We start from the raw sequence: 117,662 nt of genomic DNA on the forward strand, positions 1-117,662 counted from the left end.
AATTTTGGGGGGTCCTGGCGGGATTTTGGGGGTCCTGGGGGGATTTTGGGGGGTCCTGGAGGGAATTTTGGGGGGTCCTGGGGGGAATTTTGGGGGGTCCTGGGGGGATTTTGGGAGGTCCTGGAGGGATTTTGAGGGGTCCCGGGGAGGATTTGGGGGTCCTGGGGGGATTTTGGGGGGTTCTGGGGAGTTTTTGGGCGGTCCAGGGGGGGATTTTGGGGGTCCTGGGGGGATTTTGGGGGGTTCTGGGGAGATTTTGGGGGGTCTTGGAGGGATTTTGGGGGGTCCTGGAGGGATTTTGGGGGGTCCCAGGGGGGATTTTGGGGTCCTGGGGGGATTTTGGGGGGTTCTGGGGAGATTTTGGGGGGTCCCGGGGGTTTGGGGAGGTCCCAAAATTTCCCAAAATGTTTCGGTTTCTGTTTCATTGCCGGGTGGGGCCGTTCGGTGACGTCATCGCGCCGGTGACGTCACCGTGGTTTATTGCTCGAAGCCCCACCCCCGTTGTGGGCGTGGTCTCCGTCCTTAGCCACGCCCACCCCTCATTATTATCCTGTCAATCAGCGCTGGGGGCGTGGTCAAAAGGCCGTCGGGTGACGTCATCGGACGGGCTTGGAGGGGTGGGGGAGGGAGGGACCCCCTGGGACCCCCCAAATTCACCCAAAATCCCCCAAATTCACCCAAAATCCCCCAAATTCACCTGGGACCCCTCAAATCCCCCCCAAATTCACCTGGGACCCCCCCAAAATTCACCCAAAATCCCCCCAAATTCACCTGGGATCCCCCAAAATTCACCTGGGACCCCTCAAATCCCCCCAACCCCTCCCCAAAATTCACCTGGGAGCCCCAAAATCCCTCCCAAATCCCCCAAAATTCCCCCCAAGTTCCCCCAAATCCCCCCTCAATCCCCCCAAATTCCCCCTAAATCCCCCCTAACCCCCCCAAATCTCCCCAAAATCCCCCCAATGCCCCAAAATCCCCCCAAATCTCCCCAAAATCCCCCCAAAACCCCCAAATCCCCCCAAAATCCACACTGAACCCCCCAAATCCACCCCAAAATCCCCCCAAATCCCTCCAAAATCCCCCCAATCTGCCCCAAATCCCCCCCAAATCTCCCAAAATTTCCCCCAAATCCCCCAAACCTCCCCAAATCCCCCCAAACTCCCCCCAAATTCCCCCAAATCCCCCAAATCCCCCCAAAATCCCCCAAAATTCCCCCCAACTTCCCCCAAATCCCCCCTAAACTCCCCAAATTTCCCCAAAATCCCCCCAAATCCCCCAAAATCCCCCCTAGCTCCCCCCAAATCCCTCCAAAATTCCTTCAAAATCCTCCCAATCCCCCCAAAATCCCCCCCAAACCTCCCCAAATCCCCCCAAAATCCCCCCAAATCCCCCCAAATCCCCCCAAATTCCCCCCAAGTTCCCCCAAATCGCGCAAAATCCCCCCCAAATCCCCCCTAAACTCCCCAAATCCCCCCCAGATCTCCCCAAAATCCCCCCTTAACTCCCCAAAATCCCCCCAAATCCCCCCAAATTCCCCCAAAATCCCCCCCAAATCCCCCCCAATCCCCCCGCCCCTCCCCCCCGGGTGTGTCCCCGCCCCTCCCCTGCCCTTTGCCCCCCCCCGCCCCTCCCCCCCCCCCCCATTTATTGTCCCCCCTTTGCCCCCGGGGCGGGGCGGGGCGGTGACGTCAGCGGTGACGTCACGGGCGCTATTTCCAGGTGTGCTCACCTGGCCCCCCCCACCCAGCCCGACCCCACCTGGAGGCGCCGCCGGGCCCGGAGGTGACCGCGGGCACCTATGGGGGCTATAGGGGATCTATGGGGGATCTATGGGGGCTATAGGGGCTATAGGGGCTATAGGGCACCTATGGGGGCTATGGGGGCTATAGGGGCTATAGGGGACCTATGGGGGCTATGGGGGATCTATGGGGGATCTATGGGGGCTATGGGGCACCTATGGGGGCTATAGGGGCTATAGGGGACTATGGGGGATCTATGGGGGCTATGGGGGGCTATAGGGGACCTATGGGGGCTATGGGGGACCTATGAGGGCTATAGGGGACCTATAGGGGCTATAGGGGATATAGGGGCTACGGGGCACCTATGGGGGCTATAGGGGATCTATGGGGGATCTATGGGGGCTATGGGGGATCTATGGGGGCTATAGGGGACCTATGGGGGCTATAGGGGATCTATGGGGGCTATGGGGCACCTATGGGGGCTATGGGGGCTATGGGGCACCTATGGGGGCTATAGGGGGCTATGGGGGCTATGGGGCACCTATGGGGGCTATAGGGGACCTATGGGGGCTATAGGAGCTATAGGGCACCTATGGGGGCTATGGGGGATCTATGGGGGCTATAGGGCACCTATGGGGGCTATAGGGGCTATAGGGGACCTATGGGGGCTATGGGGGACCTATAGGGGACCTATGGGGGCTATAGGGGCTATAGAGGCTATGGGGCACCTATGGGGGCTATAGGGGGCTATGGGGGATCTATGGGGGCTATGGGGGATCTATGGGGGCTATAGGGGCTATAGGGCACCTATGGGGGATCTATGGGGGCTATGGGGCACCTATAGGGGCTATAGGGGCTATAGGGGACCTATGGGGGCTATGGGGGGCTATAGGGGATCTATGGGGGCACCTATGGGGGCTATGGGGGCTATAGAGGGTCTATAGGAGATCTATGGGGGCTATAGGGGCTATAGGGCACCTATGGGGGCTATAGAGGGTCTATAGGAGATCTATGGGGGCTATGGGGCCTATGGAGGGCTATAGGGGGACTATGGGCAGGATCTCTGGGGGCTCTAGGGGATCTATAGGGGATCTCTAGGGGATCTATAGGGGCTATAGGGCATCTATAGGGGCTATAGGGGGCTATACGGGATCTATGGGAGGCCTTGGCGAGTTATAGGAGATCTATAGAGGGTCTATAGAGCGTTATAGGGGATCTATGGGGGATCTATAGGGGATCTATAGGGGTTATAAGGCACCTATGGGCATCTATAGGGGATCTATAGGGGGCTATGGGGGGCTATAGGGGATCTATAGGGGCTATAGGGGGATCTATGGGGCACCCATGGGGGTTATATTGGCTGTAGAGGATCTATAGGGGATCTATGGGGCCTATACAGAGCTACGGGGCACCTGTGGGGCACCTATGGGGGCTATAGGGGATCTATAGGGCACCCATGGGGGCTGGGGGGGGCTATAGGGGGCTATAGAGGGGCTATAGGGGATCTATAGGGCACCCATGGGGGCTGGGGGGGGCTATAGAGGGGCTATAGGGGATCTATAGGGGCCTATGGGGCACCTATAGGGGCTATGGGGGGCTATGGGGGGGCTATATGGGATCTATAGGGGATCTATGGGGCACTTATGGGGGCTATAGGAGTTATAGGGGGGCTATGGGGGGCTATAGGGCACCTATGGGGGCTATAGGGGATCTATGGGGGCTATAGAAGATCTATAGGGGCTGTAGGGCATCTATAGGGGATCTAGAAGGGGTCTACGGGGGCTATAGGGCATCTATGGGGGGCCTATGGGGGCTACAGGGGGTCTATGGGGCGCCTATGGGGTTTATGGGGGATCTATGGGGGGTATGGGGGCTATAGGGGATCTGTAAGGGATCTATAGGGGATCTACAGGTGGCTATAGGGGGCTACCGGGGATGTATAGGGGATCTATGGGGGGCTATGGAGGACCTATGGGGGCTATAGGGGATCCATGGGGGGGTCTATGGGGGATCTACATGGGACCTATAAGGGATCTATAGGGCAGGGGGAGGGGCTATAGGCGATCTATAGGGGCTATAGGGGGTATACAGGGGACCTATACGGGCTGGGGAGGGTCCCAGGGCCCTCCATAGGGGCTCCATAGGGGCTCCATAGGGTCCCCAAGGTCCCCTGGGCCACCTTTAGGATCCCTGGGAGGGTCCATAGGGATCCATAGGGGCCCATAGGGTCTCTATAGGGTGTCTATAGGATCCCATAAGGTGTCTATAAGGTCCCGTAGGGTCTCTATAGGGTGTCCATAGGATCCCATAGGGTGTCTATAGGGTGTCTATAGGATCCCATAGGGTGCCCATAGGATCCCATAGGGTCTCTATAGGGTGTCTATAGGATCCCATAAGGTACCCATAGGATCCCATAGGGTGCCCATAGGATCCCATAGGGTCTCTATAGGGTGTCTATGGGATCCTATAAGGTACCCATAGGATCCCATAGGGTGTCTCTAGGGTGTCTATAGTGTCTCTGTGCCCGCAGGTGCCCGGCCATGGCGCACGGGGGGCTGCAGGTGCTGGGGCTGGCGCTGCCCATAGGATCCCATAGGATCCCATAGGGTGCCCATAGGATCCCATAGGGTGCCCATAGGATCCCATAGGATCCCATAGGGTGTCTATAGGGTGTCTATAGGGTCTCTGTGCCCGCAGGTGCCCGGCCATGGCGCACGGGGGGCTGCAGGTGCTGGGGCTGGCGCTGCCCATAGGATCCCATAGGATCCCATAGGGTGCCCATAGGATCCCATAGGGTGCCCATAGGATCCCATAGGATCCCATAGGGTGTCTATAGGGTGTCTATAGGGTCTCTGTGCCCGCAGGTGCCCGGCCATGGCGCACGGGGGGCTGCAGGTGCTGGGGCTGGCGCTGCCCATAGGGTCTCTATAGGATCCCATAGGGTGCCCATAGGATCCCATAGGGTGCCCATAGGGTCCCATAGGATCCCATAGGGTGTCTCTAGGGTGTCTATAGGGTCTCTGTGCCCGCAGGTGCCCGGCCATGGCGCACGGGGGGCTGCAGGTGCTGGGGCTGGCGCTGGCCGTGGGCGGCTGGGCCGCGCTGGTGGCGGCGGCGGCGCTGCCGCAGTGGGAGGTGACGGCGTTCGGCCGAGACTCCATCGTCACCGCCATCGTCGCCTGGAAGGGGCTCTGGATGAGCTGCGTCAGCCAAAGCACCGGGCAGCTGCAGTGCGAGAGCCACAAATCCATCCTGGCACTGCCAGGTGACACCGGGGGCACCGGGGGCACCGGGGGCATGGGGGGCACTGGGGACACTGGGGACAATGGGGACACTGGGGACAATGGGCACAGCCAGAGCACCGGGCAGCTGCAGTGCGAGAGCCACAAATCCATCCTGGCACTGCCAGGTGACACCGGGGGCACCGGGGGTGACTGGGACACCAGGGACAGCGTCCCTGTGCCGGTGTCCCTGTCCCCATCCCTGTGCCCATCCCTGTCCCTGTCCCGGTGTCCCTGTGCCCATCCCTGTCCACATTCCCAACCCCTGTCCCCGTGCCAGTGTCCCTGTGCCCATTCCCATCCCTGTCCCTGTGCCAGTGTCCCTGTGCCCATTCCTGTCCCTGTGCCAGTGTCCCTGTGCCCATCCCTGTCCCCATCCCTGTGCCCATCCCTGTCCCCGTGCCAGTGTCCCTGTGCCCATTCCCTGTCCCCATTCCCATCCCCGTCCCCATTCCCATCCCTGTCCCCTGTTCCTGTGCCCATCCCTGTCCCTGTTTCCCTGTCCCGGTGTCCCGGTGTCCCGGTGTCCCCACCCCCGTCTCGGTGTCCCCGTCCCGATGTCCCTGTCCCCATCCCGGTGTCCTTGTCCCGGTGTCCTTGTCCCGGTGTCCCTATCCTGGTGTCCTCGTCCCGGTGTCCCCATCCCTGTCCCTGTTTCCCCGTCCCGGTGTCCCTGTCCCGGTGTTCCCATCCCTATCCCTGTTTCCCTGTCCCGGTGTTCCCATCCCTGTCCCGGTTTCCCTGTCCCGGTGTCCCTATCCCGGTGTTCCTATCCCGGTGTTCCCATCCCTATCCCGGTGTCCCTGTCCCGGTGTTCCCATCCCTATCCCGGTGTCTCTGTCCCTGTTTCCCTGTCCCGGTGTCCCTATCCCGGTGTCCCCACCCCCGTCCCGGTGTTCCCATCCCTATCCCTGTTTCCCTGTCCCGGTGTTCCCATCCCTGTCCCTGTTTCCCTGTCCCGGTGTCCCTATCCCGGTGTCCCCACCCCTATCCCGGTGTCCCCACCCCCGTCCCGGTGTTCCCATCCCTATCCCTGTTTCCCTGTCCCGGTGTTCCCATCCCTATCCCTGTTTCCCTGTCCCGGTGTCCCTATCCCGGTGTCCCTGTCCCGGTGTTCCCATCCCTATCCCGGTGTCCCTGTCCCTGTTTCCCTGTCCCGGTGTCCCTATCCCGGTGTTCCCATCCCTATCCCGGTGTCCCCACCCCTGTCCCGGTGTTCCCATCCCTATCCCGGTTTCCCTGTCCCGGTGTCCCTATCCCGGTGTCCCTGTCCCGGTGTTCCCATCCCTATCCCGGTTTCCCTGTCCCTGTTTCCCCGTCCCCTCCCCCCCGTCCCCTCCCGGTTTCGGGGCGCGGCCGCGGCCAAAGGGCGCCCTGGGGGGGCCATAAACGAGCGTCACCAAGGGCCACCAAGGGCCACCAACGGCCACCAACTGTCACCAGCCGAGTGCCACCGCCCGAGTGCCACCGTCACCGCCCGAGTGCCACCCGAGTGCCACCGTCACCAACTGCCACCCCCGCCCCGCCCGGGAGCGCCCCGGGACCCCAAAATCCGCCCCAAAATCCGCCCCGGGACCCTCAAAATCCGCCCCAAAATCTGCCCCGGGACCCTCAAAATCCGCCCCAAAATCCGCCCCGGGACCTCAAAATCGTCCCTGGATCCTAAAATCCGCCCCGGGATCCCAAAATCCGCCCCGGGACCCTCAAAATCGTCCCTGGATCCCAAAATCCGCCCCGGGATCCTAAAATCCGCCCCAAAATCCGCCCCGGGACCCCAAAATCCGCCCCGGGACCCCAAAATCCGCCCCAAAATCCGCCCCGGGACCCCAAAATCTGCCCCAAAATCCGCCCCGGGACCCTCAAAATCCGCCCCAAAATCCGCCCCGGGACCCCCAAAATCCGCCCCAAAATCCGCCCCGGGACCCCAAAATCCGCCCCGGGATCCCAAAATCCGCCCCAGGACCCTCAAAATCGTCCCTGGATCCTAAAATCCGCCCCGGGATCCTAAAATCTGCCCCAAAATCCGCCCCGGGACCCTCAAAATCCGCCCCAAAATCCGCCCCGGGACCCCAAAATCCGCCCCGGGACCCCAAAGTCCACCCCGGGACCCTCAAAATCGTCCCTGGATCCTAAAATCCGCCCCGGGATCCTAAAATCCGCCCCAAAATCCGCCCCGGGACCCTCAAAATCCGCCCCAAAATCCGCCCCGGGACCCTCAAAATCCGCCCCAAAATCCGCCCCGGGACCCCCAAAATCCGCCCCGGGATCCCAAAATCCGCCCCAGGACCCTCAAAATCGTCCCTGGATCCTAAAATCCGCCCCGGGATCCTAAAATCTGCCCCAAAATCCGCCCCGGGACCCTCAAAATCGTCCCTGGATCCCAAAATCCGCCCCGGGACCCCAAAATCCGCCCCCAAATCCGCCCCGGGATCCCAAAAATCCCCCTGGCACCCGTCCAGGACCCCCCAAACCCCCCCAGGACCCCCCCAAGGCCCCTCTTTAACCCCTTGTTGCCCGCCCAGGTCACCTGCAGGCCACGCGGGACCCCCCAAATCCCCCCCAAAATCCCCCAAATCCCCCCCAAACCCCCCCAGGACCCCCCAAAACTCCCCCAAACCCTCCCAGGACCCCTTTAACCCCTTCGTGTCCCCCAAAATCCCCCAAATCCCCCCCAAAGCCCCTCTTTAACCCCTTGTTGCCCACCCAGGTCACCTGCAGGCCACGCGGGACCCCCCAAATCCCCCCCAAAATCCCCCAAATCCCCCCCAAACCCCCCCAGGACCCCCCAAAACTCCCCCAAACCCTCCCAGGACCCCTTTAACCCCTTCCTGTCTCCCCCAAATCCCCCCCAAACCCCCCCAGGACCCCCCCAAAGGCCCTCTTTAACCCCTTGTTGCCCGCCCAGGTCACCTGCAGGCCACGCGGGACCCCCCAAATCCCCCCCAAAATCCCCCAAATCCCCCCCAAACCCCCCCAGGACCCCCCCAAAGGCCCTCTTTAACCCCTTGTTGCCCGCCCAGGTCACCTGCAGGCCACGCGGGCGCTCATGGTGGTCGCGGGGGTCCTGGGCCCGCTGGCGCTGGGCGCGGCCGTGGGGGGCATGAAGTGCACGCGCTGCGGGGGCGACGACCCCCGGAAAAAAGCCTCGGTGGCCGCCGTGGGGGGGGCCCTGTTCATCCTCGCGGGTGAGCGGGACCCCCAAAAACCTCCCTGGGACCCCAAAAATGGGGTTGGGACCCCCAAAAATGGGGTTGGGACCCCAAAAATGGGTTTGGGACCCCCAAAAATGGGGTTGGGACCCCCAAAAATGGGGTTGGGACCCCAAAAATGGGTTTGGGACCCCCAAAAATGGGTTTGGGACCCCCAAAAACCTCCCCTGGGACCCCAAAAATGGGTTTGGGACCCCAAAAACCTCCCCTGGGATCCCCAAAAATGGGTTTGGGACCCCCAAAAATGGGTTTGGGACCCCAAAAATGGGTTTGGGACCCCCAAAAACCTCCCCTGGACCCACAAAAATGGGTTCGGGACCCCCAAAAATGGGTTTGGAACCCCAAAAATGGGTTTGGGACCCCCAAAAACCTCCCCTGGGACCCCAAAAATGGGTTTGGGACCTCCGAAAACCTCCCTGGGACCCCCAAAAATGGGTTTGGGACCCCAAAAATGGGTTTGGGACCCCCAAAAACCTCCCCTGGGACCCCAAAAATGGGTTTGGGACCCCCAAAAATGGGTTTGGGACCCCCGAAACCTCCCCTGGAACCCCAAAAATGGGTTTGGGACCCCAAAAACCTCCCCTGGGACCCCAAAAATGGGTTTGGGACCCCCAAAAATGGGTTTGGGACCCCCAAAAACCTCCCTTGGGACCCCAAAAATGGGTTTGGGACCCCCAAAAACCTCCCTGGGACCCCAAAAATGGGTTTGGGACCCCCAAAAACCTCCCCTGGGACCCCAAAAATGGGTTTGGGACCCCAAAAACCTCCCCTGGGACCCCCAAAAATGGGTTTGGGACCCCCAAAATGGGTTTGGGACCCCAAAAACCTCCCCTGGGACCCCAAAAATGGGTTTGGGACCCCCAAAAATGGGTTTGGGACCCCAAAAACCTCCCCTGGACCCACAAAAATGGGTTTGGGACGCCCAAAAACCTCCCCTGGGACCCCAAAAATGGGTTTGGGACCCCAAAAACCTCCCCTGGGATCCCCAAAAATGGGTTTGGGACCCCCAAAAATGGGTTTGAGACCCAAAAAACCTCCCCTGGGACCCCAAAAATGGGTTTGGGACCCCCAAAAATGGGTTTGGGACCCCCAAAAACCTCCCCTGGGACCCCAAAAATGGGTTTGGGACCCCCAAAAACCTCCCTTGGGACCCCAAAAATGGGTTTGGGACCCCCAAAAATGGGTTTGGGACCCCAAAAATGGGTTTGGGACCCCCAAAAACCTCCCCTTGGACCCCAAAAATGGGTTTGGGACCGCCAAAAATCGGTTTGGGACCCCCAAAAATGGGTTTGGGACCCCCAAAAACCTCCCCTTGGACCCCAAAAATGGGTTTGGGACCCCCAAAAATGGGTTTGGGACCCCCAAAAACCTCCCCTGGGACCCCAAAAATGGGTGAGCGGGACCCCAAAAACCTCCCTTGGGACCCCAAAAATGGGGTTGGGACCCCCAAAAATGGGTTTGGGACCCCCAAAAATGGGTTTGGGACCCCCAAAAACCTCCCCTGGGACCCCAAAAATGGGTTTGGGACCCCCAAAAATGGGTTTGAGACCCAAAAACCTCCCCTGGGACCCCAAAAATGGGTTTGGGACCCCCAAAAGTGGGTTTGGGACCCCAAAAAACGTCCCCTGGGACCCCAAAATTGGGTTTGGGACCCCCAAAAGTGGGTTTGGGACCCCAAAAACCTCCCCTGGGACCCCAAAATTGGGTTTGGGACCCCCAAAAATGGGTTTGGGACCCCAAAAATCCCCCCGGGCCCCCCGTCCCTGTCCCCTCTGTCCCCATTTCCTGTCCCTTTGTCCTAAAATCCCCATTTCTTGTCCCAAAATCCCCCTTTTTCACCCCAAACCCCCATTTCTTGTCCCAAAATCCCCCTTTTTCACCCCAAACCCCCATTTCTTGTCCCAAAATCCCCCTTTTTCCCCCCATAAAATCCCCATTTTTTCCCAAAATCCCCCTTTTTCACCTAAAACCCCCCATTTCTTGTCCCAAAATCCCCCTTTTTCACCCCAAACCCCCATTTTTTCCCAAAATCCCCCTTTTTCACCCCAAACCCCCATTTCTTGTCCCAAAATCCCCCTTTTTCCCCCCCATAAAATCCCCATTTTTTCCCAAAATCCCTCTTTTTCCCCCCAAACCCCCATTTTTTCCCAAAATCCCCCTTTTTCACCCCAAACCCCCATTTTTTCCCCAAATCCCCCTTTTTCACCCCAAACCCCCATTTTTTGTCCCAAAATCCCCCTTTTTCCCCCCAAACCCCCATTTCTTGTCCCAAAATCCCCCTTTTCCCCCCAAACCCCCCATTTTTTCCCAAAATCCCCCTTTTTCACCCCAAACCCCCATTTCTTGTCCCAAAATCCCCCTTTTTCACCCCAAACCCCCATTTTTTCCCAAAATCCCCCTTTTTCCCCCCAAACCCCCCCATTTTTTCCCAAAATCCCCCTTTTTCCACCCAAACCCCCATTTTTTCCCAAAATCCCCCTTTTTCACCCCAAACCCCCATTTCTTCCCCAAAATCCCCCATTTTCCCCCAAAACCCCCATTTTTTCCCCAAATCCCCCTTTTTCACCCCAAACCCCCATTTCTTCCCCAAAATCCCCCCTTTTCCCCCAAAACCCCCATTTTTTCCCAAAATCCCCCTTTTTCACCCAAACCCCCATTTTTTCCCAAAATCCCCCTTTTTCCCCCCAAACCCCCATTTCTTGTCCCAAAATCCCCCTTTTCCCCCGTAAAATCCCCATTTTTTCCCAAAATCCCCTTTTTTCACCCCAAACCCCCATTTCTTGTCCCAAAATCCCCCTTTTTCCCCCCCATAAAATCCCCATTTTTCCCAAAATCCCCCTTTTTCCCCCCAAACCCCCATTTCTTGTCCCAAAATCCCCCTTTTCCCCCATAAAATCCCCATTTTTTCCCAAAATCCCCCTTTTTCCCCAACCCCCCCCATTTTTTCCCCAAATCCCCCTTTTTCACCCCAAACCCCCATTTTTTCCCAAAATCCCCCTTTTTCACCCCAAACCCCCATTTTTTGTCCCAAAATCCCCCTTTTTCACCCCAAACCCCCATTTTTTCCCAAAATCCCCCTTTTTCCCCCCAAACCCCCCCATTTTTTCCCAAAATCCCCCTTTTTCCACCCAAACCCCCATTTTTTCCCCAAATCCCCCTTTTTCCCCCCAAACCCCCATTTCTTGTCCCAAAATCCCCCTTTTTCCCCCCCATAAAATCCCCATTTTTTCCCAAAATCCCCCTTTTTCACCCCAAACCCCCATTTTTCCCCAAAATCCCCCTTTTTCACCCCAAACCCCCATTTCTTGTCCCAAAATCCCCCTTTTTCCCCCCCATAAAATCCCCATTTTTTCCCAAAATCCCCCTTTTTCACCCCAAACCCCCATTTTTTCCCAAAATCCCCCTTTTTCCCCCAACCCCCCCATTTTTTCCCAAAATCCCCCTTTTTCACCCCAAACCCCCATTTTTTCCCCAAATCCCCCTTTTTCCCCCAAACCCCCATTTCTTGTCCCAAAATCCCCCTTTTCCCCCAAACCCCCATTTTTTCCCAAAATCCCCCTTTTTCACCCCAAACCCCCATTTCTTGTCCCAAAATCCCCCTTTTCCCCCCATAAAATCCCCATTTTTTCCCCAAATCCCCCTTTTTCCCCCCGTAAAATCCCCATTTTTTCCCAAAATCGCTCTTTTTCCCCCAAACCCCCATTTTTCCCAAAATCCCCTTTTTCACCCCAAACCCCCATTTCTTGTCCCAAAATCCCCCTTTTTCCCCCGTAAAATCCCCATTTTACCCAAATCCCCCTTTTTCACCCAAACCCCCATTTTCCCCAAAATCCCCCTTTTCACCCCAAACCCCCATTTTTCCCAAAATCCCCCTTTTTCCCCCAACCCCCCCATTTTTCCCAAAATCCCCCTTTTTCCCCCCAAACCCCCATTTCTTGTCCCAAAATCCCCCTTTTCCCCCAAACCCCCATTTTTTCCCAAAATCCCCCTTTTTCACCCCAAACCCCCATTTCTTGTCCCAAAATCCCCCTTTTCCCCCCATAAAATCCCCATTTTTTCCCAAAATCCCCCTTTTTCACCCAAACCCCCATTTTTCCCAAAATCCCCCTTTTTCCCCCCAAACCCCCATTTTTTCCCAAAATCCCCCTTTTTCCCCCCAAACCCCCATTTTTCCCAAAATCCCCCTTTTTCCCCCAACCCCCCCATTTTTTCCCAAAATCCCCCTTTTTCCCCCCAAACCCCCATTTTTTCCCAAAATCCCCCTTTTTCCCCCCAAACCCCCATTTCTTGTCCAAAATCCCCCTTTTTCCCCCCAAACCCCCATTTTTTCCCAAAATCCCCCTTTTTCCCCCAACCCCCCCCATTTTTTCCCAAAATCCCCCTTTTTCACCCCAAACCCCCATTTTTCCCCAAATCCCCCTTTTTCCCCCCAAACCCCCATTTCTTGTCCCAAAATCCCCCTTTTCCCCCCAAACCCCCATTTTTCCCAAAATCCCCCTTTTTCACCCCAAACCCCCATTTCTTGTCCCCAAATCCCCCTTTTCCCCCCATAAAATCCCCATTTTTTCCCAAAATCCCCCTTTTTCACCCCAAACCCCCATTTTTTCCCCAAATCCCCCTTTTTCCCCCCGTAAAATCCCCATTTTTTCCCAAAATCCCTCTTTTTCCCCCCAAACCCCCATTTCTTGTCCCAAAATCCCCTTTTTCCCCCAAATCCCCATTTTTTCCCAAAATCCCCTTTTTTCACCCCAAACCCCCATTTTTTCCCAAAATCCCCCTTTTTCACCCCAAACCCCCATTTTTTCCCAAAATCCCCCTTTTTCACCCCAAACCCCCATTTTTGTCCCAAAATCCCCCTTTTTCACCCCAAACCCCCATTTTTCCCAAAATCCCCCTTTTTCCCCCCAAACCCCCCCATTTTTTCCCAACCATTTTCCCCCCAACCCCCCATTTTTCCCAATACCCAAACCCCCATTTTCCCAAATCCCCCTTTTTCACCCACACCCCATTCTCCCCAAAATCCCCCATTTCCCCAACCATTTCCCAAAATCCCCCTTTTCACCCCACCCCCCATTTCTTGTCCCAAAATCCCCCTTTTTCCCCCCATAAAAATCCCCATTTTTTCCTAAAATCCCCCTTTTTCACCCCAACCCCCATTTTTTCCCAAAATCCCTCTTTTTCACCCCAAACCCCCATTTTTTCCCAAAATCCCCCTTTTTCACCCCAAACCCCCATTTTTTCCCAAAATCCCCCTTTTTCCCCCAAACCCCCATTTTTTCCCAAAATCCCCCTTTTTCCCCCCAACCCCCCCCATTTTTCCCAAAATCCCCCTTTTTCCCCCCAAACCCCCATTTTTTCCCAAAATCCCCCTTTTTCCCCCCAAACCCCCATTTTTTCCCAAAATCCCCCTTTTTCCCCCAACCCCCCCCATTTTTTCCCAAAATCCCCCTTTTTCACCCCAAACCCCCATTTCTTGTCCCAAAATCCCCCTTTTCCCCCCATAAAATCCCCATTTTTTCCCCAAATCCCCCTTTTTCCCCCCGTAAAATCCCCATTTTTTCCCAAAATCGCTCTTTTTCCCCCCAAACCCCCATTTTTTCCCAAAATCCCCCTTTTTCACCCCAACCCCCCCCCATTTTTTCCCAAAATCCCCCTTTTTCCCCCCCGTAAAATCCCCATTTTTACCCCAAATCCCCCTTTTTCACCCCAAACCCCCATTTTTTCCCAAAATCCCCCTTTTTCACCCCAAACCCCCATTTTTTCCCAAAATCCCCCTTTTTCACCCCAAACCCCCATTTTTTGTCCCAAAATCCCCCTTTTTCCCCCCAAACCCCCATTTCTTGTCCCAAAATCCCCCTTTTCCCCCCATAAAATCCCCATTTTTTCCCAAAATCCCCCTTTTTCCCCCCATAAAATCCCCATTTTTTCCCAAAATCCCCCTTTTTCACCCCAAACCCCCATTTTTTCCCAAAATCCCCCTTTTTCACCCCAAACCCCAGGCCTGCTGGGTCTCGTCGCCTGCTCCTGGTACGGCCACAGAATCGTCACCAACTTTTACGACGCCTCCGTGCCCGTCAACGCCAAGTGAGCGCCGCTTTGGGGCAAATCCGCGCGATTTTGGGGCTTTTTGGGCGGTTTGGGGTTTTTTTGGTTTTTTTGGGTTTTTGGGGGCTTTTTTGGGGCGATTTCAGGGGATTTTTTCGGGATTTTTGGGGGGATTTCCATGGATTTTGGGGCGATTTCTGGATGGGGGTTTTTGACTTGGAGGGGCGATTTTGGGGAGGATTTGGGGGGTTTTGGGTTTTTGGGGTTTTTGGGATTTTTTGGGGGTTTTTTTGGGGCGATTTCAGGGGATTTTGTCCGGATTTTTGGGGGCGATTTCGATGGATTTTGGGGCGATTTCTGGGGGTTTCTGGATGGGGGTTTTGACTCTGAGGGGCGATTTTGGGGACGATTTGGGGGTTTTGGGGTTTTTGGGTTTTTTGGTTTTTTTGGGTTGTTTTTTATTTTGGGGGGTTTTGGGGCGATTTCAGGGGATTTTTTCTGGATTTTTGGGGGGATTTCGATGGATTTTGGGGCGATTTCTGGATGGGGGTTTTTGACTTGGAGGGGCGATTTTGGGGAGGATTTGGGGGTTTTGGGGTTTTTGGGGTTTTTTGGATTTTTTTGGGGCGATTTCAGGGGATTTTGTCCGGATTTTTGGGGGGATTTCGATGGATTTTGGGGCGATTTCTGGGGGTTTCTGGATGGGGGTTTTGACTCTGAGGGGCGATTTTGGGAGGATTTGGGGGTTTTGGGGTTTTGGGGTTTTTTTGGTTTTTTTTGGGATTTTTTGGGTTGTTTTTTATTTTGGGGGTTTTTGGGGCGATTTCAGGGGATTTTTTCTGAATTTTTGGGGGATTTCGATGGATTTTGGGGGGCTTTTGGATGGGGGTTTTTGACTTGGAGGGGCGATTTTTGGGGAGGATTTGGGGGTTTTGGGGTTTTTGGGGTTTTTTGGGGTTTTTTTGGGGCGATTTCAGGGGATTTTGTCCGGATTTTTGGGGGGATTTCGATGGATTTTGGGGCGATTTCTGGGGGTTTCTGGATGGGGGTTTTGACTCTGAGGGGCGATTTTGGGGAGGATTTGGGGTTTTGGGGTTTTGGGGTTTTTTTGGTTTTTTTGGGATTTTTTGGGTTGTTTTTTATTTTGGGGTTTTTTGGGGCGATTTCAGGGGATTTTTTCTGAATTTTTGGGGGATTTCGATGGATTTTGGGGGGCTTTTGGATGGGGGTTTTTGACTTGGAGGGGCGATTTTGGGGAGGATTTTGGGGGTTTTGGGTTTTTGGGGTTTTTGGGATTTTTTGGGGTTTTTTTGGGGCGATTTCAGGGGATTTTGTCCGGATTTTTGGGGGGATTTCGATGGATTTTGGGGCGATTTCTGGGGGTTTCTGGATGGGGGTTTTGACTCTGAGGGGCGATTTTGGGGAGGATTTGGGGGGTTTTGGGTTTTTGGGGGTTTTTGGGATTTTTTGGGGTTTTTTTGGGGCGATTTCAGGGGATTTTGTCCGGATTTTTGGGGGGATTTCGATGGATTTTGGGGCGATTTCTGGGGGTTTCTGGATGGGGGTTTTGACTCTGAGGGGCGATTTTGAGGAGGATTTGGGGTTTTTGGGGTTTTTTGGGGGGGCGATTTCAGGGGATTTTTTTCTGGATTTTTGGGGGATTTCGATGGATTTTGGGGCGATTTCTGGGGGTTTCTGGATGGGGGTTTTTGACTTGGAGGGGCGATTTTGGGGAGGATTTGGGGGTTTTAGGGTTTTTTTGGGGTTTTTTTGGGGCAGCGTTTTGGGGCGATTTCAGGGGGGTTGGGGCAATTTTTGGGGGGTTTTGGGAGGATTTTGAGCTGGGGCTTTGACTCTGGGGGGGATTTTGGGGGAATCTTGGGGTTTTTAGGGGTTTTGGGCTCTTGGGGGGTTCTGGGGGGCTCCTTTGGGGCGATTTAAGGCGGTTTTGGGACAATTCAAGGCCGTTTTGGGACAATTTAAGGCATTTTGGGAGGATTTAAGGAGGTTTTGGGGCGATTTAAGGCGGTTTTGGGACAATTTGGGGCCTCTTTGGGGTTGTTTGGGGGGGCGGGGGGTTTGGGCTGATTTGGGGTCATTTAGGGCAGATTTTGGGTTAATTTGGGGCTCTTTTGGGTTATTTTATTGGGGTTTTGGGCTATTTTGGGATATTTAAATTGGGTTTTCAGGCCTTTTGGGTTAATTTTGGGCAATTTCGGGGTATTTTGGGGCGGATTTCGGGGGTCCCTCACCCCAATCCCCCCCCCCCCCCCAGCTGTTCCTGGGCTGGGCGGGGGCGCCTTTGGGGTCAATTTGGGCTATTTTGGGTTATTTTTATCAGGATTTCAGCCATTTGGGGTTAATTTGGGCTATTTTGGTTTATTTTTATCGGGATTTCGGGCATTTCGGGCTATTTAGGGATATTTCTATCAGGTTTTCAGCCATTTGGGGTTAATTTTGGGGTATTTTGGGTTATTTTTATCGGGATTTCGGCCATTTTGGGTTAATTTTGGGCTATTTTGGGGTATTTTAATCGGGATTTCGGGCTATTTTGGGTTATTTTTATCGGGTTTTCAGCCATTTGGGGTTAATTTGGGCCATTTTTGGTTATTTTTATCGGGTTTTTGGGCATTTTGGGCTATTTAGGGATATTTTTATCGGGTTTTCGGGCATTTCGGGCTATTTTGGGATATTTCTATCAGGTTTTCAGCCATTTGGGGTTAATTTTGGGCTATTTGGGGTTATTTTTATCGGGTTTTCGGCCATTTGGGGTTAATTTGGGCCATTTTGGGTTATTTTTATCAGGTTTCTGGGCATTTCGGGATATTTAGGGCTATTTTGGGGTATTTTTATCGGGGTTTTGGGCTATTTTGGGGTATTTTTATCGGGTTTTCAGCCATTTGGGGTTAATTTGGGCCATTTTGGGTTATTTTTATCGGGATTTCGGGCATTTTGGGATATTTAGGGATATTTAGGGGTATTTTTATCGGGTTTTTGGGCTATTTGCGGTTATTTTAATCGGGATTTCGGGCATTTTGGGGCAGATTTCGGGGGTCTCTGACCCCAATCCCCCCTCCCCAGGTACGAGTTCGGCTCCGCGCTGTTCCTGGGCTGGGCGGGGGCGCCTTTGGGGTCAATTTGGGCTATTTTGGGGTATTTTTATCGGGATTTCGGCCATTTTGGGTTAATTTTGGGCTATTTTGGGGTATTTTAATCGGGATTTCGGGCTATTTTGGGATATTTTTATCGGGTTTTCAGCCATTTGGGGTTAATTTGGGCCATTTTTGGTTATTTTTATCGGGTTTTTGGGCATTTTGGGCTATTTAGGGATATTTTTATCGGGTTTTTGGGCATTTCGGGCTATTTAGGGATATTTCTATCAGGTTTTCAGCCATTTAGGGTTAATTTTGGGCTATTTTGGGATATTTTTATCGGGTTTTCAGCCATTTGGGGTTAATTTGGGGCTATTTGGGATATTTTTATCGGGATTTCAGCCATTTGGGGTTAATTTGGGCTATTTTGGGTTATTTTTATCAGGTTTCTGGGCATTTCGGGATATTTAGGGCTATTTTGGGATATTTTTATCGGGTTTTTGGGCTATTTTGGGATATTTTTATCGGGTTTTTAGCCATTTGGGGTCAATTTGGGCCGTTTTGGGATATTTTTATTGGGATTTCGGGCATTTTGGGATATTTAGGGATATTTTGGGTTATTTTTATCGGGTTTTTGGGCTATTTGGGGTTATTTTAATCGGGATTTCGGGCATTTTGGGGCAGATTTCGGGGGTCTCTGACCCCAATCCCCCTCCCCAGGTACGAGTTCGGCTCCGCGCTGTTCCTGGGCTGGGCGGGGGCGCCTTTGGGGTCAATTTGGGCTATTTTGGGGTATTTTGGGGTTATTTTTATCAGGATTTCAGCCATTTGGGGTTAATTTTGGGCTATTTTGGGATATTTCTATCAGGTTTTCGGCCATTTGGGGTTAATTTTGGGCTATTTTGGGTTATTTTTATCGGGATTTCAGCCATTTGGGGTTAATTTGGGCTATTTTGGTTTATTTTTATCAGGTTTCTGGGCATTTCGGGATATTTAGGGCTATTTTGGGATATTTTTATCGGGTTTTTGGGCTATTTTGGGATATTTTTATCGGGTTTTCAGCCATTTGGGGTCAATTTGGGCCATTTTGGGTTATTTTTATTGGGATTTCGGGCATTTTGGGTTATTTTTATCGGGTTTTTGGGCTATTTGGGGTTATTTTAATCGGGATTTCGGGCATTTTGGGGCAGATTTCGGGGGTCTCTGACCCCAATCCCCCCTCCCCAGGTACGAGTTCGGCTCCGCGCTGTTCCTGGGCTGGGCGGGGGCGGCCCTGGCGCTGCTCGGGGGGTCCCTCCTGGCCTCGTCCCGCTGCTCCTGCGGGGGGAGGGGCGCGGCCCCAGCCCGGGGCTACCCCCGCTCCAAGACCCCCCCCCAGCGCCCCCCCAGCAGCAGCCGCGAGTACGTCTGAGCGACCCCCGCCCCATTCCGGGGACCCCCGCCCCATTCCGGGGCTCCCCCCTCCCCCACACTCAGGGATTTCCCCTCCCCCACCCCCAGTTTGGGGGTTTTTTTCCTCCTCCCCCTCCCCCCCCCCCAATTTTAGGGGGGGTTTTGGAGCCTCCCCTCCCCTCCCCCTCGCTGGGGCTGGGACCCCCTCCCCAAATTCGGGGGGGTCCCCGCGGGTTTTTCCCGGGAATTTTGTACGGGATGGAAATAAAGCGGTGGGGGAGGGGCGGGTTCAGAGCTGCCTTTGGTGGGGTTTTTTTGGGGGGGGGGGGGTCGGGGGGGAGAGCGCGGCCGGGGACCCCCAAATTCCCATCGGAGACCCCAAATTCACCCCTGGGAACCCCAAAATCCCATCAAGGAACCCCAAAATCTCCCGGGGAACCCCAAATTCCCATCAAGGATCCCCAAATTCACCCCTGGGAACCCCAAATTCCCATCTGGGACCCCCAAATTCCCATCGGGGAGCCCAAATTCACCCCTGGGAACCCCAAATTCCCATCAAGGAACCCCAAATTCCCATCGGGGACCCCCAAATTCCCATCGGAGACCCCAAATTCACCCCTGGGAACCCCAAATTCCCATCGGGGACCCCCAAATTCCCATCGGGGACCCCAAAATCCTCCCGGGGAACCCCAAATTCACCCCTGGGAACCCCAAAATCCCATCAAGGAACCCCAAAATCTCCCGGGGAACCCCAAATTCCCATCGGGGACCCCAAATTCACCCCTGGGAACCCCAAATCCTCCCAGGGAATCCCAAATTCCCCTCAGGGAACCCCAAATTCCCATCGGGGACCCCAAATTCACCCCTGGGAACCCCAAAATCCCATCAAGGAACCCCAAAATCTCCCGGGGAACCCCAAATTCCCTCCAGGGACCCCAAAATTCCCATCGGGGACCCCAAATTCACCCCTGGGAACCCCAAATTCCCCTCGGGGACCCCAAAATCCCCCCTGGGACCCCCAAATTCCCATCAGGGACCCCAAAATCCTCCTGGGGAACCCCAAATCCCCTCCAGGGAACCCCCAGATCCCTCCTGGGAACCCCAAATTTCCATCAGGGACCCCAAAATCCCCTCAAGAGACCCCCAAAATCCCCCTGGGATCCCCAAGTCACCCCTTGGGAACCCCAAAAATCCCCTTGGGACCCCAAAATCCCCTCGAGATACCCCAAATTCCCATCAGGGACCCCCAAATCTCCTCCAGGAACCCCCAAATCCTCCCAGGGACCCCCAAAATCCCCCCTGGGAACCCCAAATTCCCCTCCAGGGACCCCAAATTCCCACCAGGGACCCCCAAATTCTCCCTGAGAACCCCAAATTCTCTCAGGGACCCCAAAACCCCCTCCAGGGACCCCCAAATCCTCCCAGGAACTCAAATTCACCCTGGGACCCCCAAATTCCCATCAGGGACCCCCCAAATCCCCTCAAGAGACGCCCAAATCCTCCCGGGGACCCCCAAATTCCCCCCGGGAACCCCAAATCTCCATCCAGGACCCCCAAATTCCCCTCAGGGTCCCCTAAATTCCCTCCAGGGACCCCCAAATCCCCTTCAAGGCTCCCCAGATCCCCCCTGGGAACCCCAAATTTCCATCAGGGACCCCAAATTCCCTTCCAGGGACCCCAAAACCCTCCCAGGGACCCCCAAATTGCCACCAGGGACCCCCAAATTCCCCCCTGGGAACCCCAAATCCCCTCCAGGGCCCCCCAAATTCCCCCTGGAACCCCGAATTCCCATCCAGGATCCCCAAATTCCCATCCAGGACCCCCAAATCCCCTCCAGGGCCCCCCAAATTCCCGGGAATCCCCCGGGAATTCCCGCGCGCGGCAATGGCGGCGCCGGAGCCGCTTCTTCCCGGGCCGCTTCGCCTCTTTTGGGTCAAAAGCAGCGGGTTTGAGGCAAAACCCAGCGCGGCGACCTCCGGAACGGCTGAAAAAACCCCAAAAAGCCCCCCAAAAAACCCCAAAAAGCCCCCAAAAAACCCCAAAAGGCCCCCAAAAAGCCCCAAAACGGCCGCGGTTTCCCCGAGCTAACATGGCGGCGCGCTTTGCCGTACGGCTGACGTCATCTCCGCCGCGCCCCGTCGCTCTTCGTGCGTCATCAGGACATGGCGGCGCGCTTTTGCCGTACGGTGACGTCATCTCCGCCGCGCCCCGTCGCTCTTCGTGCGTCATCAGGACATGGCGGCGCGCTTTGCCGTACGGAGGCGCCTCACGGAGGACATGGCGGCGCCCATGTCTGCGCGTGACGTCATCGGGAGGCGCCGCGCGACGATGCTGGAGGCGCTGGGCAGCGGCGGGCTGCTGCTCGTGAGGGGTGCGGGGGATTTTGGGGGGATTTGGGGGATTTTGGGGATTTTGGGGGGGATTTTGGGGGGTTTGAGGGACTTTTGGGGGGGTTTCCGGGATTTTTGGGATTTGGGGGGATTTTTGCGGGGTTTTGGGGGGCTTTGAAGGATTTTTTGGGGGGCTTTGGGGGTTTTTTTGGGTGATTTGTTGGGAGGATTTTTTTGGGATTTTTGGGGGGATTTTTGGGGAAATTTTGGAGGATTTTGGGGAGATTTTTTTGGGGATTTTTGGGTGATTTTTGGGGGGCGTTTTTTGGGGCGATTTTGGGGGGAATTTTTGGTGGATTTTTGGGGGGATTTTTGGGTGATTTTGGGGCATTTTTTGGTGGATTTTTGGGGGGACTTTGGTGGATTTTTTGGGGAATTTTTGGGGTTTTGGGGGGATTTTTTGGGGGGATTTTTGGGGAATTTTTGGGGGATTTTTTTTGATTTTTGGGGGATTTTTGGGGGGATTTTTGGGGATTTTCGGGGGAATTTTTGGGGGGATTTTGGGGGATTTTTTTGGGAATTTTGGGGGAAGTTTTGGGGGGGTTTGGGGGGAATTTTGAGGGGATTTTTGGGGGGATTTTTGGAATTTTTTGGGTCATTTTTGGGGTGATTCTTTGGGAATTTTTTTGGGATTTTTGGGGGATTTTTGGGGGCATTTTTTTGGGTGATTTTGGGTAATTCTTAGGTGATTTTGGGGGGGATTTTTTGGGGAGGATCTCCGAGGTTTTAGGGCCGATCGGGGGGGGGGGGGGCGGGGATGATTTGGGGGCGTTTGGGGGGAATTTGGGGGATTTTAGGGGCGGATTTGGGGGGTCCTGGGGGGCTCTGGGAATTTGGGGCTCACCCCGGGGGTCTCCCCTCCCCCTCCCCGCCCCTCCCCCCTCAGACAGCGCCGAGTCCGAGGGTCGGAGCCTCCTCCGGGCCCTGGTCAGCGAGGCCGCGGCCAGGTGAGGGTTTGGGGGGTCCTGGGGGGATTTTGGGGGGTCCTGAAAGGATTTTGGGGGGTCTTGAGGGGATTTTGGGGGATTTTGAGGGGATTTTGGGGGTCTCTGAGGGGATTTTGGGGGATTTTGAGGGGATTTTGGGGGTCCCTGAGGGGATTTTGGGGGGTCCTGAGGGGATTTTGGGGGTCCTAAGGAGATTTTGGGGAATTTTGGGAAGATTTTGGGGGTGCTGAGGGGATTTTGGGGGGTCTTGAAAGGATTTTGGGGGATTTTGAGGGGATTTTGGGGGATTTTGAGGGGATTTTGGGGGTCTCTGAGGGGATTTTGGGGGGTCCTGAGGGGATTTTGGGGGGTCCTGAGGGGATTTTGGGGGATTTTGAGAGGATTTTGGGGGGTTCTGAGGAGATTTTGGGGGATTTTGAGAGGATTTTGGGGTCCCTGAGGAGATTTTGGGGGGTCCTGAGGGGATTTTGGGGGGTCCTGAGGGGATTTTGGGGGGTCCTGAGGGAATTTTGGGGGATTTTGGGAAGATTTTGGGGGGTCCTGAGGGGATTTTGGGGGATTTTGGGGGATTTTGGGGGGCCCTGAGGGGATTTTGGGGGGTCCCGTGGCGATTTTGGGGATCCCTGAAGGGATTTTGGGGGATCTTGAGGGGATTTTGGGGGGCCCTGAGGGGATTTTGGGGGTCCTGAGGAGATTTTGGGGGATTTTGAGGGGATTTTGGGGGGCCCTGAGGAGATTTTGGGGGATTTTGAGGGGATTTTGGGGGTCCTGAGGGGATTTTGGGGGATTTTGAGGGGATTTTGGGGGTCCTGAGGGGATTTTGGGGGTCCTGAGGGGATTTTGGGGGATTTTGAGGGGATTTTGGGGGTCTCTGAGGGGATTTTGGGGGGTCTTGAAAGGATTTTGGGGGTCCTGAGGGGATTTTGGGGGGCCCCGAGGGGATTTTGGGGTCCCTGAGGAGATTTTGGGGGATCCTGAGGGGATTTTGGGGATCCCTGAGGCGATTTTGGGGCAGTTTTGGGGAGTCCGGGGGGGATTTTGGGGAGTTCTGCAGAGGTCTGGGAAGGTTCCGGGGGGTTTTTGGGGCGGTTTAGGGGTTTTTGGGGGGGATTTTGGGGGGTTTTGGGGGTCCCGGAGGGCTCAGAGCCCCCCCAAACCCCGCCAGGGCCGAGCCGGTGCTCGTGGTGCTCCTGGAGGTGCCCCGGGAGGAGTTCGAGGTGGGGCTGAGCCCCCTCGTGAGGGAGCGGTGAGTGGGGGGCCCAAAAACCCCCAAAATACCCCCCAAAACCCCTCCAAACGCCCTAAAAAACCCCCAAAACTCCTCAAAACCCCCAAAATACTCTCAAAACCCCCCCAAAACCCCTCAAAACGCCCTAAAAAAACCCCAAAACTCCTCAAAACCCCCAAAATACTCTCAAAACCCCCCCAAAACCCCTCAAAACGCCCTAAAAAAACCCCAAAACCCCTCCAAACCCCCAAAATACTCTCAAAACCCCCCCAAAACCCCTCAAAACGCCCTAAAAAAACCCCAAAACCCCTCAAAACCCCCCAAATACTCTCAAAAACCCCTTAAAAACCCCTCAAAACCCCCAAAATACACTTGAAAACCCCCAAAACCCCTCAAAACCCCTTAAAACCCCAAAAAATACTCTCAAAACCCCCTCAAAAACCCCTCAAAACCCCCAAAATACTCTTAAAAACCCCCAAAGACCCCTCAAAACACCCTAAAAAAACCCCAAAACCCCTCAAAACACCCAAAATACTCTTAAAAACCCCCAAAGACCTCTCAAACCCCCCTCAAAAACCCCCAAAACCCCTTTAAAAACCCCTAAAATACTCTAAAAACCCCCAAAACCCCTCCAAACCCCCAAAATACTCTCAAAACCCCCCAAAAAACCCCCAAAACTCCTCAAAACCCCCTAAAAACCCCAAAATACTCCCAATAAAACCCCGAAAAACTTCTCAAAACACCCTAAAAACCCCCCAAACCCTTATAAACCCCCAAAAACCCCCCCAAAAAACCCCAAACCCTCAAAACCCCTCTAAAACCCCCCAAAAGCCCCTCAAAAAACCCTTAAAACCCCCCAAAATCCCCCAAAACCCCTTAAAACCCCTTAAACCCCCCCAAACCCCCCAAGTCCCCCCTCAAATCCCCCCAATCCTCCCAAACTCCCCCAAAACTCCCCAAAATGCCCCCAAATCCCCCAAAATTCCCCCGAATCCCCAAAATACCCCAAACCCACCCAAATTCCCGAATTCCCCCAAACCCCCCAAAATCCCCCCAAATGTCCCCCCAATTCCCCAAATTCACCCCAATTCCCCAAAATGCCCCCTAAATCCCCCTGGAATCCCCCCCAAACCCCCCCAAATCCCCCCAAATCCCCCAAAATCTCTCTCAAATCCCCAAACCCCCCAAAATCCCCCTCAAACCCCCCAAAATCCCCCCAAATGTCTCCCAAATTCCCCCAAATCCCCCCAATATCCCCCCAAACCCCCCCAAAACTCCCCCAAATCCCCCCAAATTCCCCCAAAATCTCTCTCAAATCCCCCAAACCCCCCCAAAATCCCCCTCAACCCCCCAAAATCCCCCCAAATGTCTCCCAAATCCCCCCCAAAACCCCCAAATCCCCCCAAAATCGCCCAAATCTCCCCAAAACTCCCAAATCCCCCTCAAATCCCCCTAAATCCCCCCCAAACCTCCCAAAATCCCCCAAATCCCCCCAAAATCCCCCAAAATCCCCCAAAACCCCCCCCAAATCCCCCCCAAAATTCTCCCAAATCCCCCCAAAATCCCCCCAACCCCCCCCAAATCCCCCCTCGAATCCCCCCAAACCCCCCAAACCCCCCCAAAATCCCCCAAAATCCCCCCAAACCCCCCCAATACCCCCAAAAATCCCCCAAACCCCCCCAAATCCCCCCCAAAATCCCCCAAACCCCCCCAAAATCCCCCAAACCCCCCAAATCCCCCCCCAAAATCCCCCAAATCCCCCCAAACCCCCCCAAAATTCTCCCAAACCCCCCCAAAATCCCCCAAAATCCCCCCAAATTCCCCCAATACCCCCCCAAAATCCCCCAAATCCCCCCCAAAATCCCCCCCTCCAAACCCCCCCAAATCCCCCAAAATCCCCTCTCAAACCCCCAAATCCCAACCCACCCCCAAAAATCCCCTCAACCCCCCAAAATCCCCAAGCCAAGCCCAAAATCCCCCAAACCCCCCCAGATCCCCCAACCCCCCTCAAATCCCCCCAAAATCCCCCAAACCCCCCCAAAATCCCCCCAAAGCCCCCAAACCCCCCCCAAAATCCTCCCAAAATCCCCCCAAATTCTCCCAAACCCCCCAAATCCCCCCAAAATCCCCCCAAATCCCCCAAAATCCCCCAAAATCCCTCTCAAATCTCCCCAAACCCCCCCAAAATCCCCCAAATCCCCCCAAAATCCCCCCAACCCCCCCAAATCCCCCCAAAATTCTCCCAAATCCCTCCAAAATCCCCCAACCCCCCCCAAACCCCCCCAAATCCCCCCAAAAATCCCCCAAACCTCCCCAAAATCCCCCCAAATCCCCCCAAAATCCCCCAAAATCCCTCTCAAATCCCCCCAAATCTCCCCCCAAAACCCCCCAAAAGCCCCCCAACCCCCCCCAGATCCCCCCCAACCCCCTCAAATCCCCCCCCAAAATCCCCCAAACCCCCCCAAAATCCCCCCAAAGCCCCCAACCCCCCCTAAATCCCCCCCAAATCCCCCAAATCCCCCCAACCCCCCCAAAATCCCCCAAATCCCCCCAAACCCCCCCAAATCCCCCAAAATCCCTCTCAAATCCCCCCAAAATCTCCCCAAACCCCCCCAAAATCCCCCTCAAACCCCCAAAATCCCCCCAAATGCCTCCCAACCCCCAAACCCCCCAATCACCCCACCCCCCTCAATCCCACCAAAATCCCCCAACCCCCCCAAAATCCCCCAAAGCCCCCAAACCCCCCCAAAAACCTCCCCAAAATCCCCCAAATTCTCCCAAACCCCCCCAAATCCCCCCCAAATCCCCCCAAATCCACCAAAATCCCCCAAAATCCCTCTCAAACTTCCCCAAACCCCCCCAAAATCCCCCAAATCCCCCCAAAATCCCCCCAACCCCCCCAAATCCCCCCCAAAATTCTCCCAAATCCCTCCAAAATCCCCCAACCCCCCCCAAACCCCCCCCAAATCCCCCCAAAAATCCCCCAAACCTCCCCAAAATCCCCCCAAATCCCCCCAAAATCCCCCAAAATCCCTCTCAAATCCCCCCAAATCTCCCCCAAAACCCCCCAAAAATCCCCCCAACCCCCCCAAATCCCCCCAAAATCCCCCCAAACCCCCCTAAATCCCCCCCAAAATCCCCCAAAATCCCCCAAAATCCCTCTCAAATCCCCCCAAACCCCCCCAAAATCCCCCCCAAATCCCCCCAAACCCCCCCAAACCCCCCCAAAAATCCCCCCAAAATCCCCCAAACCCCCCCAATACCCCCCAAAAATCCCCCAACCCCCCCCAAACCTCCCCAAAATCCCCCCAAAATCCCCCCAAAATCCCCCAAAATCCCCCAAAACCCCCCCAAATCCCCCCCAAAATTCTCCCAAATCCCCCCAAAATCCCCCCAAACCCCCCCCAAATCCCCCTTCGAATCCCCCCCAAACCCCCCAAACCCCCCCAAAATCCCCCAAATCCCCCCAAATGCCCCCTAAATCCCCCAAAATCCCCCTCAAATCCCCCCCAAAATCCCCCCAAACCCCCCCAAAATCCCCCAAACCCCCCCAAAAATCCCCCCAAAAGCCCCCAAATCCCCCCAAACCCCCCCAAAAATCCCCCAAAATCCCCCCAAACCCCCCCAAATCCCCCCCAAAATCCCCCAAAATCCCCCCAACCCCCCCCAAAATCTCCCCAAATCCCCCCAACCCCCCCCAAACCCCCCCCAAATCCCCCCAAATCCCCCCCAATACCCCCCAAAATCCCCCAAAATCCCCCCAAAATCCCCCAAATCCCCCCCAAATCCCCCCCATTTCCAGGCTGCAGTTCCTGGAGCTTTTCGGGGACCCCCTGGGCTGGCTGGGCCGGGACCCCCCTGGCCCGGGGGGGCTCCTGGGGGGGCTCCTGGGGGGGCTCCTGGGGGGGCTCCTGGGGGGGCTCCCCTCCCCCCCGGGGGGGTCCCGGACCCTCGTCCTGGACTCGCTGAGCTGGGCCCTGCTCCGGGAGCCCCTCCCCCACCTCTGCCGGGGGCTGGGGGCGCTGCTGGGGGGGGGCCCCAAAAACGGTGAGGGGGGGGAGGGGGGTTGGGGGGGGTTTGGGAGGATTTTGGGGGGGGTTTGGGGGGGATTTTGGGGGATTTTGGGGGGATTTGGGGGGAGATTTGGGGGGTTTTGGGAGGGGTTTGGGAGATTTTGGGGGAGATTTGGGGGGGTTTGGGGGAGATTTGGGGGGATTTGGGGGGATTGGGGGGGGTTTTGGGGGGATTTGGGGGAGATTTTGGGGGAGATTTGGGGGATTTTGAGGGGACTTGGGGGAGATTTGGGGGAGATTTGGGGGGATTGGGGGGGTTTTGGGGGGAGATTTGGGGGATTTTGGGGGAGGTTTGGGAGGGTTTGGGGCATTTTGGGTGGGATTTGGGGTGTTTTCGGGGGGTTGGGGGGATTTGGGGGATTTTGGGGGGATTGGGGGGGTTGGGGGAATTTTGGGGGGGATTTTGGAGGGATTTGGGGGGGTTTGGGGGATTTTGGGGGGGGTTTGGGGGATTTTGGGGAATTTTGGGGGGATTTTGGGGGAGATTTGGGAGGGTTTGGGGGGGTTTTGGGGGATTTTGGGGGGGTTTGGGGGATTTTGAGGGGATTTGGAGGGATTTGGGGGGGGTTTGGGGAGGGTTGGGGGATTTTGGGGGAGATTTGGGGGGAGATTTGGGGGGGTTTGGGGGAATTTTGAGGGGATTTGGGGGGGGTTGGGAGATTTGGGGGGGTTTGGGGGATTTTGGGGAGGGTTTGGGGGGATTTTGGGGGGGTTGGGGGAATTTTGGGGGGGTTTGGGGAATTTGGGGTAGATTTGGGGGGGTTGGGGGAATTTTGGGGGGCTTTTGTGGAGATTTGGGTGGGTTGGGGGATTTTGGGGGAGGTTTGGGGGGGTTTGGGGCATTTTGGGGGGGATTTGGGGTGTTTTTGGGGGGTTGGGGGAATTTTGTGGGAGATTTGGAGGGATTTGGGGGGATTTGGAGGATTTTGGGGGGGATTTGGGGGAGTTTGGGGGGATTTGGGGGGGGCTTGGGGGATTTTGGGGGAGGTTTGGGGGGGGTTTGGGGGGATTTTGGGGGGGATTTGGGGGGTTTGGGCGATTTTGGGGGATTTTGGGGGGATTTGGGGGGGGCTTGGGGGATTTTGGGGGGATTTGGGGGGGTTTGGGGGGATTTAGGGGGGGATTTGGGGGGTTTGGGCGATTTTGGGGGATTTTGGGGGGATTTGGGGGGGGTTTGGGGAGGGTTGGGGGATTTTGGGGGGATTTGGGAGAATTTTGGGGGGGTTTGGGGGGATTTTGGGGTGATTTGGGTGGGTTTGGGGGGGGTTGGGGGATTTTGGGGGGGTTGGGGGGATTTTGGGAGGATTTGGGGGATTTTGGGAGGATTTGGGGGGGCTTGGGGCAATTTTGGGGGGGTTTTGGGGGATTTTGGGGGGGATTGGGGGGGTTGGGGGAATTTTGGGGGGGATTTTGGAGGGATTTGGGGGGAGATTTGGGGGGGTTGGGGGATTTTGGGGGGGTTTGGGGAATTTGGGGGAGATTTGGGGGGGTTTGGGGGAATTTTGAGCGGATTTGTGGGGGGTTGGGAGATTTGGGGGGGTTTGGGGGATTTTGGGGGGGGTTTGGGGGATTTTGGGGAATTTTGGGGGGATTTTGGGGGGTATTGGGGTGGTTTGGGGGGATTTGGGGGGGATTTGGGGGATTTTGGGGGGAGATTTGGGGGGAGATTTGGGGGGGTTTGGGGGAATTTTGAGGGGATTTGGGGGGGGTGGGGGAATTTTGGGGGGGATTTTGGAGGGATTTGGGGGGTTTGGGGCATTTTGAGGGGATTTGGGGGGGATTTGGGGGATTTTTGGAGAGATTTGGGGGGAGATTTGGGGGGGTTGGGGGATTTTGGGGGATTTTGGGGGGGTTTGGGGAATTTGGGGGAGATTTGGGGGGGGTTGGGGGAATTTTGTGGGAGATTTGGGGGGATTTTGGAGGGATTTGGGGGGGGTTGGGGGGATTTTGGGGGAGATTTGGGGGGGGGTTGGGGGATTTTGGGGGATTTTGGGGGGATTTGTGGGAGATTTGGGGGGGGTTGGGGGAATTTTGTGGGAGATTTGGAGGGATTTGGGGGGGGTTTGGGGAGGGTTGGGGGATTTTGGGGGGATTTGGGAGAATTTTGGGGGGGTTTGGGGGGATTTGGGGGGATTTTGGGGGGGATTTGGGGGGGATTTTGGGGGGAGTGGGGGGAATATGGGGGGGATTTGGGGGATTTTGGGAGGATTGGGGGGGTTGGGGCAATTTTGGGGGGGTTTTGGGGGATTTTGGGGGGGATTTGGGGAGGATTTGGGGGGTCCCGACGGGCTTTTGGGGGGGAATTTTGGGGCCTCCTGAGCGATTTTTTGTGCAGATCCCTGGGAATTTTGGAGGGTGGGGGGGGGGGGGGGGCGGTTCCGGGTTGATTTTTGAGGGAATTTTGGAGGATTTTGGGACTCGGGGGGGGGGGTCCCAAGCCCTCCCCCGCCCCCTTTGCAGAGCCCCCTCCCCGAATTGTGGCGCTGCTGCACCAGGAGCTGCACCCCCCCCCCGTTTTGGGGGCTCTCGGGGGTCTCGCCGGGGCCCAGCTGCTCCTGGGGGGGCCCCCCCGGGACCCCGGAGCCCCCCGGAGGCTGCGGCTGCTGCGGGACCCCCGGAGCGGGGGGGGTCCGGGCCAGGTCTGGGGGGGGGGAATTTGGGGGGATTTGGGGGGATTTGGGGGATCCTGGGGGGGATTTGAGGGGATTTGGGGGGATTTTGGGGGGATTTTGGGGGATCCTGAGTGGAATTGGGGGGGTCCTGGGGGAGATTTGGGGGGTCCTGGGCGGGATTTGGGGGGATTTGGGGGGAATTTTGTAGATTTGGGGGGTCCTGGGGGGGATTTGAGGGGATTTGGGGGGATTTTGGGGGGATTTTGGGGGATCCTGAGTGGAATTGGGGGGGTCCTGGGGGGGATTTGGGGGGTCCTGGGGGGATTTGGGGGGGATTTGAGGGGATTTGGAGGGGATTTGAGGGGATTTGGAGGGGATTTTGGGATTTTGGGGGGATTTTGGGGGATCCTGAGTGGAATTGGGGGGGTCCTGGGGTGGATTTGGGGGGGATTTGGGGGGATTTTGGGGGGATTTTGGGGGGGAATTTAGGGGATCCTGAGGGGAATTGGGGAGTCCTGGGGGGGATTTGAGGGGATTTGGGGGGATTTCGGGGGGATTTGGGGGGAATTTGGGGGATCCTGAGTGGAATTGGGGGGGTCCTGGCGGGGATTTGAGGGGATTTGGGGGAATTTGAGGGGATTTTGGGGGGATTTTGGGGGGGAATTTGGGGGATCCTGAGTGGAATTGGGGGGTCCTGGGGGGGATTTGAGGGGATTTGGGGGGATTTCGGGGGGATTTGGGGGGATTTTGGGGGATCCTGAGGGGAATTGGGGGGATTTTGGGGGAATTTGGGAGGATTTTGGGGGATCCTGAGGGGAATTGGGGGGTCCTGGGGGGGATTTGGGGGGATTTTGGGGGAATTTGGGAGGATTTGAGGGGATTTCGGGGGGATTTGGGGGGATTTTGGGGGATCCTGAGTGGAATTGGGGGGGTCCTGGGGGGGATTTGGGGGGATTTTGGGGGGATTTTGGGGGGGAATTTAGGGGATCCTGAGTGGAATTGGGGGGGTCCTGGGGGGGATTTGGGGGGGATTTGAGGGGGATTTTGTAGATTTGGGGGGTCCTGGGGGGGATTTGAGGGGATTTGGGGGGATTTTGGGGGGAATTTGGGGGGAATTTGGGGGATCCTGAGTGGAATTGGGGGGGGTCCGGGGGGAGATTTGGGGGGGATTTGAGGGGGATTTTGTAGATTTGGGGGGTCCGGGGGGGGATTTGAGGGGATTTGAGGGGATTTTGGGGGGAATTTTGGGGGATCCTGAGTGGAATTGGGGGGTCCTGGGGGGGATTTGGGGGGATTTTGTAGATTTGGAGGTCCTGGAGGAATTTGGGGGGGATTTGGGGGGATTTTGGGGGGAATTTGGGGGATCCTGGGGGGGATTTGGGGGGGAATTGGGGGGATTTTGGGGGAATTTGGGAGGATTTGGGGGGATTTTGGGGGGATTTGGGGGGGGGTTGGGAGGGATTTGAGGGGATTTAGGGGGGAATTGGGGGATTTGGGGGGATTTTGGGGGGAATTTGGGGGATCCTGAGTGGAATTGGGGGGGGTCCGGGGGGAGATTTGGGGGGGATTTGAGGGGGATTTTGTAGATTTGGGGGGTCCGGGGGGGGATTTGAGGGGATTTGAGGGGATTTTGGGGGGAATTTTGGGGGATCCTGAGTGGAATTGGGGGGTCCTGGGGGGGATTTGGGGGGGATTTTGTAGATTTGAGGGGATTTTGGGAGGATTTGGGGGGGCCTGGGAGGGATTTGGGTGGATTTTGGGGGCTTTGGGGGGATTTTGGGGGGTCCTGGGGGGGATTTGAGGGGATTTGGGGGGTCTTGGGGGGAATTGGGGGAATTTGGGGGATTTGAGAGGATTTTGGGGGGTCCTGGGGGAGGGATTTGGGAGGATTTGGGGGGGGGGATTTGGGGGGCTCTGGGTGGGTTTTGGGGAGAATTTGGGCGGTTTTGGGGCAATTTTCGGGGTCTCCCAGCCCCAATTCCCCTCCCCCCCCCCCCCAGGAGACCCTCACCCTCCTCCCCGACGGCTCCTTGGGGGGACCCCCCGAGCCCCCCCCGAGCCCCGGGGACCCCTCCCCAAATTGGGGAGAGCCCAAAAAGCCCCAAAAGGCCCCAAATTTGGGGGTCCCCCCCCTGACCTTCCGCCTGGGGCTGTCGGGGGCCGAGCGGGGGGCGCGGGCGGCCCTGACCCCCCCGTACCTGCCCAGGTGAGTTCGGGACCCCCCCAAAATTCCCCAAATCCCCCCAAAATCCCCCCCAAAATTCCCCAAATACTCCCCCTCCAATTTTGCCTGAAATCCCGCTAAAAAATTCCCCGTAATTCCCCCGAATTCCCCCCCAAAAATTCCCACCAAATCCCCCCCAAATCCCCCCCAATTCCTTCCAAAAAATTCCCCCCAAAATCCCCCCCAAATTCCCCAAAATCCCCCCAAATTCCCCCAAAAAATTCCCCCAAATCCCCCCCCAAAAATCCCCCCAAATCCCCCCCAAAATCCACCCCCAATTCCCCCCGAAATTCCCTCCAAAAATTCCCCCGAATTCCCCCCAAAATCTGGCCCCAAATCCACCCAAAAAATTCCCCCAAAATCCCCCAAATTCCCCCCAAAAAATTCCCCCAAAATCCCACCAAATCCCCCCCCCAAAATCCCACCAAAACCCCCCCAAATTCTCCCCAAAAATTCCCCCAACCCCCCCCCCAAAATTCCCCAAAATCTGGTCCCAATTCCCCCCAAAATTCCCTCAAAATTCCCCCCAAATTTCCCCCAAATCCTCCCAAATTTCACCCAAATTTCCCCAAATCCCCCAAATTTCCCCCAAATCACCCCAATTTCCCCTAAACCCCCCCAAATCCCCCAAACTTCCCCAAATTTCTCCAAAATCCCCGACATTTCTCCAAAATCCCCCAAATTTCTCCAAATCCCCCCAAATTTCCCCCAAATCCCCCCAAATTTCCCCCAAATCCCCCCAAATTTCCCCCAAATCCCCCCAAATTTCACCCAAATCCCCCCAAATTTTTGCCCAAATCCCCCCAAATTTCCCCCAAATCCCCCAAATTTCATCAAAATCCCCCCAAATCCCCCAAATTTCACCAAAATCCCCCAAATTTCATCAAAATCCCCCCAAATTCCCCAAATTTCACCAAAATCCCCCAAATTTCCCCCAAATCCCCCCAGGGGCGACCCCGAGCCCCCCCCCGAGGACCCCCCCGAGGACCCCGACGAGGACCTGGACCTGTGACCCCCCCTGGGAGCCCCAAATTTGGGGGAAAAAGCCCCAAAATGGGGACCCCAATAAAGGAGCTGCCCCTCCCCCCTTTCCCGTGGTCGTTTTGGGGTGAAAAATCCCAAAATTGGGGGGGGAAAAATCGTCCGAGTTGAGGGGAAAGGGACGGAAGGTTTGGGGGAAAATCCTGAATTTTAATGGGAAAATGAAATTGTCCAAATTTGGGGGGAATCGTCCAATTTGGGGGATTGGTGATTTTTGGGGAAAAAACCCCAAATTTGGGAAGAAAAATCCCCAATTTTGGGAGGGAAAAATCCCAAATTTTGGGGGAGGGAGGAAATCCTGGAAGTTTGGGGAGAAAACTCCAGAATTTTAGGGGAAAAAGCCCAAATTTGGGGGGGAAATCCTGAAAGTTTGGGGAGGAAAAATCCCGAAATTTTAGGGGGGAAAAATCCCTGAATTTGGGAGGGAAATTCTCGAATTTTAGGGGAAAAATCCCAAAATTTGGAAGGGGAAAATTCCCAAATTTTAGGGGGGAAAATATCCCTAAATTTGGGAGGGAAATTCCTGAATTTTAGAGGAAAAATCCCCAATTTTAGGGGGGAAATTCCCAATTTTGGGGAGAAAAATTCCTGAATTTTAGGGGAAAAAATCCCCAAATTTGGGGAGAAAAATTCCTGAATTTTAGGGGAAAAAATCCCCAATTTTGGGAGGGGAAATTCCCGAATTTTAGTGGGGAAAAATCCCCAATTTTAGGGGGGAGATCCCCTCGATTTTGGGGGAGTGGGCGGGGCTTCAAGGAGAGGCCACGCCCCTCATTTGAATACTACCCCACCCACGGCCATGCACAGAGCCCGCGCCGCCGCCGAAACCACGCCCCCTAATTTACATACAACAGCCTCTTGGCCACGCCCCTCCACAAAACCACGCCCACAACTTACCCGTATTTACATTTAATTCTAATTACATTCATTAAACCTTAATTACAGCACTGGCCACGCCCCTTAATTTGAATAAAGCCCTCAACGCGCCGCTCCCACAGCGGAAACCACGCCCCCTAATTTACATACCCTCCCCTCTAACCACGCCCCTCCGCTCGCTCACACAGCCGTGGCCCCGCCCCCCGTGCGTGGCCCCGCCCCCCGTGCGTGCCCCGGAAGCGCTGGCGCCGGAAGTGCCCCCGGGCGATGGCGGCGATGGCGGCGCTGGCGGCGGCCCCGGTTGAGCCCCGGTGAGGGCCCGGACGCCCCCGAACCCCCCCGGGACCCCCCCCGGCAGCGCCTCCCTCCCCGGGGGGGGGCCGCAGGAGGCGGCGGCGGCGGCGGGGCCGCGGCGAAGCTGGCGGAGCTGGGCCGCGCCGGGGCCGGGGCCGGTACCGGGGCCGGTACCGGGATGATGCGGACGCAGTGTCTGCTGGGCCTCCGCTCCTTCGTGGCCTTCGCTGCTAAACTGTGGAGCTTCGTGCTGTACCTGCTGCGGAGGCAGGTCCGAACCGTGAGTACCGGGAATGGAGCGGGGGGGAACCGGGAGGGAGCGGGAGGGAACCGGGAATGGACTGGGAATGAAACGAGAGGGACCGGGAAGGGAGCCGGGAATGGACCGGGAATAGACTGGGAGGGACCGGGAGGAGCGGGAATGGATTGGGAATGAACCGGGAGAAACCGGGAAGGGAGCCGGGAACGGAGCGGGAATGGACTGGGAAAGGAATGGGAATGGACTGGGAATGGACTGGGAACGGAGCGGGAATGGACTGGGAATGGACTGGGAACGGAGCGGGAATGGACTGGGAAAGGAATGGGAATGGACTGGGAGGAGAGGGAGGGACTGGGAATGGACTGGGAATGGAGCCGGAGGGACTGGGAATGGAGCGGGAATGGACTGGGAATGGAGCGGGAATGGACTGGGAATGGAGCGGGAATGGACTGGGAATGGACTGGGAACGGACTGGGAATGGAGCGGGAATGGACTGGGAATGGAGCGGGAATGGACTGGGAGCGGAGCGGGAATGGACTGGGAATGGAGCGGGAATGGAGCGGGAATGGAGCGGGAATGGAGCCGGAAGGACTGGGAGGGACCGGGAATGGACGGGGAGGAGCGGGAGGGACTGGGAATGGACTGGGAATGGACTGGGAATGGAGCGGGAGGGACTGGGAATGGACTGGGAATGGACTGGGAACGGAGCGGGAATGGAGCCGGAGGGACTGGGAGGGACCGAGAATGGACTGGGAGGGACCGGGAATGGACTGGGAGGGACCGGGAAGGGAGGGGGAGAACCAGAGGGACCGGGAGGAGCGGGAATGGAGCCGGGAATAGACCGGGAATGGACTGGGAGGGACCGGGAATGGAGCGGAAATGGACCGGGAGTGGACTGGGAGGAGAGGGAGGGACTGGGAATGGAGCGGGAGGGACGGGGGAGAACCGAGAGGAGCGCGGGGCACCGGGAATGGAGCGGGAATGGAGCGGGAATGGACTGGCAGGGACCGGGAATGGAGCGGGAATGGAGCGGGGGAACCAGAGGGACCGGGAGGAGCGGGAATGGAGCCGGGAATGGAGCCGGGAATAGACCGGGAATGGACTGGGAATGGACTGGGAGTGAACCGGGAGGGACCGGGAAGGGAGCCGGGAACGGAGCGGGGACGGAGCGGGGACGGAGCGGGAACGGAGCGGGGAATGGAGCGGGAATGGAGCGGGAATGGAGCGGGGACGGAGCGGGGACGGAGCGGGGACGGAGCGGGGAATGGAGCGGGAACGGAGCGGGAATGGAGCGGGAACGGAGCGGGAACGGAGCGGGAACGGAGCGGGGAATGGAGCGGGAACGGAGCGGGAATGGAGCGGGAACGGAGCGGGAATGGAGCGGGAACGGAGCGGGAACGGAGCGGGAATGGAGCGGGAATGGAGCGGGAATGGAGCGGGAATGGAGCGGGGAATGGAGCGGGAACGGAGCGGGAATGGAGCGGGAATGGAGCGGGAATGGAGCGGGAACGGAGCGGGAACGGAGCGGGAACGGAGCGGGAACGGAGCGGGGAATGGAGCGGGGACGGAGCGGGAATGGAGCGGGAATGGAGCGGGGAATGGAGCGGGGAATGGAGCGGGAATGGAGCGGGAATGGAGCGGGAACGGAGCGGGGACGGAGCGGGAACGGAGCGGGAATGGAGCGGGAACGGAGCGGGGAATGGAGCGGGAACGGAGCGGGAACGGAGCGGGGAATGGAGCGGGAATGGAGCGGGAATGGAGCGGGAATGGAGCGGGAACGGAGCGGGAATGGAGCGGGGAATGGAGCGGGAACGGAGCGGGGAATGGAGCGGGAATGGAGCGGGAACGGAGCGGGGAATGGAGCGGGGAATGGAGCGGGAACGGAGCGGGAACGGAGCGGGAATGGAGCGGGAATGGAGCGGGAATGGAGCGGGAACGGAGCGGGGAATGGAGCGGGAACGGAGCGGGAACGGAGCGGGAATGGAGCGGGAATGGAGCGGGAATGGAGCGGGAATGGAGCGGGGAATGGAGCGGGGAACGGAGCGGGAACGGAGCGGGAATGGAGCGGGGACGGAGCGGGAACGGAGCGGGGACGGAGCGGGAACGGAGCGGGAACGGAGCGGGGAATGGAGCGGGAATGGAGCGGGAACGGAGCGGGAATGGAGCGGGGAATGGAGCGGGAATGGAGCGGGAGGGACTGGGAAGGACTGGGAAGGACTGGGAGGGAACTGGGAGGGACCGGGAATGGACTGGGAGGGACTGGGAGGGACCGGGAATGGACTGGGAGGGACTGGGAGCGGACTGGGAAGGACCGGGAATGGACTGGGAGGGACTGGGAAGGAACTGGGAGGGAACTGGGAAGGACCGGGAATGGACTGGGAGGGACTGGGAGGGAACTGGGAGGGACCGGGAATGGACTGGGAGGGACTGGGAAGGAACTGGGAATGGTTCCGGGATTAACGGGGAGGTCCCGGGAGGGGAGGATCGGGAATTCAGGGGGTTTGGGGAGTTTTTGGGAATTTTGGGGAATTTCGGGAATTTTCTGAGAATTTTTTCGGAATTTTTTGGGGAATTTTTTGGGGGAATTTTTTGGAGAGTTTTTTTGGGAATTTTTGGGGATTTTTTTTTGGAATTTTCCTGGAATTTTTGGGGGGAATCTTTAGGGAATTCCCCGGGGTGGTTTTGGAAATGTTTGGGGAGTTTTTCGGGATTGTTTTGGGATTTTTTGGGATGTTTTTGGGAGGTTTTTTTTTGAAATTTTGGGGGATTTTTTTGTGAATTTTTCCCGATTTTTTCCAGAATGTTTTGGGACTTTTCCCAGAGTTTTCTGGGAGTTCTCCAGGAGTTTTTTTGGAATGTTTTGGGAATTCTCTGGGATATTTTCGGGAACTTTTGGGGAATACTTCAGGATTTTTCTGGGAATTCTCCAGGGTTTTTCCAGTATTTTTCAGGAAATTTTTTTGGGTTTTTTTCTGGAATTTTCCAGAATGTTTTGGGAATTTTCCCGGAATTTTCCGGGAATTTTCCGGGAATTTTCCAGGAATTTTTTTCGGGAATTTTCCAGGAATTCCCAGGCGCTTTCCGGGGTCACTCGGAGCTTTTTAAAATTTATTTATTTATTTACGGAATTTTGGGGAATTCGGGGCTGCTCGGGGGGGATTTTTGGGGAATTTTTGGGTTCCGGGAATTCCTTGGGAATTTTTTTTGCAGCATTTTTGGGAGGAATTTGGGGTTTTCTGGAGGGATTTGGGATTTTTTGGAGGAATTTGGGGGTTTTGGGGAGAATTCGGGGGATTTGGGGATTTGCTTGGAATTTTTGGGAGAGCTTTGAGATAATTTGGGATATTTTGGGATGATTTGGGGGTTTTGGGGGATAATTTGGGATAATTTTGGGACAATTTCAGATATTTTGGGAAATTTGGGGATAATTTGGGATAAATTCGGGGGCTTTTGGGGATAATTTGGGGGTTTGGGGGATATTTTGGGGATTTTTGGGGATAATTTGGGGGGTTTGGGGGATATTTTGGGGATTTTTGGGGATTTTTGGGGATAATTTGGGGGTTTTTGGGGATAGTTTGGGATAGTTTGGGGTTTTGGGGATATTTTGGGGGTTTTGGGGATATTTTTGGGGATAATTTGGGGGCTTTTGGGGATATTTTGGGATATTTTAGGGTTTTTGGGGATAATTTGGGGGTTTTAGGGGATATTTTGGGGACTTTTGGGGGTTTTTGGGGATAATTTGGGGGTTTGGGGGATAATTCGGGAAAATTTGGGGTATTTTGGGGATAATTCGGGATATTTGAGGATGTTTTGGAGGTTTTGGGGGATAATTTGGGGATTTTTGGGGATATTTTGGGATATTTTGGGGGATTTTTGGGGGTAATTTGGGGGGTTTTGGGGATATTTTGGGGCTTTTTGGGGATAGTTTGGGATACTTTGGGGATTTTTGGGGATAATTCGGGGGTTTGGGGGATATTTTGGGATATTTGGGGATAATTTGGGCTTTTTGGGGATAATTTGGGGTACTTTGGGGATTTTTGGGGATAATTCGGGGGGTTTGGGGATATTTTGGGATTTTTGGGGATATTTTGGGGGGTTTTGGAGATATTTTGGGATATTTTGAGGATATTTTGGGATATTTCGGGGACTTTTGGGGATAATTTGGGGATTTTTGGGGATATTTTGGGATGGGGGCGGCGTTTCAAGGTTGAATCCGGCCCTGGGGGGGTCACGGGGGTGGGGGAGGGGCCCGGGGCTATTTTGGGATGGGGGGAGGGGCCGGGACTGGCCCGGGATGGAAAAGGGGGAATTTGGGAGGGATTTGGGGGAATTTGGGAGGAATTTGGGGGATTTTGGGGCTCCTGAGGGTGTTTGGGGGGGATTTAGTGGAATTTCGAGGGATTTTGGGGAGATTTTTAGGGATTTAGGGGCGTTTTGGGGGGATTTGGGGAGAATTTGGGGGGATTTGGGGAGAATTTGGGGGGATTTGGGGGATATTTTGGAGGATTTAGGGGTAAAAAAGGCGATTTTGGGGGGGTTTTGGGTGAGTCTTGCACGGATTTGGGAGGATTTTTAGGGATCCTGGAGGATTTGAGGAGAATTTGGGGGGATTTGGGGGGATTTGGAGGATTTAGGAGGGAATTTGGGGAGGATTTTTAGGCATTTAGGAGGATTTGGGGGGGCAGTTAAAGGGATTTTAGGGAATTTTGGAGGATTTGGGGGATTTTGGGGGAATTTTGGAGGATTTTGGGGAGATTTGGGGGAACTTGGGGGAATTTTGAAGGATTTGAGGAGATTTTGGGGGGATTTTGGGCTGATTTTAGGGAGATTTGGGGGGATTTTGGAGGATTTAGGGAAGTTTGGAGGGTTTTGGGGGGATTTTGCTGGATTTGGGGGGGATTTTGGGGAAATTTTGGAGGATTTGGGGAGATTTGTGGGGGTTTTGGGGGGATTTTGGGGAATGTTGGAGGATTTGGGGAGATTTGTGGGGATTTTGGGGAGATTTGGGGGAATTTTGGGGGATTTTGGAGGATTTAGGGAATTTTGGAGGGATTTGGGAGGATTTGGGGGGATTTTGCTGGATTTTGGGGAAATTTTGGAGGATTTGAGGAGATTTTGGGGGAATGTTGGAGGATTTGGGGAGATTTGTGGGGATTTTGGGGAGATTTGGGGGGATTTTAGGGAATTTTGGAGGGATTTGAGGAGATTTGGGGGGGATTTTGGGCTGATTTTAGAGAGATTTGGGGGGATTTGGGGAGGCTTGGGGGGATTTGGGGGGATTTAGGGAATTTTGGAGGGATTTAGGGAATTTTGGAGGGATTTGGGGGGATTTTGCTGGATTTGGGGGGGATTTTGGGGAAATTTTGGAGGATTTGGGGAGATTTGTGGGGGTTTTGGGGGGATTTTGGGGAATTTTGGAGGATTTGGGGACTTTCCGGGGCTTTTGGGCTGATTTTTGGGGCTTTGGGGAGATTCCAAAGTGAATTTTGAGGAGATTTTGGGTTTTCCCATCCCTTTTTTGGGCCTTTTCCGCTCAGCCATCACCAAAAATTCCGGGATTTTTTTTTTTTATTTTGGGGATTTTGGGGCTCTGCTCCTCTGGAATTTTGGGATTCCCGAATTTTGGGGGGGTGCCCCAAAAATTTGGGGGGGGTTTTCCCTGGGCAGGTGATCCAGTACCAGACCGTGCGCTACGACGTCCTGCCGCTGTCACCCATCTCGCGAAACCGCCTCAGTGAGCCCCGAAATTCGGGATGGGAACCCCAAAATTGGGATGGGAACCCCAAAAATGGGGATGGGAGCCCCAAAAATGGGATGGGAGCCCCAAAAATGGGATGGGGACCCAAAAATGGGATGGGAACCCTAAAATGGGATGGGAGCCCCAAAAATGGGATGGGAGCCCCGAAAATGGGATGGGAGCCCCAAAAATGGGATGGGAACCCAAAATTGGGATGGGAACCCCAAAAATGGGATGGGAGCCCCAAAAATGGGATGGGAGCCCCGAAAATGGGATGGGAACCCAGAAATGGGATGGGAGCCCCAAAAATGGGATGGGAGCCCCGAAAATGGGGATGGGAGACCCAAAATGGGGATGGGAGCCCCGAAAATGGGGATGGGAACCCCGAAAATGGGATGGGAACCCCAAAAATGGGGATGGGAACCCCAAAAATGGGATGGGAACCCCAAAAATGGGGGTGGGAGCACCAAAAATGGGATGGGAGCCCCGAAAATGGGATGGGAACCCTAAAATTGGGATGGGAGCCCCAAAAATGGGGATGGGAACCCCAAAAATGGGGATGGGAGTCCCACAAATGGAGATGGGAACCCCAAAAATGGGATGGGAACCCCAAAAATGGGATGGGAGCCCCGAAAATGGGATGGGAACCCCAAAAATGGGATGGGAGCCCCAAAAATGGGGATGGGAGCCCCAAAAATGGGATGGGAACCCCAAAAATGGGATGGGAGCCCCAAAAATGGGATGGGAACCCCAAAAATGGGATGGGAACCCGAAAATGGGATGGGAACCCCAAAAATGGGATGGGAACCCGAAAATGGGATGGGAGCCCCAAAAATGGGATGGGAGCCCCAAAAATGGGGATGGGAACCCCGAAAATGGGGGTGGGAACCCCGAAAATGGGATGGGAACCCCAAAAATGGGGATGGGAGCCCGAAAAATGGGATGGGAGCCCCGAAAATGGGGATGGGAGCCCCAAAAATGGGATGGGAACCCGAAAATGGGGGTGGGAGCCCCAAAAATGGGGATGGGAACCCCGAAAATGGGATGGGAGCCCCAAAAATGGGATGGGAACCCCAAAAATGGGGGTGGGAACCCCGAAAATGGGGGTGGGAACCCCGAAAATGGGATGGGAGCCCCAAAAATGGGATGGGAGCCCGAAAAATGGGATGGGAGCCCCAAAAATGGGGGTGGGAGCACCAAAAATGGGATGGGAGCCCCAAAATGGGGATGGGAACCCGAAAATGGGATGGGAGCCCCAAAAATGGGGATGGGAACCCCGAAAATGGGGATGGGAACCCCAAAAATGGGATGGGAACCCCAAAAATGGGATGGGAGACCCGAAAATGGGATGGGAGCCCCAAAATGGGGTGGGAACCCCAAAATGGGGATGGGAACCCCAAAAATGGGATGGGAACCCCAAAAATGGGGATGGGAGTCCCGAAAATGGGATGGGAGCCCCGAAAATGGGGATGGGAGCCCCAAAAATGGGATGGGAGCCCCAAAATGGGGATGGGAGCCCCAAAAATGGGATGGGAGCCCCAAAAATGGGATGGGAACCCCAAAAATGGGGATGGGAGCCCCAAAAATGGGGATGGGAGCCCCAAAAATGGGATGGGAACCCCGAAATTCGGGATGGGAGCCCCAAAATGGGGATGGGAACCCGAAAATGGGGATGGGAACCCCAAAAATGGGGATGGGAGCCCCAAAAATGGGGATGGGAGCCTCAAAAATGGGATGGGAACCCCAAAAATGGGATGGGAACCCCAAAAATGGGGATGGGAGCCCCAAAAATGGGGATGGGAACCCCGAAAATGGGATGGGAGCCCCAAAAATGGGATGGGAACCCCAAAAATGGGATGGGAACCCCAAAAATGGGATGGGAACCCCAAAATGGGGATGGGAAGCCAAAAATGGGGATGGGAACCCCGAAAATGGGATGGGAACCCCAAAAATGGGGATGGGAACCCCAAAAATGGGATGGGAACCCGAAAATGGGGATGGGAACCCCGAAAATGGGATGGGAACCCCAAAAATGGGGATGGGAACCCCGAAAATGGGATGGGAGCCCCAAAAATGGGGATGGGAGCCCCAAAAATGGGATGGGAACCCCAAAAATGGGATGGGAACCCCAAAAATGGGGATGGGAACCCCGAAAATGGGATGGGAACCCCAAAAATGGGGATGGGAGCCCCAAAAATGGGATGGGAACCCCAAAAATGGGGATGGGAACCCCGAAAATGGGATGGGAACCCCAAAAATGGGATGGGAACCCCGAAAATGGGATGGGAACCCCAAAAATGGGATGGGAACCCCAAAAATGGGATGGGAACCCCGAAAATGGGATGGGAACCCCGAAATTCGGGATGGGAACCCCAAAAATGGGATGGGAGCCCTAAAAATGGGATGGGAGCCCCGAAAATGGGATGGGAGCCCCAAAAATGGGATGGGAGCCCCAAAATGGGGATGGGAGCCCCAAAAATGGGATGGGAGCCCCAAAAATGGGATGGGAACCCCGAAAATGGGATGGGAACCCCGAAATTCGGGATGGGAGCCCCAAAAATGGGACGGGAACCCTGAAATTCGGGATGGGAGCCCCAAAAATGGGATGGGAACCCCAAAAATGGGGATGGGAGCCCCAAAAATGGGATGGGAGCCCCAAAAATGGGATGGAACCCCGAAAATGGGATGGGAACCCCGAAAATGGGATGGGAACCCCGAAAATGGGATGGGAACCCCAAAAATGGGATGGGAACCCCAAAAATGGGATGGGAACCCCGAAAATGGGATGGGAACCCCGAAATTCGGGATGGGAACCCCAAAAATGGGATGGGAGCCCCAAAATGGGGATGGGAAGCCAAAAATGGGATGGGAACCCCAAAAATGGGATGGGAGCCCCAAAAATGGGATGGGAGCCCCAAAAATGGGATGGGAACCCCAAAAATGGGATGGGAACCCCAAAATGGGGATGGGAGCCCCAAAAATGGGATGGGAACCCGAAAATGGGGATGGGAACCCCGAAAATGGGGATGGGAGCCCCAAAATGGGATGGGAAGCCGAAAATGGGATGGGAAACCCAAAAATGGGATGGGAGCCCCAAAATGGGATGGGAGCCCCAAAAATGGGATGGGAACCCCAAAAATGGGATGGGAACCCCGAAATTCGGGATGGAAGCCCCAAAATGGGGATGGGAGCCCCAAAAATGGGATGGGAGCCCCAAAAATGGGGACGGGAGCCCCAAAAATGGGATGGGAGCCCCAAAAATGGGGATGGGAGCCCCAAAAATGGGATGGGAACCCGAAAATGGGATGGGAGCCCCAAAATGGGGATGGGAACCCCAAAAATGGGATGGGAGCCCCAAAAATGGGATGGGAACCCGAAAATGGGATGGGAGCCCCAAAATGGGGATGGGAGCCCCAAAAATGGGATGGGAGCCCCAAAAATGGGATGGGAACCCCAAAAATGGGATGGGAACCCCAAAAATGGGATGGGAGCCCCAAAAATGGGATGGGAGCCCCAAAAATGGGATGGGAAGCTGAAAATTGGGATGGACCCTGCCCCAATCCCGGCCTTGCCCCAATCCCAGCTGTTCCCTAATCCCGGCCCTAATCCCGGTTTAGCCCTAAACCCGGCCCAGCCCCAATCCCAGTTTGTTCCTAATCCCGGCCCAGCCCCAATCCCAGTTTGTTCCTAATCCCGGCTCTACCCCAATCCTGACCCTGCCCCAATCCCGGCCCCAATCCCAGCCCCATTCCCAATCCCAGCCCCAATCCCAGCCCTGCCCCAATCCCTGCCCCAATCCCAGCCCCATTCCCAATCCCATTCCCAATCCCAGCCCCAATCCCAGCCCTGCCCCAATCCCTGCCCCATTCCCAATCCCATTCCCAATCCCATTCCCATTCCTAATCCCATTCCCATTCCCAGCCCCATTCCCAATCCCATTCCCATTCCCGATCCCAATCCCATTCCCAATCCCATTCCCATTCCCAGCCCCATTCCCAATCCCATTCCCAATCCCAATCCCAGCCCCATTCCCAGCCCCATTCCCAATCCCATTCCCATTCCCATTCCCAATCCCAACCCATTCCCATTCCCAGCCCCATTCCCATTCCCATTCCCAGCCCCATTCCCAGCCCCATTCCCGATCCCATTCCCAATCCCATTCCCATTCCCAGCCCCATTCCCAGCCCCATTCCCGATCCCATTCCCAGCCCCATTCCCATTCCCATTCCCATTCCCAATCCCAATCCCATTCCCAGCCCCATTCCCAATCCCATTCCCAATCCCATTCCCAATCCCATTCCCAATCCCAGCCCCAATCCCGGCTCTGCCCCAATCCCATTCCCAATCCCATTCCTGATCCCATTCCCAATCCCATTCCCAATCCCATTCCCGGCCCCATTCCCAGCCCCATTCCCGATCCCATTCCCAGCCCCATTCCCATTCCCATTCCCAATCCCCATTCCCAATCCCAGCCCTGCCCCAATCCCATTCCCATTCCCGATCCCATTCCCGATCCCATTCCCAATCCCAATCCCAGCCCCATTCCCATTCCCATTCCCATTCCCAATCCCATTCCCATTCCCATTCCCATTCCCATTCCCATCCCCATTCCCGATCCCATTCCCGATCCCAATCCCATTCCCATTCCCAATCCCATTCCCAATCCCATTCCCATTCCCAGCCCCATTCCCGTTCCCAATCCCATTCCCATTCCCGATCCCATTCCCGATCCCAATCCCATTCCCATTCCCATTCCCGATCCCAATCCCAATCCCATTCCCAGCCCCATTCCCAGCCCCATTCCCGATCCCATTCCCAATCCCATTCCCATTCCCGATCCCAATCCCATTCCCAATCCCATTCCCAGCCCCATTCCCATTCCCGATCCCATTCCCGATCCCATTCCCGTTCCCATTCCCAATCCCAATCCCATTCCCATTCCCGATCCCAATCCCATTCCCAATCCCATTCCCAGCCCCAATCCCATTCACATTCCCGATCCCATTCCCGATCCCAATCCCATTCCCAGACCAGGTGAAGAGGAAGATCCTGGTGCTGGACCTGGACGAGACCCTGATCCACTCTCACCACGACGGCGTCCTGCGGCCCACGGTGCGGCCCGGCACCCCCCCCGACTTCATCCTCAAGGTGCGCGCGGAGCGGCCGCGGCTCCGGGGATTCGGGGGAATTCGGGGGGATTCGGGGGATTCGGGGGGATTCGGGGGATTCGAGGGAATTAGAGGGAGTTTGGGGGGGATTCGAGGGAATTCGGGGGGATTCGAGGGAGTTTGGGGGGATTCGAGGGAGTTTGGGGGGGATTCAAGGGAATTTGGGGGGGATTCAAGGGAGTTTGGGGGGATTCGAGGGAATTTAGAGGGAGTTTGGGGGAAATTAGAGGGAGTTTGGGGGGAATTAGAGGGAATTTGGGGGGGATTCAAGGGAATTTGGGGGGTCCTGGGGGAATTCGGGGGAATTCGGGGGAGTTTGGGGGGATTCGAGGGAATTCGGGGGGATTCGAGGGAGTTTGGGGGGAATTAGAGGGAGTTTGGGGGATTCAAGGGAGTTTGGGGGAATTCGAGGGAGTTTGGGGGAATTCGAGGGAATTTGGGGGGATTTGAGGGAATTTGGGGGGATTCGAGGGAATTTGGGGGGATTCGAGGGAATTTAGAGGGAGTTTGGGGGGAATTAGAGGCAATTTGGGGGCATTTAGAGGGGATTCAGGGGGATTCGAGGGAGTTTGGGGGGATTCGAGGGAATTTGGGGGGATTCGAGGGAATTTGGGGGGATTAGAGGGAATTTAGAGGGAATTTGGGGGGAATTAGAGGGAATTTGGGGGGATTCGAGGGAGTTTGGGGGGTTTGGAGGGAATTCGGGGGAATTCGAGGGAATTCGGGGGGTCCTGGGGGAATTCTGGGGGGATTAGAGGGAATTAGGGGGGGATTAGAGGGAATTTGGGGGGAATTAGAGGGAATTTGGGGGAATTCGAGGGAATTTGGGGGAATTCGAGGGAATTTGGGGGAATTAGAGGGAATTTGGGGGGGATTCGAGGGAATTTTGGAGGGAATTCGAGGGAATTCGGGGCATTCGGGGGAATTCGGGGGGATTCGGGGGAATTTGGGGGGATTCGAGGGAATTTGGGGGGATTAGAGGGAATTTGGGGGAATTAGAGGGAATTCGGGGGAGTCCTGGGGGAATTCTGGGGGGATTCGAGGGAGTTTGGGGGGGATTCGAGGGAGTTTGGGGGAAATTAGAGGGAGTTTGGGGGGATTCGAGGGAATTTGGGGGGATTCGAGGGAATTCGGGGGGATTCGGGGGAATTTGGGGGGATTCGAGGGAGTTTGGGGGGAATTCGAGGGAATTCGGGGGGGTCCTGGGGGAATTCGGGGGGGATTAGAGGGAGTTTGGGGGGGATTCGAGGGAGTTTGGGGGGATTCGAGGGAATTCGGGGGGATTCGAGGGAATTTGGGGGGATTAGAGGGAGTTTGGGGGGATTCGAGGGAATATGGGGGGATTAGAGGGAATTTAGAGGGAATTTGGGGGGAATTAGAGGGAATTTAGAGGGAGTTTGGGGGGGATTCGAGGGAGTTTGGGGGATTCGAGGGAATTCGGGGGAATTCGAGGGAGTTTGGGGGAAATTAGAGGGAATTTGGGGAGTTTGGAGGGAATTTGGGGGAAATTAGAGGGAATTTGGGGGGGATTAGAGGGAATTTGGGGGAATTAGAGGGAATTCGGGGGAGTCCTGGGGGAATTCTGGGGGGATTAGAGGGAGTTTGGGGGGGATTCGAGGGAATTTGGGGGGATTAGAGGGAATTCGGGGGGTCCTGGGGGAATTCTGGGGGGATTAGAGGGAGTTTGGGGGGAATTCGAGGGAATTTGGGGGGATTCGAGGGAGTTTGGGGGGATTAGAGGGAGTTTGGGGGGATTCGGGGGAATTCGGGGGGGATTAGAGGGAGTTTGGGGGGAATTAGGGGGAATTAGAGGGAATTCGGGGGGAGTTTGGAGGGAATTCGGGGGGGTCCTGGGGGAATTCGGGGGGAATTAGAGGGAATTTGGGGGCGATTCGAGGGAGTTTGGGGGGATTCGAGGGAATTTGGGGGAATTCGAGGGAATTCAGGGGGGTCCTGGGGGAATTCGGGGGAATTAGAGGGAGTTTGGGGGGGATTCGAGGGAATTTGGGGGGATTCGGGGGAATTCGGGGGAATTCGGGGGAGTTTGGGGGGAATTCGAGGGAGTTTGGGGGGATTCGAGGGAATTTGGGGGAAATTAGAGGGAGTTTGGGGGGATTCGAGGGAATTTGGGGGGAATTAGAGGGAATTCGGGGGGGATTCGAGGGAGTTTGGGGGAAATTAGAGGGAATTTGGGGGCATTTAGAGGGGATTCAGGGCAATTTAGAGGGAATTTTAGAGCATTTGGAGGGAATTTTGGGAATTAGAGGGAATTTGGGGGGTCCTGGGGGAATTCAGGGGAATTCGAGGGAGTTTGGGGGGATTCGGGGGAATTCGGGGAAATTCGAGGGAATTCGAGGGAATTCGGGGGGATTCGGGGGAATTTGGGGGGATTCGAGGGAGTTTGGGGGGATTCGAGGGAGTTTGGGGGGATTCGAGGGAATTCGGGGGGTCCTGGGGGAATTCTGGGGGGATTAGAGGGAGTTTGGGGGAATTAGAGGGAGTTTGGGGGGAATTAGAGGGAATTTGGGGGAATTAGAGGGAATTCAGGGCAATTTAGAGGGAATTTCAGAGCATTTAGAGAGAATTTTGGGGGGTTCGGAGGGAATTTTGGGAATTAGAGGGAATTTTGGGGGGATTCGAGGGAGTTTGGGGGGAATTAGAGGGAATTTGGGGGCATTTAGAGGGGATTCAGGGCAATTTAGAGGGAATTTTAGAGCATTTGGAGGGAATTTTGGGAATTAGAGGGAATTTTGGGGGGATTCGAGGGAATTCGGGGGGATTCGAGGGAATTTGGGGGAATTCAAGGGAATTTGGGGGGAATTCGGGGGAGTTTGGGGGGAATTCGAGGGAGTTTGGGGGCATTTAGAGGGGATTCAGGGGGATTAGAGGGAGTTTGGGGGGATTCGAGGGAATTTGGGGGGGATTCGAGGGAATTCGGGGGAGTCCTGGGGGAATTTTGGAGGGAATTCAAGGGAATTTTGGGGGAATTCGAGGGAATTTGGGGGGATTCGAGGGAATTTGGGGGGATTCGAGGGAATTCGGGGGATTCGAGGGAATTTGGGGGATTCGAGGGAATTTGGGGGGAATTCGAGGGAATTCGGGGGGATTCGAGGGAATTTGGGGGGATTCGAGGGAATTCGGGGGATTCGAGGGAATTTGGGGGATTCGAGGGAATTTGGGGGAATTAGAGGGAATTTGGGGGAATTAGAGGGAATTCGGGGGGTCCTGGGGGAATTCTGGGGGGATTAGAGGGAGTTTGGGGGGAATTAGAAGGAATTTTGGGGCATTTAGAGGGAATTTTGGGGGGAATTAGAGGGAATTTGGGGGGAATTAGAGGGAATTTGGGGCAGATTTGGGAATTTCAGTGGGTTTGGAGGGAATTTGGAGGGGGATTCAGGAGTTTGGGGGGTTTGGAGGGAATTTTGGGGGGAATTAGAGGGAATTTGGGGCAGATTTGGGATATTCGGGGGGTTTGGAGGGAATTTGGGGGGGATTTGGGCATTTTGGGGGGATTTGGGAGTTTTTGAGGGGGATTTAGAGGGAATTTTGGGGGATTTGGAGGGAATTTGGGAGCAGTTGGAGGGGATTTTGGGAGGATTTTGGGGTGATTTTTGGGGGGGGATTTGAGGAGGTTCAGGAGGGATTTGGGGGGCGGAATTTGGGGAAAGGATTTTTGGGGTCTCAGGGCAGAATTTTGGGGCTTTCAGGGCAAAATTTGGGGGGGTCTTGGAGGAGCAGAATTTTTGGGGGATTTTGGGGGTTTTTGGGGGTCCCAGAGGTGATTTTGGGGTCCCTGAAGTGCTTTTGGGGGGGGATTTTGGGGCTCCCGGGGGGGTTTTGGGGGGATCCTCAGAGTTTTGGGGGTTTTTGGGGGGGTTTTGGAGGTTTTTTGGGGGTCCCAGAGGTGATTTTGGGGTCTCTTAGATGCCATTGGGAGGTTTTTGGGGGGTTTTTTGGGGGTCCCAGAGGTGAATTTGGGGTCTCTGAGGTGCTTTTGGGGGGGGATTTTGGGGGTTTTAGGGTGGATTTGAGGGTTTTGGGGGTTTTTTTGGGGGTTTTTGGGGGTCCCAGAGGTGATTTTGGGGTCTCTTAGATGTCAGTGGGATGTTTTGGGGATTTTTGGGGGGTTTTTGGGGGTTTTTGGGGGTCCCAGAGGTGATTTTGGGGTCTCTTAGATGTCAGTGGGATGTTTTGGGGCGTTTTGGGGGGGTTTGGGGGGTTTTTGGGGGTCCCAGAGGTGATTTTGGGGTCTCTTAGATGCCAGTGGGATGTTTTGGGGGTTTTTGGGGGGGTTTTGGGGGTTTTTGGGGGTCCCAGAGGTGCTTTTGGGGTCTCTTAGATGCCAGTGGGATGTTTTGGGGGTTTTTGGGGGTTTTTGGGGGTCCCAGAGGTGATTTTGGGGTCTCTTAGATGCCAGTGGGATGTTTTGGGGGTTTTTGGGGGGGTTTGGGGGGTTTTTGGGGGTCCCAGAGGTGCTTTTGGGGTCTCTTAGATGCCAGTGGGATGTTTTGGGGCGTTTTGGGGTGGTTTTGGGGGTTTTTGGGGGTCCCAGAGGTGATTTTGGGGTCTCTTAGATGTCAGTGGGATGTTTTGGGGGATTTTGGGGGTTTTGGGGGGTTTTTGGGGGTCCCAGAGGTGATTTTGGGGTCTCTTAGATGCCAGTGGGATGTTTTTGGGGGGGTTTTGGGGGTTTTTGGGGGGGTTTTGGGGGTTTTTGGGGGGGTTTTTGGGGGTTTTTGGGGGTCCCAGAGGTGCTTTTGGGGTCCCTGAGCCCGCCCCGTGCTCAGGTGGTCATCGACAAACACCCCGTGAGGTTCTTCGTGCACAAACGGCCCCACGTGGATTTCTTCCTGGAGGTGGTGAGTGACCCCCAAAAAGCTCCAAATTCACCCCAAACCAGCACCGAAACCCCCCAAAATCCCCCCCAGATCTGTTCCCAACCCTTCCGAGATTCCCAAATTCCGGAATTTTGGGTTCCAGGTGAGCTGGGGATTCGAGCTGGGGGTGGTCATGGTCAGCATGGGGATCCAGAACCCCCAAAATCCCCCTGAGACCCCCAAAAATCCCCAAAATCCCCCCAAAATCTCCCCAAATCCCCTCCAAACCCTTCTGAGATTCCCAAAATCCCCGAAATTCCCGGAATTCCGGTTCCAGGTGAGCTGGGGATTCGAGCTGGGGGCGTTCCCGGCTGGCATGGGGATCCACAGCCCCCAAAACCCCCCTGAGACCCCTGAAAATCCCCCAAATCCCCCCCAAACCAGCACCGAAACCCCCCAAAATCCGCTCCAAACCCTTCCGAGATTCCCAAAATCCCCGAAATTCCCGGAATTCCGGTTCCAGGTGAGCCAGTGGTACGAGCTGGTGGTGTTCACAGCCAGCATGGAGATCCAGAACCCCCAAAACCCCCCTGAGACCCCCAAAAATTCCCAAAATCCCCCCAAAATCTCCCCGAATCCCCTCCAAACCCTTCTGAGATTCCCAAAATCCCCGAAATTCCCGGAATTCGGGTTCCAGGTGAGCCAGTGGTACGAGCTGGTGGTGTTCATGGCTGGCATGGGGATCCAGAACCCCCAAAATCCCCCTGAGACCCCCAAAAATCCCCAAAATCCCCCCAAAATCTCCCCAAATCCCCTCCAAACCTTTCTGAGATTCCCAAAATCCCTGGAATTCCCAGAATTCCGGTTCCAGGTGAGCTGGGGATTCGAGCTGGGGGCATTCCCGGCTGGCATGGGGATCCACAGCCCCCAAAACCCCCCTGAGACCCCCGAAAATCCCCCAAATCCCCCCAAAACCAGCACCGAAACCCCCCAAAATCCGCTCCAAACCCTTCCGAGATTCCCAAAATCCCCGAAATTCCCGGAATTCGGGTTCCAGGTGAGCCAGTGGTACGAGCTGGTGGTGTTCACGGCCAGCATGGAGATCTACGGCTGCGCCGTGGCCGACAAGCTCGACAACAACCGCAGCATCCTCAACCGCCGCTACTACCGGCAGGTGCGGGGGCGGGGCCACGAAGGGGGCGGGGTCACAAAGGGGGCGGGGCCACGAAGGGGGCGGGGGCAGTGAAGGGGTGGGGCCGGAAAGGGGGCGTGGCCGGGAAAGGGGGCGGGGCCGGGAAAGGGGCGTGGCTTGGAAGGGGGCGGGGTCACAAAGGGGGCGGGGACAGCAAAGGGGTGGGGCCGGAAAGGGGGGTGGTCAGAAAGGGGGCGGGGCCAGAAAGGGGGTGGTCACAAAGGGGGCGGGGCCACAAAGGGGGCGGGGCCGGAAGGGGGAAGGGGCGGGGCCAAGAAGGGGGCGTGGCCGGGAAAGGGGCGTGACCAGAAAGGGGCGTGGCCGGGAAAGGGGGCGTGGTCAGGAAGGGGGCGGGGGGAGCGAAGGGGGGCGTGGCCAAGAAAGGGGGCGTGGCCGGGAAAGGGGCGAGGCCAGCGAAGGGGGGCGTGGCCAGCGAAGGGGGCGTGGCCGAAAAAGGGGGCGTGGCCGGGAAAGGGGCGAGGCCAGCGAAGGGGGCGTGGCCGGGAAAGGGGGCGTGGCCACAAAGGGGGCGTGGCCTGGAAAGGGGGCGTGGCCGGGAAAGGGGTGGGGCTTGGAAAGGGGGTGGAGCCAGCAAAAGGGGTGTGGCCACAAAAGGGCGTGGGGCCAGGAAGGGGCGTGGCCGGGAAGAGGGCGGTGCCACAAAGGGGGCGTGGCCGGGAAAGGGGGCGGGGTCGCAAAGGGGGCGGGGACAGCAAAGGGGTGGGGCTGGAAAGGGGGGTGGTCAGAAAGGGGGCGGGGCCGGGAAAGGGGGCGGGGCCAGAAAAAGGGGTGGTCGGAAAGGGGGGGGGTGGTCACAAAGGGGGCGTGGCCGGGAACGGGGCGTGGCCAGAAAGGGGGTGGTCACAAAGGGGGCGGGGCCGGAAAGGGGGAAGGGGCGGGGCCACGAAGGGGGGCGGGCCAAGAAGGGGGCGTGGCCAGAAAGGGGCGTGGCCAGGAAGGGGGAAGGGGCGGGGCCACAAAGGGCGTGTGGCCGGGAAAGGGGGCGTGGTCATAAAGGGGGTGGTCAGAAAGGGGGTGGTCAGAAAGGGGGCGGGGGCGGGGCCAGCGAAGGGGGGCGTGGCCAAGAAAGGGGGCGTGGCCGGGAAAGGGGCGAGGCCAGCGAAGGGGGCATGGCCGGGAAAGGGGGCGTGGCCACAAAGGGGACGGGGCCTGGAAAAGGGGCGTGGCCAGGGAGGGGGTGGGGCTGGGAAAGGGGGCAGAGCCAGCGAAAGGGGTGTGGCCGGGAAAGGGGGCGGGGTCACAAAGGGGGAGGGGACAGCAAAGGGGTGGGGCCGGAAAGGGGGCGGGGCCGGGAAAGGGGGCGGGGCCAGAAAAAGGGGCGGTCGGAAAGGGGGCGTGGCCGAAAAGGGGGCGTGGCCAGAAAGGGGGTGGTCAGAAAGGGGCGGGGCCACGAAGGGTGTGGGGCAGGAAAGGGGCGGGGGGCTGGAAAGGGGCGTGGTCACAAAGGGGGCGTGGCCACGAAGGGGGTGGGGCCCGGGAGGGCCGGGGTTTCATTTTTGGGTGAGGTCAGGGTGGTTTGGGGGTGTTTTTGTGGGCGTGGCCTGAGCCCGGTGGGCGTGGCTGTATTGCGGGGCGGGGCAAGCGCAGGGGGCGTGGCCTGGATGGGGCAGGGCCGGGAGGGGCGTGGTTTCATTTTGGGTGAAGTCTGGGTGGTTTTGGGGTGTTTTTGTGGGCATGGCTTGAGCGCAGGGGGCGTGGCCTGAGCCCGGTGGGCGTGGCTTCATTGTGGGATGGGGGCGGGGCGTGGCCTGGGTGTGGCAGGGTGGGGCCGGGAGGGGCGTGGTTTCATTTTTGGATGAAGTCAGGGGGTTTGGGGGCGTCTTTGTGGGCGTGGCTTGAGCGAAGGGGGCGTGGTCACAGCCAGGTGGGCGTGGCTTCGTTGTGGGGCGTGGCCTGGGCGATTTTTGAGGGTTGGGTGGGGGGCGTGGCTTAATGAAAGGGGCGTGTCTTGAGCCCAGGGGGCGTGGTTTGGGGTTAGGGTGGGGTCAGGGCAATTTTGGGGTAACTGGGGTGGGTTGGGGGGCGTGGCTTAACGAAAGGGGCGTGGCCTGAGCCAGGTAGGCGTGGCTTCATTGTGGGGCGTGGTCTGGGCGATTTGGGGGGGGTGGGGTGGGTTTGGGGGGCGTGGCTTAACGAAAGGGGCGTGGCTTGATCCCAGGGGGTGTGGTTTGGGGTTAGGGCAGGGTCATGGCAATTTTGGGAGGAATTGGGGTGGGTTTGGGGGGCGTGGCTTCATCCCAGGGGGCGTGGTTTGTGTTTAGGGCGGGGTCAGGACGATTTTGGGGCGGTTTTGGGGCAATCGGGGTCAGAAGCAGCAGCTGGGGTGGGGTTGTGGGCGTGGCTTCCGCTCTGGGGGCGTGGCCACGCAATGGGTGTGGTTAAGCGGGCGTGGTCACTCATTGGGTGTGGCGAGGTGGGCGTGACCACTCATGGGTGTGGTTAAGTGGGCGTGGTCACTCATTGGGTGTGGCGGGATGGGCGTGGCCACTCATTGGGTGTGGCGGGGTGGGCGTGGCCACTCAATGGGTGTGGCGGGGTGGGCGTGGCCACTCATTGGGTGTGGTGGGGTGGGCGTGGCCCCTCATTGGGTGTGGCGGGGTGGGCGTGGCCACTCATTGGGTGTGGCAGGGTGGGCGTGGCCACTCATTGGGTGTGGCAGGGTGGGCGTGACCACTCATTGGGTGTGGCGAGGTGGGCGTGGCCACTCATTGGGTGTGGCGGGGTGGGCGTGGTCCCTCATTGGGTGTGGTTAAGTGGGCGTGGCCACTCATTGGGTGTGGCGGGGTGGGCGTGGCCACTCATGGGTGTGGTTAAGTGGGCGTGGCCACTCATTGGGTGTGGCAGGGTGGGCGTGGTCCCTCATTGGGTGTGGCGAGGTGGGCGTGGCCACTCATTGGGTGTGGCGGGGTGGGCGTGGCCACTCAATGGGTGTGGTTAAGCGGGCGTGGCCCCTCATTGGGTGTGGTGGGGTGGGCGTGGCCCCGCGGTGGGCGTGGCCCTGACTCGGCCCCGCCCCCAGCACTGCACGCTGGAGCTGGGCAGTTACATCAAGGACCTGTCGGTGGTGCACAGCGACCTCTCGAGCATCGTCATCCTGGACAACTCCCCCGGCGCCTACCGCAGCCACCCCGGTACCGCCCGGCAGCGTCCCCAAAACCCCAAAAAAATGCCCCAAAATCGCCCTGAAATCGCCCCGAAAATCCCCCAAAAATTCCCTCCGCAGCCATCCCGGTACCGCCCGGCAGCGTCCCCAAAACCCCAAAAAAGTGCCCCAAAATCGCCCCGAAAATCCCCCAAAAATTCCCTCCGCAGCCACCCCGGTACCGCCCGGCAGCGTCCCCAAAACCCCAAAAAAGTGCCCCAAAATCGCCCCGAAAATCCCCCAAAAATTCCCTCCGCAGCCACCCCGGTACCGCCCGGCAGCGTCCTCAAATCCCCGTCCCCAAATCCCCAAAATTCCCGTCCCCAAAACCCCAAAATAGTGCCCCAAAATCGCCCCAAAATTGCCCCGAAAATCCCCCGGTACCGCCAGGGCCCCGAAATGCGCCCGAGAGCGTCCCCAAAATCCCAAAAATCCTCATCCCCAAATCCCCAAAATCCCCGTCTCCAAAATCCCCAAAATCCCCGTCCCCCCAGGACCCCCCAAATCACTCCCAGAACCCCTCAGGATCCCCAAATCCCTTCCAGGACCCCCCAAAACCTCCCCAAATCCCCCCAGGGACCCCCAAATCCCCCTTGGACCCCACCCAGGACCCCCCAGGACCCCCAAATCTCCCCCAAATCCCCTCCAGGACCCCCCAAACCCTCGCAGGACCCCCCCCAAATCACCCCCAGAACCCCTCAGGATCCCGAAATCCTCTCCAGGACCCCCCAAATCCTCCCCAAATCCCCCCCAAACCCCCCCAGGGACCCCCAAATCCCCCTTGGACCCCACCCAGGACCCCCCAAATCCTCCCAGGACCCCTCAGGATCCCCAAATCCCCCCCAAATCCTCTCCAGGATCCCCCAAATCCTCCCCAAATCCCCCCCAAATCCCCCCAGGGGCCCCCAAATCCCCCTTGGACCCCACCCAGGACCCTCCATGACCCCCCAAATCCCCCCCAAATCCCCTGCAGGACTCCCCAAAACCTCTCCAAATCCCCCCCAAACCCCCCCAGGGACCCCCAAATCCCCCTGGGACCCACCCAGGACCCCCCAAATCCTCCCAGGACCCCCCCAAATCACTCTCAGGACCCCCAAATCCCCCCCAAATCCCCTCCAGGATCCCCCAAAACCTCCCAGGACCCCCCCCAAATCACCCCCAGAACCCCTCAGGACCCCCAGGACCCCCCCAAATCCCCTGCAGGACCCCCCAAAACCTCCCCAAATCCCCCCCAAACCCCCCCAGGGACCCCCAAATCCCCCTGGGACCCACCCAGGACCCCCCAAATCCTCCCAGGACCCCCCCAAATCACCCCCAGAACCCCTCAGGATCCCCAAATCCCCCCCAAATCCCCTCCAGGACCCCCCAAAACCTCCCCAAATCCCCCCCAAATCCCCCTGGGACCCCCCCAGGACCCCCCAGGACCCCGTAACCCCCCCCAATCCCCCCAGACAACGCCATCCCCATCAAGTCGTGGTTCAGTGACCCCGGGGACACGGCCCTGCTCAACCTCCTGCCCATGCTGGACGCGCTCAGGTCCGGGGGGCTCCTGGGGGGTCCTGGAGGGGATTTGGGGGGTCCTGGGGGGGATTTGGGGGGTCCTGGAGAGGTTTGGGGGGGTCCTGGAGGGGATTTGGGGGGTCCTGGAGAGGTCTGGGGGGCATTGGGGGGGTCCTGGGGGGGATTTGGGGGGTCCTGGAGAGGTTTGGGGGGGTCCTAGAGGGGATTTGGGGGGTCCTGGAGAGGTCTGGGGGGGTCCTGGGGGGGATTTGGGGGGTCCTGGAGAGGTCTGGGGGGCTCCTGGGGGGTCCTGGGGGGGATTTGGGGGGTCCTGGAGAGGATTTGGGGGGTCCTGGAGAGGTTTGGGGGGCATTGGGGGGGTCCTGGAGAGGATTTGGGGGGTCCTGGAGAGATTTGGGGGGTCCTGGAGGGGATTTGGGGGGTCCTGGAGAGGATTGGGGGGGTCCTGGGGGGGATTTGGGGGGGATTTGGGGGGTCCTGGAGAGGTTTGGGGGGCATTGGGGGGGTCCTGGGGGGGATTTGGGGGTCCTGGAGAGGTTTGGGGGGGTCCTGGAGGGGATTTGGGGGGTCCTGGAGAGGTTTGGGGGGGTCCTGGGGGGGATTTGGGGGGTCCTGGAGAGGTCTGGGGGGCATTGGGGGGGTCCTGGGGGGGATTTGGGGGGTCCTGGAGAGGATTGGGGGGGTCCTGGAGAGGATTTGGGGGGTCCTGGAGAGGTTTGGGGGGGTCCTGGGGGGGATTTAGGGGGGTTTGGAGGATCCTGGAGAGGTTTAGGGGGGGATTTGGGGGGTCTTGGAGAGGTTTGGGGGGTCCCAGGGGATCCTGGGGGGGGGTTTGGGGGGGATTTGGGGTGTTCTGGGTGGGGTTTGGGGGGTCCTGGAGGGGATTTGGGGGGTCCCAGGGGGTCCTGGAAAGGGTTTGAGGGGTCTTGGAGGGGATTTGGGGGGTCTTGGAGGGATTTAGGGGGAGTTTGGGGGGTCCTGGAAGGGATTTGGGGTGTCCTGGGGGGATTTGGGGGGTCCCAGGGGGTCCTAGGGGAGGGGTTGGGGGGGTCTTGGAGAAGTTTTGGGGGGTCCTGGGGGAGTTTGGGGAGTCCTGGAGGGGATTTGGGTGGTCTCGGAGGGGATTTGGGAGGGATTTCGGGGGTCCTGGGGGAATTCAGGGGGTCCTGGGGGAGGAGTTGGGAGCGTTTTGGGGTCCTGAAAAGATTTTTAGGGGCGAGGGGGTTTTTGAGTGGAATTTGGGGGGGGGGGTCCTGAGGGGATTTGGGGGGTCCTGGGGCCATTTTGGGGAACTTTCGGAGGGATTTTGGGGGGGGGGTCCCACCTGGCTCTGGAGGGGGGGGGGGCTCCCCTCATTATTTGTGGGGAGGGGTCTCAGCCCTGTGTCCCCCTCCCCAAATTCAGGTTCACGGCCGACGTCCGCTCCGTCCTGAGCCGGAACCTTCACCAGCACCGCCTGTGGTGACCCCGGAGCGCCCGGACGGGACCCCCGGACGGGACCCCCCGGATGGGACCCCCGGATGGGACCCCCCAGATGGGACCCCCTGGGTGGGACCCCCGGACGGGACCCCTCCCCCCCTTTCCCGGGCCGGACTCTTCGCCCCCTCCCCCCCTGTTTTTTTTGGGGGGGAATAATTTGGGGAGGGGTCGCGCCCCCCACGTGCCTGAATTGGGGGCGGGGCTTTGTGGGGGAGGGGCGCGGGGGCCGCCCCTCCCCCTGCCGGACAGATGGACGGACTCGGACATTTGGGAGCTGCCTGTCCCGTCCCCCCCCCCCCCCCTCCCCCCCTGTGTTTTTAAAAGCCCTTGGTCCCACTCGCGGCGTCTCTGTGGTTCCTGTGCCGCCCCCAGACCCATTTCGGGGCTCTCTGCGTCGACCCCAGACCCATTTCGGGGCTCTCTTTGCGCCGATCCCCCCCCCGTTTTTTCCCGCAATGGTTCCGTCCGCCTCAGCGTTGGCCCCGCCCCCTTTCTCGCCTGGCCGCGCGCCCTCGCCCCGTCACGTGACCCCGTGTTTACCTCGCCCCGCCACGTGACCTCCCCCCGCGCGGTGACGTCAGTCACATGACGTCAGTCACATGAGGCCGCAGCACCGCCGGATCCTTCCGCGCCTCCGCCCGGGGCCTTCCCGGGACCCTTCCCCTTCACCGGGAGCCCTCCCCCGGTTACCGAGACCCCCCCCCCCTCCCCCCGCCGCTGCCGCTAACGGGATTTTGGGAGGGGATTTACGCCGTTCCCGTAGGGAAGCGTTTGCCGCGGGGCGGCGGCGGCGGCTGCTGCGCCCTTGGCGTAGCGCTGTGGGCAGGGCCCGTGCGAGGCGCTGGGACGGACCGGGATGAACTGGGAAAGGTCTGGGGGGGCCTTAGGGAGGAACTGGGAGGAACTGGGAGGAACTGGAATGAACCGTTCGCCGTTTGCGCAGCGCTGAGGGCAGCGCCGTTACGCCGTTTGCGTACCGCTGAGGGCAGTGCCCGCTCCCTTACGCCATTTGCGTAGCGCGCCGCCGTTCCGCTCCGTTGGGCTCCCTTACGCCGTTTGCGTAGCGCTGTGGGCAATGCCGCCGTAGTTACGCCATTTGTGTAGCCATGAAGGCAGCGCCCTTACGCCATTTGCGCAGCGCTGAGGGCAGCGCCCTTACGCCGTTTGCGCAGCGCTGAGGGCAGCGTGGCCATCCTTACGCCGTTTGCGTAGCGCTGAGGACAGCGTCCTTACGCCGTTTGCGTGGCGCGCCGCCGTTGCGCTCCATTGGGCGCCCGTACGCCGTTTGCGCAGCGCTGAGGGCAGCGCCCTTACGGCGTTTGCGCAGCGCTGAGGGCAGCGCCCTTACGCCGTTTGCGCAGCGCTGAGGGCAGCGTTGCCATCCTTACGCCGTTTGCGTAGCGCTGAGGACAGCGCCCTTACGCCGTTTGCGCAGCGCTGAGGGCAGCGTTGCCATCCTTACGCCGTTTGCGTAGCTCTGAGGGCAGGGCCCTTACGCCGTTTGCGCAGCGCTGAGGGCAGCGTTGCCACCCTTACGCCGTTTGCGTAGCGCGCCGCCGTTCCCCCCCATTTGGGCGCCCGTACGCAATTTGCGTAGCTCTGAGGGCAGCGCCCGCTCCCTTACGCCGTTTGCGTAGCGCGCCGCCGTTGCGCTCCGTTGCGCGCCCGTACGCCGTTTGCGCAGCGCTGCGCCGTTTGCGCAGGCGCGGGGGCGGGCCCGTATCCCTGCGCCGCTCCCGCAGCCGCCGCTCCCGGTCCCGGTCCAGGCCCCGAGCAGGCCCCGGCCCCGAGCAGGCCCCGGCCCCGGCCCCCCCCGGCCCGGCCATGAAGTTCCTCTACAAGGAGGAGCATCCGTTCGAGAAGCGCCGCTGCGAGGGCGAGAAGATCCGAAAAAAGTACCCGGACCGAGTCCCGGTGAGGGTTGGGACCCCCCCTAAAACCAATCCGGGATCCCCAAAATCCGCCCCGGGACCCTCGAAATCGTCCCCGGGAAGCCCAGGATCCACCCGGGGCCTCCTGAATCCTCCCCGGGATCCTCGAAATCCCCCCCCGGGATCCCCAAAATTCCTCCCCGGGACCCCCAAAATCCCTCCCGGGACCCCCAAAATCCACCCCAGGACCCCCAAAAATCACCCCGGGACCCCCAAAATCCCCCCTGGGACCCCCCAAATCCACCCCAGGACCCCCCCCGAGAATCCCGGAACTACCGAGGGACCCCCGGAACCCCCAAAAACCCCCCGGAACCCCCCAAAAACCCCCCGGAACCCCCCCAAAACCACCCCAGGACCCCCAAAAACCACCCTGGGACCCCCAAAATCCAGCCGGGGACCCCCAAAATCCCCCCCGGGACCCCCAAAATCCCCCCCGGGACCCCCAAAAACCACCCCAGGACCCCCAAAAACCACTCCAGGACCCCCCAAAATCCCCCCTGGGACCCCCAAAATCCCCCCCGGGACCCCCAAAATCCCCCCCGGGACCCCCAAAAACCACCCCAGGACCCCCCAAAATCCCCCCCGGGACCCCCAAAATCCCCCCCGGGACCCCCCAAAATCCCCCCTGGGACCCCCAAAATCCCCCCCGGGACCCCCCGGGCCATTTTGGAACCCCCCAAACCTGAATTTTCCCCTTTTTTGGGGGTGCTCGCGTGTCCGGGACCCCCCGAAATTCCCAAATTTCTCCTTTTTCCATCTCAAAAGTCCCAAATTTGGGGGGGTCCTTTGGGGTTTTCCTTCTCCTCCCCAGCCCGGGGGCGTTTTCTGAAATTTGAGGGGTTTTTTTCCCTAAAACTTAAGGGATTTCCCCCAAAATTCAGGCGGTTTTGCCCCCGAAAATCAGGGATTTTCTTCCCAAAATTTAAGGAAGTTTTTCCCCAAAATCTAGGATTTTTTTCCCCAAAATTCAGGAAGTTTTTCCCCCCAAAATTCAGGATTTCCTTCCCCCAAGTTCAAGATTTCCTTCCCCCAAATTCAGGTATTTTTCCCCCAAATTCAAGGAGATTTTCCCCCCAAAATCCAGGATTTTTTTTCCCCCAAATCCAGGAAGTTTCCCCCAAAATCCAGGATTTTTTTTCCCAAAATTCAGGAAGTTTTCCCCCAAAATCCAGGATTTTTTTTCCCCCAAATCCAGGAAGTTTTCCCCCAAAATCCAGGATTTTTTTTCCCCCAAATTCAGGAAGTTTTCCCCCAAAATCCAGGATTTTTTTCCCTAAAATCCAGGAAGTTTTCCCCCAAAATCCAGGATTTTTTTCCCTAAAATCTAGGAAGTTTTCCCCCAAAATCCAGGATTTTTTTCCCCAAAATTCAGGAAGTTTTCCCCCAAAATCCAGGATTTTTTTTCCCAAATCCAGGAAGTTTCCCCCAAAATCCAGGATTTTTCCCCCCCAACTTCACGAAGTTTTTCCTCCAATTCAGGCATTTTTCACCCCAAAATTCAGGAAGTTTTCCCCCAAAATCCAGGATTTTTTTCCCCCAAAATCCAGGAAGTTTTCCCCCAAAATCCAGGATTTTTTTCCCCCAAATCCAGGAAGTTTTCCCCCAAAATCCAGGATTTTTTTCCCCCAAATCCAGGAAGTTTCCCCCAAAATCCAGGATTTTTTTTCCCAAAATTCACCAAGTTTTTCCTCCAATTCAGGCATTTTTCACCCCAAAATTCAGGAAGTTTTCCCCCAAAATCCAAATTCTTTTTTTCCCCAAAACTTCAAGAAACTTCCCCCCCAAATCCGGGCCGTTTCTCCCCAGAATTGCAGGAATTTTCCCCCCCAAAATCCAAAGGAATTTTCCAGCCCCAAATCCCCTTTTTTCCGCCCAAAGTTGACGGATTTGCCCGGATTTTCCCCTCCAGGTGATCGTGGAAAAGGCGCCCAAAGCGCGAATCGGGGACCTGGACAAGAAGAAATATTTGGTGCCCTCGGACCTGACAGGTTTGGGGCTTTTTGGGGCGATTTTGGGGCTTTTTGGGAAATTTTGGGGCTTTTGGGAAATTTTGGGGGGTTTGGGGGGGATTTTGGGCATTTTCAGGGGGATTTGGAGGGGTTTTGGGGGGATTTTTGGGAATTTTTCGGGGGGATTTTGGGGGGGTTTGGTGGATTTTTTGGGGGTTTCGGAGGGGGAATTTTGGGGTGGATTTTGGGGAATTTTGGGGGGGATTTTTGGGAATTTTGGGGGGGATTTTTGGGAATTTTCAGGGGGATTTTTGGGAATTTTTCGGGGGGATTTTTGGGAATTTTTCGGGGGGATTTTTGGGAATTTTCGGGGGGATTTTTGGGAATTTTTCGGGGGGATTTGGGGAATTTTTCGGGTGGATTTTTGGGAATTTTGGGGTGGATTTTTGGGAATTTTTCGGGGGGATTTTTGGGAATTTTTCGGGGGGATTTTTGGGGGGGATTTTGGGAATTTTTCGGGGGGATTTTTGGGGATTTTGGGGTGGATTTTTGGGAATTTTTCGGGGGGATTTTTGGGAATTTTCGGGGGGATTTTTGGGAATTTTGGGGTGGAATTCTGGGGGGGTTTGGTGGATTTTTTGGGGGTTTCGGTGGGGGAATTTTGGGGTGGATTTTGGGGAATTTTGGGGTGGATTTTTGGGAATTTTTCGGGGGGATTTTTGGGAATTTTTCGGGGGGATTTGGGGAATTTTGGGGTGGATTTTTGGGAATTTTGGGGTGGATTTTTGGGAATTTTTCAGGGGGATTTTTGGGAATTTTTCAGGGGGATTTTTGGGAATTTTGGGGGGGATTTTTGGGAATTTTGGGGTGGATTTTTGGGAATTTTTCGGGGGGATTTTTGGGAATTTTTCGGGGGGATTTTTGGGGATTTTGGGGTGGATTTTGGGAATTTTGGGGTGGATTTTTGGGAATTTTTCAGGGGGATTTTTGGGAATTTTTCGGGGGGATTTGGGAATTTTTCGGGGGGATTTTTGGGAATTTTTCGGGGGGATTTGGGAATTTTTCGGGGGGATTTGGGGGGAATTTTGGGGTGGATTTTTGGGAATTTTTCAGGGGGATTTTTGGGAATTTTCGGGGGGATTTTTGGGAATTTTGGGGTGGATTTTGGGGAATTTTTCGGGGGGATTTTTGGGAATTTTTGGGGGGATTTTTGGGAATTTTTCGGGGGGATTTGGGGGGTTTTGGGTTGATATTGGATTTTTTGGGGGGGTGATTTTTTGGGGTGATTTGGGGGATTTTTTGGGGTGATACTTGTGGTCTCTGGGGGTGGATTTTTGGGAATTTTTCAGTGGAATTTTGGGGTGATTTTGGGGTTTTTTGGGGTGATTTTTTGGGGTGATTTTGGGTTTTTTTGGGGTGATTTTTGGGAATTTTTCAGTGGAATTTTGGGGTGATTTCTGGGGCGATTTTTGGGGTGATTTGGGGTTTTTTTTGGGGCGATGTTTGGGGCGATTTGGGCCATTTTTAAGGTGATTTTTTTTTGGTCATCTTTTCAGAGGGGATTTTTCTTTTTTTTTAAATTTTTTAGGTTTTGGGATGATTGGGGTTTTTTTGGGATGATTGTTCTCTTTTCTGAGGGTTTTTTTGGGGGGTTCTGGGGGTTCCAAAGCACTTTTTTGGGCTGATTTTTTTTGGGATGATTGGGGGTTTTTTGGGGGGTTTTTTTTTTTTGGGTTCTGGGGGTTCCAAAGCACTTTTTGGGCTGGGTTTTTTTGGGATGATTGGGGTTTTTTGGGGGGTTGTTTTTTGGGGTTCTGAGGGTTCCAAAGCACTTTTTTGGGCTGGGTTTTTTGGGGATGATTGGGGGTTTTTTTGGGATGATTGGGGTTTTTTGGGGGGTTGTTTTTTGGGTTCTGGGGGTTCCAAAGCACTTTTTTGGGCTGGGTTTTTTTGGGATGATTGGGGGTTTTTGGGGGGTTGTTTTTTGGGGTTCTGGGGGTTCCAAAGCACTTTTTGGGCTGATTTTTTTGGGGGTGATTGTTTTATTTTTTGAGGGGTTTTTTTTCGGGTTCTGGGGGTTCCAAAGCACTTTTTGGGCTGGGTTTTTTGGGGGTGATTGTTTTATTTTTTGAGGGGTTTTTTTTGGGGGTTCTGAGGGTTCCAAAGCGCTTTTTTGGGCTGATTTTTTTTGGGATGATTGGGGTTTTTTTGGGCTGGTTTTTTTTGGGATGATTGGGGTGTTTTTGGGGGGTTGTTTTTTGGGGTTCTGGGGGTTCCAAAGCACTTTTTGGGCTGATTTTTTGGGGGGTGATTGTTTTATTTTTTGAGGGGTTTTTTTGGGGGGTTCTGGGGGTTCCAAAGCACTTTTTGGGCTGATTTTTTTTGGGATGATTGGGGTTTTTTGGGGGGTTGTTTTTTCGGGTTCTGGGGGTTCCAAAGCACTTTTTTGGGCTGGGTTTTTTTGGGGATGATTGGGGGTTTTTTTGGGATGATTGGGGTTTTTTGGGGGGTTGTTTTTTGGGGTTCTGAGGGTTCCAAAGCACTTTTTGGGCTGATTTTTTTGGGGGTGATTGTTCGATTTTCTGAGGGTTTTTTTCGGGTTCTGAGGGTTCCAAAGCACTTTTTTGGGCTGGGTTTTTTGGGGATGATTGGGGTGTTTTTGGGCTGGTTTTTTTTGGGATGATTGGGGTTTTTTGGGGGGTTTTTTTTTTGGGGTTCTGGGGGTTCCAAAGCACTTTTTGGGCTGGGTTTTTTGGGATGATTGGGGGTTTTTTTGGGCTGATTTTTTTTGGGATGATTGGGGTTTTTTGGGGGGTTGGTTTTTGGGGTTCTGGGGGTTCCAAAGCGCTTTTTGGGCTGGGTTTTTTGGGGATGATTGGGGGTTTTTGGGGTGATTGTTTTATTTTTGGGGGGGTTGTTTTTGGGTTCTGGGGGTTCCAAAGCGCTTTTTGGGCTGATTTTTTTGGGGGTGATTGTTTTATTTTTTGAGGGTTTTTTTTGGGGGGTTCTGAGGGTTCCAAAGCACTTTTTGGGCTGGGTTTTTTTGGGGGTGATTGGGGGTTTTTGGGGGGTTGTTTTTTGGGGTTCTGGGGGTTCCAAAGCACTTTTTGGGCTGATTTTTTTTGGGATGATTGGGGTTTTTTGGGGGGTTGTTTTTTCGGGTTCTGGGGGTTCCAAAGCACTTTTTTGGGCTGATTTTTTTTTGGGATGATTGGGGTTTTTTGGGCTGGGTTTTTTTTGGGATGATTGGGGTTTCTTTGGGATGATTGTTCTCTTTTCTGAGGGTTTTTTTGGGGGGTTCTGGGGGTTCCAAAGCACTTTTTGGGCTGGGTTTTTTTTGGGATGATTGGGGGTTTTTTGGGCTGGTTTTTTTTGGGGATGATTGGGGTTTTTTGGGGGGTTTTTTTTGGGTTCTAAGGGTTCCAAAGCACTTTTTTGGGCTGATTTTTTTGGGATGATTGTTTTATTTTTTGAGGGGTTTTTTTTCAGGTTCTGGGGGTTCCAAAGCACTTTTTGGGCTGATTTTTTTTGGGATGATTGGGGTTTTTTGAGGGGTTTTTTTTGGGGTTCTGAGGGTTCCAAAGCACTTTTTTGGGCTGATTTTTTTTGGGATGATTAGGGTTTTTTGGGGGGTTTTTTTTTTTGGGGGTTCTGGGGGTTCCAAAGCACTTTTTGGGCTGGCTTTTTTGGGGATGATTGGGGTTTTTTTTGGGATGATTGGGGTGGTTTTGGGCTGATTTTTTTTTGGGATGATTGGGGTTTTTTGGGGGGTTGTTTTTTGGGGTTCTGAGGGTTCCAAAGCACTTTTTGGGCTGATTTTTTTGGGGGTGATTGTTCGATTTTCTGAGGGTTTTTTTCGGGTTCTGGGGGTTCCAAAGCACTTTTTTGGGCTGGGTTTTTTGGGATGATTGGGGGTTTTTTGGGCTGGTTTTTTTTGGGATGATTGGGGTTTTTTGGAGGGGTTTTTTTTTTGGGTTCTGGGGGTTCCAAAGCACTTTTTGGGCTGGGTTTTTTGGGGAAGATTGGGGGTTTTTGGGGTGATTGTTTTATTTTCTGAGGGTTTTTTTGGGGGGTTCTGGGGGTTCCAAAGCACTTTTTGGGCTGGTTTTTTTGGGGGTGATTGTTTTATTTTTTGAGGGGTTTTTTTTTGGGGTTCTGAGGGTTCCAAAGCACTTTTTGGGCTGGGTTTTTTGGGATGATTGGGGTTTTTTTGGGATGATTGGGTTTTTTTGGGATGATTGTTCTCTTTTCTGAGGGTTTTTTTCGGGTTCTGGGGGTTCCAAAGCGCTTTTTTGGGCTGATTTTTTTTGGGATGATTGGGGTTTTTTTTGGGATGATTGGGGTTTTTTGGGGGGTTGTTTTTTGGGGTTCTGAGGGTTCCAAAGCACTTTTTTGGGCTGGGTTTTTTTGGGATGATTGGGGTTTTTTTGGGCTGGGTTTTTTTTGGGATGATTGTTCTCTTTTCTGAGGGTTTTTTTGGGGGGTTCTGGGGGTTCCAAAGCACTTTTTGGGCTGATTTTTTTTGGGATGATTGGGGGTTTTTGGGGGGTTTGTTTTTGGGGTTCTGGGGGTTCCAAAGCACTTTTTGGGCTGATTTTTTTTGGGATGATTGGGGTTTTTTGGGGGGTTGTTTTTTCGGGTTCTGAGGGTTCCAAAGCACTTTTTTGGGCTGGTTTTTTTGGGGATGATTGGGGGTTTTTTTGGGATGATTGGGGTTTTTTGGTGGGGTTTTTTTTTGGGGGTTCTGAGGGTTCCAAAGCACTTTTTTGGGCTGGTTTTTTTTGGGATGATTGGGGTTTTTTGGGGGGTTGTTTTTTGGGGTTCTGAGGGTTCCAAAGCACTTTTTTGGGCTGGTTTTTTTTGGGATGATTGGGGTTTTTTGGGGGGTTGTTTTTTGGGTTCTGGGGGTTCCAAAGCACTTTTTTGGGCTGGGTTTTTTTGGGATGATTGGGGTGTTTTTTGGGGGGTTGTTTTTTGGGGTTTTGGGGGTTCCAAAGCACTTTTTGGGCTGATTTTTTTGGGGGTGATTGTTTTATTTTTTGAGGGGTTTTTTTTGGGGTTCTGGGGGTTCCAAAGCACTTTTTGGGCTGGCTTTTTTGGGGATGATTGGGGGTTTTTTTGGGATGATTGGGGTGTTTTTGGGCTGGTTTTTTTTGGGATGATTGGGGTTTTTTGGGGGGTTGTTTTTTGGGGTTCTGGGGGTTCCAAAGCACTTTTTTGGGCTGGTTTTTTTGGGAAGTGGGGCAGTTCTATTTCCTGATCCGGAAGCGGATCCACCTGCGGGCCGAGGACGCTCTGTTCTTCTTCGTCAACAACGTCATCCCCCCGACCAGCGCCACCATGGGCCAGCTCTACCAGGTACCCCCCAAAAATCCCAGCAAGTCCCGAAAAAAATCTGGGAGGATCCCCCCCAAAAACAAACCTGGGAGAGATTCGAGTTACTGGGAAAGATTCAAGTTACAAAGATGGGTAAAAAAAAGGGTTCAAAAAGGGGTTCAAAAAGATTCGGCGGGGTCCTAAAAAAGTTTGGGGTGGTCGTGAAGTGATTTGGGAGAATGCTGAGAAAATTGGGGAGGGTTCCGGAAAAATTGGGGAGGGGGAAGGGGTTGAAAGGGTTAAAAAAAATTGGGGAGGGGCCTTAAATATTCGAGGGGGGGGTCCCTAAAAAAAGTTTGGGGTGGACTTGGAAGAATTTGGGAGGGTCCTGGAAAATTTGGGAGAGTTTAAAGTTGGGGAGGGGGTAAAAAAGGGTCCCAAAAATCCTGGGAAAAGCCCCAAAAATCCTGGGAAAAGCCTCAAAAAATCCTGGGAAAAGCCCCAGAATCCTCGCTGGGCGGGGGGAGTTTGGGATGGAGGGGTTAAGAATCCAGGCTGGGGTCCCAAAAATCCTGGAAAAAGCCCCAAAAATCCTGGGAAAAGCCCCAAAATCTTGGGGAGGGAATTGGGCGAGTCCAAAAACTTGAGGGCGGAGGAACCCAAAGTCCCGGGGAGATCCCTGAGGGGAAAATGAGGGATTCTTGTGGGAATTATCGATCCCGGGAGCCCCGAAAATGGATTTTTGGGGGTTTTTCCCAAATTTTCACCCGCCTTTTGCCGGTTTCTCCCCTTCCTCAGGAGCACCACGAGGAAGATTTCTTCCTGTACATCGCCTACAGCGACGAGAGCGTGTACGGGGCCTGACCCCTCCCCTTCCCGCTCCCTCCGCCATTCCCGGGCCTTCCCGGTGCTTCCCGGTCCCTTTTTTTCCCCTTTTTCCCTCATTTTTCCTCCCGCGCCCCCCGCCTCCAATAAAAGCGACGGAGCCGCCTCAGGGCCTCTACCGGAAGTGGGCGTGGTTTTAAGGGGAGGGGCGGGGCCGCGCGTGCGTGGCGGGAGAGGGCGCGGCCAATCAGGGCAGCGCGCGTCGGGGAGGTGGGCGTGGTTTGCATAACGAGCGCCGCGAGCCTGCGCACAAAGCCGAGCGGGGGGCGTGGCTTGCATAATGAGCGCGGCGCGCGTGCGCAGAGAGCGAAGGGAGGGCGGGGGAGGGGGGTGTGGCTTGCATAATGAGCTCCTGGCGCATGCGCAGAAAGCGGGAGGGGGCGTGGCTTGAATAATGAGCTCGGCGCGCGTGCGCAGACGGCAGAATGAGGGCGCGGGAAGGCGCCGCGCGCCCGGAAGGGGGCGTGGCTCGGAGGGGGCGGCGCGTGCGCGCTGAGGGGAGGGGGGCGTGGCTTGGCCGCAGGGGGCGGGGCCTGGCGGGGGCGGCGCGGAACGAGGCGGCACCGGACGGAGCGACCGCGGAACCGGGGGGGGGGAGCCCGGGGGGGGCCGCGGCCATGGCCGAGCCCGGGCACGGAGGTACCGGGAGGGGCAAGGGGCTGGGGGAACCGGGCAGGAAGCGCCGGGGAGGTCCCGGGAGCGGGGGAGCCCTGAGGGAGAACGGGGCGGGGGAGCCGGTACCGGCGGGGTGAAGCCCCTCGGGAGTCCCGGTAAAAGGAGGGGGGGGGGGGGGGGTTGGAGCCGGTAAAGTCCCGGCAGCGGCGGTGCTGGAGGCCTCGGGAGTGCCGGTAGTGGAGCGGGGGGGGGGGGGGGCGGGGGACACCGGGAGTGCCGGTACCGGGACGGGGTGGGGGGGGGGGAAGCGGAGCCCTGAGAGCGCCGGTACCGGGGGGAGCTGCGGCCGGGACCGAGGGGAGCTGCGGCCGGGAGCGGGCGGGTTTGGAGCACTCAGAGTCCCGGTAGCGGCACCGGGAGCAGCGGCAGCAGCGGGACCGGGGGGAGCGCGGAGAACCGAGGGGATGGGGGGGGGGGGGGGGGGGGGGCGGAACCGGAGCCGGTACCGGGCGGGATCGGAGCCTCCGGAGCGGCGCCGGCTCCGGCGGGGTTGAAGCTTTGGGAGCGCCGGTACCGGCGGGGGTTCCCCGGGGGAAGCGTGGCGGGGGGGGGGGGGGGGCGGTGGTGGCGGTCCCGGGGGGGCTCCGGGATAACGTGGAGGGAACGGGGGAGCGGTGCCGGTACCGGTGTGACCCCCCCCGTCCCCTCCCGTTCCACAGAAGCGCTGCCGCCGCTGAAAACCGAGCCGCAGGTGAGGGGGGGCACCGGGAGGCGCCGGGCGGGGCGGGGGACGGGGATTCCCCCTCTGTTCAAGGGTCTGACCCCTCCCGGTGTTCCCGGCCCGCACCGGGAAGGGACCCGGGGGGGTCTGGGGGGGGTTAACGGGAGGGTCCCGGTGCTCACGGTGGCCGCCCTCCCCCTCGGTTGCCGGTCCCCGTAGCCCCCCGAAAAGCGGCGGCGAACGATCGAGGACTTCAATAAGTTCTGCAGCTTCGTCCTGGCCTACGCCGGGTACATCCCGGCGGCCGCTGAGGTACCGAGGGAGGCACCGGGAGGGCACCGGGGGTTACCGGGAGGTACCGGGGAGGCAGCGGGAGAGCCGGGGGGACACCGGGATGTATCGCGGGGGTAGCGGGAGGGCACCCGGTGCTTGCGGGAGGTAGCGGAGGGGCCACCGGGAGAACACCGGGAGCTACCGGGAGGTACCGGAGAGGCACCGGGGGGTCCCGGGGAGGCAGCGGACGGGGCTTTAGGGGGACGGGAGGCTTTTAAGGGGAGTCCCGGGTCCCTAAACCCCACCTTGGGTCCCCTCCCGGGCCCCCCCCCGGTTCCCCCCGGCCCCGCCGCCGCCCCGGCAGCTCCCGGCGTGCCCCGCGCGGCCCCCGCGTGATTGACAGCCCGCCATGCCCCGCCCCTCCAGCCCACTTCGCCAATCGCGTCGCGGTCCCGCCCTAAGCCCCGCCCACCGCGGGAGGGGCCCTGAGGGGGAAGCTCCGCCCACGCGCGAGGGACCAATGGCGGCGCGCTTTGCGTGGTCACGCCCTCTCCGCGCCGCGGGGGATGCTGGGAGGTGTAGGCGGTGCTCGGCGCGAGGACTACAAACCCCGGCGTGCCTTGCGCGACGGCGCCATGTTGAGGCGGGGGTTCGTGAGGGGGATTTTGGGGGGGATTTTGGGGGGGATTTTGGGGGGTCCTGAGGTGGATTTGAGGCTGGATTTGAGGGGTTTGGGGTTGATTTAGGGGTTCTGGGGCGGACTCGGGGTGAGCTTGGGTTTCTTAGGGGGGATTTTGTGAGTCCTGGGCTGCATTTGGGGGTCCTGGGTGGGTTTTGGGTGGGTTTGGGGGTTCTGGGTGGGTTTTGGGGTGAATTTATTTTTCTTGGGGTTGATTTTGCGAGGCTCGGGGTAAATTCGAAGATTCTGGGGTGGATTCGAAGGTCTTGGGGTGCGTTTTGAGGTCTTTGGGCGGGTTTGGGGTGAATTTGGGTGTCCTGGAGTTGATTTGGGGGGTCCTGGGTAAATTTAGGATAAACTTGGGTATTGTGGGGTGGATTTTGGGGGGTCCTGGGGCGGATTTGGGGGGTCCCGTGCGGTTTCCAGGGGTCCTGGGGTAGATTTTGGACCAATTCAGGCGTTCCAGACTGGATTTTGGGGGTCCTGGGGTGGATTTTGGGGGTCCTGCGGTAGATTTTGGGGATCCCGTGCAGATTTCAGGGGTCCCGTGCAGATTTTGGGGCTCCTGGGGTAGATTTTGGGGATCCCGTGCAGATTTCAGGGGTCCCGTGCAGATTTTGGGGCTCCTGGGGTGGATTTTGGGGCTCCCGTGCGGATTTTGGGGCTCCTGGGGTAGATTTGGTGGATCCCGTGCAGATTTTGGGGCTCCTGGGGTGGATTTTGGGGCTCCTGGGATGGATTTTGGGGCTCCCGTGCAGATTTTGGGGCTCCTGGGGCGGATTTTGGGGCTCCCGTGCAGATTTTGGGGCTCTTGGGATGGATTTTGGGGCTCCCGTGCAGATTTTGGGGGCTCCTGGGCTGCACCTGCAGATCCCCCGGCGGTTTTGGGGTCACCTCGAGCGTGCCGGGGCTGAATTCCAGCTCCCCGAGCCGGCGTTCCGGGCTCGATTCGGGCGGCGCGGGGGTCCCGGGGGGGGTCCCTGAGCTCCTTTCCCCCCTCCCCAGGACCCCCCCTGGGCCTCGTCCGGCCCCAGCTCCCCTCACCCGGACGCGGGGGACGCCTGGGGCTCGGCGCCCGCCGCGCTGCGAACCATCGAGACCTTCGTCCGTAAAGCCAAATCCTCCAAAAAACGCGGCTTGGGAGCTCCGGAATCGTCCATTTTGGACAAAATGCGTCTCAAAGACTCCCTGTTCGATCTCCCCCCTCCTCAAAACCCACCGGGACCACCGCCCCCTGCCCCGCCCCGGCGGCGGGACCGGCGCAGCCGCCGCGGGGATCCCGGAGGAGGAGGAGGAGGAGGAGGAGGGGGTGGGGGGTCGCGGGGCGGGGGTCGCGGGGATTCGCGGATTCGGCTGAAAAAGAGCAAAAAGCGGCGCTGGAAGAAGGGGGAGCGCGAGGGGCCGGGGCGAGGGGCCGGGGGCTCCCCGAGCGAGACGGACTCGGAGGAGGAGCCCCCCTCCCCTCCCCCACCGCCCCCTCCGCCGCTGCCCCCCGAGGCGGGGAAATTGGGGGGGGGCGGGGGGGGCCCGGGAGGGGTTTTGGGGGGTCCCGGGGGGGGGGTGGGGAAGGAAGGGGGGAGCACGGAGACGAGCAGGGACGGAGACGGCAGCGACAGCGAGGGCGACGCCAGGGTGATGGACGAGGACATCATGGTGGAGTCGGGTGAGTTTTGGGGGAATTTGGGGGGGTTTGGGGTCACTGGAAGGGCCTCAGGGGGGTTTTGGGGTGAGGTTTTGGGTTTTGGGGTCCCTGGAAGGGTCTCAAGGGGATTTTGGGGTGAGATTTTGGGGATTTGGGGTCACTGGAGGGGATGCCAGGGTGATGGACGAGGACATCATGGTGGAGTCGGGTGAGTTTTGGGGGGATTTGGGGGGGTTTGGGGTCACTGGAAGGGTCTCAAGGAGATTTTGGGGTGAGATTTGGGGGTTTTGGGGTGAGATTTGGGGGTTTTGGGGTCCCTGGAAGGGTCTCAGGGGGATTTTGGGGTGAGATTTTGGGGATTTTGGGGTCCCTGGAAGGGTCTAAGGGGGATTTTGGGGTGAGATTTTGGGGGTTTGGGGTCACTGGAGGGGACGCCAGGGTGATGGATGAGGATGTCATGGTGGAGTCGGGTGAGTTTTGGGAGAATTTGGGGGGAATTCGGGGGGGTTTGGGGTCCCTGGAAGGGTCTCAAAAAGATTTTGGGGTGAGATTTTGGGGTTTGGGGGTCACTGGAAGGGTCTCAGGGGGATTTTGGGGTGAGGTTTTGGGTTTTGGGGTCACTGGAAGGGTCTCAGGGGGGTTTTGGGGTGAGATTTTGGGGTTTTGGGGTCACTGGAAGGGCCTCAGGGGGGTTTTGGGGTGAGGTTTGGGGGTTTTGGGGTCCCTGGAAGGGTCTCAGGGGGGTTTTGGGGTGAGATTTTGGGGTTTTGGGGTCACTGGAAGGGTCTCAGGGAGATTTTGGGGTGAGATTTTGGGGTTTTGGTGTCCCTGGAAGGGTCTCAAAAAGATTTTGGGGTGAGATTTTGGGGTTTGGGGTCCCTGGAAGGGTCTCAGGGGGGTTTTGGGGTGAGGTTTGGGGGTTTTGGGGTCCCTGGAAGGGTCTCAGGGGGATTTTGGGGTGAGATTTTGGGGTTTTGGGGTCCCTGGAAGGGTCTCAGGGGGATTTTGGGATGAGATTTTGGGGTTTTGGGGTCCCTGGAAGGGTCTCAAGGGGATTTTGGGATGAGATTTTGGGGTTTGGCATCCCTGGAAGGGTCTCAAGGAGATTTTGGGGTGAGATTTTGGGGTTTGGGGGTCCCTGGAAGGGTCTCAAGGAGATTTTGGGATGAGATTTTGGGGTTTTGGGGTCCCTGGAAGGATCTAAGGGAGATTTTGGGGTGAGATTTTGGGGTTTTGGGGTCACTGGAAGGGTCTCAAGGGGATTTTGGGGTGAGATTTTGGGGTTTTGAGGTCCCTGGAAGGGTCTCAAGGGAGATTTTGGGGTGAGGTTTTGGGGTTTTGGGGTCACTGGAAGGGTCTCAAGGGGATTTTGGGGTGAGATTTTGGGGGTTTGGGGTCACTGGAGGGGACGCCAGGGTGATGGACGAGGACGTGAAGGTGGAGTCTCGGGGGGGTTTTGGGGGGAATTCAGGGGGTTTTGGGGTCTCTGGGAGGGTTTTGGGATGAGGTTTGGGGATTTGGGGGAGTCTCAGGGGGATTTTGGGATGAGATTTTGGGGTTTTGGGGTCCCTGGAAGGGTCTCAAGGAGATTTTGGGGTGAGATTTTGGGGTTTTGGGGTCCCTGGAAGGGTCTCAAGGAGATTTTGGGGTGAGATTTGGGGGTTTTGGGGTCCCTGGAAGGGTCTCAGGGGGGTTTTGGGGTGAGATTTTGGGGTTTGGGGTCCCTGGAAGGGTCTCAAGGAGATTTTGGGGTGAGATTTTGGGTTTTGGGGTCTCTGGAAGGGTCTCAAGGAGATTTTGGGGTGAGATTTGGGGGTTTTGGGGTCCCTGGAAGGGTCTCAAGGGGATTTTGGGGTGAGATTTTGGGGTTTTGGCGTCCTTGGAAGGGTCTCAGGGAGATTTTGGGGTGAGATTTTGGGGTTTTGGGGTCCCTGGAAGGGTCTCAAGGAGATTTTGGGGTGAGATTTTGGGGTTTGGGGTCCCTGGAAGGGTCTCAAGGGAGATTTTGGGGTGAGATTTTGGGGTTTTGGGGTCCCTGGAAGGGTCTCAAGGGGATTCTGGGATGAGATTTTGGGGTTTTGGGGTCCCTGGAAGGGTCTCAGGGAGATTTTGGGGTGAGATTTTGGGGTTTTGGGGTCCCTGGAAGGGTCTCAAGGAGATTTTGGGGTGAGATTTTGGGGTTTGGGGTCCCTGGAAGGGTCTCAAGGGAGATTTTGGGGTGAGATTTTGGGGTTTGGGGTCCCTGGAAGGGTCTCAAGGGAGATTTTGGGGTGAGATTTTGGGGTTTTGGGGTCCCTGGAAGGGTCTCAAGGGGATTCTGGGATGAGATTTTGGGGTTTTGGGGTCCCTGGAAGGGTCTCAAGGGGATTTTGGGGTGAGATTTTGGGGTTTTGGGGTCCCTGGAAGGGTCTCAGGGAGATTTTGGGGTGAGATTTTGGGGTTTTGGGGTCTCTGGAAGGGTCTCAAGGGGATTTTGGGGTGAGATTTTGGGGTTTGGGGTCCCTGGAAGGGTCTCAATGGAGATTTTGGGGTGAGATTTTGGGGTTTGGGGTCCCTGGAAGGGTCTCAGGGGGGTTTTGGGGTGAGATTTTGGGGTTTTAGGGACCCTTTGGGACAGGAATTTTGGAATTTGAGCGATGCCGGGGCAAACGCGGCTGTTCCTGGCGCTTTTGGGGCAGAAATTTGGGATATTTTCCCATTTCCATCACCTTTAAAGCCCCAAACTTCCCCATTTCCACTGCTTTTCCCCATTCTCCCACTCCACACCTCCGTGCTCCCGCCACCCAAAAACTTTGGGACGTTTTACCTTGATGTTTTTGAATTTTCCTGATTTTTTTTTGCATTTTCCTGATTTTTTTTGCATTTTCCTGATTTTTTTTTTGAATTCTCCTGATTTCTTTTTTTTGAATTTTCCTGATTTCTTTTTTTGAATTTTCCTGATTTTTTTTTGAATTTTCCTGATTTTTTTTTGAATTCTCCTGATTTTTTTTTTTGCATTTTCCTGATTTCTTTTTTTGAATTTTCCTGATTTTTTTTGAATTTTCCTGATTTCTTTTTTTGAATTTTCCTTATTTTTTTTTTGAATTTTCCTGATTTCTTTTTGCATTTTCCTGATTTTTTTTTTTGAATTCTCCTGATTCTTTTTTTGAATTTTCCTGACTTTTTTTTTTCATTTTCCTGATTTCTTTTTTTGAATTCTCCTGATTCTTTTTTTAAATTCTCCCGATTTTTTTTTTAAATTCTCCCGATTTTTTTTTGAATTCTCCTGATTTTTTTTTTGAATCCTCCCGAATTTTTTTTGAATTCTCCCGATTTTTTTTTTGAATTCTCCCGATTTTTTTTTTAAATTCTCCCAATTTTTTTTTTAAATTCTCCCGATTTTTTTTTTGAATTCTCCTGATTCTTTTTTTAAATTCTCCCGATTTTTTTTTTGAATTCTCCCGATTTTTTTTTTAATTCTCCCGATTTTTTTTTTTTAATTCTCCCGATTTTTTTTTTTAAATTCTCCCGATTTTTTTTTTTAAAATTCTCCCGATTTTTTTTTTTTAAATTCTCCCGATTTTTTTTTTTAAATTCTCCCGATTTTTTTTTGAATTCTCCCGATTTTTTTTTTGAATTCTCCCGATTGTTTTTTGAATTCTCCTGATTCTTTCTTTAAATCCTCCCAATTCTTCCTTTAAATCCTCCCATTTTTTTTTTTTTTGGAATCCTCCTGATTCTTCCTTTGAATCCTGCTTTTTTTAGGTGACGATTCCTGGGATTTGATCACCTGCTACTGCCAGAAACCCTTCGCGGGCCGGCCCATGATCGAGTGCAGCCAGTGCGGCACCTGGATCCACCTGTCCTGCGCCAAGGTCAAGAAAAACAACGTCCCCGACGTCTTTTATTGCCAAAAATGCCGCGAGGGCCCCCGCAGGGCCGCCCCCGCCACCCCCAGGGCCGCGGGGGACTCCTAAAAACGCCCGGAAAATCCCCAAATCCTGACAAAAAACCCCGCGCTCGCCCCACGCCACCCCGAGGGGCTTTCGGGGCTCCCCAGCCTCGCATCCGGGAGGGTTTGAGGGGTCGGAAGGTGCCCGAAATTGAGAATTTTGGGGGGTTGCGAGCTCTCCTGAAAGTTTAAAAGGTTTGGGGGTTGTTGGTTGGTGCCGGAATTGGGAGGTTTGGGAGTTGGAGGATTGGTGAAATTTCAGGGGTTTGGGGGTTGGGATGCTCTGCCTGAAATCGTGAGGTTTTGGGGGTTGGAGCGGTCCCAAAATCTGAGGGTTTTGGGGGTTGGAACATTCCCAAAATCTGAGGGTTTTGGGGGTTGGAGCAGTCCCAAAATCTGAGGGTTTTGGGGGTTGGAGCAGTCCCAAAATCTGAGGGTTTTGGGGGTTGGAGCAGTCCCAAAATCTGAGGGTTTTGGGGTTTGTAACATTCCCAAAATCTGAGGTTCTTAGGGTTTGGAGCGGTCCCAAAATTTGAGGGTTTTGGGGTTGCAACATTCCCAACATTTGAGGGTTTTGGGGGTTTATACCACTCCCAAAATCTGAGGGTTTTGGGGGTTGCAACATTCCCAAAATTTGAGGTTTTGGGGTTTATACCACTCCCAAAATCTGAGGGTTTTGGGGGTTGTAACATTCCCAAAATTTGAGGTTTTGGGGTTTGTAACCTTCCCTGAAATCGGGAGGTTTGAGGAGGGTGTAACCCCCGCCCCTGCACCCCAAAATCGTGTGGTTTTGGGTTTTTGGGACCCCCAAAATGGGGAATTCCGGGGCATTCTCGCCTCAGATCGGGAGATTTTGGGGTTTGTAACCTTCCCCCCCCCCAAATTGTGAGGATTTGGGGTTCGTAAATCCTCTAAAATTGTGAGATTTTGGGGTCTTCCCCCCTTGAAAATGGGGCGGTTTGGGGGTTTTTTTACCCCTCGCCCCCGAGTCGTGCGGTTTTGGGGTCCCCCAAAATGGGGGATTTTGGGGTCCCAAGCCTCAAATTGTGAGATTTTGGGCTCCTCCTCCCAAAAATGGGGCGGTTTGGGGAGGTCTTTTACCCTCCCCCCCGAGTTGTGGGGTTTTGGGGTTCCAGTTCAAATCTGGGGGGGGGTTTTGGGGTCCCTCATCTGCAGGCCAGGAGGGTTTTGGGGTCCCATTTTTCCCCTGGGGTACGAGATTTGGGGGGGGGTCTCTTACCCCAAATCATGAGGTTTTTTTTTGGGGTCCCCCACCCCCAGGATGGGAAGTTTAAGGGGGGCCCCTGACCCCAAATTAAGATTTGGGGAGCTCCCCCTTTAGATAGGGGAGGTTTGGGGGTCCTCTACCCCAAATTATGAGATTTTGGGGTTCTTCACCCCAAACAAAAAGATTTTGGGGGACCTCCCCCCTAAAATAGGGGGGTTTGGGGGTGTCTTTTGCCCCAAATCGTGAGGTTTTGGGGTGTCCCACCCCCAGGAAAGGAGGATTCAGGGGCCCCACACACCAGACTAAGAGATTTGGGGGGAACTCCCCTAAAATGGGGGAGTTTGGGGTCCCCTACCCCAAAATAAAAGAGTTTTGGGGTTCCCCGCCCCACGTTCTGAGGTTTTGGGGTCCCAGTTACAATTTTGGGGTCCCAGTTAAAATTTGGGGGACTTGTCTAAGTTCAAGGGGGCAAAGTTTGGAGGGTGGGGGTCCCACCCCTAAATTGGGGAGGGGGATTTGGGGATCCCCTCACCCTGAACTCGGAGGTTTTGGAAACAAGTTTTTTCATGTGTGTTATTTTTCTAAACGTTCCTTGCACCCCACTTTTTTTGGGGGGCCTCCCCCAAGTTTTTGGGGGTGTTTAGAGCATCATTTTTCTGGGGGGGGGGGGGAGGGGGAGCACCCCCAGAATGGGCAGGGTCTGTCCCAGTTGGGGGGAGTTTAAGGGGGGGATTTGGGGGATCCCCCCCAAAAACCTCCCCCAGTTGGAATTTGGGGGCCACCCCCCCCCCCCACCACCACCACCTTTTACTCCCTCCCCTCTTTGTTTGAAGGATAATATTTTGGATTTTGGGGGGCTGTAGCCCTCCCCCATTGTAAATAAACGGCGCCGTTGCTTCGTACCTGGGGGTGTTCGTGGCTGTGTGTCCGTCTGCTGCAGCCCAAAGACAAAGGGACGCCCTGAAACGTGAGGGGAAAATGGTGGAGAACGTGAGGGGGGAAAAGGGCGGGAAATGTGAGGGGGGGGAAAGGGTGGAGAATGTGAGGGGGGGAAAGGGTGGGAAATGTGAGGGGAAAATGGCGGAGAACGTGAGGGGGGAAAAGGGCGGGAAATGTGAGGGGGGAAAAGGGTGGAGAATGTGAGGGGGGGAAAAGGGCAGGAAATGTGAGGGGGGAAAAGGGTGGAGAATGTGAGGGGAAAATGGCTGAGAATGTGAGGGGGGAAAAGGGCGGGAAACGTGAGGGGAAAATGGCGGAGAACGTGAGGGGGGAAAAGGGCGGGAAACGTGAGGGGAAAATGGCGGAGAACGTGAGGGGGGAAAAGGGCGGGAAATGTGAGGGGGGACAAAAATGGTGGAGAACGTGAGGGGGGAAAGGGCAGGAAACGTGAGGGGAAAATGGCTGAGAATGTGAGGGGGGAAAAGGGCGGGAAACGTGAGGGGGAGAAAAGGGCGGAGAATGTGAGGGGAAAATGGCTGAGAACGTGAGGGGGGGAAAAGGGCGGGAAACGTGAGGGGAAAATGGCGGAGGACGTAAGGGGGGGAAAAGGGTGGGAAATGTGAGGGGAAAATGGCGGAGAACGTGAGGGGGGGAAAAGGGCGGGAAACGTGAGGGGAAAATGGCGGAGAACGTGAGGGGGAGAAAAGGGCGGAGAATGTGAGGGGAAAAAGGGTGGGAAAAGGTGAGGGGGAACAAAAATGGCGGGAAAAGGTGAGGGGGGGAAAAAGGGCGGGAAAATGTGAGGGGGGAAAAGGGCGGGAAACGTGAGGGGGAACAAAAAGGGTGGGAAAAGGTGAGGGGGGAAAAAGGGCGGAGAATGTGAGGGGGGAAAAAGGGTGGGAAAAGGTGAGGGGGGAAAAAGGGCGGAGAATGTGAGGGGGGAAAAAGGGTGGGAAAAGGTGAGGGGGGAAAAAGGGCGGAGAATGTGAGGGGGGAAAAAGGGCGGGAAACGTGAGGGGGGAAAAAGGGCGGGAAACGTGAGGGGGGGGAAAGGATGGGAAAATGTGAGGGGGAAAAAGGGCGGGAAATGTGAGGGGAGAAAAGGGTGGATCTGCGAGGAGAAGATGGTTGGAAAAGTGAGAGCAAAAACCAACAGGAAACAGGTACAAAGTGGGAAATGTGAGGGGAAAAACGGGTGGGAAATGCGAGGAGAAGAGATGGTGGAAACGTGGCTAAAATGGCAGGAAATTTGAGTGGGAAAAGGTGGAAAATGTGAGGAGAAAATGGCATAAAATTGAGGGGGAAAAGGGTGGGAAAATACTGGGAAACAGAAGGAGAAAAGGGTGGGAAACATGGGCAAAAATTGGTTACAAATGTGATGGGAAAATGGTGAAAACATGGGACGGAAAAGTTCAAGAACCGTGAGGGGGATAAAGGGTGGAAATGTGAAGAGAAAATGGGGGAGACTTGAGGGGGAAAAGGGCAGGAAATGTGAGGGATTTGGGGGGTTCCTGAGGTGTGTTTGGGGGACGCCGAAAGGAACATGTGGAATCCCCAAACTCTCCCCAACGTCCCCACAAAATCCTGCCAAAAACCATGGTTCTAATGAAATTTACGCCCCTAAAGAAACCCATTGATTTGGGGGGGGGGGGGGGGGGTGGTTCCTCTTACAGGAAACCCCAAAAAACGGTGAAAAACCTAGCGTTCTCTTCAAATTTAAATCTCTAAAAATCACTTATTAATTTGGGGGAGTTGCTTCTGAAAACAAACCCTAAAAGCAGTGGAAAAAAGGAGGCTTTTTTTTTTTACATTTTAATCGTTAAAGATCGCCCGTTAATTCCGAAAGAGTCTTCTCTACCATTAAACCTTAAAGAAAATTAACATTTACCTCAATTTAAGCCCCCGGGGAGCCTCGTCCGAGCCTTTAAACCGCGCCCCTCACGCCACGCCACGCCCACATCAACCAGCACCGTGGCAACGCGCCTCGGGGGGGGGGGGGGGGGTGGGGGAAGCGCATCGTTAGCATACATTAGCATTTAAAAAATCACCATAAATTAGCATAGGGAAATGAGCGTGCTCACTACGTTTCCCAGCGTGCCCCGCGCGCCGAGGCCACGCCCACGGCCGTGACCTTGTGTGAGGGGGAAGGGGGGGGAGGGGGCGGCTTGGGGACACCCCGGGGACACCCCCGGACGTATCGCGACAGCGGCGACAGCGGCGACAGCGGCGACAGCGGCGACAGCGGCGACATGGCCGGGCTGGGGCTGGGCGCGGGGCTTCGGCTGCTGCGGCGGATCCCGCCGGGGTGAGGATTTGGGGGGGGAGGGGAAACACCAAAATTGGGGGATTTGGGGGGTTCCTGGAAGGTTCTGGAAGTTGAGGGGTGGGGGGGGGGGGGCGGTGTCGGGATTGTGAGGGGATCCCGGGATTTTGGGGGTTCCGGGGTTGGGGTTTTGGGGGGGGGGGGGTTTGGAGGGTTTTGGGGTTTGGGGGTGTCTCGGGGTTGGGATTTGGGGGGGGTTCTGGAAGGTTCTGGAAGTTGGGTGGGGGGGGGTTTGGGATTGGGATTTGGGGGGGTTTGGAATTTGGGGAGGGGTCCTGGGGGTTTTGGAGGTCGCGGATTTGGGGTTTTGGGGGGTCCTGGAAGCTTCTGGAAGTTGGGGCCTCCCGGGGTTTTTGGGATTCCGGAACTGGAGGAATTTGGGGATCTCGGAGCTTTTTGGGGGGGGGGGGGGGTGTCCCAAATCTTGGGGGGAAACCCCCAGAATTTGGGGAGGGGGTGGGGGTCCCTTTTGAGCCCCCCCCACCCCTCAATTCACAGATTTGGGGGGTCCCGGCTGCAGAGCACGCACGAGGCGCAGGTAGGGACCCCCAAATCCCCCCAAAATTAACCCAAAATGACCCCAAACCAATCCTAAAGCGCCGCCCCTCCCCCCTCGCGTGACGTCATAACTGGGGCAAAGGTCGGGCGGTGGAAACTGGGGGAAAGGTCAAGGGCGGGGATGGGGGGGGGATCGGGGGGTCCCGGGGGGGGATTTTGGGGGGTCTTGAGAAGGTTTTGGGGAGATTTGGGGGGTCCTGGGGGGGTTTGAGGGGGTTTTGGGGAGGGGTTGGGGGGTCCTGAGGGGGTTTGGGGAAGAATTGGGGGAGTTGGGGAGGTTTTGGGGGGGATTTGAAGGGGATTTTGGGGTACAGGGGAGATTTTTGGGGGGTCTGAGGGGGGATTTTGGGGGTCCTGGAGGGGTTTGGGGGAGATTTGGGGGGGTCCTGCAGGGGTTTTGGGAGGGATTTGGGGGCTCCTGGGGGGATTTGGGGGGATCCTGGCAAGATTTTGGGGATGATTTTGGGAGTCTCTGCTGGGTTTTTTTGGGGGTTCCTCCCCCTTTTCCCCAGGCCGCGCTCCCCAAAACTGGGACCACCACGGCCACCGGAGCCCCCCCGAAATCCCAGAGCAGCCTCGAGGTGAGTGGGGGGTCCTGGAGGGATTTGGGGGGTCCTGGGGGGCATTTGGGGGTCCTGGGGGGATTTTGGGGTCCTGGGGGGATTTGGGGGATCCTGGAGGGGATTTGGGGGGTCCTGGAGGGATTTGGGGGGTCCTGGGGGGGATTTGGGGGGTCCTGGAAGGGATTTTGGGGGGTCCTGGAGGGATTTGGGGGGTCCTGGGGGGGATCTGGGGGGTCCTGGAGGGATTTGGGGGGTCCTGGGGGGGATTTGGGGGGTCCTGGAAGGGATTTGGGGGTCCTGGGGGGGATTTGAGGGATCCTGGAGGGGATTTGGGGGGTCCTGGAAGGGATTTGGGGGGTCCTGGGGGGGATTTGGGGTTCCTGGGGGGGATTTGGGGTTCCTGGAAGGGATTTGGGGGGTCCTGGAGGGATTTGGGGGGTCCTGGGGGGGATTTGGGGGGTCCTGGAGGGATTTGGGGGGTCCTGGAAGGGATTTGGGGGGTCCTGGGGGGGATTTGGGGGGTCCTGGAAGGGATTTGGGGGTCCTGGGGGGATTTTGGGGTCCTGGGGGGGATTTGGAGGTTCTGGAAGGGATCTGGGGGGTCCTGGGGGGGATTTGGGGGGTCCTGGAGGGATTTGGGGGGTCCTGGGGGGGATTTGGGGTTCCTGGAAGGGATTTGGGGGGTCCTGGAGGGGATCTGGGGGGTCCTGGGGGGGATTTGGGGGATTTTGGGGGGGATTTGGAGGGGATTTGGGGCAGCTCTGGGGGATTTTGGGGTGCAGGAGGATTTTTTGGGGAGTCTCGGGGAGATTTTGGGGTTTTTTTGGGGGGGTCCCCAAAATTCTTTTGGCCCCCCCAGGAGTCGAAGTCGTTTGCGGTGGGGATGTTCCTGGGGCGCCTCAGCACGGAGCAGGTGTTCCCCTATCCCGCAGGTGAGGGGAGCCCCAAAATCCGGCCCGGGGAGCCCCAAAATCGGGCCCGGGGGAGCCCCAAAATCCGGCCCGGGGAGCCCCAAAACCGGGTCGGGGGAGCCCCAAAATCCGGCCTGGGGGCACCCCAAAATCCGGCCCGGGGAGCCCCAAAACCGGGCCCCAAAGGAGCCCCAAAATCCGGCCCGGGGAGCCCCAAAATCCGGCCTGGGGGAGCCCCAAAACCGGCCCAGGGGAGCCCCAAAATCTGGCCTGGGGGGAGCCCCAAAATCCGGCCCGGGGAGCCCCAAAACCGGGCCCCAAAGGAGCCCCAAAATCCGGCCCGGGGAGCCCCAAAATCGGGCCCAGGGCACCCCAAAACCGGGCCCAGGGGAGCCCCAAAATCCGGCCCGGGGAGCCCCAAAATCCGGCCCGGGGAGCCCCAAAATCGGGCCCAGGGGAGCCCCAAAATCGGGCCCAGGGGAGCCCCAAAATCGGGCCCGGGGAGCCCCAAAATCCGGCCCGGGGGAGCCCCAAAACCGGGCCCCAAAGGAGCCCCAAAACCGGGCCCCGGGGAGCCCCAAAACCGGCCCGGGGAGCCCCAAAATCCGGCCTGGGGGAGCCCCAAAACCGGCCCAGGGGAGCCCCAAAATCCGGCCTGGGGGGAGCCCCAAAATCCGGCCTGGGGGAGCCCCAAAACCGGGCCCCAAAGGAGCCCCAAAATCCGGCCCGGGGAGCCCCAAAATCTGGCCTGGGGGCACCCCAAAACCGGGCCCCAAAGGAGCCCCAAAATCCGGCCCTGGGGAGCCCCAAAATCGGGCCAGGGGCACCCCAAAATCCGGCCCTGGGGAGCCCCAAAACCGGGCCAGGGGAGCCCCAAAATCCGGCCTGGGGGCACCCCAAAACCGGGCCAGGGGCACCCCAAAATCGGGCCCAGGGGAGCCCCAAAATCTGGCCCGGGGAGCCCCAAAACCGGGCCCGGGGGAGCCCCAAAACCGGGCCCGGGGAGCCCCAAAATCTGGCCTGGGGGGAGCCCCAAAATCCGGCCCGGGGGAGCCCCAAAATCGGGCCTGGGGGGAGCCCCAAAATCGGGCCCAGGGGAGCCCCAAAATCCGGCCTGGGGGGAGCCCCAAAATCGGGCCCGGGGAGCCCCAAAATCCGGCCTGGGGGCACCCCAAAACCGGGCCCCAAAGGAGCCCCAAAATCGGGCCCGGGGGAGCCCCAAAATCGGGCCCTGGAGATCCCAGGGAATTCTGGGGGAATTTGGGAATTTGGGGGGGATTTTGGGGGGATTTGGGGGAGATTTTGGGGGGATTTGGAGAGATTTGGGGGGGATTTTGGGGGGATTTTGGGGGAGATTTTGGGAAGATTTTGGGGGAGATTTTGGGGGGATTTGGGGAAGATTTTGGGGAGATTTGGAGAGATTTGGGGGGGATTTTGGGGGGATTTTGGGGAAGATTTTGGGGGGATTTGGGGAAGATTTTGGGGGGATTTTGGGGAGATTTTGGGGAGATTTTGGGGGGATTTGGGGAAGATTTTGGGGGAGATTTTGGGGGGATTTTGGGAAGATTTTGGGGGGATTTTGGGGAGATTTTGGGGGGATTTTGGGGAGATTTTGGGGAAGATTTTGGGGGAGATTTTGGGGGGATTTGGAGAGATTTGGGGGGGATTTTGGGGGGATTTGGGGAAGATTTTGGGGGAGATTTTGGGGGGATTTTGGGGAGATTTTGGGGGGATTTGGGGAAGATTTTGGGGGAGATTTTGGGGGGATTTTGGGAAGATTTTGGGGGGATTTTGGGGAGATTTTGGGGGGATTTTGGGGAGATTTTGGGGGGATTTGGGGAAGATTTTGGGGGAGATTTTGGGGGGATTTTGGGGAAGATTTTGGGGGGATTTTGGGGGGATTTTGGGGGGAAATCTGGGGGCTTTTTCGAGGAGATTTGGGGGAGTTTTGGGAGAATTTTAGGGTGGTTTGGGGGGTATTGAAGGGAATTTTGAGATGATTTTGGGGTAATTTTGGGGAGAATTTTGGGATAGTTTTGGGGGAATTTTGGGGAGAATTTTGGATGGAATTTGAGGAGAATTTTGAGAGGATTTTGGGATAATTTAAGGATAATTTCAGGATCATTTCACGGTAACTTTGGAGTAGTTTTGGGATAATTTTGGGATAATTTAAGGACAATTTCAGGATAATTTTGCGGTAACTTTGGGATAACTTTGGGATAATTTTTGGATAATTTTTGGATAATTTTGAGATAACTTTGGGATAACTTTGGGATACTTTTTGGATAATTTTAGGATCATTTTACGATAACTTTGGGATAACTTTGGGACAATTTTAGGATCATTTGGGATAATTTAGGATAACTTTGGGATAATTTGGGATAATTTAGGATCATTTGGGATCATTTAGAATTATTTGGGATAATTTGGGATAACTTTGGGATAATTTCAGGATCATTTTAGGATAACTTTGGGATAAATTTGGGACAATTTTAGGATAATTTGGGATAACTTTGGGATAACTTTGGGATAATTTCAGGATCATTTTAGGATAACTTTGGGATAAATTTGGGACAATTTTAGGATAATTTAGGATAATTTGGGATAAATTTGGGACAATTTTAGGATCATTTGGGATAATTTAGGATAACTTTGGGATAATTTGGGATAACTTTGAGATAATTTGGGATAATTTAGGATAACTTTGGGACAATTTTAGGATCATTTGGGATAATTTAGGATAACTTTGGGATAATTTGGGATAACTTTGGGATAATTTGGGATAATTTAGGATAACTTTGGGACAATTTAGGATCATTTGGGATAATTTAGGATAACTTTGGGATAATTTCAGGATCATTTTAGGATAACTTTGGGTTAAATTTGGGACAATTTTAGGATAATTTGGGATAATTTGGGATAATTTGGGATAACTTTGGGACAATTTAGGATCATTTGGGATAATTTAGGATAACTTTGGGATAATTTGGGATAACTTTGGGATAACTTTGGGATAATTTCAGGATCATTTTAGGATAACTTTGGAACAATTTTAGGATCATTTGGGATAATTTAGGATAACTTTGGGATAATTTTAGGATCATTTGGGACAATTTAGGATAACTTTGGGATAATTTGGGATAACTTTGGGATAATTTGGGATAACTTTGGGACAATTTTCTCCTTCCCCCCCTCAAGTCCTAACGGAGGACCAGGAACAAACCCTCCGGGAGCTCGTGGGCCCCGTCAGCCGCTTCTTTGAGGTAAAACCCCACGATTTGGGCATTTTGGGAGCTGCCACCCCCCCTCGGGGAAGGGCTCTGGAATTCCGGGAGCGCTCCCGAGGCCCCGAAAATTCCCAAAAATTCCCGAAATTCCCGAAATTCTGGGCAGGAAGTGAACGACCCCGCCAGGAACGACGCCCTGGAGAAGGTGGAGGACGAGACCATGAAGGGGCTCAAGGAGCTCGGGGTCTTCGGGCTCCAGGTGCCCCCCGAATTTGGGGGGCTGGGACTCAACAACACCCAGGTGACCCCCCCAGAGGCACCCCCAGAATTTTGGGGATCCCCCAAATCCCATCCTGGGAACTCCCAGTGCTCCCAGTAACTCCCAGTGCCCTCCCAGTCTGCTCCGAACTGCCCCAAACCCCTCCAAAATCTCCTCAGTTCCCCCCCAAATCCTTCCCAAATCCCTCTGAGAGCCCCAAATCCCCCCCAGATCCCATCCCAGTAACCCCCAGTAACTCCCAGTGACTCCCAGTGACTCCCAGTGACTCCCAGTGACTCCCAGTGACTCCCAGTGCCCTCCCAGTGCCCTCCCAGTGCCCTCCCAGTCTGCTCTGAACTGCCCCAAACCCCTCCAAAATCTCCTCAATTCCCCCCCAAATCCTTCCCAAATCCCTCTGAGAGCCCCAAATCCCCCCCAAGCCCCTTCCCAGGAACTCCCAGTGGCTCCCAGTAACTCCCAGTGCTCCCAGTCCCCCCCAAACCCCCTCGCGGTGCCCTCCCAGTCCCTCCCAGTCCCCCCAAACCCCCTCGCGGTGCCCTCCCAGTAACTCCCAGTCCCTCCCAGTCCCCCCCATACCCCCTGGCGGTGCCCTCCCAGTCCCTCCCAGTGCTCCCAGTCCCCCCCAAACCCCCTCAGATCCATTCCCAGTCCCTCCCAGTGCTCCCAGTCCCCCCCAAACCCCCTCGCGGTGCCCTCCCAGTCCCTCCCAGTGCTCCCAGTCCCCCCCATACCCCCTCGCGGTGCCCTCCCAGTGCCTCCCAGTGCTCCCAGTCCCCCCCAAACCCCCTCGCGGTGCCCTCCCAGTGACTCCCAGTCCCTCCCAGTCCCCCCCAAACCCCCTGGCGGTGCCCTCCCAGTCCCTCCCAGTGCTCCCAGTCCCCCCCAAACCCCCTCGCGGTGCCCTCCCAGTCCCTCCCAGTGCTCCCAGTCCCCCCCAAAACCCCTGGCGGTGCCCTCCCAGTGACTCCCAGTGCTCCCAGTCCCCCCCAAACCCCCTGGCGGTGCCCTCCCAGTCCCTCCCAGTGCTCCCAGTCCCCCCCAAACCCCCTCAGATCCATTCCCAGTCCCTCCCAGTGCTCCCAGTCCCCCCCAAACCCCCTCGCGGTGCCCTCCCAGTCCCTCCCAGTGCTCCCAGTCCCCCCCATACCCCCTCGCGGTGCCCTCCCAGTGCCTCCCAGTGCTCCCAGTCCCCCCCAAACCCCCTCGCGGTGCCCTCCCAGTGACTCCCAGTCCCTCCCAGTCCCCCCCAAACCCCCTGGCGGTGCCCTCCCAGTCCCTCCCAGTGCTCCCAGTCCCCCCCAAACCCCCTCGCGGTGCCCTCCCAGTCCCTCCCAGTGCTCCCAGTCCCCCCCAAAACCCCTGGCGGTGCCCTCCCAGTGACTCCCAGTGCTCCCAGTCCCCCCCAAACCCCCTCAGATCCATTCCCAGTCCCTCCCAGTAACTCCCAGTGCTCCCAGTCCCCCCAAAACCCCCTCACGGTGCCCTCCCAGTGCTCCCAGTGCTCCCAAACCCACTGGCGGTGCCCTCCCAGTGCCTCCCAGTCCCTCCCAGTCCCCCCCAAACCCCCTCAGATCCATTTCCAGTCCCTCCCAATAACTCCCAGTGCTCCCAGTCCCCCCCAAACCCCCTGGCGGTGCCCTCCCAGTGACTCCCAGTCCCTCCCAGTCCCCCCCAAACCCCCTGGCGGTGCCCTCCCAGTCCCTCCCAGTGCTCCCAGTCCCCCCCAAACCCCCTCGCGGTGCCCTCCCAGTGACTCCCAGTGCTCCCAGTCCCCCCCAAACCCCCTCAGATCCATTCCCAGTCCCTCCCAGTAACTCCCAGTGCTCCCAGTCCCCCCCACACCCCCTCGCGGTGCCCTCCCAGTGCTCCCAGTCCCCCCAAACCCCCTCGCGGTGCCCTCCCAGTCCCTCCCAGTGCTCCCAGTCCCCCCCAAACCCCCTCGCGGTGCCCTCCCAGTCCCTCCCAGTGCTCCCAGTCCCCCCCAAACCCCCTCGCGGTGCCCTCCCAGTCCCTCCCAGTGCTCCCAGTCCCCCCCAAACCCCCTCGCGGTGCCCTCCCAGTCCCTCCCAGTGCTCCCAGTCCCCCCCAAACCCCCTCGCGGTGCCCTCCCAGTCCCTCCCAGTGCTCCCAGTCCCCCCCATACCCCCTCGCGGTGCCCTCCCAGTCCCTCCCAGTGCTCCCAGTCCCCCCCAAACCCCCTCGCGGTGCCCTCCCAGTCCCTCCCAGTGCTCCCAGTCCCCCCCAAACCCCCTCGCGGTGCCCTCCCAGTAACTCCCAGTCCCTCCCAGTCCCCCCCAAACCCCCTCGCGGTGCCCTCCCAGTCCCTCCCAGTGCTCCCAGTCCCCCCCAAACCCCCTGGCGGTGCCCTCCCAGTAACTCCCAGTCCCTCCCAGTACGCGCGGCTGGTGCAGATCGTGGGCCAGCACGACCTGGCCGTGGGGATCACGCTGGGCGCGCACCAGTCCATCGGCTTCAAGGGGCTGCTGCTGTACGGGAGCGGCCAGCAGAGGGAGCGCTACCTGCCGCGGCTGGCCAGCGGTACTGGGCATACTGGGAGCACTGGGAGCACTGGGAGCACTGGGAATGGCAGAGGGAGCGCTACCTGCCGCGGCTGGCCAGCGGTACTGGGCATACTGGGAGCACTGGGAGCACTGGGAGCACTGGGAATGGCAGAGGGAGCGCTACCTGCCGCGGCTGGCCAGCGGTACTGGGCATACTGGGAGCACTGGGAGCACTGGGAGCACTGGGAATGGCAGAGGGAGCGCTACCTGCCGCGGCTGGCCAGCGGTACTGGGCATACTGGGAGCACTGGGAGCACTGGGAGCACTGGGAATGGCAGAGGGAGCGCTACCTGCCGCGGCTGGCCAGCGGTACTGGGCATACTGGGAGCACTGGGAGCACTGGGAGCACTGGGAATGGCAGAGGGAGCGCTACCTGCCGCGGCTGGCCAGCGGTACTGGGCATACTGGGAGCACTGGGAGCACTGGGAGCACTGGGAATGGCAGAGGGAGCGCTACCTGCCGCGGCTGGCCAGCGGTACTGGGCATACTGGGAGCACTGGGAGCACTGGGAGCACTGGGAATGGCAGAGGGAGCGCTACCTGCCGCGGCTGGCCAGCGGTACTGGGCATACTGGGAGCACTGGGAGCACTGGGAGCACTGGGAATGGCAGAGGGAGCGCTACCTGCCGCGGCTGGCCAGCGGTACTGGGCATACTGGGAGCACTGGGAGCACTGGGAGCACTGGGAATGGCAGAGGGAGCGCTACCTGCCGCGGCTGGCCAGCGGTACTGGGCATACTGGGAGCACTGGGAGCACTGGGAGCACTGGGAATGGCAGAGGGAGCGCTACCTGCCGCGGCTGGCCAGCGGTACTGGGCATACTGGGAGCACTGGGAGCACTGGGAGCACTGGGAATGGCAGAGGGAGCGCTACCTGCCGCGGCTGGCCAGCGGTACTGGGCATACTGGGAGCACTGGGAGCACTGGGAGCACTGGGAATGGCAGAGGGAGCGCTACCTGCCGCGGCTGGCCAGCGGTACTGGGCATACTGGGAGCACTGGGAGCACTGGGAGCACTGGGAATGGCAGAGGGAGCGCTACCTGCCGCGGCTGGCCAGCGGTACTGGGCATACTGGGAGCACTGGGAGCACTGGGAGCACTGGGAATGGCAGAGGGAGCGCTACCTGCCGCGGCTGGCCAGCGGTACTGGGCATACTGGGAGCACTGGGAGCACTGGGAATGGCAGAGGGAGCGCTACCTGCCGCGGCTGGCCAGCGGTACTGGGCATACTGGGAGCACTGGGAGCACTGGGAGCACTGGGAATGGCAGAGGGAGCGCTACCTGCCGCGGCTGGCCAGCGGTACTGGGCATACTGGGAGCACTGGGAGCACTGGGAGCACTGGGAATGGCAGAGGGAGCGCTACCTGCCGCGGCTGGCCAGCGGTACTGGGCATACTGGGAGCACTGGGAGCACTGGGAGCACTGGGAATGGCAGAGGGAGCGCTACCTGCCGCGGCTGGCCAGCGGTACTGGGCATACTGGGAGCACTGGGAGCACTGGGAGCACTGGGAATGGCAGAGGGAGCGCTACCTGCCGCGGCTGGCCAGCGGTACTGGGCATACTGGGAGCACTGGGAGCACTGGGAGCACTGGGAATGGCAGAGGGAGCGCTACCTGCCGCGGCTGGCCAGCGGTACTGGGCATACTGGGAGCACTGGGAGCACTGGGAGCACTGGGAATGGCAGAGGGAGCGCTACCTGCCGCGGCTGGCCAGCGGTACTGGGCATACTGGGAGCACTGGGAGCACTGGGAGCACTGGGAATGGCAGAGGGAGCGCTACCTGCCGCGGCTGGCCAGCGGTACTGGGCATACTGGGAGCACTGGGAGCACTGGGAATGGCAGAGGGAGCGCTACCTGCCGCGGCTGGCCAGCGGTACTGGGCATACTGGGAGCACTGGGAGCACTGGGAGCACTGGGAATGGCAGAGGGAGCGCTACCTGCCGCGGCTGGCCAGCGGTACTGGGCATACTGGGAGCACTGGGAGTACTGGGAGCACTGGGAATGGCAGAGGGAGCGCTACCTGCCGCGGCTGGCCAGCGGTACTGGGCATACTGGGAGCACTGGGAGCACTGGGAGCACTGGGAATGGCAGAGGGAGCGCTACCTGCCGCGGCTGGCCAGCGGTACTGGGCATACTGGGAGCACTGGGAGCACTGGGAGCACTGGGAATGGCAGAGGGAGCGCTACCTGCCGCGGCTGGCCAGCGGTACTGGGCATACTGGGAGCACTGGGAGCACTGGGAGTACTGGGAATGGGAATGGGGATGGGAATGTTCCCAAAATATTCCCAAAACGGTCCCAAAATATTCCCAAAATATTCCCAGAGAATCCCCGGAATGTGCCCCAAAAATTCACCCAAAAGATCCCGAAACCGTCCCAAAAATCCACCCAAAAGATTCCTGGAAATTCTCCCGGAATTTCCTGGAATTTGGGATTTTCGGGGGGTTCGGAGGGGTTTGGGCGGTTTTGGGTCATTCCGGGTGGGATTTTTGGGGATTTTGGGGGATTTTGGAAACCCTGGGAATTCCTGGGAGTCTCTGGCCATTCCCAAACTCCCAGAACTCCCAAAATTCCTGATTTTTGTGGAATTTGGGGACTCTCAGAGTGGGATTTGGGCGGTTTTGGGTCATTCCAGGTGGGATTTTCAGGAATTTTGGGGGATTTTGGGGGATTTTCGGGGATTTTTGGGGGATTTTGGGGGATTTTCGGGGATTTTTCGAACCCTGGGAATCCTGGGGACCCCGTGGGGGTTTCTGGCCATTCCCAAACTCCCAGAACTCCCGAAATTCCCGATTTTGGGGAATTTGGGGACTCTCAGAGTGGAATTTGGGTGGGATTTGAGCTGTTTTGGGTCATTCCGGGTGGGATTTTCGGGGATTTTTGGGGATTTGGGGCATTTTCGGGGATTTTTCGAACCCTGGGAATCCTGGGGACCCCGTGGGGGTTTCTGGCCATTCCCAAACTCCCAGAACTCCCAAAATTCCCGATTTTTAGGGGATTTGGGGACTCTCAGAGTGGGATTTGGGTGGGATTTGGGCGGTTTTGGGTCATTCCGGGTGGGATTTTCAGGAATTTTGGGGGATTTGGGGGGATTTTCGGGGATTTTTGGGGGATTTTGGGGGATTTTCGGGGATTTTTGGAACCCTGGGAATCCTGGGGACCCCGTGGGGGTTTCTGGCCATTCCCAAACTCCCAGAACTCCCGAAATTCCCAATTTTTAGGGGATTTGGGGACTCTCAGAGTGGGATTTGGGTGGGATTTGGGTGGTTTTGGGTCATTCCGAGTGGGATTTTCGGGGAATTTTTGGGGATTTTGGAAACCCTGGGACTTCCCGGGAGTCTCTGACCATTCCCAAACTCCCAGAACTCCCAAAATTCCCGATTTTGGGGCGATTTGGGGACTCTCAGAGTGGGATTTGGGTGGGATTTGGGCGGTTTTGGGTCATTCCGGGTGGGATTTTCAGGAATTTTGGGGATTTTGGGGGATTTTCGGGGATTTTTGGAACCCTGGGAATCCTGGGGACCCCGTGGGGGTTTCTGGCCATTCCCAAACTCCCAGAACTCCCAAAATTCCCGATTTTGGGGGGATTTGGGGACTCTCGGAGTGGAATTTGGGTGGGATTTGGGCGGTTTTGGGTCATTCCGAGTGGGATTTTTGGGGATTTTGGGGGATTTTCGGGGATTTTCGGAACCCTGGGAATCCTGGGGACCCCGTGGGGGTTTCTGGCCATTCCCAACCTCCCAGAACTCCTGAAATTCCCAATTTTGGGGGGATTTGGGGACTCTCAGAGTGGGATTTGGGTGGGATTTGGGTGGTTTTGGGTCATTCCGGGTGGGATTTTTGGGGATTTTTGGGGATTTTCAGGGATTTTCGGAATCCTGGGAATTCTGGGGACCCCGTGGGGGTTTCTGGCCATTCCCAAACTCCCAGAACTCCCAAAATTCCCGATTTTGGGGGGATTTGGGGACTCTCGGAGTGGAATTTGGGTGGGATTTGAGCTGTTTTGGGTCATTCTGGGTGGGATTTTCGGGGATTTTTGGGGATTTTGGGCATTTTCGGGGATTTTCGGAACCCTGGGAATCCTGGGGACCCCGTGGGGGTTTCTGGCCATTCCCAACCTCCCAGAACTCCCGAAATTCCCGATTTTTGTGGAATTTGGGGACTCTCAGAGTGGGATTTGGGTGGGATTTGGGTGGTTTTGGGTCATTCCGGGTGGGATTTTTGGGGAATTTTGGGGATTTTGGGAACCCTGGGAATCCTGGGGATCCCGTGGGGGTTTCTGGCCATTCCCAAACTCCCAGAACTCCTGAAATTCCCAATTTTGGGGGGATTTGGGGACTCTCAGAGTGGGATTTGGGTGGGATTTGAGCTGTTTTGGGTCATTCCGAGTGGGATTTTTGGGGATTTTTGGGGGATTTTCGGGGATTTTCGGAACCCTGGGAATCCTGGGGACCCCGTGGGGGTTTCTGGCCATTCCCAAACTCCCAGAACCCCCAAAATTCCCAATTTTTGTGGGATTTGGGGACTCTCAGAGTGGGATTTGGGTGGGATTTGGGCGGTTTTGGGTCATTCCGGGTGGGATTTTTGGGGATTTTTGGGCATTTTCGGGGATTTTCGGAACCCTGGGAATCCTGGGGATCCCGTGGGGGTTTCTGGCCATTCCCAAACTCCCAGAACTCCTGAAATTCCCGATTTTGGGGGGATTTGGGGACTCTCAGAGTGGGATTTGGGTGGGATTTGGGCTGTTTTGGGTCATTCTGAGTGGGATTTTTGGGGAATTTTGGGGATTTTGGGAACCCTGGGAATCCTGGGGATCCCGTGGGGGTTTCTGGCCATTCCCAAACTCCCAGAACTCCTGAAATTCCCAATTTTGGGGGGATTTGGGGACTCTCAGAGTGGGATTTGGGTGGGATTTGAGCTGTTTTGGGTCATTCCGAGTGGGATTTTTGGGGATTTTTGGGCATTTTCGGGGATTTTCGGAACCCTGGGAATCCTGGGGATCCCGTGGGGGTTTCTGGCCATTCCCAAACTCCCAGAACTCCTGAAATTCCCAATTTTGGGGGGATTTGGGGACTCTCAGAGTGGGATTTGGGTGGGATTTGGGCTGTTTTGGGTCATTCTGAGTGGGATTTTTGGGGAATTTTGGGGATTTTGGGAACCCTGGGAATCCTGGGGACCCCGTGGGGGTTTCTGGCCATTCCCAAACTCCCAGAACTCCCAAAATTCCCGATTTTGGGGGGATTTGGGGACTCTCAGAGTGGGATTTGGGTGGGATTTGGGCTGGATTGGGTCATTCCGGGTGGGATTTTTGGGGAATTTTGGGGATTTTGGGAACCCTGGGAATCCGGGGGACCCCGTGGGGGTTTCTGGCCATTCCCAAACTCCCAGAACTCCCAAAATTCCCGATTTTTAGGGGATTTGGGGACTCTCAGAGTGGGATTTGGGTGGGATTTGGGCTGGTTTGGGTCATTCCGGGTGGGATTTTCGGGGATTTTGGGGGATTTTGGGGGATTTTCAGGGATTTTTCGAACCCTGGGAATCCTGGGGACCCCGTGGGGGTTTCTGGCCATTCCCAAACTCCCAGAAGTCCCAAAATTCCCGATTTTTAGGGGATTTGGGGACTCTCAGAGTGGGATTTGGGTGGGATTTGGGCGGTTTTGGGTCGTTCCGGGTGGGATTTTCAGGAATTTTGGGGATTTTGGGGGATTTTCGGGGATTTTTCGAACCCTGGGAATCCTGGGGACCCCGTGGGGGTTTCTGGCCATTCCCAAACTCCCAGAACTCCCAAAATTCCCGATTTTGGGGTGATTTGGGGACTCTCAGAGTGGGATTTGGGTGGGATTTGGGCGGTTTTGGGTCATTCCGGGTGGGATTTTTGGGGAATTTTGGGGATTTTGGGAACCCTGGGAATCCTGGGGACCCCGTGGGGGTTTCTGGCCATTCCCAACCTCCCAGAACTCCCGAAATTCCCAATTTTTGTGGAATTTGGGGACTCTCAGAGTGGGATTTGGGTGGGATTTGGGCGGTTTTGGGTCATTCCGAGTGGGATTTTTGGGGAATTTTGGGGATTTTGGGAATCCTGGGGATCCCGTGGGGGTTTCTGGCCATTCCCAAACTCCCAGAAGTCCCAAAATTCCCGATTTTGGGGCGATTTGGGGACTCTCAGAGTGGGATTTGGGTGGGATTTGGGCTGTTTTGGGTCATTCTGGGTGGGATTTTCAGGAATTTTGGGGATTTTGGGGGATTTTCGGGGATTTTTCGAACCCTGGGAATCCTGGGGACCCCGTGGGGGTTTCTGGCCATTCCCAAACTCCCAGAACTCCTGAAATTCCCAATTTTGGGGGGATTTGGGGACTCTCGGAGTGGAATTTGGGTGGGATTTGGGCTGGTTTGGGTCATTCCGGGTGGGATTTTTGGGGGATTTTTGGGGATTTTCGGAACCCTGGGAATCCTGGGGACCCTGTGGGGGTTTCTGGCCATTCCCAAACTCCCAGAACTCCTGAAATTCCCAATTTTGGGGGGATTTGGGGACTCTCAGAGTGGGATTTGGGTGGGATTTGAGCTGGTTTGGGTCATTCCGAGTGGGATTTTTGGGCATTTTCGGGGATTTTCGGAACCCTGGGAATTCTGGGGATCCCGTGGGGGTTTCTGGCCATTCCCAAACTCCCAGAACTCCCAAAATTCCCGATTTTGGGGCGATTTGGGGACTCTCAGAGTGGGATTTGGGTGGGATTTGGGCGGTTTTGGGTCATTCCAGGTGGGATTTTCAGGAATTTTGGGGGATTTTGGGGGATTTTCGGGGATTTTTGGGGGATTTTCGGGGATTTTCGGGGATTTTTTGAACCCTGGGAATCCTGGGGACCCCGTGGGGGTTTCTGGCCATTCCCAAACTCCCAGAACTCCCAAAATTCCCGATTTTGGGGGGATTTGGGGACTCTCGGAGTGGAATTTGGGTGGGATTTGGGCGGTTTTGGGTCATTCCGAGTGGGATTTTTGGGGATTTTGGGGGATTTTCGGGGATTTTCGGAACCCTGGGAATCCTGGGGACCCCGTGGGGGTTTCTGGCCATTCCCAACCTCCCAGAACTCCCGAAATTCCCGATTTTTGTGGAATTTGGGGACTCTCAGAGTGGGATTTGGGTGGGATTTGGGTGGTTTTGGGTCATTCCGGGTGGGATTTTTGGGGATTTTTGGGGATTTTCAGGGATTTTCGGAATCCTGGGAATTCTGGGGACCCCGTGGGGGTTTCTGGCCATTCCCAAACTCCCAGAACTCCCAAAATTCCCGATTTTGGGGGGATTTGGGGACTCTCGGAGTGGAATTTGGGTGGGATTTGAGCTGTTTTGGGTCATTCTGGGTGGGATTTTCGGGGATTTTTGGGGATTTTGGGCATTTTCGGGGATTTTCGGAACCCTGGGAATCCTGGGGACCCCGTGGGGGTTTCTGGCCATTCCCAACCTCCCAGAACTCCCGAAATTCCCGATTTTTGTGGAATTTGGGGACTCTCAGAGTGGGATTTGGGTGGGATTTGGGTGGTTTTGGGTCATTCCGGGTGGGATTTTTGGGGAATTTTGGGGATTTTGGGAACCCTGGGAATCCTGGGGATCCCGTGGGGGTTTCTGGCCATTCCCAAACTCCCAGAACTCCTGAAATTCCCAATTTTGGGGGGATTTGGGGACTCTCAGAGTGGGATTTGGGTGGGATTTGAGCTGTTTTGGGTCATTCCGAGTGGGATTTTTGGGGATTTTTGGGGGATTTTCGGGGATTTTTGGAACCCTGGGAATCCTGGGGACCCCGTGGGGGTTTCTGGCCATTCCCAAACTCCCAGAACTCCCGAAATTCCCGATTTTGGGGTGATTTGGGGACTCTCAGAGTGGGATTTGGGTGGGATTTGGGCTGGTTTGGGTCATTCCGGGTGGGATTTTTGGGGATTTTGGGAACCCTGGGAATCCTGGGGACCCCGTGGGGGTTTCTGGCCATTCCCAACCTCCCAGAAGTCCCGAAATTCCCGGTTTTCAGGGGAGTGGCTGGCTGCTTTCTGCCTGACGGAGCCCGGGAGCGGCTCCGACGCCGCCTCCATCCGGACCAGGGCCACCCCCAGCCCCTGCGGCACCTTCTACACCCTGGAGGGGGAAAAGATCTGGATCAGGTGGGAATTCCGGGAATGTTTCCCCCTGGCATTCCCGATTTCCCCTGGCATTCCCGATTTCCCCCCTCTAATTCCCATTTTCCCCTCTAATTCCCGATTTCCCCTCTATAATTCCCATTTTCCCCCTGTAATTCCCATTTCCCCTCCATAATTCCCAGTTTCCCCCCTGTAATTCCCATTTTCCCCTCTATAATTCCCTGTTTTCCTCTCTGTAATTCCCATTTCCCCCTGTAATTCCCATTTCCCCCCTGTAATTCCCATTTCCCCTCCATAATTCCCATTTCCCCCCTGTAATTCCCATTTCCCCTCCATAATTCCCAGTTTCCCCCTGTAATTCCCATTTTCCCCTCTATAATTCCCGGTTTTTCTCTCTGTAATTCCAATTTTCCCCTCTATAATTCCCATTTCCCCCCTCTGTAATTCCCAGTTTCCCCCCTGTAATTCCCGGGTTTCCCCCTCTATAATTCCTGGTTTTTCTCTCTATAATTCCCATTTTCCCCTCTATAATTCCCATTTCCCCCCTGTAATTCCCATTTCCCCTCCATAATTCCCAGTTTCCCCCCTGTAATTCCCGGGTTTCCCCCTCTATAATTCCTGGTTTTTCTCTCTATAATTCCCCATTTCCCCTCTATAATTCCCATTTTCCCCTCTATAATTCCCGGTTTTTCTCTCTGTAATTCCAATTTTCCCCTCTGCAATTCCCATTCCCCTCTATAATTCCCATTCCCCCCCTGCAATTCCCGGTTTCCCCCCTGCAATTCCCATTTTCCCCTCTATAATTCCCAGTTTCCCCCTGTAATTCCCATTTTCCCCTCCATAATTCCCATTTCCCCCCCTGTAATTCCCATTTCCCCCCTGTAATTCCCGGGTTTCCCCCTCTATAATTCCTTGTTTCCCCCTGTAATTCCCAGATTTCCCCGGTGATTCCCGATTCCCCCCCTGTAATTCCCATTTCCCCTCCATAATTCCCTGTTTTCCCCTCTATAATTCCCCATTTCCCCTCTGTAATTCCCATTTCCCCTCTATAATTCCCATTTCCCCCCTGTAATTCCCATTTCCCCCTCTATAATTCCCATTTCCTCTCTGTAATTCCCGGTTTCCCCTCTGCAATTCCTGATTTCTCTCTATAATTCCCATTTCCCCTCTATAATTCCCTGTTTTCCCCTCTGTAATTCCCAGTTTTTCCCCCCTGTAATTCCCGGGTTTTCCCCTGCAATTCCCGATTTCCCCTCTATAATTCCCATTTCCCCTCTGTAATTCCCATTCCCCCCCCGTAATTCCCATTTTCCCCTCTATAATTCCCTGTTTTCCCCTCCATAATTCCCCATTTTCCCCTCTATAATTCCCCATTTCCCCTCTATAATTCCCATTTTCCCCTCTATAATTCCCATTTCCCCCCTGCAATTCCCATTCCCCTCTATAATTCCCATTTTCCCCTCTATAATTCCCGGTTTTTCTCTCTATAATTCCCATTTCCCCCCTGCAATTCCCATTCCCCTCTATAATTCCCATTTCCCCCCTGTAATTCCCTGTTTTCCCCCCTGCAATTCCCATTTCCCCCCTGTAATTCCCATTTCCCCCCTGCAATTCCCAGTTTCCCCCCTGCAATTCCCCATTTCCCCTCTATAATTCCCATTTTCCCCTCTATAATTCCCGGTTTTTCTCTCTGTAATTCCAATTTTCCCCCCTGCAATTCCCATTTCCCCCCTGTAATTCCCATTTCCCCCCTGTAATTCCCTGTTTTCCCCCCTGCAATTCCCATTCCCCCCTGCAATTCCCATTTCCCCCCTGTAATTCCCTGTTTTCCCCCCTGTAATTCCCATTTCCCCCCTGCAATTCCCATTTCCCCCCTGTAATTCCCATTTCCCCCCTGTAATTCCCTGTTTCCCCCCCTGCAATTCCCATTTCCCCCCTGTAATTCCCATTCCCCCCCTGCAATTCCCTGTTTTCCCCCCTGCAATTCCCATTCCCCTCTATAATTCCCGGTTTTTCTCTCTGCAATTCCCATTTCCCCCCTGCAATTCCCATTTCCCCCCCTGCAATTCCCATTTTCCCCTCTATAATTCCCCATTTCCCCCCTGTAATTCCCATTCCCCCCTGTAATTCCCATTTTCCCCTCTAATTCCCGATTTCCCCTCTGTAATTCCCAGTTTTTCCCCCCTCTATAATTCCCATTTTCCCCTCTATAATTCCCTGTTTCCCCCCTGTAATTCCCAGTTTCCCCCCGGTGCTTCCCGCAGTAACGGCGGCATCGCGGAGCTGTTCACGGTGTTCGCGCAGACGCCGCTGCCGGACGAGCGCACGGGGCAGCCCCGGGACCGGATCACGGCGTTCCTGGTGGAGCGCGGCTTCGGCGGCGTCTCCCAGTGAGCCGGGAATGGCCCCGGGAATTCCGGGAATGAGCCAGGGAATGGCCCCGGGAATGAGCCCGGGAATGAGCCAGGGAATGGCCCCGGGAATGGCCCCGGGAATGGCCCCAGGAATTCCGGGAATAACCTCGGGAATGAGCCAGGGAATGGCCCCGGGAATTCCGGGAATGAGCCAGGGAATGAGCCAGGGAATGGCCCCGGGAATGAGCCAGGGAATGGCCCCGGGAATTCCGGGAATGAGCCAGGGAATGGCCCCGGGAATTCCGGGAATGAGCCAGGGAATGAGCCCGGGAATGGCCCCGGGAATTCCGGGAATAACCCCGGGAATGAGCCAGGGAATGAGTCCGGGAATGGCCCCGGGAATTCCGGGAATAACCTCGGGAATGAGCCAGGGAATGGCCCCGGGAATTCCGGGAATCACCCCGGGAATCACCCCGGGAATGAGCCCGGGAATGGCCCCGGGAATGAGTCCGGGAATAACCTCGGGAATGAGCCAGGGAATGAATCAGGGAATGAGCCCGGGAATTCCGGGAATAACCTCGGGAATGAGCCAGGGAATGAGTCCGGGAATGAGTCCGGGAATGGCCCCGGGAATTCCAGGAATAACCTCGGGAATGAGCCTGGGAATGGCCCCGGGAATGAGTCCGGGAATGGCCCCGGGAATTCCGGGAATAACCCCGGGAATGAGCCAGGGAATGAGCCAGGGAATGGCCCCAGGAATTCCGGGAATAACCTCGGGAATAACCCCGGGAATGAGCCAGGGAATCCCGGGAATGGCTCTGGGAATGAGTCCGGGAATGGCTCCGGGAATGAGCCAGGGAATTCCAGGAATTCTGGGAATGAGCCTGGGAATCACCCCGGGAATGGCCCCGGGAACGAGCCCGGGAATTCTGGGAATAACCCCAGGAATTCCAGGAATGGCCCTGGGAATTCCGGGAATGACCGCGGGGATGAGCCCGGGAATGGCCCCGGGAATTCCGGGAATCACCCCGGGAATGGCCCCAGGAATTCCGGGGATTCGGGGCTTTGCAGGGAGAAACGGGGGGGAAATGAGGGCGTTTGGGGGGGAAATTTAGGGATTTGCAGGGAATTTTAGGGGGATTTGGAGGGGATTTTAAGGGATTGGGGAGGGGTTTGGGGGGAAATTTGGGGGAATTTTTAGGGATTTTGGGGGGGGGATTTTGGGGGGGGATTTAAGGAGATTTTTAGGGATTGGGGAGGAAGTTTCGGATTTCGGGGAGATTTTTAGGGATTTTTCCCGCCCCATTCACGCTGTGTTTTCCCCCCCATTCCCGCTGTTTATTCCCATTCCCGCTGTTTTCCCCCCCTATTCCTGATGTTCCTCCATTCCCATTCCCCCCCATTCCCACTGTTTTTTCCCCCATTCCCGCTGTTTTTCCCGCCCCATTCCCACTGTTTCTCCCCCATTCCCATTCCCGCTGTTTTCCCACCCCATTCCCACCATTCCCTTCCCCATTCCCGCTGTGTTTTCCCCCATTCCCACTGTTTCTCCCCCATTCCCATTCCCATTCCCGCTGTTTTCCCACCCCATTCCCGCTGTTTTTCCCATCCCCATTCCCTGTTTTTCCCATTCCCTGTTTTTCCCACCCCATTCCCATGCCCATTCCCATCCCCATTCCCTGTTTCCCCCATCCCCATTCCCTGTTTTTCCCACCCCATTCCCACCCCATTCCCTGTTTCCCCATTCCCTGTTTTCCCACCCCATTCCCCATTTCCCCATTCCCGCTGTTTTTCCCATCCCCATTTCCCCATTCCCGTTTCCCCATTCCCCTTTCCCCATTCCCTGTTTTTCCCCTTTTCCCCATTCCCGTTTCCCCATTTCCCCATTCCCATTTCCCCATCCCCATTTCCCCATCCCCATTTCCCCATTCCCCGTTTCCCCATTCCCGTTTCCCCATTTCCCCATTCCCGTTTCCCAATTCCCCATTCCCCATTCCCGTTTCCCAATTCCCGTTTCCCAATTCCCGTTTCCCAATTCCCATTTCCCCATTCCCCATTCCCGTTTCCCAATTCCCGTTTCCCAATTCCCGTTTCCCAATTCCCATTTCCCCATTCCCCATTCCCCATTCCCGTTTCCCCATTCCCCATCCCCATTTCCCCATCCCCTTTTCCCCATCCCCGTTTCCCTGTTTTTCCCACCCCATTCCCTGTTTCCCCATCCCCATTCCCCATTCCCATTCCCCATTCCCATTCCCCATCCCCATTCCCCATCCCCGTTTCCCCATCCCCATTTCCCCATCCCCATTTCCCCATTCCCCATTTCCCCATCCCCATTTCCCCATCCCCATTTCCCCATCCCCATTTCCCCATTCCCCATTCCCCATTCCCATTCCCCATCCCCATTCCCATTTCCCCATTTCCCCATCCCCGTTTCCCCATCCCCATTTCCCCATTCCCACCCCATTCCCTGTTTCCCCATTCCCCATTCCCCCATCCCCATTTCCCCATTCCCCATTTCCCCATCCCCATTTCCCCATCCCCATTTCCCCATCCCCATTTCCCCATTCCCCATTCCCCATTCCCATTCCCCATCCCCATTCCCATTTCCCCATTTCCCCATCCCCGTTTCCCCATTCCCATTTCCCCGTTCCTGTTTCCCCATTTCCCCATTCCCCATTTCCCCATTCCCGTTTCCCCATTTCCCCATTCCCCATTTCCCCATTCCCGTTTCCCCATTTCCCCATCCCCTTTTCCCCATTCCCACCCCATTCCCGTTTCCCCATTCCCGCTGTTTTTCCCATCCCCGTTTCCCCATCCCCATTTCCCCATTCCCACCCCATTCCCTGTTTCCCCATTCCCCATTCCCCCATCCCCGTTTCCCCATCCCCGTTCCTGCTGTCCCCATTTCCCCATCCCCGTTTCCCCATTCCCACCCCATCCCCGTTTCCCCATCCCCTTTTCCCCATCCCCATTTCCCCATTCCCCATTTCCCTATCCCCGTTTCCCCATTCCCCATTCCCATTTCCCCATTCCCATTTCCCCATCCCCATTTCCCCATTCCCATTTCCCCGTTCCCGTTTCCCCATTCCCATTTCCCCATTCCCATTTCCCTGTTCCCATTTCCCCATCCCCATTTCCCCGTTCCTGTTTCCCCATTCCCCATCCCCATTCCCCATCCCCATTTCCCATCCCCATTTCCCCATTCCCATTTCCCCATCCCCATTTCCCCATCCCCATTTCCCCATCCCCATTTCCCCATCCCCATTTCCCCATCCCCATTTCCCCATCCCCATTTCCCCATCCCCATTTCCCCATCCCCATTTCCCCATCCCCATTTCCCCATCCCCGTTTCCCCATCCCCGTTTCCCCATCCCCATTTCCCCATTTCCCCATTTCCCCATTCCCCATTTCCCCATCCCCATTTCCCCATTTCCCCATTTCCCCATTTCCCCATTCCCCATTTCCCCATCCCCATTTCCCCATTCCCATTTCCCCGTTCCCGTTTCCCCATTCCCGTTTTTCCCGTTCCGTGCCGCCAGCGGCCCCCCGGAGCGCAAGCTCGGCATCCGCGCCTCCAACACGGCCTCGGTGCTGCTCGACGGCGTCCGGGTGCCGGCCGGGAACGTGCTGGGAGCGCCGGGCGCCGGCTTCAAGGTGGCCATGAACATCCTCAACAACGGCCGCTTCGGCATGGCCGCCGCCATGGCCGGCACCATGCGCGGGCTGCTGGCCACCGCGGTGAGACTCCCAGCGTTTGGGAATGTTTGGGATCCCGGGATTCCCAAAAAACCCCAAATTCCTGCCCAAATCCACCCCAAATCCAACCCAAATCCAACCCTGAGCCCCCAAACGCGGCCCCTTTGCCATGGCCGGCACCATGCGCGGGCTGCTGGCCACCGCGGTGAGACTCCCAACGTTTGGGAATGTTTGGGATCCCGGGATTCCCAAAAAACCCCAAAAACCCCCAAAAAACTCCGAATTCCTACCCAAATCCAGCCCAAATCCAACCCAAATCCAACCCTGAGCCCCCAAATGCGGCCCCTTCGCCATGGCCGGCACCATGCGCGGGCTGCTGGCCACCGCGGTGAGACTCCCAGCGTTTGGGATCCTGGGATTCCCAAAAAACCCCCAAAACCCCCAAATTCCTACCCAAATCCAGCCCAAATCCAGCCCAAACGCGGCCGCTTTGCCATGGCCGGCACCATGCGTGGGCTGCTGGCCACCGCGGTGAGACTCCCAGCGTTTGGGAATGTTTGGGATCCTGGGATTCCCAAAAAACCCCGAAAAACCACAAAAAACCCCAAATTCCTACCCAAATCCACCCCAAATCCAAACGCGGCCGCTTTGCCATGGCCGGCACCATGCGTGGGCTGCTGGCCACCGCGGTGAGACTCCCAACGTTTGGGAATGTTTGGGATCCCGGGATTCCCAAAAAACCCCAAATTCCTGCCCAAATCCACCCCAAATCCAGCCCAAACGCGGCCCCTTCGCCATGGCCGGCACCATGCGCGGGCTGCTGGCCACCGCGGTGAGACTCCCAACGTTTGGGATCCTGGGATTCCCAAAAAACCCCAAATTCCTGCCCAAATCCAGCCCAAATCCAACCCAAATCCAACCCTGAGCCCCCAAACGCGGCCGCTTCACCATGGCCGGCACCATGCGCGGGCTGCTGGCCCACGGTGAGACTCCCAACGTTTGGGATCCTGGGATTCCCAAAAAACCCCCAAAAACCCCGAAATTCCTACCCAAATCCAGCCCAAATCCAGCCCAAATCCCTGAAAATCCCCAAAAACCCCAAATTCCTACCCAAATCCACCCCAAATCCACCCCAAACCCAAACGCGGCCCCTTCGCCATGGCCGGCACCGTGCGGGGGCTGCTGGCCACCACGGTGAGAGTCCCCAAATTTGGGAATGTTTGGGATCCCGGGATTCCTAAAAAACCCCAAATTCCTGCCCAAATCCACCCCAAATCCAGCCCAAACGCGGCCCCTTTGCCATGGCCGGCACCATGCGCGGGCTGCTGGCCACCGCGGTGAGACTCCCAACGTTTGGGAATGTTTGGGATCCCGGGATTCCCAAAAAACCCCGAAAAACCACAAATTCCTGCCCAAATCCAGCCCAAATCCACCCCAAATCCAGCCCAAACCCAAACGCGGCCCCTTTGCCATGGCCGGCACCATGCGCGGGCTGCTGGCCACCGCGGTGAGACTCCCAGCGTTTGGGATCCTGGGATTCCCAAAAAACCCCCAAAAACCCCGAAATTCCCACCCAAATCCACCCCAAATCCAACCCAAATCCCCGAAAATCCCCAAAAACCCCAAATTCCCACCCAAATCCACCCCAAATCCACCCCAAAATGGCCCCAAACGCGGCCCCTTTGCCATGGCCGGCACCGTGCGGGGGCTGCTGGCCCACGGTGAGATTCCCCAAATTTGGGAATGTTTGGGATCCTGGGATTCCCAAAAAACCCCAAAAAACCCCAAATTCTTACCCAAATCCACCCCAAAATGGCCCCAAACGCGGCCCCTTCGCCATGGCCGGCACCATGCGCGGGCTGCTGGCCACCGCGGTGAGAGTCCCAACGTTTGGGAATGTTTGGGATCCTGGGATTCCCAAAAAACCCCAAAACCCCCGAATTCCTACCCAAATCCAGCCCAAATCCAGCCCAACCCTGAGCCCCCAAACGCGGCCCCTTCGCCATGGCCGGCACCGTGCGCGGGCTGCTGGCCACCGCGGTGAGACTCCCAGCGTTTGGGAATGTTTGGGATCCTGGGATTCCCAAAAAACCCCAAAATTCCCACCCAAATCCAACCCAAATCCAACCCAAATCCAACCCTGAGCCCCCAAACGCGGCCGCTTCGCCATGGCCGGCACCGTGCGGGGGCTGCTGGCCCACGGTGAGACTCCCAACGTTTGGGAATGTTTGGGATCCTGGGATTCCCAAAAAACCCCAAAATTCCCACCCAAATCCAACCCAAATCCCCGAAAATCCCCAAAAACCCCAAATTCCCACCCAAATCCACCCCAAATCCAGCCCAAAATGGCCCCAAACGCGGCCCCTTCGCCATGGCCGGCACCGTGCGGGGGCTGCTGGCCCACGGTGAGAGTCCCAAAATTTGGGAATGTTTGGGATCCCGGGATTCCCAAAAAACCCCAAAAACCCCTGAGGAAATGGGGAAAATCCCCAGGAAAACGGGCAATTCCCACCCAAATCTGAGCCCGGGTTCCGAAACTCCCCCCGGCCCTAAAATCCCGTTGGGATTTCTGGGAAAGCCCCGGGGATCCCGAAATTCCTGAAAATCAGGGACGCTCTGGGATCCTGAAATTCCTGGAAATGAGGAAAAAAATCTTGGGAAAAGGAAAAAAAAATAGGGAAAAAAAAAAAAAAATCACCAAAAAAATTCCCCCCAAATCTGAGGGAGGGGATGGGAAAAAGGGCCCAAAAAATCCCAAATTCCCACCCAAATCCAAGGCAGAGCCCAAATCCTGAATTTTGGAGATTCCCGAATTTTGGGGGAGCCCGGAATTCCCAACATCCCGAAAAACCCCGAGGAAATGGGAAAAAAGCCCCAAAAAATCCCAAATTCCCACCCAAATCCAAGGCAGAGCCCAAATCCTGAATTTTGGAGATTCCCGAATTTTTTGGGGATGGCTCCGGACACCCTGGAACAGCCCCAGCCCCGAAATCCCAAAAAAAACCCCAAAAATCCCCAAATTCCTCCCCAAAATCCACAGAAACCCCCCCAAAATTCCCCCAAATTCCCTCCAAACCCCTCCCTTTTTCCCCAAAATTTGGGGATCCCCGCCAAATTCACGAAAATCCCCCCAAATTCCCCAAAAATCCCCCAAAAAACGCCCTCGAAAAGCCCCAAATTTCCCCCAAAATTTGGGAATTCCCCCCCATTCCCTCCCAAATCCCTAAAAATCCCTAAAAAATCCCCCAAAATCCCCCCAAATTTGGGGAATTCCCCCAAAATTCCCTCCCAAATCCCTGAAAATCCCTAAAAATTCCCCCCAAAATTTGGGGAATTCCCCCAAAATTCCCTCCCAAATCCGTGAAAATCCCTAAAAATTCCCCCAAATCCCCCCAAATTTGGGGAATTCCCCCAAAATTCCCTCCCAAATCCATGAAAATCCCTAAAAATTCCCCCCAAATCCCCCAGAATTTGGGGAATTCCCCCAAAATTCCCTCCCAAATCCATGAAAATCCCTAAAAATTTCCCCCAAATCCCCCCCAGAATCCCCCCAAATTTGGGGAATTCCCCCAAAATTCCCTCCCAAATCCCTGAAAATCCCTAAAAATTCCCCCAAATCCCCCCAAATTTGGGGAATTCCCCCAAAATTCCCTCCCAAATCCATGAAAATCCCTAAAAATTCCCCCAAAATCCCCCCAAATTTGGGGAATTCCCCCAAAATTCCCTCCCAAACCCGTGAAAATCCCTAAAAATTCCCCCAAATCCCCCCAAATTTGGGGAATTCCCCCAAAATTCCCTCCCAAATCCGTGAAAATCCCTAAAAATTCCCCCCAAATCCCCCCAAATTTGGGGATTTTTCCCAAAATTCCCTCCCAAATCCGTGAAAATCCCTAAAAATTCCCCCAAATCCCCCCAAATTTGGGGAATTCCCCCAAAATTCCCTCCCAAATCCATGAAAATCCCTAAAAATTTCCCCAAAATCCCCCCAAATTTGGGGAATTCCCCCAAAATTCCCTCCCAAATCCCTGAAAATCCCTAAAAATTCCCCCCAAATCCCCCCAAATTTGGGGAATTCCCCCAAAATTCCCTCCCAAATCCATGAAAATCCCTAAAAATTCCCCCCAAATCCCCCCAAATTTGGGGAATTCCCCCAAAATTCCCTCCCAAATCTGTGAAAATCCCTAAAAATTCCCCCAAATCCCCCCAAATTTGGGGAATTCCCCCAAAATTCCCTCCCAAATCCCTGAAAATCCCTAAAAATTCCCCCAAATCCCCCCAAATTTGGGGAATTCCCCCAAAATTCCCTCCCAAATCCGTGAAAATTCCTAAAAATTCCCCCAAATCCCCCCAAATTTGTGGAATTCCCCCAAAATTCCCTCCCAAATCCGTGAAAATTCCTAAAAATTCCCCCAAATCCCCCCCAAAATCCCCCCAAATTTGGGGAATTCCCCCAAAATTCCCTCCCAAATCCGTGAAAATCCCTAAAAATTCCCCCAAATCCCCCAGAATTTGGGGAATTCCCCCAAAATTCCCTCCCAAATCCCTGAAAATCCCTAAAAATTCCCCCAAATCCCCCCAAATTTGGGGAATTCCCCCAAAATTCCCTCCCAAATCCGTGAAAATCCCTGAAAATTCCCCCCAAATCCCCCCAAATTTGGGGAATTCCCCCAAAATTCCCTCCCAAATCCGTGAAAATCCCTGAAAATTCCCCCCAAATCCCCCCAAATTTGGGGAATTCCCCCAAAATTCCCTCCCAAATCCGTGAAAATCCCTAAAAATTCCCCCAAATCCCCCCAAATTTGGGGAATTCCCCCAAAATTCCCTCCCAAATCCCTGAAAATCCCTAAAAATTCCCCCCAAATCCCCCCAAATTTGGGGAATTCCCCCAAAATTCCCTCCCAAATCCGTGAAAATCCCTGAAAATTCCCCCCAAATCCCCCCAAATTTGGGGAATTCCCCCAAAATTCCCTCCCAAATCCGTGAAAATCCCTAAAAATTCCCCCAAATCCCCCCAAATTTGGGGAATTCCCCCAAAATTCCCTCCCAAATCGGTGAAAATCCCTAAAAATTCCCCCCAAATTTGGGGAATTCCCCCAAAATTCCCTCCCAAATCCGTGAAAATCCCTAAAAATTCCCCCCAAAATTTGGGGAATTCCCCCAAAATTCCCTCCCAAAACCATGAAAATCCCTAAAAATTCCCCCAAAATCCCCCCAAATTTGGGGAATTCCCCCAAAATTCCCCCAAATCCGTGAAAATCCCTAAAAATTCCCCCCAAAATTTGGGGAATTCCCCCAAAATTCCCTCCCAAATCCCTGAAAATCCCTAAAAATTCCCCCCAAATCCCCCCAAATTTGGGGAATTCCCCCAAAATTCCCTCCCAAATCCGTGAAAATCCCTAAAAATTCCCCAAAATCCCCCCAAATTTGGGGAATTCCCCCAAAATTCCCTCCCAAATCCATGAAAATCCCTAAAAATTCCCCCCAAATCCCCCCAAATTTGGGGAATTCCCCCAAAATTCCCTCCCAAATCCGTGAAAATCCCTAAAAATTTCCCCAAAATCCCCCCAAATTTGGGGAATTCCCCCAAAATTCCCTCCCAAATCCGTGAAAAATTCCTAAAAATTCCCCCAAAATCCCCCCAAAATTTGGGGAATTCCCCCAAAATTCCCTCCCAAATCCGTGAAAATCCCTAAAAATTCCCCCCAAATCCCCCCAAATTTGGGGAATTCCCCCAAAATTCCCTCCCAAATCCGTGAAAATCCCTAAAAATTCCCCCAAATCCCCCCAAATTTGGGGAATTCCCCCAAAATTCCCTCCCAAATCCGTGAAAATCCCTAAAAATTTCCCCCAAATCCCCCCAAATTTGGGGAATTCCCCCAAAATTCCCTCCCAAATCCGTGAAAATCCCTAAAAATTCCCCCCAAATTTGGGGAATTCCCCCAAAATTCCCTCCCAAATCCGTGAAAATCCCTAAAAATTCCCCCCAAAATTTGGGGAATTCCCCCAAAATTCCCTCCCAAAACCATGAAAATCCCTAAAAATTCCCCCAAAATCCCCCCAAATTTGGGGAATTCCCCCAAAATTCCCTCCCAAATCCGTGAAAATCCCTAAAAATTTCCCCCCAAATTTGGGGAATTCCCTCCAAATTCCCTCCCAAATCCGTGAAAATCCCTAAAAATTCCCCCCAAATCCCCCCAAATTTGGGGAATTCCCCCCCAAATCCCCCAAAATCTCCCCCAAAAAGCCCCAAAATCCTCCCCAAATCCCCCCAAATCCCCAAAAACGCCCTCAAAAAGCCCCAAATTCCCCCCAGAAACTTGAGAATTCCCCCAAAATTCCCTCCCAAATCCAGGAAAATCCCCAAAAATCCCCCAAAATCTGGGAAAATTCCCCCAAAATCTCCCTGAAAAATCCCCCAAATCCTTCCCGAAATTCCCGAAAAATCCCCCAAAATCCCTCCCCACATTTTGGGATTCCCCTCCCCCCCCAGGTTTCCCACGCTTCCAACCGCTCCCAGTTTGGGGCCAAAATCCACGAATTTGGGGCCATCCAGGAGAAGTTGGCCCGGATGGCGATGCTGCATTACGTCACCGAGGTGGGGCCGCGCAATTCCGGGCATTTTGGGGCATTTTGGGGCATTTTGGGGGAATTTGAGGGGATTTTTGGGGGAATTTTGGGGCATTTTGAGGGGATTTTGGGGGAATTTCGGGGCTTTTTGGGGGAATTTCGGGGCTTTTTGGGGGGAATTTCGGGGATTTTTTGGAGAGATTTGGGGGTAATTCCTGAAATTTGGGGGGGATTTTTGGGAATTTTGGGGCATTTTGGGGCGTTTTGGGGGAATTTCGGGGCTTTTTGGGGGGGAATTTCGGGGATTTTTTGGAGAGATTTGGGGCATTTTGAGGGGATTTTGGGGGAATTTCGGGGCTTTTTGGGGGAATTTTGGGGATTTTTTGGAGAGATTTTGGGGAAATTCCTGAAATTTGGGGGGAATTTTTGGGAATTTTGGGGCATTTGGGGGGAATTTCGGGGCATTTTGGGGCATTTTGAGGGGATTTTGGGGGAATTTCGGGGCTTTTGGGGGGGAATTTCGGGGATTTTTTGGAGAGATTTGGGGGTAATTCCTGAAATTTGGGGGGGATTTTTGGGAATTTTGGGGCATTTTGGGGGAATTTCGGGGCTTTTTGAGGGGATTTTGGGGGCATTTTGAGGGGCTTTTTGGGGGAATTTTGGGGCATTTTGAGGGGATTTTGGGGGAATTTCGGGGCTTTTTGGGGGGAATTTCGGGGATTTTTTGGAGAGATTTTGGGGTAATTCCTGAAATTTGGGGGGGATGTTTGGGAATTTTGGGGCTTTTTGGAGAGATTTTGGGGTAATTCCCCAAATTTTGGAGGTTTGGGGGGGATTTTTGGGGATTTTCATGGATTTGGGAGGGATTTTGGGGGGGATTTGGGGCTTTTTGAGGGCGTTTTGAGTGATTTTTGGGGAATTTGGGGGGGATTTTGGGGCTTTTTGGGGGGAGATTTTGGTGGATTTTGGGCAATTCCGGGCGGATTTTGAGCAATTCCGGGCGGATTTTGGGTGGATTTTGGGGGGAAATTTGGGCAATTCCGGGTGGATTTTGGGCAATTCCGGGTGAAAATTGGGGACTTCCGGGTGGATTTTGGGGAATTTTGGGTGGATTTTGTGGAATTCCGGGTGGATTTTGGGCAATTCCGTGCGGATTTTGAGGAATTTCGGGTGGATTTTGAGCAATTCCGGGTGGATTTTGGGGAATTTGGGTGGATTTGGGGGGGAAATTTGGGGAATTCCGGGTGGATTTTGGGGAATTCCGGGTGGATTTTGGGGAATTTGGGTGGATTTGGGGGGGAAATTTGGGGAATTCCGGGTGGATTTTGGGGAATTTTGGGTGGATTTTGTGGAATTCCGGGTGGATTTTGGGCAATTCCGGGCGGATTTTGGGCAATTCCGGGTGGATTTTGAGCAATTCCGGGCGGATTTTGGGCGATTCCGGGCGGATTTTGGGTGGATTTTGGGCGATTCCGGGCGGATTTTGGGCAATTCCGGGTGGATTTTGAGCAATTCCGGGCGGATTTTGGGCAATTCCGGGCGGATTTGGGCAATTCCGGGTGGATTTTGGGCGATTCCGGGCGGATTTTGAGGAATTCCGGGTGGATTTTGGGTGGATTTTGGGCAATTCCGGGTGGATTTGGGGCAATTCCGGGCGGATTTTGGGCAATTCCGGGCGGGTTTTGAGGAATTCCGGGCGGATTTTGGGTGGATTTTGGGCGATTCCGGGCGGATTTTGGGTGGATTTTGGGCGATTCCGTGCGGATTTTGGGCAATTCCGGGTGGATTTTGGGTGGATTTTGGGCGATTCCGGGTGGATTTTGGGTGGATTTTGGGCGATTCCGGGCGGATTTTGGGTGGATTTTGGGCGATTCCGGGCAGATTTTGAGGAATTCCGGGTGGATTTTGGGCAATTCCGGGTGGATTTTGGGTGGATTTTGAGCAATTCCAGGTGGATTTGGGGCGATTCCGGGCGGATTTTGGGTGGATTTTGGGCGATTCCGGGCGGATTTTGGGTGGATTTTGGGCGATTCCGTGCAGATTTTGGGCAATTCCGGGCGGATTTTGGGCGATTCCGGGCGGATTTTGGGCAATTCCGGGTGGATTTTGGGCAATTCCGGGTGGATTTGGGGCGATTCCGGGCGGATTTTGGGTGGATTTTGGGCGATTCCGTGCAGATTTTGGGCAATTCCGGGCGGATTTTGAGCAATTCCGGGCGGATTTTGTGGAATTCCGGGCGGATTTTGGGCAATTCCGGGCGGATTTTGGGCGATTCCGGGCGGATTTTGGGTGGATTTTGGGCAATTCCGGGCGGATTTTGAGCAATTCCGGGCGGATTTTGGGCAATTCCGGGCGGATTTGGGCAATTCCCGCTTTTCCCAGTCCATGGCCTTCCTGGTCAGCGCCAACATGGACCGAGGTGACCCCGACTTCCAGCTCGAGGCGGCCATCAGCAAAATCTTCGGCTCCGTGAGGAATTTCGGGAATTTCCCGGGATTTTGGGGGGTCCTGGGGGGGCCCTCCAGGAATTTTGGGGAGTTTCGGGTGGATTTGAGGAGATTCCCAAATTTTGGGGGGGTTTGGGGAGGGGAGGGAGGGGAGAAGTTTTTTTGGGGGGGGGATTTGGGGGATTTTCCCGAATTTTTGGGGTCCTGGGGTGCTCTGAGGGCGATTCCCGAATTTTTTTGGGGGGGGATTTGGGGAATTTGGGGGGGAATTGGGAAATTCTGGGTGGATTTTGAGGAATTTGGGGAATTCTGGGGGGAAGTTGGGGGGAAATTTTGGGAATTCTGGGTGGATTTGGGGGAATTTGGGTGGAATTTGGGTGGAATTTGGGGAATTCTGGGTGGATTTTGGGGGGAAATTTTGGGAATTCCGGGTGGATTTTGGGGAATTTGGGTGGATTTCCCGGGAATTTGGGTGGAATTTGGGTGGAATTTTGGGAATTCCGAGTGGATTTTGGGCAATTCCGAGTGGATTTTGGGCAATTCCGGGTGGATTTCCCAGGAATTTTGGCCCCATCCCGAATTTCGGGCCCCTCCTGGACGTTCCCAGCGGGATTTGGGGGCATTTTGGGGCAATTTGGGGAATTTTCCCGGCTGCGCTCCAGCCCCGAATCCCCGAATTTTCCCAAAATTCCCGGGATTTTTCCCAAAATTCCCCCTTTTCTCCCCAAATCCCAGGAGGCCGCCTGGGCCGTGGCCGACGAGTGCATCCAGGTCATGGGGGGGATGGGCTTCATGCAGGTGAGATTTGGGGCCAAATCCGGGGATTTTGGGGCTTTCCCGGGATTTTGGGAGGATCTCTGATTTTTGGGGGGTCCTGGGGGTTGGGAATTGCCGGAATTTTGGGGGAAATTCCCGGGATTTTGGGGCTTTCTGATGGATTTTGGGGGGGAGGTTGGGGATTTTTGGGGTCGTTTTCCCGGGATTTTGGGGGACTTTTCCTGGTTTTTCTTTGTTTTCCTGGGTTTTTGGGGCTTTTCCCGGGATTTTGGGGTCATTCCCCTCCATTTCTGCTTTTTTCCCTTTTTTTTTTCGGTTTTCCCTTGCTTTGTTTTTTTGAGAATTTTCCGGAGTTGTTTCGGGGAATTTTCTGGGTTTTTTGGGGAATTTTCCAGGGTTGATTTTGGGAATTTTCTGGGGTTGTTTTGTTGGGAATTTTCTGGGTTTTTTTGGGAATTCTCTGGGTTTTTTTGGGGAATTCTCCAGGGTTGTTTTTTGGGAATTTCCCGGGGTATTTTTGGGGATTCTCCGGGGTTGTTTTTTGGGAATTCTCCGGGGATGTTTTTGGGAATTCTCCCGGGTTGTTTTTGGGACTTTTCCAGGTTTTTTTGGGGGGAATTTTCTGGGGTATTTCTGGGAATTCTCCAGGGTTTTTTTGGGAATTCTCCGGGGTTGTTTTTTGGGAATTCTCCGGGGTTTTTTGGGAATTCTCCGGGGTTTTTTGGGGATTCTCCGGGGTTTTTTTTGGGAATTCTCCCAGGTTGTTTTTTGGGAATTTTCTGGGGTATTTTTGGGAATTCTCCAGGGTTTTTTTGGGAATTTTCTGGGGTTGCTTCGGGGAATTTTCCAGGGTTTTTTTTTTTTTAATTTTCCGGGGTATTTTTGGGAATTTTCCGGGGTTTTTTTTGGAATTTCCCGGGGTTGTTTTTGGGAATTTTCTGGGGTATTTTTTTGGGAATTCTCCAGGGTTTTTTTTTAATTCTCCAGGGTTTTTTTGGGGAATTCTCCGAGGTGTTTTGGGAATTCTCCGGGGTTGTTTTTTGGGAATTCCCCGGGGTTTTTTGGGAATTCTCCGAGGTGTTTTGGGAATTCTCCAGGGTTTTTTGGGAATTCTCCGGGGTTGTTTTTTGGGAATTCCCCGGGGTTTTTTGGGAATTCTCTGGGGTTGTTTTTTGGGAATTCTCTGGGGTTTTTTGGGAATTCCCCGGGGTTTTTTGGGAATTCTCCGGGGTTTTTTGGGAATTCTCCGGGGTTGTTTTTTGGGAATTCTCCGGGATTTTTTGGGAATTCTCTGGGGTTGTTTTTTGGGAATTCTCCGGGGTTGTTTTTTGGGAATTCCCCGGGGTTTTTTGGGAATTCTCCGGGGTTTTTTGGGAATTCTCCGGGGTTGTTTTTTGGGAGTTCTCCGGGGTTGTTTTTTGGGAATTCTCTGGGGTTGTTTTTTGGGAATTCCCCGGGGTTTTTTGGGAATTCTCCGGGATTTTTTGGGAATTCTCTGGGGTTGTTTTTTGGGAATTCTCCGGGGTTTTTTGGGAATTCTCCGGGATTTTTTGGGAATTCTCTGGGGTTGTTTTTTGGGAATTCTCCGGGGTTTTTTGGGGATTCTCCGGGGTTTTTTTTGGGGATTCTCCGGGGTTTTTTTTGGGAATTCTCTGGGGTTGTTTTTTGGGAATTCTCCGGGGTTTTTTGGGAATTCCCTGGGGTTTTTTGGGAATTCTCCGGGGTTTTTTGGGAATTCTCCGGGGTTGTTTTTTGGGAGTTCTCCGGGGTTGTTTTTTGGGAATTCTCTGGGGTTGTTTTTTGGGAATTCCCCGGGGTTGTTTTTTGGGAATTCCCCGGGGTTTTTTGGGAATTCTCTGGGGTTGTTTTTTGGGAATTATCCGGGGTTGTTTTTTGGGAATTTTCTGGGTTTTTTTGGGAATTCTCTGGGGTTTTTTGGGGAATTCTCCAGGGTTGTTTTTTGGGAATTTCCCGGGGTATTTTTGGGGATTCTCCGGGTTTTTTTTGGGAATTCTCCGGGGATGTTTTTGGGACTTTTCCAGGTTTTTTTGGGGGGAATTTTCCGGGGTATTTTTGGGAGTTCTCCAGGGGTTTTTTTGGAATTCTCCAGGGTTTTTTTGGGAATTCTCCGGGGTTGTTTTTTGGGAATTCCCCGGGGTTTTTTGGGAATTCTCCGGGGTTTTTTGGGAATTCTCCGGGGTTGTTTTTTGGGAATTCTCTGGGGTTATTTTTTGGGAATTCTCCGGGATTTTTTGGGAATTCTCCGGGGTTGTTTTTTGGGAATTCTCCGGGGTTGTTTTTTGGGAATTCTCCGGGATTTTTGGGGAATTCTCCGGGGTTTTTTGGGAATTCTCCGGGGTTGTTTTTTGGGAATTCTCTGGGGTTGTTTTTGGGAATTTTCTGGGGTATTTTTTTTGGGAATTCTCCAGGGTTTTTTTTTAATTCTCCAGGGTTTTTTTTGGGAATTCTCTGGGGTTGTTTTTTGGGAATTCTCCGGGGTTTTTTGGGAATTCTCCGGGGTTTTTTTTGGGAATTCTCTGGGGTTGTTTTTTTGGGAATTTTCTGGGGTATTTTTGGGGATTCTCCGGGGTTTTTTGGGAATTCTCCGGGGTTGTTTTTTGGGAATTCTCCGGGGCCATTCCCGCCGGGCTCCCTCCCTGCAGGAGCCGGGTGTGGAGCGGGTGCTGCGGGACCTGAGGGTTTTCCGCATCTTCGAGGGCACCAACGACGTCCTGCGGCTCTTCGTGGCCCTGCAGGGCTGCCAGGTGCACTGGGAGCACTGGGAGGGACTGGGAGGGAAGTGGGAGGGGACTGGGAGGGAAGTGGGAGGGAACTGGGAGCCATTGGGGGGGACTGGGAGGGCACTGGGAGGGACTGGGAGCCACTGGGAGGGGACTGGGAGGGACTGGGAGGGAACTGGGAGCCATTGGGAGGGGACTGGGAGGGGACTGGGAGGGACTGGGAGCCACTGGGAGGGGACTGGGAGGGACTGGGAGGGGACTGGGAGGGACTGGGAGGGACTGGGAGGGGACTGGGAGCCATTGGGGGGGACTGGGAGGGGACTGGGAGGGGACTGGGAGCCATTGGGAGGGACTGGGAGCCACTGGGGGGCACTGGGTGGGACTGGGAGGGGACTGGGAGCCACTGGGGGGCACTGGAAGGGACTGGGAGAGGATTTGGGGACACTGGGATGGACTGGGAGGGGTTTGGGATGAACTGAGAAGGACTGGGATGGACTGGGAGGGGTTTGGGATAAACTGGGAGAGACTGGGAGGGACTGGGAGGGGTTTGGGGGGCACTGGGATGAACTGGGAAGGGTTTTGGGGGTCACTAGGAGGGATTGGGAGGGGTTTGGGATGAACTGGGAGGGACTGGGAGCCACTGGGAGGGGACTGGGAGCCACTGGGAGGGGACTGGGAGCCACTGGGGGGCACTGGGAGGGACTGGGAGAGGATTTGGGGACACTGGGATGAACTGGGATAGACTGAGATGGGTTTGGGATGAACTGAGAGGGACTGGGATGGACTGGGAGGGGTTTGGGATAAACTGGGACGAACTGGGAGGCACTGGGAGGCGTTGGCGCCCCCGCTTTGCTGAACCCCCCTCGGGAATTTGGGAATTCTCCCCTCACGCCCCCCAAATCCGGGGTTTTTGTGGGGTTTTTGGGGACGCCCCCCAGGCCCTCGGGGCGCAGCTGCGGGGGGTGCAGGCGGCGCTGCGGGACCCCCTGGGCAACGTCGGGCTCCTCACGGGGGAGGTGACGCGGAGGCTGCGCAGGTGAGAAACGGCCCCGAAACGGCCCCAAAACGGCCCCAGAACGGCCCCAAAACCCTCCCGAAATGGCCCCGAAAACGGCCCCAAAATGGCCCTGAAACGGCCCCAAAATGGCCCTGAAACGGCCCCAAAACCCTCCCGAAATGGTCCCAAAAACGGCCCCGAAATGGCCCTGAAACGGCCCCGAAACGGCCCCAAAACCCTCCCGAAATGGTCCCGAAATGGCCCCAAAACGGCCCCAAAACGGCCCCAAAACCCTCCCGAAATGGTCCCGAAAACGGCCCCAAAATGGCCCTGAAATGGCCCCAAAATGGCCCTGAAACGGCCCCGAAAACGGCCCCAAAACCCTCCCGAAATGGTCCCAAAAACGGCCCCGAAACGGCCCCGAAAATGGCCCCAAAACGGCCCCAAAAATGGCCCCGAAACGGCCCCAAAACCCTCCCGAAATGGTCCCAAAACCCTCCCGAAATGGTCCCAAAAACGGCCCCAAAATGGCCCTGAAATGGCCCCGAAAACGGCCCTGAAATGGACCCGGAATGGCCCCGAAACAGCCCCAAAATCCTCCTGAAACAGCCCCAAAATCCTCCTGAAACAGCCCCAAAATCCTCCTGAAATGGTCCCAAAAATGGCCCCGAAAACGGCCCCAGAACGGCCCCGAAACAGCCCCAAAATGGCCCCAAAACCCTCCCGAAATGGTCCCAAAAACGGCCCCAAAATGGCCCTGAAATGGCCCCGAAAACGGCCCCAAAACGGCCCCAAAACCCTCCCGAAATGGACCCAAAAACGGCCCCAAAATGGCCCTGAAACGGCCCCAGAACAGCCCCGAAAACGGCCCCGAAACGGCCCCAAAACCCTCCCGAAATGGTCCCAAAAATGGCCCCGAAACGGCCCCGAAAATGGCCCCGAAACGGCCCCAAAAATGGCCCCGAAACGGCCCCAAAACCCTCCCGAAATGGTCCCAAAAACGGCCCCGAAAATGGCCCCGAAACGGCCCCAAAAATGGCCCCGAAACGGCCCCAAAACCCTCCCGAAATGGTCCCAAAAACGGCCCCGAAAACGGCCCCAAAACGGCCCCAAAACGGCCCCAAAACCCTCCCGAAATGGTCCCAAAAACAGCCCCGAAATGGCCCCGAAATGGTCCCAAAAACGGCCCCAAAACCCTCCTGAAACGGCCCCGAAAATGGCCCTGAAATGGTCCCAAAAACGGCCCCAAAATGGCCCTGAAATGGCCCCGAAAACGGCCCTGAAAACGGCCCCAGAACGGCCCCGAAAACGGCCCCGAAACCCTCCCGAAATGGTCCCAAAAATGGCCCCGAAACGGCCCCGAAAATGGCCCCGAAACGGCCCCGAAAACGGCCCCGAAACGGCCCCAAAACCCTCCCGAAATGGTCCCAAAAATGGCCCTAAAATGGCCCTAAAATGGCCCCAAAATGGCCCTGAAACGGCCCCGAAACGGCCCCAAAACCCTCCCGAAATGGTCCCAAAAACGGCCCCAAAATGGCCCTGAAACGGCCCCAAAATGGCCCTGAAACGGCCCCAAAACGGCCCCAAAACGGCCCCAGAACAGCCCCAAAACCCTCCCGAAATTGTCCCGAAAACGGCCCCAAAATGGCCCTGAA

The 117,662-nt window shown here is 56.0% G+C and overlaps 7 protein-coding genes across 7 annotated transcripts in view; 6 read left to right on the top strand and 1 right to left on the bottom strand.

The window, feature by feature from the left end:
- Positions 1 to 4,613: 4,613 nt before the first annotated feature.
- CLDN7 (claudin 7) lies at positions 4,614 to 18,777 on the top strand (the record flags this gene model as incomplete). Its single annotated transcript, XM_082300583.1, has 5 exons — positions 4,614 to 4,660; positions 4,772 to 5,004; positions 8,041 to 8,205; positions 14,229 to 14,313; positions 18,594 to 18,777. The coding sequence occupies 5 exons, from the start codon at positions 4,614 to 4,616 to the stop codon at positions 18,775 to 18,777; spliced, it is 714 nt and encodes a 237-aa protein (XP_082156709.1).
- Positions 18,778 to 21,080: 2,303 nt separating this feature from the next.
- Positions 21,081 to 33,317, top strand: ELP5 (elongator acetyltransferase complex subunit 5). Its single transcript, XM_082300484.1, has 7 exons — positions 21,081 to 21,129; positions 22,035 to 22,095; positions 23,261 to 23,341; positions 27,126 to 27,370; positions 29,857 to 30,035; positions 32,009 to 32,214; positions 33,181 to 33,317. The coding sequence occupies exons 1-7, from the start codon at positions 21,087 to 21,089 to the stop codon at positions 33,242 to 33,244; spliced, it is 879 nt and encodes a 292-aa protein (XP_082156610.1). The 5' UTR covers positions 21,081 to 21,086; the 3' UTR covers positions 33,245 to 33,317.
- Positions 33,318 to 34,389: 1,072 nt separating this feature from the next.
- CTDNEP1 (CTD nuclear envelope phosphatase 1) lies at positions 34,390 to 58,085 on the top strand. The gene is made up of 8 exons (XM_082300557.1): positions 34,390 to 34,723; positions 40,370 to 40,436; positions 45,469 to 45,587; positions 50,395 to 50,466; positions 51,482 to 51,598; positions 54,657 to 54,768; positions 56,231 to 56,315; positions 57,705 to 58,085. Exons 1-8 carry the CDS (start codon positions 34,622 to 34,624, stop codon positions 57,763 to 57,765), a joined length of 735 nt encoding a protein of 244 aa, XP_082156683.1. The 5' UTR covers positions 34,390 to 34,621; the 3' UTR covers positions 57,766 to 58,085.
- A 1,396-nt stretch (positions 58,086 to 59,481) lies between these two features.
- GABARAP (GABA type A receptor-associated protein) lies at positions 59,482 to 67,984 on the top strand. Its single transcript, XM_082300547.1, has 4 exons — positions 59,482 to 59,693; positions 61,620 to 61,698; positions 66,899 to 67,017; positions 67,774 to 67,984. Exons 1-4 carry the CDS (start codon positions 59,604 to 59,606, stop codon positions 67,837 to 67,839), a joined length of 354 nt encoding a protein of 117 aa, XP_082156673.1. The 5' UTR covers positions 59,482 to 59,603; the 3' UTR covers positions 67,840 to 67,984.
- A 435-nt stretch (positions 67,985 to 68,419) lies between these two features.
- Positions 68,420 to 77,833, top strand: PHF23 (PHD finger protein 23). Its single transcript, XM_082300584.1, has 5 exons — positions 68,420 to 68,499; positions 69,195 to 69,226; positions 69,416 to 69,508; positions 71,154 to 71,811; positions 75,535 to 77,833. The coding sequence occupies exons 1-5, from the start codon at positions 68,478 to 68,480 to the stop codon at positions 75,744 to 75,746; spliced, it is 1,017 nt and encodes a 338-aa protein (XP_082156710.1). The 5' UTR covers positions 68,420 to 68,477; the 3' UTR covers positions 75,747 to 77,833.
- Positions 77,834 to 80,053: 2,220 nt separating this feature from the next.
- Positions 80,054 to 109,073, top strand: ACADVL (acyl-CoA dehydrogenase very long chain). Its single transcript, XM_082300532.1, has 11 exons — positions 80,054 to 80,193; positions 80,710 to 80,749; positions 81,282 to 81,350; positions 82,192 to 82,264; positions 85,442 to 85,506; positions 85,637 to 85,771; positions 88,144 to 88,288; positions 96,323 to 96,452; positions 98,670 to 98,818; positions 102,322 to 102,520; positions 108,969 to 109,073. Exons 1-10 carry the CDS (start codon positions 80,138 to 80,140, stop codon positions 102,444 to 102,446), a joined length of 987 nt encoding a protein of 328 aa, XP_082156658.1. The 5' UTR covers positions 80,054 to 80,137; the 3' UTR covers positions 102,447 to 102,520; positions 108,969 to 109,073.
- Positions 109,074 to 115,896: 6,823 nt separating this feature from the next.
- LOC309584541 (uncharacterized protein) overlaps positions 115,897 to 117,662 on the bottom strand; it is a gene marked incomplete at both ends in the record, with an annotated part of 2,059 nt that continues 293 nt past the window's right edge. The window contains 2 exons of the mRNA XM_082300585.1: positions 115,897 to 116,481; positions 116,874 to 117,446. Of these exons, the coding sequence (XP_082156711.1) occupies positions 115,897 to 116,481; positions 116,874 to 117,446 (1,158 nt within the window). The remainder of the gene's footprint in view (positions 116,482 to 116,873; positions 117,447 to 117,662) is intronic.

The sequence above is a fragment of the Coloeus monedula genome (assembly GCF_965178545.1).
Source record: "Coloeus monedula genome assembly, chromosome: 40".
NCBI classification, from domain to species: domain Eukaryota; kingdom Metazoa; phylum Chordata; class Aves; order Passeriformes; family Corvidae; genus Coloeus; species Coloeus monedula.

What these genes read in the sequence shown, in the direction of transcription:
- GABARAP (XM_082300547.1), top strand. Translation starts at nt 59,604, where the DNA reads ATGAAGTTCCTCTACAAGGAGGAGCATCCGTTCGAGAAGCGCCGCTGC. An exon ending in GGTGCCCTCGGACCTGACAG is followed by an intron (nt 61,699 to 66,898) that starts GTTTGGGGCTTT and finishes TTTTTTGGGAAG; the next exon opens with TGGGGCAGTTCTATTTCCTG. An exon ending in CCATGGGCCAGCTCTACCAG is followed by an intron (nt 67,018 to 67,773) that starts GTACCCCCCAAA and finishes CCCCTTCCTCAG; the next exon opens with GAGCACCACGAGGAAGATTT.
- ELP5 (XM_082300484.1), top strand. Translation starts at nt 21,087, where the DNA reads ATGCTGGAGGCGCTGGGCAGCGGCGGGCTGCTGCTCGTGAGGG. An exon ending in CGGGCTGCTGCTCGTGAGGG is followed by an intron (nt 21,130 to 22,034) that starts GTGCGGGGGATT and finishes CTCCCCCCTCAG; the next exon opens with ACAGCGCCGAGTCCGAGGGT. An exon ending in AGCCCCCTCGTGAGGGAGCG is followed by an intron (nt 23,342 to 27,125) that starts GTGAGTGGGGGG and finishes CCCCATTTCCAG; the next exon opens with GCTGCAGTTCCTGGAGCTTT.
- CTDNEP1 (XM_082300557.1), top strand. Translation starts at nt 34,622, where the DNA reads ATGATGCGGACGCAGTGTCTGCTGGGCCTCCGCTCCTTCGTGGCCTTC. An exon ending in CCCCCGACTTCATCCTCAAG is followed by an intron (nt 45,588 to 50,394) that starts GTGCGCGCGGAG and finishes CCCCGTGCTCAG; the next exon opens with GTGGTCATCGACAAACACCC. An exon ending in TGGATTTCTTCCTGGAGGTG is followed by an intron (nt 50,467 to 51,481) that starts GTGAGTGACCCC and finishes TTCGGGTTCCAG; the next exon opens with GTGAGCCAGTGGTACGAGCT.
- PHF23 (XM_082300584.1), top strand. Translation starts at nt 68,478, where the DNA reads ATGGCCGAGCCCGGGCACGGAG. An exon ending in CGCTGAAAACCGAGCCGCAG is followed by an intron (nt 69,227 to 69,415) that starts GTGAGGGGGGGC and finishes CGGTCCCCGTAG; the next exon opens with CCCCCCGAAAAGCGGCGGCG. An exon ending in GGACATCATGGTGGAGTCGG is followed by an intron (nt 71,812 to 75,534) that starts GTGAGTTTTGGG and finishes TGCTTTTTTTAG; the next exon opens with GTGACGATTCCTGGGATTTG.
- ACADVL (XM_082300532.1), top strand. Translation starts at nt 80,138, where the DNA reads ATGGCCGGGCTGGGGCTGGGCGCGGGGCTTCGGCTGCTGCGGCGGATC. An exon ending in CTGCGGCGGATCCCGCCGGG is followed by an intron (nt 80,194 to 80,709) that starts GTGAGGATTTGG and finishes CTCAATTCACAG; the next exon opens with ATTTGGGGGGTCCCGGCTGC. An exon ending in TGGGACTCAACAACACCCAG is followed by an intron (nt 85,772 to 88,143) that starts GTGACCCCCCCA and finishes AGTCCCTCCCAG; the next exon opens with TACGCGCGGCTGGTGCAGAT.